The 144,179-nt window shown below is 34.4% G+C and overlaps 9 protein-coding genes across 10 annotated transcripts; 5 read left to right on the forward strand and 4 right to left on the reverse strand.

Annotated features, from left to right (window-relative positions):
* The first annotated feature begins 2,526 nt into the window (after positions 1 to 2,526).
* Positions 2,527 to 4,938, forward strand: LOC126969290 (Krueppel homolog 1-like). The gene is made up of 2 exons (XM_050814675.1): positions 2,527 to 2,740; positions 3,609 to 4,938. The coding sequence occupies exons 1-2, from the start codon at positions 2,734 to 2,736 to the stop codon at positions 4,655 to 4,657; spliced, it is 1,056 nt and encodes a 351-aa protein (XP_050670632.1). The 5' UTR covers positions 2,527 to 2,733; the 3' UTR covers positions 4,658 to 4,938.
* Positions 4,939 to 10,266: 5,328 nt separating this feature from the next.
* On the forward strand, positions 10,267 to 11,214 carry LOC126969190 (small nuclear ribonucleoprotein-associated protein B). Its single transcript, XM_050814507.1, has 2 exons — positions 10,267 to 10,434; positions 10,528 to 11,214. Exons 1-2 carry the CDS (start codon positions 10,432 to 10,434, stop codon positions 11,083 to 11,085), a joined length of 561 nt encoding a protein of 186 aa, XP_050670464.1. The 5' UTR covers positions 10,267 to 10,431; the 3' UTR covers positions 11,086 to 11,214.
* Positions 11,215 to 15,475: 4,261 nt separating this feature from the next.
* LOC126969288 (TBC1 domain family member 25) lies at positions 15,476 to 23,330 on the reverse strand. Of its 2 annotated transcripts, XM_050814672.1 has the most exons (8): positions 23,010 to 23,330; positions 22,698 to 22,903; positions 22,406 to 22,625; positions 21,766 to 21,947; positions 21,526 to 21,664; positions 19,819 to 19,949; positions 17,300 to 18,909; positions 15,476 to 16,849 (listed from the first exon to the last, which is right to left on the reverse strand). In XM_050814672.1, exons 1-8 carry the CDS (start codon positions 23,049 to 23,051, stop codon positions 16,671 to 16,673), a joined length of 2,709 nt encoding a protein of 902 aa, XP_050670629.1. In that variant the 5' UTR covers positions 23,052 to 23,330; the 3' UTR covers positions 15,476 to 16,670. The 2 variants fall into 2 exon arrangements, with proteins under 2 accessions (XP_050670629.1, XP_050670627.1); XM_050814670.1 differs by having other exon boundaries at positions 15,476 to 18,909.
* Positions 23,331 to 26,795: 3,465 nt separating this feature from the next.
* Positions 26,796 to 33,009, forward strand: LOC126969195 (general transcription factor IIF subunit 2). The gene is made up of 4 exons (XM_050814512.1): positions 26,796 to 27,473; positions 27,549 to 27,760; positions 30,172 to 30,297; positions 32,723 to 33,009. The coding sequence occupies exons 1-4, from the start codon at positions 27,167 to 27,169 to the stop codon at positions 32,891 to 32,893; spliced, it is 816 nt and encodes a 271-aa protein (XP_050670469.1). The 5' UTR covers positions 26,796 to 27,166; the 3' UTR covers positions 32,894 to 33,009.
* Positions 33,010 to 33,618: 609 nt separating this feature from the next.
* Positions 33,619 to 40,932, reverse strand: LOC126969196 (tetraspanin-7-like). The gene is made up of 5 exons (XM_050814513.1): positions 40,750 to 40,932; positions 39,969 to 40,157; positions 38,443 to 38,604; positions 36,844 to 36,972; positions 33,619 to 34,922 (listed from the first exon to the last, which is right to left on the reverse strand). The coding sequence occupies exons 1-5, from the start codon at positions 40,822 to 40,824 to the stop codon at positions 34,755 to 34,757; spliced, it is 723 nt and encodes a 240-aa protein (XP_050670470.1). The 5' UTR covers positions 40,825 to 40,932; the 3' UTR covers positions 33,619 to 34,754.
* Positions 40,933 to 44,654: 3,722 nt separating this feature from the next.
* Positions 44,655 to 91,263, forward strand: LOC126968962 (uncharacterized). Its single transcript, XM_050814214.1, has 6 exons — positions 44,655 to 44,901; positions 67,806 to 67,957; positions 84,031 to 84,259; positions 85,219 to 85,483; positions 86,374 to 86,564; positions 88,509 to 91,263. The coding sequence occupies exons 1-6, from the start codon at positions 44,817 to 44,819 to the stop codon at positions 88,772 to 88,774; spliced, it is 1,188 nt and encodes a 395-aa protein (XP_050670171.1). The 5' UTR covers positions 44,655 to 44,816; the 3' UTR covers positions 88,775 to 91,263.
* Positions 91,264 to 91,267: 4 nt separating this feature from the next.
* On the reverse strand, positions 91,268 to 97,371 carry LOC126968899 (transport and Golgi organization protein 6). Its single transcript, XM_050814056.1, has 5 exons — positions 97,083 to 97,371; positions 94,961 to 96,954; positions 93,827 to 94,046; positions 92,992 to 93,143; positions 91,268 to 91,590 (listed from the first exon to the last, which is right to left on the reverse strand). The coding sequence occupies exons 1-5, from the start codon at positions 97,132 to 97,134 to the stop codon at positions 91,273 to 91,275; spliced, it is 2,736 nt and encodes a 911-aa protein (XP_050670013.1). The 5' UTR covers positions 97,135 to 97,371; the 3' UTR covers positions 91,268 to 91,272.
* Positions 97,372 to 102,870: 5,499 nt separating this feature from the next.
* LOC126969023 (NEDD8) lies at positions 102,871 to 103,950 on the forward strand. The gene is made up of 3 exons (XM_050814296.1): positions 102,871 to 103,073; positions 103,137 to 103,267; positions 103,765 to 103,950. Exons 1-3 carry the CDS (start codon positions 103,056 to 103,058, stop codon positions 103,847 to 103,849), a joined length of 234 nt encoding a protein of 77 aa, XP_050670253.1. The 5' UTR covers positions 102,871 to 103,055; the 3' UTR covers positions 103,850 to 103,950.
* Positions 103,951 to 107,730: 3,780 nt separating this feature from the next.
* Positions 107,731 to 143,245, reverse strand: LOC126968997 (ubiquitin-conjugating enzyme E2Q-like protein 1). The gene is made up of 6 exons (XM_050814262.1): positions 143,159 to 143,245; positions 125,745 to 126,287; positions 115,806 to 115,989; positions 113,627 to 113,828; positions 111,907 to 112,147; positions 107,731 to 108,708 (listed from the first exon to the last, which is right to left on the reverse strand). Exons 2-5 carry the CDS (start codon positions 125,873 to 125,875, stop codon positions 111,912 to 111,914), a joined length of 753 nt encoding a protein of 250 aa, XP_050670219.1. The 5' UTR covers positions 125,876 to 126,287; positions 143,159 to 143,245; the 3' UTR covers positions 107,731 to 108,708; positions 111,907 to 111,911.
* Positions 143,246 to 144,179: the final 934 nt, after the last annotated feature.

Here is a 144,179-nt window from a genome sequence, read left to right on the forward strand (position 1 = left end):
AATACCAGCCTAAATAATCTTTTTGCAGATGAAAGGGATATATCAATTAAGCTGCTAAAGACTGCATTGGTTATGGTCATTGCTCAGATACCTACAAAGGTGCGTATACACACTTCAATTTTAGACTAAATATTATGTCAAACATAATGTCAAATCAATTTGGAAGGGAGACCTCACAGAGTACATTAAATAATGGAGACCTTGTGTGAAAATCAAACGTTCTCTAATGTTCATTTCGAACATTGCACGGATAATAAGCATAAAAACAAATGAAGGCGAAAAACGTAATACATTTATAAATTTTAAAAGTTTCTAATGCGCAAGTAATTATATTACTAATAAAATTATCTAATTAAACTTTTTTATTTAATACCTCACATCCTCCAGAGTTGATTTTAAGTTCTAATTACACTGTATTTAAGTTAAGTTTGAAATAGACTGACACCTAGGCTGAGTTACAGATAAAAAAGACTTTATGTACCTACTCACTTAAGTTCCTGTATCCTCTAGCTGGGGCAAAGGGCATCCACAGTGCATATCCATCGCGACCGGTCTTGAGCATCTCTCTTGATTTCACTCCACTGCGATGTCTTTCGCTTCGTCAATGACAGTTCGCCGCAGGTTTGCTTTGGATGTTCGCGTTAGGGTTTTGCTTGAGAGTTCCAGTCTAGGGCTTATGCCTCGGTACATTGTTTGTTTCCCTTCGGAATGTGTCGCCATTAGCACCATTTGCGGCGTTTAATCTGCATGTACTGCATTAAGGCGACACTAAATGCCAGCGACCTTGAGCGATATGAGTTCACGGCTGCCGGCCCACCATCTATGTAATAAAGCCAAAATTTTCAAAATTATTGGGTGGAAAACAGTTTATATGCTTACAATCCTCGTTATTCACTACTAATCTGAATAAATGAACCTACACAAAAAAGTACAAGCTATAAGAATAACTATTCTGAGAGAAGTACCAAAAAAATGCGTCACGCCTTACCAAAAAACCTTATTTAACTTCAAAGAAAAGTGGTTGTTCAAAAAGGCTCGGCAGTGTTAACTATAACCAACAGCAAGCATTAGCAACCTACAAATAAGACTTAAGGATATGTGTAACAGGATTAAATAGTGTTCATAGCTCGAAATGCTATACTTTCACCACAAAACTTGTCTAAAAACACCATGTTTGCGTGTTTTCTGCTTACTCTTCGCCTTAACTCAGTTGTTTGTTGTCGCGGGAACTCCCAACAATTTGCAGCACAAATTTTCAGGTTTTTTACCTGAAGGGTAGAGAACTGTAGACTTAAAACTGCGCCGTCGTAAGGCTTGTCCGTCCTTCCTTTTATTCAAACTTCCGTCGTCATTCTGTGAGTAGACTGTCTCATAAGCCGAGATTGTTTTATATCTAAAAGTTTGACAGAGTTTGTATCACTGCTGGCATTAAAGTTTGCCTGTTTCAAAGCTGGGTGCTAATAAAATGTTTTCAAATAAAAGCGTTTATTGAAAAGCTGAATACCAAAAAAATTTTCATTACTACTTTCTGAGATTAATGAGAATAAGTTTATACAAATGATTTAAGTTTTCTTTAGTGTTAATTCCGCCAATATTTGTTTTTAAAACAATTCGACACGTGTTTCGCCTCTCATCTTTCAAATTGGCGGAATTAATACTAAAGAAAACTTAAATCATTTGTATAATTATGGATTTCCGCAAAGTAACGCCTAATTCAATAAATTTTCGAGAATAAGTTTATTAAATATCCCAAATTTTGAGATCGATAGAGAGAGTGATAAAGAAATATTCTCGCATGTTACAAATTTATGCTTTAAAAGTTTGAAAATATTAAATTCAAGTTTCATTTTAAAACAAAACATTCATGTATGTTTGTTTTTGGTGTAATATAAATGTAGCAAGATAATTGTGGGTGGATACTTAAAGCAATTCTTATAGACTCCCGCAAACAGTATCGACATCAAGTTGAATGCATGATTGCTTCGTGCGTTTAGTAAATGCAATCTGAACCTTGGCAAATAATTTACATATTAATGAAATTGAAGTGTAGATAGGCCGCTTAAGAACCTATTTCATTTACTTAAGTAAGTAATCGATCTGCAGATGATATAATAAGTAATTAAGTATGACTTAAAAATAAATATGTATAAGGAATCTATATTTGTTAATACAAGTATACTACCTACCTCGATATTACCTAGTACTACTACTAACTAGTAGATAATTTATATAATGTATTGTTATAGGTTCTACTCTGAAGTGCTGCATACTAAATTGTTCTTATCGGGTTAAAAGTAGGTATTATGAAACAAGACCAACTACGAACAAAATGATGACTTGATTAACTATTCAAAAACAGAAAAAACATTTGGCAGAATTATTACTCCTGGTATTATTTTATGGCTATATTATGAATGTGTCAGGTAGACTGTTATAGACTTGTAGAGGTCGAGAATCGGGCCGACGACATAATATTATTTTACGCTCGCTACCGCCGGCTCAGGGTTCACACTTCACAACAGTGAACAGGCACAGCTTATTAACTGACGTGATCGAGGGCGCTCGCGAATTCCGCATTCGGCCGTGGTCTGTCAGTGAAACGGGCGCGTACTCTGCTCGTCTCTGGTCGGCACTCGGCAGTTGGCGGTCGCACCACAATACAGAACCTACGCCAACACTGACACAATTGGACCGTACGCATTTCGCACACAAGGAAACAAAATCATTAGAACAATGATAGGTAAGAATTTTGTTAATTTACATATGTATAGATATTATTATTACGACGTCTATAATATTTATAGAGAATTTAATATGGTGTCTTGATATTATGTTAGCATAGTTCTGGCTTATTTATAAACAATAAATATTTATCCAAGTGCTGTGATTTTTCTTGAGTATAAATTCCGCTTAAATTTAGCGATAAGGTTATTTAATCTGAGCGGAATTTACACTGAAGAAAACTCACAACATTTCGATAATTATGGATTTCCGAAACTAACCCGTAATTCAGTAAATAATATATATAAGTAGATGTGATAAAGAGTAATGTAGTACAATAAATAACACAAAAATGATTATTAATCTTATATGTACATACTTTAGTTTGAATAGCTTTGATTGACCTGGCCTCTCAGTCATCGTTTTTTCATTTGAGCTATTTTAAAACATGTACTTAATACAATATACCTACTCTATTTTGTAATTTTGCGAAGTTCATATTATTATATATTTTTAATTATGGTCGTAATGCACAAGGAAAAAGGCTAATGGGAAGTTAGGGGCTGAGGGGTGAGGTAAAGTGCGGATACGGGGTCGCTGGCCGAAACACGTGGAGGCGGACTGCGGTTTCTACGACAGAAACCGCGGTGCGCCGCCACGTGCCGTCAGAGGACATTCACTCCGCTCCGCCCGCCGCTACACTTCTCTCCGGCCCTCTGCCTCTGGCCCGCACTTGTGCATCCTGATATCCCTGAACGCTTAATGTTCACAACAAACATAGTGCAGTGAACGGTCGGCGTGATTTAACCGAATTAGTTAGTACTTAATAATTATAATGAACAACATCTGTGATTCACCTATAATATATGAATTTCGTTGTTCTTCAGGTGATGAAGAACGTGTTCACCAGTGCAGGGAGTGCGGGTTGACGCTGTCAACTCGGAGCGCGTTGACGGCGCACACGAGGTCTCACAGGGCCTCCGCTGACGCCCACCGATGTGACGTGTGCCACAAGACATTCGCGGTGCCGGCGCGCCTGGTGCGACACTACCGCACGCACACGGGCGAGAGGCCCTTCGAGTGCGAGTACTGCCACAAGATGTTCAGCGTCAAGGAGAACCTACAAGTGCATCGCAGAATACACACCAAGGAAAGGCCGTACAGATGCGGGGTTTGTGGCGCTGCGTTCGAGCACTCCGGGAAATTGCATCGACACGCTCGCATCCACACCGGGGAGAGGCCGCACGCCTGCCCGCACTGCCACAAGACTTTCATCCAGTCGGGACAACTAGTCATCCACCTCCGCACCCACACGGGCGAGAAGCCGTACCGTTGCCCGGCGCCCGGCTGTGGCAAGGGCTTCACTTGTTCCAAACAACTGAAAGTGCATTCTCGCACGCATACAGGCGAGAGGCCGTACACTTGCGAGATATGCTTCCGTGATTTTGGCTACAACCATGTATTGAAGCTGCACCGCTTCCAACATTTCGGTGAACGCTGTTACCGCTGCACGGTGTGCGACGGTACGTTCAACACCAAGAAGCAGATGGAAGCGCATATCTACAAGGAGCATGGGGCCGACGCGCCACAGACGGCGCCGCTGCCAGTCACGGCTCCGGCGCTGAGCGGCAACATGATGTGTGACATCGTTGAAGCGGCGCTGCAGCAACTGCCTCCAACTCCACCCAGCTCACCGCCATCACCCCCATCAGCATCATCATCACCGACGGTCTCTACAATATCCTACGTCGCTCCGATACCTGCACCCGTCGCTCCCACGCCATCGCCATCACCACCTGTGTGCCAACAATTCATCTTAGTGCCTTCTTCACTACCGCCGCGGAAACGCAAATTTATACCTCAAATAGAAATACCCGAACCTGTAGTTCGGCATACATCTGTAATACAGTTTGCACCAGCAGCCGAGTCTTCGTAGCAAATTAATATGAAACTATTAGCAATATTTAACGCTTAAATTAAAAGGCTGTTTTTCGACTGCATAAATGTTATTATTGTGTTAGTAAAGTATAACGTGATCTTGAATAGTTAATAATATTAGTTAAAAATTGTTTGCATAATAATAACAACTGTCATAATTGGAAAGACTAATTAAATATTAAGAATACATTTGTTTAATAATTATAATATGTATTAATTTAAATGATTAGGTAATTTTAATTAAGTTAAGAGCTGTTTATCTATGCAGTTTAGATGGTCTAGTTGATTTACTATGTCGTGTTTTTGTAGAGGAATGTAGCTATGGTAGTTATGTATAATAAATATGTATTTATAATTATGTACTCTTAGTATATTTTTAGTCCCAATAAAAAGTATTGCTTACAAGAATGTTTATTTTTATACCTAATATTTCGCTAAATAACCTGTAGTGACGTAGGTCAAAATATAATCTATATTTATACAATTTTCTAGATTCTACTGTTGATTAGATCACCTATTTGAGTAGATAGTACAGAATTCTACGGAGCGATGTGCCTAAATACTGGACTAGGTCAGGTTTTATTACTACTAATTTAAATAAATTTGTTCAACGATAATCTCAAGTGTTATTCCTACCAACAGACAGTTTTGGAATCATAAAAGTAAAACTTCTTGAAAAAAAAGAATAACTTGTTCCTTATTTGCATACTATACCGTATTTTATTTATTTTCTTTGACACTTCTTTTTTTTTCAAGTACCTATTACAAGATGGTGTTTTATATATCTTGGACCAAGTGATTGTTTTAATCGTCGTAATAATCGTGTGATATCGAAGACTATGACTTTATCTTTAGCGCCCCTTGTACCTACGTACGTAAAATTTAAAAGTGGTATTAATGAACTTTTAACGTTTTGTACTCATGTACAATTCCGGAGCGAAATTTAAAGTTTCATATAATCGGCCTGTATCATATTAGCCAACATAGGTAAAATTTTTAAAAGCGAATGACTTAACTATATTAAATCTAAACCTAAATGTATCTTTATTATTATCATATTATTTATTATATTAATCTGTACGTAATGTATGTACATAATATACAATATACATAATGGTATCAAAATGAGTGTTTTGTGTCACGACGTTAGTAGTCTCCTAAGTAGTATCATTCTCAAATATTTCGTTGAAGCATGAGACAACCTTTTTCCTTCGATATTCTACACGGATCTCAGCAAAATGTTTAATCATTTCAATAATTATTAATGTTTTAAATAATGAAAAATGTAAGATCAGTATCATCAGGATACACATCAAATTTTTACAAAGTCATATCACGAATCCTACAGGGGTACCATCTAGGACCTAAATTATTTAATATTTTTACTAACGGCATAGCACACTGTTTCAAAATATTTTCTATGCTTATGGTCTCCAAATATTAAAGCCAGTAACATCAATCAAGGATTCCAAAATTACTTCAACAAGATCAAGACAGACTGATGCTGCAAGTTTAACGATATTTCATTAAATACATACAAATGCCTCACAATGCAATTTATAGGTTATAAAGATAACAGCGTTTCATCCCATTACGTAGAAATAGAACATCCCCAAGAGGAAGAATTTGAAATCTCCGGACGAGGAAAATATATTGTCAACGTAGTGAAAAGTTGATAATGACGAAACTGATGGAATGTATCACAGACTACATAGAAGTTACTACGGAATGTATAAAGAAAGGACACGAATATTATTTATCTGCGTAGTTTTAATCTGTGGCACGATCCCTCTCTCTATAGAATATTGTTAGTCTATTATATATACACACAATTATTACCTACTAACAACTAACTGACTTTAATTTAATATTATAACTATCATAATTTAAAATATATTGCAAACTTATAACCATAAATATATAACTCTGCAATCGAATCGTCGACTCAGTCCGATACATTTTAACTATAATATATAATATACGTCAATGCCGGATTCTATTAAAATACTTCAATATGCCGATTGCCGTCGATTATCTATACAATATGACGGTTACAAAATGTGAAAAGAGGCTGAATTTAATGAGATGCCTCTAGTGGTTACTGAAAGATGTCCCAATATTATAGGTACTGAATGAACGAAGAAGATACTGATGGTTGGTTGATTTCGGGAACACTCAAATACTTCGAAATATTTTATTCCAAATTTCGATGTTCCGATTTTAAAAATCAAAATTTCATAATACCTATGACTTATGAATTTAATAATGCTATTTGTTTTTTTTTCGATTTTCATAAGCTCGAAGAAGAATTTAGTAAGAAAGTTTAAGAGAAAGTAAGAACTTTCAGCAGTGCTGTAAGTTCTTCGAAAATAGGGAGAATAAATTTCTCCCTATTTTCGAAGAAGAAGGACGTGGTGATTATTTACACTTCAAGTCTTACGTCTACACAAATAACGAATCTCGGATAGGATATCCATATTGTTGAAATCATTATTTTCCGCGGCGTCCATCTTGGATTTCAAAATTGATCGAAATTCAAATCAAATCTGCTATCACCAAATTATAACTGAGCGCGATATTTAAATCAGCTCTATTTAATAACACAAAGTTGATAACCATATCCTACTATATTCTTAAAATCAATTTAATTAAAATTTGAACAATGAAATTTGATTAAATACTCTTTACGTACCAACCTCATTATCTATAGTTAGGGAATCTTGAGTTTATAAACAAGCAACTTCATCCAATACGTGATAAACTTCAGCTCCTTTTAGAATTTATAGATACTTGTTCATACTGGTCCCATAAATCTCCCCCGTGCCTTGTCAAAAGCTATCAAAAATTTTACTCCATACAAGCGCCGATGTTTAGCACATATTGTTACCCTACTTTTGATACTAAATATAGGGCACTAATAATCTCACCGGATGTTAGGATCAATTTTTCCATTTTCAGTATAATATTGTCGAGAAAACAAAACTTCCACCTGAATCATCTGTATTTACTGGAGAATGTCTTGATCTGTTTAAATCTATTGAATGTATACTTCTTGCTAAACTTAAGAAATCCATTATATTTATAGACTGTATGAGTGCCTTACAAGCTCTATCTAGGTTTCCATTCAAGTCTGCCCCAATTAACCATGTTATTTTAAAAATTCGAAACCTGCTAGTGACATGTAATGAAAAAGGCTATAAAGTGGTGTTTTCCTGGGTACCAGCTCACTCTGGCATTTTTGGAAACGAACGATCTGACCAGCTTGCCAACGAAGCTATTTCATGCGGAGATATGGCAGATTATTATAACAATGCCCATGATATGTGTACATTGCCAAAATATTCCCTTCAGGAGTCTTGGAGAGTGGCATGGTTGATCTCTAGCAAGTTAAAGGGTAAAACATTTGCTAGAATTCAAAACTGTATTCCGTCAAAGCCATGGTTCTCAGGATTGGTGTTGAGCAGGAGAGTGACGTGTATCTTGACGCGTATGCGTTTGGGCCACGTTTGCTCTCCTGTTCAACTGATGAAATTTGGGATTGTGAATAGTGATCTGTGTGAATGTGGTGAGTTGGGTGACCTGAACCATATATTTTTATCATGCCCAAAATATAACTGGGAATCGTTATACGCGGGTCTTATTCAGTGTCATATTCCACTTCCTACTTCTGTTGACATCCTCTTATCCTCTAATAAACCTTGTGTATATAAACTTCTTTCCTCATTTATCCTATTAAATGATATTAAACTGTAAATAAGTAGTATAAATAATAAGTATTCCATTATATATTATTTTCTATCCTTTCCTGATCCTATCAAAAATTTCGTTAGTTATTTTCTATTTTTTTCTAAGTAAATAAGTTTCCTCCGTTTTAAAAAGAAATAAAGGAAAACTTGACAATGGCTCAATCGCTTAACGCGCAGAGCCAATAAACCACGAGGAAGAAGAAGAAACAAGCAACTCCATCCTTACACAAAATAGTATGAAATAAAAGAAAAAAATATTCAAAACCACAATTAAAATTTATGCTTCAACGGGTTATTTTTATGTTATAACTATTACTTAACGATGTTATGTGACTGTTTGCTTTGTTGTTTAAACGGCCTGTCTAGTTTCTGCACACTTTGGTTGCACAACTCGTCATTTTCAACATAATCTATTTAGTAGCGATCGATGACATATACATTAATGATGATAATATACCATCAAAGTATTAACTATGTAGGTATGTTATATTATTTTTTGTTTCACGTAAATACAATACATATTACTGAAATTATCACTACGAGAAGTATCGCACGATGATTTCTAATGAGAGGTTCAATGCTCTCCCCAGATGCCAATACAGATCTCGGAATCTGAAGTTTGTTTCATCCGATTTCGATCTGATGTGTTGTTATAATTTGATATAATACACATGTGGCAATGCTTCATTACCCAATTTCATACCTACAGGGGGGCAGTTGCCTTGACGGAGGGTGAAAGTAATTTTTTTTGAGGGTCTGGCCTTGATTCTCCACAACCATTAAAATAATTATCACAAAATAAAATATTTAAACTATTAACAATAAGCTTATACCTATTCAAAGGTTAAATCTAGCACTAGCACTAGCAAATATATGTAGATACTTATAAATGTTGCGTAGTAAATAGTAACCCCCTTATTAATAATAGTCTGTTAACTTAAAGCATTGCTAATTCTCACTCTGTCTTCTTCTATTGACCTAAGTCAGAATGAGAAAAAACACTCCTTAGCGGCTGTTTAAAGTTAGCGGACCATTATGAATAAGGGGGTAAGTGTATAAAATTACATTACGCGAGGATAAGTTAGATAGGTAACTGCATCGAAATGATCTTCACAATAGTATGCAAAAGTTTTAGGTCATATTAATAAAGAAGTCATAGTGTTATATGAGATAGAGAAGAGTATCAACAGTAGACTATGAGTAAATCAGTGCATTCACCATTATTAAATATAAGAAATCAATTTTTTAAATTAATTGCAACTTTTTATTCTCATGACAACGTAATAACTCTGATAACTACTTTGTAATCATAGTAACCAAAAGTCACTATTCTTAATCTATGAGTAGGACCTCTATGATACATAGCTGACATCTTTCTCAATTTCGGAACCGCTAGCAGAATAAAAATGACGTCGTCACGCTTTACGACTTACGAGTAAGTTTATTCTCATTGTAAAAAATTTGACAGCCATTTTTAAGGCTAGAAAAAAAAAGCTGCTATTCTCGTAATTTTTCTAGTTCGCTTTAGCATTTTTTAGAAAAAAACGTTATCATCTCCATTGAGAGGGTCTGTGGAAATTAGATTCCATCCAGTCAAATGCTATGAGTATACTTCGTTCACTTCTAGTTGAACATACAACGCTCCTTACTAAAATTAAGTCAACCTGAACTCAAGCAAACTTGAGGCAAAACTCCTTGATAGAAATTCTATATATCTGCTGTTATGGAACTCCTAATATGGAAGAATTTTCATTTTCTTGTTAGAATATTACCTTTTCAAAATAAGTATTATTATATTATGTACTCTAAGGTCATCTCAATTTTAAAAATATTCGACGCGTGTATAATCTGCTGATTTTGACAGTTTGTCAAATTTTATAGCCATTTTGAGCTAAGCGAGAATAGACGCTTTGAATTGACGGCTGACGCTTACTCATTGGTTTTCGCGGGGTTTACCGGCAGAATAAAATCTAATTAAGGGATTGTTATATTAAATCAAAAGAAATCCTTTTAACCCTATTCCAAAATGGTGAATATATTATTCCTACAACATTTGTATACCTCAATAATTTTAATGTTTTTGTTATTTTTCTACTTAATGTTATTGTTATTTTGTTTACAGACGATCGGAAAGAATAATAAAATGCAACAGCATATCAATTATAGAGTTAGAGTAATATTACAAGATTCTCGAACATTTATTGGAACTTTTAAAGCTTTCGATAAACATATGAATTTGATATTAGGAGATTGTGAAGAATTCAGAAAAATTAAGTCCAAAAACTCAAAAGCGCCGGACCGCGAAGAAAAGCGAACTCTAGGATTTGTACTTCTACGTGGAGAGAATATAGTATCTATAACCATTGAAGGACCACCTCCTCCAGAAGAAGGTTTGCCCCGTGTACCATTGCCGGGTGCTATTGGTGGCCCAGGAGCTGGTAGAGCGGCTGGACGCGGAGCAGGATTTGGAGGACCACCGCCTGGACTTCAAGGTCCAGCTAGAGGTGTTGGAGGACCATCACAACAGCATATGGCTCCAGGAGGCCGTGGGCAAATGTCAGCTCCTCCTCAGATGCGAGGAGGCCCTATGATGGGAGGTCCCCCGCCTGGCATGATGGGTGCACCACCAGGAATGGGACGAGGTGGACCAGGGCGTGGGCCACCTATGCGTCGTTATTGAAGTGGTTATATTTAAATAAATTAGGTTTACTTTAAATTTGACTTTTAAATGATTGAACATTTTTTTAAATCTGTGAGTTATGTGACTGTCTGTAATGAGTGTTCTGTATAATAATGTTGTACAAGGCAACCTTTATTGTGTATTTTTGATGAATGTGGAACAACTGCCTATCTTGAAGGTAAAATTATTAATGAAACCTTAACCCTCATTTTACATCAAAAATCAAGTCAAAACTTGTAGAATACTGGGCACAACATAATTATTTGTTTTAGATATGTACTGCAATTGTCTGAAACATACTTTCTTTCACACTCTATTGCCAACAAGTCTTTATACTATTATAAAATACATCTGCGATTACATATAGGTCTATCACTTTTTTGACTATAGCTGTAATTGGTGCAAACCATTTTAATTCAAGTAAAATAAATAAAAATAATTTAATGGTTGATCCAGTCTGATATTTGACAGTGTTCACACCAACAAAAAACACATGTTTTCAACAAGTATTGTTAATTTTATTAAAGTTTATGTATAATACATATAATTTAAAACAATTTACTCTATCCATGCTTGTTGGATAAAGTTTTAAACATTTACCAGACAAAATGCATTTTTTTTAAGTAGAAAAGAAGAGATAAATGGAGTGGTCAAAGAAACAAACTTAATTAGCAATGTTTATCTCTCTTATACTCTTTCAATAATTTTATTATCGCTTTGGAAGCATCAGTATTGTATTGACTACTTTTTGCTTTTGAAATCGCTGCAAATACAGTAAAGTTGAATCACCAGTAGTTAGAAATCCCAAATAAACAAAAAAAGTGTGTATATCTTCCTTATAGGCCGGCAACACTCCTGTGATTCCTCTGGTGTTAACTTACAAGACAATATGTGGTCTCTTATCACCAAGTAACCTATAGGCTTGTTTGTCCTCCTTTTCCATAAAAAATAATAATTGTTCTGCTGTGTGTTATGTTCTGAGTGAAGGCTTTTAAACAAAATGGGACCTTACATTTAAGGAAAATACAATTTTAATGGACAATTTCTTAATATAATAACTGAGCAACAGGAGATAAATAAGCTATCTAATATAATATCTTATACTTAACACACATTCAGCAAGTAAATTTCCCAAGATCTTGGTTTCTTCGTCTTATTATCTGAACTTGTTCTTGAGAGGTTTAAAAATTTATTCCTTTAGAATTCGTTTTGATGTCATTTCTAATATACTAGATGCTACTACCACTTCGGAAACAAATGGCGATCTGAGAGAGGAAGTGGCGCAAGAAACTCTCCCAGCATTCTTTTTTTTTTTGCTCTTTTTAATGAAATATACAATATTGTACTGTCATTGCTATTGCTATAAAATAATCATAATCTAGTCCCAGGCTATCAGATTACTTAGACATTCAGCTGTGGAGTAGTAGGATTTACTACAGAGCCATTTGTAAATAAAACATTTAAATTTATTTATAGATAATGTCTGAACAGTGGCTGGGATTTCATTATAAGTGTACACATTTCCCCTAATGCTATTTTTTTTTTATGAAAATAAAGGATGAGACGAGCAGGACATTCAGCTGATAGTAACTGATACACCTTGCCCATTACAATGCAGTGCCGCTCAGGATTCTTGAAAAACCCAAAAATTCTGAGCGGCACTACAACTGCGCTTGTCATCTTGAGACATAAGTTGGCAAGTCTCATTTGCCCAGTAATTTGACTAGCTACGGCGCTCTCCAGACCGAAACAGTAATGTTTATACATTACTGCTTCACAGCAGAAATAGGCACCATTGTGGTACCTAAAATCTAGCCAGCATCCTGTGCAAAGGTGCTCCCACTGGTAGAATTATTTGTATCTTATGAAGCCTACTAGAATTAATCCCTTATTTATAGTGTTATAACAATGAAAATTACTATGAAGAGCAAAAAGGTGATGATTTTTGTGAAGATATATTAAATTTTCATAAATGTACTGACAATGAACAGTCATAATATTTATTTCTTTAAGAGGCTGTCTATAACCAAGCTGATGTATAGCACGAACAGCTCTCTTTTGCAGAGCAAACACTATATCAATGTCAGCAGCTATCCATATCTTTGGGGCACCTGTTAAATTTATAAGGAACCTAAAAGTGAAGGTTTGTGTTTTTTTTTATAAGGGGGAGGGGGGGGGGGGGGGCAAGCGAGCAAGAGGCTCCACGAGATGGGGATAGTTGAGGCAACCGCCCATGGACATCACCGCAACATCAGATATAAGTCTAGTCGTAGTGTCAAGAGATGTGTTGCCTTTAAGGTGGGAGTATGCTCTTTTCTTGTAGGTCCCTAAGTTGTGTCGGTTCGGGAAAACCGTAGCCGGTATTTGATTCCACAAAGTTGCTGTGCGAGGCAAGAAGTTTCTTGCCAAACGCACGGTTGCACGTTATGTTCGTTGGTGGAATTCGGCCGTTGGAATCAACCCGCCTATATATAAGTTGCAGGCGATGGCTTATAGTGAAGTACTGTCTCGCCTTACTGAGTACACCAAGCTTTTTCTCTTCCAAGTGAGCACGGACGCTCGATATATTGGCGCCAAGTATGCCAATACAGAAGATCTAATAATTGCCTGTTGAACGCAGCTCATGATATGATTCGTTTCTGCGTTACCACTATGAGACCTGTAGACACACGAATAGATGCGGACGCTGTCCTCAAAATCTACACGGCGCCAGAGAGTAGGATTTGGCCTCCGGGCCCTCGACACTAACCTATGCGGGGTATCATTATATAATGTATCTTGGAATGTTATAAACTGGGAATCTGGGAGAGTGCAAGACTGCAACATTGAATATAACTTATTAATAAACAATACACTATTTGGAATTTGCTTCTGCTTTTGAGAACTTTTTTCTGACATTCCAGTTTCTATCACAAACACTCGTAACTCCACCAATGTTGAGGAGTCGATGAAGAAGGTAAACATGTCATCTTTGTTAGCGAACACCGAAATAGTTAAAACTATTAAATCTCTAGACATAAAAAATCTGCTCATATTTGGTACATTTCTGTAAAAGTAAATCCTGAAAACGTATTGTCCTGTTTCGATATTACTAACGCTTAGTAAAATTCTTGAAAAATAATTTACGGCGAATGCTTACTTTAACTCTCATAAGTTACTTCATTCATATGATATAGTTTTGGGACAAACAACTACTGATGCAGGTGTTTACCTAGTCAAGAATATTATTGAGGCTTGCGAGAAATCACAAAATGCACGTGCGATTTATCCTATGGCTTAATTGAGGTCAACATTCAATACTTGTCAGGAAGCTATGTCACTGTGGCATAAAAGCAACTCTCTTTATCTTCTGATTTCATGTTTAAACAATAGAGTTCAGAAAATCGATGTGAATGGCTGAGATCACCTACGACTGCACTTAGTATGGGGGTACTGCAAGGGTGTATTCTTAGACCGATCCTCTTCCTTATTTACATTGGCTTTTTTATGGGAGAGGAGGGCAAACGAGCTTACGGGTCATCTAATGCTAAGTGATCACCACCGCCCTCATCATCTTACAAAACAGAGGAAACACAGGACCGATGCGGGCCTTCAAGAAAGGTGTACGCGCTTTTTTGATGGAACCCATGTCGTATCCTCCCGGAAACACCACACAAAGAAGCTCATTCCAGGTTGTACAGGAAGAAAGTTCCTTGAAAACCGCACGGTGGAAGAACGTCACACATCCTGATGGTGGTGTTGATATTCTAATTTGTGGGGTTTCGTGCGAACGTGGAATTCGGCGGCAGGAATGAGGCGAAACAGTTCTTCGGAACACTCCCCGTGATACTCGTAAATGCGGGAAGGGACACACAATGAAACAACGTCTTTACGCAACGCCAGATGACCGAGCGGTGACACGACAAATGGTATTTTTTGTGGAAAAATTCTAGGACTTAAGATGGACAAGCTCCATTTTACCCCGCGACCCTCAAGAAAAGTCTACCTAACCTTGTTGAAAATACACAGGGTAGCATTATTTCAGGATGACACTTTAAAAGAGACCAAGTTATGTATGATGATGTACATAATGTTCTATCTGTTGGTTTAGCACAAATAACATATTGTTAATATAGTAATAAAACTAAATATATAACATTTACCATGCCAAATATGAAGATGAGAATATTTGTTACACAGAGAACTGTTAAAACTGGTGGAATCTGCTATATATCTTGGCATTACTCTTGATACTACTACAAAATAACCTTGTCAAGTCTGGAGATTAATTGTGCAACTGTAGCATAAAAAGTGCCAATACCAAGATCATTATTTTGGGGAAATTTGTGTAGGAGTGTGTCAGTATTACTATTATTATTTAAAGTATTAAGTAAAATAAAAACACCAAAAGCATTATTTACAGATTTTAATCAGTAAATTCAAAAGGTTCATACACTATTTAAATAAAACAAGTTACATTATTTTAGAAAATTATAAGCAGCTTTATATTGCTTTGCTTATCTACATAAAAACAGATTTTTTGAATGAACTCTTTAATTTTTCTTATGGGTCTAGGTATGTTTTGAAATAAGCATTGCTGTTCATAAATGCACATATCACCTGCAGTAATTAATGTTTGGTTTATCCACTGATTATAATAATATCACAAATAGGTACCTACTTCATGTAATATATAATTATAGGTAATTATATTATATAACCTTTTAAATAGAATAGGCAACAAAGTTCAATTAAAGCTATTAACAAAGTAAAATGTATTAGCTGTACTGCATTTATTTTACTTTCACATCACTCCCGAACTAGACTTTGCTTGCATAATAAAAAAATCCACACTTTTCAAATCCAATTTTTGACATAATGTGGACAACTGAAAGATTTATCTACTAGCCACTTGGAACAGTATTTGAAAATGGAACTCTCAAAGAGTGGTGAATGTGTTCCAATAGGTCATATTTCAAGTCCCTCGGATAGACTGTAACAACTGCTTTATATTATAATGGTTTCAAAAAATACTAGTGTGTAAATAGTGAAGGAATACACTTTGTTAAATAATAAATAGGTATATCATAAACATAATATGTAGCATTATAAATGAGAATCAAGAAAACTACAGTATGACCTAAGTACTATCCATTCTGTTTACCCAATAAGTGATTTGTGTGAATATATTTTGACATACTAATATAATAATGTGTATGTTTAGGTGCAAAAACGGAGAATAATAATAGCTCATTATAATATTCAGTAGACAAGCTTAATTATGAAATAATGACAATACAAAGAAATACTATAAAACAATTAATTCTAATTAGAAATAATAAGTATTAAACATAATATCAAGAGTATCACTTCTTGATTATCATCTCTTTGGCAGTCGGATAGTATAAAACTTAAAAATAAATAAATTATAATAATATCACAATAAGAACTTGGAATATAAGAAAATCATATTAGTCTACTTAAATTATTTTGGAATTATTAATTTATTACATTATATTCGTTCATGTTACATTAAATACCTAAAAATATAAGTATGTTGAAATACAGTTAGATTGAGAATTAACTTAAAATATACATGAAGACACTCAAGTTATAATATTGCCATCCCTTTGAGCATGATGTTTTAAATAAACGGCGAACATTTGCCTCGCTTGATTTAATACCCTGTTAACATTATGTTTTCTCACCATTTTATCAAAATGCATCGCTAGTTCATTATAGTCCATTCGGTTTCGCATTATATAATCTCTGTGTTGCAATAATACTGTAAGACATAAATACATTAGAAATGGGTTACCACCACCAAAAACATGTGGTGGTGGTAAATTACTAATACTTTTAGTAGTATTATCCCCTGGAAGTACAGGAGCCGTTTTTGGCATAGGTTGTTTGAATACCTCATACTTTCTCTGAAAATTGTTTATTGTAGATGCTACACTATTTAAATTTGACTGCCTTACATTTAAAATTGATTCACAATTTTTTTTCGCGTTTTCTAATTCTTGTGACATATTGGAGAAAAACTTATGGGATTTACTACTGCCTTCCTGATTGATATTTGAATTTGTTAATGTAGCGTTGTCAATAGGATCTTCGTCAGAACAATCTAATTCAGCTGATTGTACCTTAGAGTTTTCGTGTTGCTGTTGTGTGTCTTGTGGCTCCAATGAATTATTTTTTCTTAATAATCTAATAGGAGTTATAGATTTCTTACCAGAGTGTTCTTCAAAAATTTCTCCCGTATCTCCATCAAAATCTAGTTCAGCTTGTTCATCAGGAGTTTGCGGACAGCTTGTTGTTGTTCTAGTTGTTGGGGTATTACGATGAAGAGGATTTTCCCAGAGATAAATGTCTTCTGCACTTCTAGCATTCAATTTTACAGTATCCAAATGTGGAGACTTTTTTAATGTAGCAATAGATTCTGTTGTTTCTACTTGCATTTCTAAATTATCAGTATTGTTTTCTGGTATTTCTAGGGAACACTTGGCTGGCTTTTCTTCTGTGCTCGTAGATTCTGATGGCGAATCACATATCATACTGCACCTATTCATGTATGATGGACCAAACACTTGTCTATCTAAGTGTTCCAGCTCAAGTCTTAGCTCTCTAGTCATAGATGTTGTCATCGGATAATATTCTTGTGAATCATCTGGACTACTATTATCATTCTTATCAGAATTTATTTTAGACAGTTTTGAGTTTTTTATTCGAACTTTGGAATCAATGTCAGCATGAGATGTTTTTGTTAAAATGATTTCAGGACAAACTTGGGAATATTTACTTTGTGAAGAGTTTGTTTCTGTTGAAGGCTCTCCTTTATTTTCAGTTTTACCAACTAAATTCAAAAACTCGTTTAAATTTTTAATCATTTTTACCTTAGGCTTACAATTTGTTTCTCCATTACAAGTATCAAGTTTGTCTAAAGATGAAAAGAATCTAGTATTATGTACAGATATTTTGTCTCTTAATAATCTAATTTGACTTCCTAATGGTGTATCTTTTACATCACCCTGACCGTTGAGTAAATTACTAGTACTAGACCAACCACCTGGGGTTTCCTGATTCCTTGGTAATTTTGTGTCTTCAGGAACACTTTTCATACAATTTTTGTTAATTTTTTTTTCGTTATCAGTAAACTCACTTACAATTTTAACATCTTTACTATCGCGTTGTTGAAGTGCAGCATCATCAAAACTCTGAAATTTATTTGCATGTCTTAGGGACTTACTTCTGTCAGTCTTTAGGCAAAGGCTTTCATCTAAGCTCTGATTGGAGTGTTTTATTTTGACTAGTTTTGATGTCTTCGTATTTGCTAAACTGAAACTAGAACTTTGTCTACGCATGGCACACACTTTTGTATAAGCATTTTCTCTTGGCGTTTTAATCAAAGGACTCAAAGGTGCAGGATCAATGGTAGATTGAAATGAAGGATCAAACTCTATTTCTTTTAAAGATAGCTCAGAATCTGGAAACTTTTGTGGAAGAGATGCCCACAGGACTTCTAACATTCGTAAGGCATCTTCGAATGCAAACTCCCTTTTCATTTCTAACAGCAACCATCTATAGCAGAAAAGAAGATCATCAGCTTGCTGTAACTTGAGGTAATTGTAAAAATCTGGATCATAAACTTGAAGAGACTCCGTCAAGTGTGAAAATTTTTGTGTCATTGCCACTCCGTCAAGTAAGAAATTGGGAAATAAACGAGTCATTAGTGCACAAAGGCAAATATATGCATGGGCCTCATCACCCATAGTAACAAGAAGTGGAGATGCTAAGTCTGACATTCCTTGGCAGTAACTGACAGTTGGATGATACAGAGCATATCTGAAAACATAAAAACTTTATTCGTAACATCAATTAATAATTAATGACAATGCACATTTATAAATAACAATTTAAAAAAAAATATTCTTTATTATTTACAGTATGTTAAAAAATCCTGTACTTTTTAATTTGTTATGTTTTTAAAGTGATAACCCTCACTTCTGGGATTAATTACACAAATAACATTTGAAAACAACATTTTATGAACGATGCGGGACTCGAACTCTTCCAACTGAGCCAACCGTTCGAGCTACGTATCGTTGATAAAATCTTGTATGCTTTGTTGAACTCTCAGGTTGTGGCTTCATCTACAAGATTTTTTTAAATGAAAATCTGGATCTACTTTTTGCAGTTGATAACCTGCTCAACCCCAATATTTGCATATTAGGAAATTCACTTGAGATGTCGCTCTTGCAAATCAAAACAATTTGTTATGTTAATGTAACCCTCACTTCTGGGATTAATTACACAAACAAATTTTATGAACAATGCAGGACGGGATGAAGATTTTATCAACGATACGTCACTCGAACGGTTGGCTCAGTTAGAAGAGCACTCGCACGGAACGCGAGATGTCGCTGGTTTGAGTCCCGCATCGTTCATAAAGTTTTGTTCCTGTACTTTATCTTAAGGCACATATTGGTGTCAAGTTGTGAGAACATATATTGATTCCCAGGATATAAGCACATGAAGAAAAAAGTGAAAACAAGAGTAATAATGTAAACAATTATAAAAGTTTGGACACCTCTGCCTGCGGCCATTTCCTTTACTTTGTGCCCCGCCCACACACCTATTTCATTCATGTACCTGAGGAGGGCTTGCGGGCGGCGAAAGTCATTAGTTGCTTTATTCTGACACATATTATTCTGTTGAGGTTTTTATTTAAATGATTTGTTATTAAGTACTTACGTTGTTAAAATGTTGAACAGAGAAGCAATATTTTGGTTATCATCACTACCTGCATAGAAATTATGATGTCTATCAGTTCTCAGAACATCTTTTCTAACCATACTAGTAACATAGGCTAGATCTGCATTCACCTAGAGCAAAAAACATGATTTATTAATCTAAATATATATGTAGTGTAATCAATAGCTGATGTCCATGTGGACACTATAAACAGCAAAAATACTGTCTGCATCAAATGTGAAAATATGTACCCAAGTGGCTAACCCATTGCCACTCCTGCCACTGCCCTTCAGCCAAATGTGTTTATGGATACACTCAACTCACCAACAACCTGCACAACACCCGATGAATAAATGTCTCAGGCTGTTGACAGTCAAAAGAAGGGATTCCTGAACTATCAGCCAAACTGACATGTTGACTTATCTGCCTAAACAGACATGACATTCAAATCATGATGGGCATCCTACCAGGTCACATATCACTAAACAAGCACCTTTTCACAACCGGAATAGCAGACTGTCCTAAGTGCCTGACCCAGGACGAAACAGCCACTCATGTGAATGTGCAGAGGTGGCCAACCAATAGGCAATAACATTAGTGAATACAAGGTCACTGCAAGAAGTCTGCGAACACCAGGAGAGTTCTTACCTTCTGGAAGGAGCTGGGCTGATTGGAATTACTGGCCAATACTGCATGTAAAATGGTCCCATGGTTTAATTGCAAAAACAGGAGACCCTCTATCAATACCAATAGACTATATTTTATCCCAACCTCTTTTTAATATTCATGCAAAATTTGAATTATTTCTATTTAGTAGTTTTTGCGTTTTCCTAGACATACAAACAGACACAAACTCTATAGTCCTTTTTTGGATTTGGTATTGTTTGTAGATCACACAGCATGTATTCTTTAAATAATATTCAATGTACAATTTTTAAGTTGATACAATTTTATTATAATATCTACCTCTAAATTTGCTATACTTGTGCTATTTAATTAAATTTAAAGTAATTGAGAACAGACCACTCCTCCACAAAATATATTTCAATCACTTGACATTTCAAAATGTGTATCATTTGGAACTCGGAATCTCATTCAACTTGCTGAACTATTTTGAGCATAAATGAAGAATCTTGAACAAAATTTATGGGGAGGTAAAAGTTAGAGGCAGGAATTAGATTAAACTGCTCTTTCAAAACACTACATGTGGAAAATGCTGTAACAGGCACAGAATGAAGCAACAACATCAAGTAATCTGAGCATTCACAGATCACTGACTCCTCAACAATTTAAGCAACTCTGTTTTGCACACATTCCAATAATTCAAGTTAATACAGGGGTGCATCAGACCAGAGCTGTGAGCAATATTCCATACGTGGCCGGACTTACACTTGGTAGAATTTGGGCCATTTTGAAGTTTCTTTGAGGCCAATTAGCTTTGCCTTTCAGGTGACTATTGAATTGGCAACCCAGTACCAATAGATTTTTTAGTGATTAATGAGAAAAATTGAGTCTTATGGGGGTTATACAAGGTTTATTTTACCCCATTCTGCAACCTTCAAAAGAACTTCATAGAAGACATGAGTTTTTCTGGCAATGGTTGATGATTTCCAAAGAGACCATGGCCCATATATAAGACATCTAAAATACTATCATGTGCATAGAAATGTGTGTTACCATTTTATATATTAGGGTTTAGAGACTTACTTTTCCATTCTTAACACATTCTTTCCATTTCTCTCTCAAAGAATAATACTCATTTGCTTTTTTCTTTATATAATCCATTCTTTCTTTGCCTGTCATACCCTCAGGGTAAACATTTAGGATGTGCTTCCAAACTACTTTCCTGAAATAAGATTAATTTTCAAGCTATAAGAAAAGAAAATCATAGTGTAGTTTGAATTGTGAAGACATTACATTTTAATTAAATGTAAAAATTAGGATTACCGTAAGCTAGGTTCAATACCCCCACAGTATATAACTTCTCTTAATTGTGTTGCATTATGGATTTGTCCTACAGCATCCAAAAATGATCGAAATTCAATATCATTTAGTGGGGGTCTGGGAGCTGCATTAGGATCATCATAGAGATTCAAAGCTCGAGACACCATGTTAAAAGTCTTTTCCACCTGTAAATAATTTTATATATTTATTGTACAATTTATGTTCAGCATGGAAAAGCACAAATAAAATTTGAAAACAGATTTTATGAACAATGCGAGTCTTAAGCCCACAACCTCTCGCGTTCCGTGTGAGTGCTGTTCCAACTGACCTTACCGTTCAAGTGACATATCATAATAAAATCTAGTATGCTTTGTTCAACTCTCAGGTTGTGGCTTCGCCTACAGGTTCTAGTTTATAGTTGATAACCTGCTCAATCCCAATATTTGCATATTAGGAAATTGACTTGAGATGTCTCTCTTGCAAATCTAAACAATTTGTTATGCTTTTAGTGATAGCATTCAATTCTGATGATGATGATCAATGATGCAGGAATCATGTAAAAATGATCGTGTATGGAAAAGCAGCTTAAATTGTGAAAAGCTTAACAATCACTATCTTTTTATCATTATTTGTAATATTTCACCTGGTTCATTATCATTCCCTGTAATCCAGTCTGGGTGTCTTGTCTTTCAGATTGTAAAACATGCTGTGTTGATGATTGTTCTTTGCTGCTATCAGTATCCACTTGTATTGCCGGAATAGCAGGGGGCTCCCAATCCTCGGAGGCCTCTGCAAATGGCTTCATATCTACCTTCAACTGAACACATGGCTCTGTTTTTAGTGTCAGAGCTGTATTGTGTGATCTATAAAATGTAAAAATATTGAATATGAAAGTATTACTTAAATAAAAGTGAATACCAAAAAAACGGATTTACTTTAGAAAGGCTGCATCTAACTCCCAATCAGACAGTAATGGAAGATATGTTTCCTGGCCATAATCATCAACTGCTCTGTAGGACAGGGTGAAATCAGATTTAATATCAAACGCTTTCACAAGAATACTTTGCAACACCTCTAATGATGTTATTTGAGGATCAACTGAAAATTTTCGCCATTCTGGTTGAAGTTTACCCTCACATTTCTGAAAAAAATGTTAAATGTATATTTAAAAATAATAGTACTGATGGTTTGATGGCCATGGGGATTTCCAAATCAATACAAATATGAAAGAAAAGACCAAAACCCACCTTGACTTTTACTCTAACAGCTTCTTTGCTATAGCCATACATTTTGTCTAACCATTAGAATTTACAATCACTTATTCTTTTTTTTCATTATCTTTACTTTTTCACATTTTAATAATTGCCAAATTAACGACGGTTTAATTCATTTCATAAACTGGTGTAGAAAAGATGCAATTCAGATTAAAACCTTAGATAGGAAAAAGAAGCAAGAATCTTGAGAAATGAGTGAGATTCAATATTATTTAGTCATCAATAGCTACCTAACTATTTACAGTTTACATTATTAGGTACATTTTTATTTTTTATAGATTTATGTACATTCAAACTTGAAAGAACCAATACATTTCTCTTTGCATTTCACAATTTCTTTTTTTTTTACAAATTTCTATGGATCAGTCAACCGAGAAGATCTTCTACTTTAGTTGCCACTTAGGAAAATTTATTATTTATCGAAAAGGCTATTATCACTGACAGACTGAGGCTCACAGTTTGTTAAATGTATAACAACTGCTGAAGATTCTTTAGTAAAATGAGGAATATATTTATTTATATTTGAATCAATACATATCAATCAAACATAAACAAAATCATACAATTTAACAAACACACATATTTCTACAAAATCTTTATATTCAATCAGCCAACTACAATTGTAACTATAAAATTATTTATAAATCAAGAAATTACACATCATAAAATTATATTTTGAATCAATAGTTGAACTAATTTACCTAATTAAAATTACAATGTGCGGTGTCCTGCTCTTACAACATAGCTGTCTCACTACATTACGACGCGCACAGATGTGCTGATCGCCCGATCAATGGCGTCATTCAATCATTAAAATTTAAAACTGATTTACAGAAGAATGCGGGGCGAAGACTCTAAACAGTCACAATTATTATAATTTTTTTGTATGTTGCGAGCAATTGAATTTCTAGCGCGCTTTCATTGTGTAAGGTCATGTTAAGCGAAGCATACTACAGATTCACGTAAGTATGCTTTGGTTTTCGAGAGAACGAGATAATGTTTGTAAGTACTCCGCTGAGATGACTGTAGGTGATCTACAGGATTGCATGACTCGATGTAAAGCATTCTAAAAGAAATCTAAGAATTAATAGTATGGTATTGTAAATTATAATATATATATGTATATATATGTAGCTGTACCTACAACCAATAATATCAATTAATACAAATGTCTAATATCTAACTTGTAACGTACCATTATTTTAGTTATCGTAGCATTATAGATCGTAGAAATATTAATCGTGCATAATAACTGTAATAAGCGTATGCCGAAAGATCCGTTCTGGAAAGAACATTTTATTTTATGTAACGTAATATTAGCTCAGAACCATTTCATAATGCTGTACATAAACTCATAGAATCATACAGATCACCAGTAGTCTGCTCATCGTAGTACAAGCATCGTACGTTCTCTCGACGACCGCAGATATACTCACGTGATCAGTCATATGCTCCGCGTTACACAACCGCACAGCAAGGCCGAGCGTACTCGACTGACGCGTCGGGACTCGGGGGTTGATCGCTATTCATACAATTTTAATCAATGAGCGACAGATTAGGTGTTGAATGCTCATTGACATCGTATGATCGAGATTACACAAACCGCGTTCGCCGGCCGGCTTACTGCGATGGCATTAGTTTTAGAGCGAGATAGAACACATAATATTATTCTCAATTCTTAGTGAATGAAACGTTTTACTATTGGTTAAAATGTAAGCTTTAGTATTGGTGTGTATTTTCTGAACTTGTAAATATTTTTTAAGTAACAATTGTAATTGGGTAACTAGTTGGATTTTGTATATATATCATGTAACTTTCAAATAAATCATATCTTCCACATATTCCTCACAGTCAAGCAGTTGTTTTATTTAATCGCCAAACGCTCAGTCTCTAAATATAGGTCACACTACAAGTTTTGCGTAACTTAAAAAAACATGTTATAACCAACATATTATGTTTATCACACATGATTTTAAAAATAGATTTTTTACCTTTACATTTTAAACACATTTTCATGTGATCGAACCATTTTTTAAAACAAGAGGACCACAGATCTGTAGGCATATTTTCTACGTGCTGAAAGAACGCTATCACTGCCTCATCAGAATTGGTAAAAGTGAAACCTCTCATCATATTTTGGTTTTGGGGAAAATACAAAAATCACAGAGTGCTCGGTGGGGGCTATGTGCAGGATGGGTGACGAGTTATACTTTTTCGGAAGCTAAAAATGACTTAGCTTTGTTTGCCGTGAGTGAAGAAGCGTTGTCATAATGTTGGAGAACGCGGCTTTTTGGTCGTCTTTCTCGAACTTTTTTTAACACCCTGGGTAACAAATGGCAGAATACCATTTGCATTTACACTCTTTTGATCTTCAAGTGGAATTGTGCAGATGGGACCCGTAGCTGAGAAAAAAACGCGATCATTTTTTTACCAACGTTTCTCGCCTGCCTCACTTTTGTGGGCCTGTTTTCATTTTCAAACACCCATTCACAAGATTGCTGTTTTTTTTGGCTTCAAAACAATAAATCCACGTCTCGTCTCCTGTATAAGTAATCCACAATAAAGGTTTTCTTCAATTAGCTGTTTAACAGTAGACACATCATTTTCGTTGACGGCATTTGAAGGCTATTCTTCTCGAAATTCGTCAAAGAAACCCGAACTCTCTCAAATTCAACAAACCATCGCATCACGGTGCTCAAGCAAGGTGCTTCTCTCCCAACACCATTTTGAAGACGAGCATTTCTTCTCTTTCTCTGCAAGGCGGCACAGTCTTGCAGAACTTTTAAAATCATAAAAAGTCATCGCTATAAAATATTTTTCGACTTAATTCAATTCAAAAGTGCCACTCAGGAGGTGCCTTGAAGTATATTTGGATGGTGTGAAATTCTTGTATTAAAGGCTTTCATTGTGTCCGTTATTTCTTGCTTAACTGTTTTCATGTTAAGGTTTAATTATATATGATGTGTGAAATTTGATACTAAAATAATTTTAACAAAGTTTGAGAGCATTTCGTGATTTTTTTTTATTTAAACCTCAGTAAAAAACCTAAGCCAATTACTTCAAAAAAATGCGAAGTTCATAAAGTTTACAAAGTGATATAACACATAATTTTATTTCACATAAATATGAAGTGATTGCTAATAAGATGGAAAAATATTAAATTCGACTGAAGAAATGTAATAATAACAGGTGCTCAAATTGTCTGCCACCGACTCGAATATAAGCTCGACATCTTCTAACAAATGCTCTATTAAGAAGTCATACGTAGTTCCGTTCAGTTATTTTTGAAGCAGCTTCCTGAACACATCGTGACAACCATTATTATTATAAATAATTGCGATCATATAATATGTATTACAATGAATACGATTCGATCATAGATTGGATATGTGTGAAGGGAGTCATCCCCTTAATATAAATGTATGCCCATAATTCTTAGTAATAATAAAGATTTTAGGTAAAAATAAAATAATACAGACATTCTTGACCAAAGTATCAAAACAAAATGGTCATACTAATCAATCACGATATTGTTTGCCAATATAATATTTATCCTTGCCTTGACAAGTTGACGTACCACGTCTCTTTGGTACCAGCATCATTCTAGCGAAACTCTCGAAAAAAAAGCGATTGACGCGTATATATGAAACGTGCAGTCATTGACAGATGACGATTGACGGCTATAATCTCGTAAAAAAAGGAGATAGTCGAAATCCACTAAGTTCTAAGCAACTGTTCGCTTTCAAACTTAGCCGGATTATACTTCGTCGCCTCTTGCCATACTGTAATTACTATTAGAAGTCCAAGTCAAGTTATTACCTATTATTTAAAACGTATAGCAACTAGCAATAATTGTACCGTTTCATCAAAAACTAAATTTCAATCTTTACGGTCGTCCCAATTACGAAGAATTTACAATTTACATCCTCTTTGACTAGCATTAGAGAATAGAGATGCCATGTCAAAAGTCTGTAAATAGTTCATAGCCAGATTTATCATACCTACTAAGTTAAACTGACTTTATATCTGACTCTGAGTTCTAACTAATAATCATCTTGAATAAGATTCTTGTTCATATGAACGCGTTGTAAATAAATTTTAAGAATAGGAAGTATATTGTAAAAATTAAGATGAGTACCACAAATAACATGCCACATGTTGATCGTGAATTGGACTTGTCAAATACAGGAAGAGGTGTTTGGCTTGTGAAGGTGCCAAAGTATATAGCAACTAAATGGGATAAGGCTCCTGGTGACATTGAAGTAGGAAAATTGAAAATTTCCCGAATGCCTGGTCAAAAAGCTCAAGTTCAGTTGTCTTTATCAGAAGCTCTTCTGTGTCTAAATGAACCTGGTGAACAAAGTATACCCAAAGAACATAGATTGGACGTATCTAATGTAACAAGACAATCTTTGGGTGTCTTTTCACATGTAGTGCGTAAGTATTACTTGTTTTTCAACAGTTGTTAATAAATATAATATATAAACTGAATTTTATAAATATTATTTACAGCTGCAGTAACAGATTCTGTTATTCCTGAGTCAGAGAAACTTTATATGGAAGGAAGGATTGTTCAAAAACTAGAATGTAGGCCTTATGAAGATCCTTTATACTATAAACTTAAGTCTGAATCTATTAGAAAAGCATCTATGCCACAACGACAAGTGCAGCAGTTGGAGAGAATTGTTCAAAACTTCAAGCCAGTCTCAGATCATAAACACAATGTGAGTGTCTTATTTATACTTATACAGTAGAGACTATTATCTGGACCTCAGTTTTACGGATTAGTGATTATCTGGTTGGCTAACCACAAGTTTAAACCATGTGGATAGGTATAGCAGCAGTGGAAATAACAAAATGTTTTATTTAAGTGACAACCTAATATTTATGTAACCTGTATGTACCTTCTATTTCAACAACTTAATTTTTTTAATGTGTAATACCATATTTAGATCACTTATTTTGGTTGATAATTTAATTCAATTTAAAATAATAAGTACAAAAATCACTTATCTTCAATTATTCGACTGAATCATAACAACTTCTTCTTCTTCTTCACATGCATCTCCGACTAGCAAAGGTTGGCAGTCAGCTTTGTAATATTAACTTTTTGTGCTTCGCAAGGCGAAATAGTTCTGCCGCACTTGTGATTCCTGTCCACTCTCAGATGTTGCACAGCCAAGACTTTTTTCTATGTTCCAGCCTTTCCCATCATGATGAGTTGCAGGAGTTTGTACTTCTTATGCCCAAACATGTGCCCTAAATATGGGACTTTCCTCATCTTCATGGATTGCATGAGTTTTTGATTGACAGGGTGCAGAACTTCCACGTTAGTGTTTTTGGATTCCAACTATGGGCCAACATATATCTATATGCCCACATTTCAAAAGCTTCTATACATTTCCTGAGTTCTTCTTTAATAGTCCACGCCTCACATCCGTATAGAAGTATTTATTTATTTATTTTATTTTGTTGGAAAAACACAAACAGAAATACAAATACATGTGTAGACAATAACTTATAAGAATTATAATACATGTATTCTAAACCGTGTGTTCCGCTGATTTTTAACAATATTGCGTTATTTACGCTTAATACTACTAATGCTTAAAAATTAAGATTAAAAATAATATTTATAAGTAATAGTAATAGTGACATATATACATATAAAATATTTAAAAAATAAAATAAAAATAATATAATCAAAGATATATAATAATATAAACCTATACATATTATAGTAATACACAAAAATATATATTATACCTACTATCTTATATATTATACACATTTACCTATATATATATATACACATTTTAGGAGCCTGTATTCTATGTATAGTTCATATTTAAATTTTGTATTTGTCTTCTTGCTTCTTTCTTAATATACTTATAACCTGGGATTTACATGTGGAGTGATTGTCATGAAAAATATCTAAATTAGTGAAGTATTCATTATATCTATAACACATTCTACGGAGGGGTGATTGTATTCCAGCATTTGTACACGATGGTGGTATATATAAGAGTCTTTTAGTCGTGTCACATGCGCGCTTTGTTGCAAAGATGGTTGCAAAATAATTTTTCATTTTACTAAAGTTGCTTCGAGCCACTTCAATTCTGGTCTTGATTTCTTGGTCACTATTCACAATCTCATTTAACCAAGTACCTAAATATTTGCATTTGCGCACTCTTTCTAGTTTTTATCAGATGATTTGTAATTCATATTAATTTTTCGTAATTAATTCGTCGGTCATGCTAAACTCTATCAAAAGCTTTTTCGTAATTGAAGAAGCAAAGAAAAACATCCTGCTGCATATCTAAACATTTTTGCATCAAAACCTGTAATGCTAATAGAGCATCCGTTGTGCCGACTCCTGATTTAAAGCTGAACTGGTTGTCTGCCAGTTGTTTGTCACATTTAGTTCTTATGTGTTCGTGAATGATATTTAGAAATAATTGTAACTCATACGGCTAATTCTTCGAAACTCCTAACAACAAATAGTCCTTATAATCGAGTCTCTATGGTACTAATGTCAAACATTCCCTACCCTTGTCTTTGGATGGGGGATAAAATGTAATTATATGTGGTGTGTGATCACAATTTAGGCCTTAGGGATGTTACAACAGTACAGTAACAGTAGTTATAAACTGGAAACACCATACAGCTTTCTTGTGCGGTGTTTCCATGTTACCTTCAAAAGAAGTGTGTACACTTTTTTTAAGTGCTGGCAATGCTCCTGTGCTCCTGTCTTCTGGTATTGCAAGAGAATGTGATAAAAATCAAATCAAATCATAATAACTTTATTCGTGTAGGTCACGGAAATGACACCTATGAATGTCAAAAAAATATTTTCTTATTGAATCTACCGCTACTACGTAAAGGGTTGAGCTAATGAGAAGAAGTAGCAAGAAACTCATTGCCACTCTTTTATATCAAGATTTACATTTCCATCGACTTACAAATCATTTAAATTACAATATAATATGTAAAATGATGCGACAAGTGACCCTTTTGGCACACACATTAGCCCTCTCTTCCATAAAAAAATATAAGTGAAACATTATAGCTCTTTGATAGATATTCGATTGTAAATGATTAAAATAAACTCTTTGTAAAAATTTATTTTTTTCAGATTGAATATCAAGAGAAGAAAAAGGCTGAAGGCAAGAAAGCTCGTGATGATAAAGAAGCAGTGCTTAATGTACTTTTCGCTGCATTTGAAAAGCATCAGTATTATAATATTAAGGACTTGCAAAAGGTAAAAAAATATTATTGTATAATATGTGGTAACTATAACAACATTTATACATAGCATGATTTGGTGCCATTGATGTACTATTACAACAAGGCTCACATTCGCCTATTAAAATGTTGTCATGGAGTGGTATTGAGTATACAGAACCCTCTTGACACGATTTCTCGCATAGTACGCCATTTTATGGCAGTCCCACAGTCATGACATGTTTTCACGCTTAATACGATTCGTCATCCCGTTTAATTCGCCTAATACGCCAACAGAAGAATTTTATTTTATTTAGGACAACAAACAATCATACATGCAATGTTACTTATAACTAGAGACCGGATTATATGCAAATGCATATTGCATATTTAGTACCTTTTCAGCAGTAGTTGCATATTTTACAAAAAAATAATTACTATGCATATTCACGCTCGATCGTTCGATGCTTTTCATAGTACGCCCAAACATTGCACTCAAAAATTCTGCCCAGTAACCAGACGTAGAACGCTCCTTTTCCGCTTACAAAAATTTATTAAGTGATCATAGACACAATTTGTCTACAGAACATATTTTAGAACAGTACTTAGTAGTACATATTTTTAAAGGTAAATCTTAAATTTCATTGTTACCTAAGTAGGTATATCTTGTAATAGTTTCTTTCACAAATACGATTGTCAGTACAAGCCTTTATAAAATAAAATAAAACAATATTTTGTCCCTTTTTATGGATTTTCGTGCATATTTTAGTTATTTTATTTGCATATTTGCATGTATATTTTGGGCATTTTTTGTAGCATATAATCCAGTCTCTACTTATAACTAATTGTTCAAATAATTAAGTATTTGTACAATCAACACCGTTATCCACAACTTACTAATGATAGTAGGGTCATGAACAGTCTTATATAATATTTATAAACTAAGTACTTAACTACTACTTATAAACTAAGCTTCTAACTTCCTTATTCCTTATTGAGAATGTGTCATGTAAGACGCCTGGCAGCTTCTCTGGATCATCAATTGCTGATGCATCAAAATCTTTCTGTCAAACCGTAATAAGTGATTATTTTAAATAATGTAATTAAAATAACGCTATGTATGCAATTTAATTTATGAAGGTATAATATAATACCTACATATATTAGAACATAATATTATATAGTACATTTTATTTTCCAATCCCACAAAATACGCTTTCTCGCTTAAGACGCGTTGTTGGTTGTGACCCTGTGAAATCGTCTTCAGCTGGTTTTAAATTAATACCTTATTTCGTGGCCGTAATGTTAAGGCCGTAAGTCTATTTATTGTATACACTCATAAGAAGCTCATTGATATGATATCTCTTCTTTTTCTTCTACGGCTGTATTTTGTTTTGGCAATTGATATGTAATTATTTATGAAAATGATTGAAATAGTAAAGTTATTAACATAGTTTTCTTAATTTAAAAGGGGCACTTACATGAAATACGACACCCCATACTTTCAAGTTTGGATATGCTGTTATTTGGACAGTTTTTCACTGAACACTTTGTCATTGCGTGGCGTTGTGTATTCAAAGCGCGGTGGAAACACAACTGAACGAAAACTCTGCCAAATAGACGCGTAGTTAGAGTTTTGCTTCAGACAATATGTGAGCGCGATTATAAGTCTAGATGTTTATTGTACGTCAATGTAGGTAGAGCTAAAACTTGCATCAGAAACTTAAGATCCCCACTTAAAATTTTTAAAGTAACCATGACTGCTACAGATAAGTTCTGGGTGATATTGTGTTACTACTTTTGTGGAACTTTAAAGTGCTGACTATTATTATTATTGTAAATCAGTGAAGTATGGCAGTAATGGCCGATATTATAATTCATGTTGAACTCAAAGTTGTTCCCTCACAGCAAAATTTGAGTGTGATTTTAGTTGTTCATTGTACGTCAATGTTCAGTGTTGAAAAAGACAGGGTAATTTATCACTTGGCTATATAAGGGGTGTTTTTTTGCAAGTTTATTTTTAACGTTTATATTATGAAGAAAACTAGTAATCACCATATCAGCCGGAAGATGCCCAGTGCTGGACAAAGGCCTCCCCAAAAGATCTCTACAACTCGTGCACTGCCCTCATCGAACCTATTCCGGTGATCTTGACCAGATCAACGACGGTCCATCTTGTGGGGGGCCTACCAACACGGCGTCTTCCGGTACGTGGTCGCCATTCGAGGGCTTTTCTGCTCCAACGGCCATCTGTCTATCGAACTATGTGCCCTGCCCATTGCCACTTCAGTTTCGCAAGCAATTGGGCTATGTCGGTGATTTGATTCTCCTATGGATCTCCTCATTTCTGATTCGATCTTGCAGGGAGACTCCAAGCATAGCCCTCTCCATTGGTCTCTGAGCGACCCTGAGCATCCTTATAAGGCATAATTAGTAATTAATAACACTTATTTATTTTTCAGATAACAAAACAACCAATAGTATACTTAAAGGAAATTTTGAAGGAAGTATGTAATTATAACTTAAAGAATCCACATAAGAACATGTGGGAATTGAAACCAGAGTACAGACATTACAAACAAGACATTCCTGTTGAGACCAAAGAAGACAAGCAGAGTTCTGACAGTGATTAGTTTGACTAAAAATATTTAGTACCATATACATGTTACTATATGAAAAGATGTCACATTATGTAATGTGAACCTTACTTAGTCTGTGATACTCTTTGTTTATTAAAATGATGAAATTTTTTGATGTTTTAATAATTCATTTCATGTTGGGGAGAATAGTATCCACCAGCATAGCTAAACTCTCTAAGAAAAAGTGATTCACTCAATTGTATGAAATGGTATCATTGATAGTTTGACAGATGACAGCTATAATATTGTAAAAACGGAGATAGCCATAATATACTACGTTTTAAGCAACTGTTGGCTTTCAAACTTAGCCGGATTATACTTCGTCAGCATAATTATTTTTTGATACTTTTAACTGTCACATCTTACTGCACATTTTATACTAAACTAGACTTAATTTTTTACTTAGGCAGACCCCCCCCCCTTATTATGTCTTCATCCTCTTTGGTATCCAGTATACAGCCAAATGTTTCTACCATGGAGCAGAGTGCGTATTATAAAGCAATTTTAACTTTATCTTTTTTTATTCTTTTATTTTATCTTTTACGAATAAGATTTCACTAATGATTATATACTTACATGATTTAATTAAAAAATAAGTAGATTTGTGCCTACCTTAAATACAAAAATAAAAATCAATTTACAGTTATTTTGGAAGTTTATTTCTTTGCTTTATTAAAAATATCTGTAAATAAACAACATTAATTAAAAAAATCACAATAAGAAGATAGGTAGGAATAAAAAATACAATAAATACCTGAGTATAGAGTAGGTAGATACAAAATTCAGTCGAAAAAGCATAATAGTTAATAATTGAGGTTTGTTTTGAGCGATATCGTTGACAATCTTTCAAAATGGCTTTACTAAATAAAAATTAATAATAGCTAAGGCCGGCCATACACATATGTCACCTTCAAAAAACCGTTTAAAACTAAACTCTTCCTTCAAGAAGGCATAAGGCGGTGATAAGCAATTAACAGCCTAGTTTGGCTTCCTGTTCAAAAATCTATCAACATAGACATATCCGATGACGTTCTATACACATATTATCATTCACAGTCTGATATCGGAACGGTAAAAGTGTGCTTAAAGACAATGTAAGCACAATTTTGTCCTTAGTCGTGAGCCAAATGTCACTGTCCGAATCAAACCTGAACTGAAAAATTGTTCTACATTGCTGCTTATTAAACCAAGAATATTTTAAACATAATAATAATAATAATTTCATTAATAGAGAACGGCAATACTTCAAGCCGGTCCAAATTCTAGCGTTGTACAAAGCGCAGGTCCGGCCACACATGGAGTATTGCTGTCATATCTGGTCTGGCGTACCCCAGTACCAGCTCGATCCATTTGACCGCGTGCAACGCAGAGCAGCTCGAATTGTCGGGAACCTAGTGCTCTGTGAACGGCTGGATCACTTGGCGTTGCGTAGAGACGTCGCTTCATTGTGTGTCTTCTACCGCATGTGTTCCGTGTGTTCCGAAGAGCTGTTTAACCTGATTCCTGCCGCCGAATTCCACCTTCGCACGACACGCCACAAGTTAGGATATCATCCCCACCATCTGGATGTGTGGCGGTCCTCCACCGATCGGTTTACAAGGAGCTTTCTTCCACGTACTACTAAGCTGTGGAATGAACTTCCTTGTGCGGTGTTTCCGGGACGATACGACATGGGTACACCACCTTCCTTAAAGGCCCGCAACGCTCTTGTGATTCCTCTGGTGTTGCAAGAGAATGTGGGCGGCGGTGATCACTTAACAACAGGTGACCCGTACGCTCGTTTGTCCTCCTATTCCATAAAAAAAAATACAACGAGTAAATGCGGCAATGTAGAACGTCATTGTCGTTGACTTATTTATTCAACCAAGTCGTCGAAAACATCGTAGTTCATGCACTTCAAGTTCCCGGCAAGACCGCAGGATAGCCCAGCTCCAATAACTGGGAGCAGCGTGATTGCAATCGCAATTTTCCCGACCGTCATAATATTTTTTTCAATGTACTCGCTGATTATTTCGTAGCAGCCCTGAAATGTTACGAAAACAAAACTAAGCAGGGATAAGTAACAAGGACATTGCGATGTAATCGAAACAGTTTGTATTTTGCTTTCAAAGATTTTAAAGCAACAGTGAAAGAAGAGTAAGTAAATGCGGGTAGTTTGACAAAACTCCTTGGTAAACTCACAAAATGTGCGACTATTTAATATTTATTTGTGTTAATAACTCAAAAGAATGGACCCAAAAATGCAGCGGGTCCTGTTTTTTATATGGAACAGGAGAACAAACCAAAGTACGGGTCACCTGGTGTTAAGTAATCACCGCCGCCCACATTATTTTGCAACACCAGAGGAATCACAGGAGCGTTGCCGGCCTTTAAGGAAGGTGTACGCACTTTTTTTGAGGGTACCCATGTAATATCGTCCTGTAAACTCCGCACAAGGAAGCGCATTCCACAGCTTTGTAGTACGTGGAAGAAAGCTTAAAATATAAAATATTCTTAAATATAAATTGATTGATCATATACTTAATATTTATGAATACTTAGATACGACAATGATAATCCCGTATTTAATTCATGAATTGCCCATGCCTCCATCGCGGTATCTTTAAAATTACATTTAGGTATGTTATAGTACACACATATTTGTTTTTACAAATCTTTTGAATCACGAAACAGATGGTACGAATGGAGCCACAACCCGAGAGTTGAACTAAAATACCAATATTTACGGATCATGCGGACGGTTGGCGCAGTTAGTAAGAGCGCTGGGAAGTATACTGAGAGGCGCGGGTTCGAATCCCGCAGTCCATAAATGGTACAAGAGATTAATAAATGTGTGGCCCTTTGTATTTGTATATTAATATGTAAAAATTTATTGAAGTAGGCGTTACTTTGCGGAAATCCATAATAATACAAATTTTCGCCTCTACACGAGGCATCCTCAGGACGTGTTGTCTCGCCAAATTCTGGCACGAGACATAGAGTCTCTAGGAGTCTCGAAAGGCGAAACACGTGTCGAATTGTTAAAAAACAAATATTGGCGGAATTAACACTAAAGAGCGCAAAAAAAGAATGCTGGGAGAGTTTCTTGCGCCGCTTCTTCTCTCTCAGAGCGCCATTTGTTTCCGAAGCGGTAGTAGTATCTAGTAGTTATTAGAAATGACATCAAAAATAATTCTAAAGGAATCAATTTTGAGAAAATAAATGCCTTTTAAAGAAAACTTAAATCATTTGTATATTAATATGTGTGTCCCTTTTATTTCACGGGCTCAGCGAGAAAGTAGATGATACTTGATATTTAGTAGAGAAAGCGTCTCGCCTTCATTGGGACAAATGCCTGAACATATTTAATATATCGATACATCCGTTCCAAATAGTAACAGTTCAGAATAAGATTTTAAAAGAAAACAACTCGAGTTTACTGTTTGAAACGTAAATATTCTAGATTTTGGAAGAAAAAAGTAATGGTGGGTATTTTTTATGACAATAAGGGACGAGATGAGCAGGACGTTCTGGTGGTAAGTGATACGCCCTGCCCATTTCAATGTAGTACCGCTCAAGATTCTTGAATATCGCAAATATTATGATCCGCAGCGCAATTGCGCTCGTCTCCTTGAGACATAAGATATTAGGTCTCGTTTGCCCAGTAATTTCACTAGCTCCGGCACCCTTCAGACCGAAACACAGTAATGTTTACACATTACTGCTTCACGGCAGAAATAGGCGCTGTTGTTTTACCCATAATCTAGCCGCCATCCTGTGCAAAGGAGCCTCCCACTGGTTATCGTTTATAGAATAATTTCTGATACTTATCTGAAATTTACTGAATTTAAGATCCACTTGAAACAGAGGTATCGATATAAACTTCAGAAATGCCTAAAGATGACAATATAAATACCTTCTTACCGTCCGGAAGAATAAAAAGAGAAATTCAAATAAGAAATTACCACTTGGTACACGTCGTTGTAGTTAGCCGTGACACAGTGACTCTGCTCCACGCAGCAGGACGTAGGGATCACTCGATGGGGGGACAGCCGTGACCAGTCCGTGTAGTTCGAAACGCCGCAGCAATGCAACTGTTACACAAGTATCATAACATCTTCACACCATGTGACTCTTGCGAATATTTTGCTCTAAATCAGCGACCACACCGAAAGAATCTAATAAAAATTCAGCATGCCCGTAATCCTAATGTAACAATTTAAAAAATTGTTTTATTATGGCAACAAACTACTGTGTACATATAGATAGTATAAATTTTCGTAGTCTGTAATTTTTAAATATTCATCTATTTTGAACCCTTAAAATTGTGGTTGATTCATTCAATTTGATGAAAGATTCCATACATAAAGAATAATGTTGGGCATAAAATGTAGCCTTGAAGAACACCTGTGCCAGTGACAAGGCTGGCGTGTTTTTTCTTGTCAGTCATCAGCGGATGGCCAGTTATATTTAATAAAGGTTACCGGCAACAACGCATTCTCACTTTTCAATGTACGTCTTAGCTGTAAGAAACTCATTGGTATTGGTACCTATATCAAACTTCACTCTCGAAATCAAAAAGAATTGTAGTTTATATGGACGCAAATCTCCACCTACCAGCAATAGTTCGCAATTATTGATATTTATGTTTAAGTTTATCATTAAAGTGAATCTATTATTATAGAAATGTCTGAAATTTATGGATTAAATACAAATAGCTATTTGTAAGCATAAAACCGTTTATTCTATTCTATTCTTCCTACTGTGACTTATGTGGAAGGTATACCAAAAGCCAATGTCACGTTAATGTAGACCAAGTTTTGGGTATTTGTATTCTAATTTTAATATCATTATTCTTTATTAAACTTTATTATTTTATGCAATAAATTTAGAATATTGATAGCAGCGCCATCTTACTTACCTATTAATGTTTATTCAAATTAAATTAACAAACCTTGTATAATATTAATCATTTGAAGTTATTTAAATTCACTTAAACAATTATTATAAATATTCAGCTGTATTTAGGAATTATCTTACAGTACCAGTACCTTTTTTAATTACTGGGCAAATGAGACTTAACACTTATGTCTCAAGGTGACGAGCGTAATTGTAGTGCCGCTCAGAATTGTTGGGTTTTTCAAAAATTCTGAGCGGCACTGCATTGTAATGGGCATGGCGTATCAATTACCATCAGTTGAACGTCCTGTTCGTCTCGTCCCTTATTTTCATAAATAATACCTAATTTTATTTGTTTGTCTTAAAAGAAGTTGTATCTACTAATCTGTTTTATCTATTGGAAGCTATAAAAGCGGTTGTTTTATGATAAGACTGTAATCCCAGCGGATACTCCATAGGGAGTGCCGCTTGCGCCTTTGTCTCCAAGGGAAGATCGCCTTCGATGAAAGCTTAGAGGAAACTTGCCCACAGCCAACCTCAGGTGGCGTTTAGTGGATAGGCACGTAGGTTTTACGTGAGCCCCACATAACTTAAGTGGTTGAAATACACCAAAAAGAGTTTATACCATATTAGTGTACCTAATTGGAATAGAAGTTAATACTTACTGTGGATTGTACGAATCCAATGTTTGTTCTGTTTCTATCATAATACATAACGGACTGCGTAAGGCCGTCGTGAAGACCTTTCGTGAAGGATTGATTGAAGCAGACCACAGAAGCGAAGATGCCACAGTTGACCAGAAACATGCAAACCAAAAACCCACCGTACTGAAACATATTAAGAGTTAATGTAACTTGACAACCGCTTGTTAATTTATTGTAATTACCGCGATTTAAGAATGGAACAGACCGCCATGTTAGTGACGTCAGACACATCGAAATTCACCAATGAAAAGTACAGCTAGCATACTAATGACTGCTCACGTCATACAGCCGTTTATACCTAGAACAAGCTTCATCCAAGTTACAACGTTAATTTTCAATTTTAGCCACCGACATAGAAATCTGTTTATGTTTTTTTAAACTTGAAATCAACTACGTCATGAGGTATCTTTATTCATTATTTAACTAATGCAATTTTTAACATTAAAATGATGACAAAACCCTGCAAAACTGTTCTGAATGTCTGACTGCAGGAACTCCTTAAATATTGACATTTACATATTTATTTAAACTTAAATTTAAGTGCAGATTATGCGTTTACTGTTTAAGTGCAGATTATTCGTCTTTTAAAAGGTTTAGGTTTTATTTTATTTTAATTAATTAATATGTTAATACAAGATTAACAATATTTAAGTACTATGGCTAAGGAAGGGTGTTTAAATTTTTTTTTAACATACTTTTAAACCTAGATTTATTTGGCTCGGTGCGGATGTCCATAGGCATACTATTGAGTAAATGCGGAAAGCTCTTTTTTAAGATTCTATCCCCATAATAATTTGTAACTCTAGTTTTGACGTCTAGCTAAAACGTTTTGACGACTAGGCTATTGGGAGTCTAGTTGTAAACTGTACACCAATGTTTTTGACGACCTTTTAATAGACTTTGGTTTTTTAATGTATGTTAATGTGTAACTATAGATTCAATAAACTCATTTAAGAATCGCGTTAACTGTGTCGAGGTTCACTATTAACTGCAATAATAACTGAACAGACTATTACTTAGGTGTTTGGTTAAGAAAGAAAGAAAAACATTTATTTCACAAACCACTCACAGGATACACTTAATATAAAAATATAAAAGTACAAAACAAACCAAAAAAGAACTTATTTAAATAGTAATAGATTTAATATTGGAGAGTTCCTGTGCAGTGCAGGAAATGGGTCACCGACTCAGGATTATCTGTGACACCGCCGTGGCTATGACACAGCACCGATTTTCAGCGATTTTAATGAAAACGACTCACATCAAGGAACTAAACTTATATTGACACGGTATTATCCTAGTTACATTACATAGCTGCACCAAGCTAAAATACCGTCTTGCCAACCCGACGGGCATAATACTAGAACTTAAATCTAGTGTTGCCAGGCGAAAATATAGTGGCCGCCACAACTGTATCTTATTAATATAACCGTCAGACACTCTCACCAAAATAAGATAATAAAATAATTATGTAGGGTAGATCTTACGATAAATAAAAGCACTGGCTGCCCTTTGATGATGCAAGAGAAAGCCACTGAGCTGATGATGACGATGAAAGCAGCCATTCCAATGATGACGTATGGACCGGTGCCGGAAAAATCTGGAGATAGCTCCATGTACTTGTACAATTCCAACTCAGCCCATAGTCCCAATCCAAGGAATATTAATCCAATGAGCTACAAATTAAATTAAATGTAATATTGGTTATGTCAAATAATTCCACTTTCTAAAACCAAACCTCTAAGAGCTATTTATTTAGGAGTATTGAAAATTGAAACTTTTTTCCCATTCGAAATTTTTGTTCGGTCTCGAGTTTATTCAGTCTGATGTTAAAGAGGAATGGTAAGAATTTTCGTAAGAAGAAATTTTTACTTAATAAATTCCGACATAGAAACGAAACACCTTTTCCAAATGTGAAAAATATGGAGAGCGGATTTACATACAGTTTACAAATCTTGCAAAAGTTTCCAGAGGAAATCAATCGGCGGCAAAAAAAGCTATTGGCGATTCAAATTGGGAATAATTTAATTTTAAAAACAAATAATGACAAAGTAAACAAGATAATTGTAGAAGGTGCAAAATACCGTGAACTTTAACGAGGATTTAATAAAGTTAACTAAAATACTATTAATAGTATGTTTAGTTTAATTTTCAGTTCGATTAGATTTTAGAAAACATTTTATAATTCAAATAAGGGTACGACTTTTTCAATGCTACAGCAAGTATACGCAGCTATGTTTATAAATAGTTTATTAATGTTAAACTTACCCAAAATACAATATTAAACACAAATAACAAAGATTTTAAGCAAACTTCGACAGTGTTTATTTGATTATTATCCATTTTGTAATGTTATTTTAATTTCTTCAATTTCTTTGTGTTAGGCATAATGTTATTTTGAACACAAAATATTTATTGTCAACAACACAACGAATATATGAACGGGATGTTTTCAATTTGCCCGGATTGCAGGTTTTGCTCATGCGCGAAATAATTGATATTTCATGCCTGATGGCTGTATTTTTTTATCAACGACTAGCTGACCCGACAGACGTTGTTCTGTATATAATAAATAAAATAATGTTTTTATACGAATTTGTCAATAATATATCATAACATCAAAAATTACTTCGTAAAATATGCACCCTGCTGTCGTAATGAAATTGTTTCACAGCAGAACTGTCAAACCGTGAGTCAATAAATAAAATTCTCTCATAAAAATTATGTATGGACACATCTAAGGAAAAACAAATTTGTTGTTTTTATTTAATTTAGCAGCATTTTCATATTTAATCAACTTTTGAACCTTATCTGGACTTCTGGACCACAAATAATTCAAGACCAAAATTAGCCAAATTGGTCCAGCCGTTCTCGAGTTTTAGCGAGACTAACTAACAGCAATTCATTTTTATATATATAGATCCATCACCAAAATCCCAATATCTGTCTTTAACAACAATTATTGAAAACTCCGAGGTTGAAAAAAATATTACCTTTAATAATATATATCTAATAATAATTAAAACTATTTATATGTAGGTACTGAAATCTTCGAGTGCATGTCCGATTCGCGCTTCACTGTGTTTTGGTTGGTAAAAATATTAAATAATAAGTTTAATTTATTATATTTATTATTCAAACAAAACAAATCTTATAACTATATTTATAATACTACGACTACATAAAATTAAAACTATCATTACGTGGAAGCGTACCAAGAATACTGGCAGCATTACCGCGTTGGAGAGCAAGGCTGATCCGTTGACCGAAATAGCTGCCAGCGCTTGGGTTTCCAGTAGCCTTATTGAGGCGCGAAGATAGTATTTTGAACATTCTCCGCGCCTCTGGGCCCCACGGGCCAAGTGTCTCGACACCAAACGGCACAAAGATGTATGACTCACTGAGGCCAACATATTTACGACGCTTGCTGTCTTCGGCAGTCGAAGCAGCAGCCCCAGTACCAACTGACGTAACTTGGACATGAGAAGGAGCCAGAGTGTCGACGCAAGTAGCGTCCCACACCAGCGCCCTTCCCCGTGCCCAAACCACCAGCGTCATTAAAAAGCTTAATTGTACAATATTACTTTGTATTTTTTCGATGAAAAGAATAGCCCGCTGAGTTTGTTGCGCCCATCTTCTCAGGTCTGAGGCATTCGTTCTGGAATGGGTGGTAGTTTTTGACTTTCAATAAGTGATGTCACATCCTATTTTGAATAAAAATATTTGAATATTTTTAATATATATTTTACACACAAAAAAAGTATTTTACAATTTACTTAAATTTAAGTACAAATATAAACCCATTCGGATTTTACCGTGTACTACACTCGTCGCATGTTATAAATAACTAAGAGAAAACTAAGAATATACTATATGACATAATATCAGTACTTCAATCTAATGACCATATGACTTCAAAGAATTTATTACAATTAATAACATTAAACACTAATTCAAATTTTTACAAACTTATTATATAAAATTACAAACAAACAAACCTAGTTCTTACCGCATACTTATTTACAAGTACCCTTCAATTCATTTACGTTTGTGTATTATTGTTCTCTGTTGAGGGTAAGGTAGTTTTATTACGACATATACTTAACTTACTGGTTAAAAATTGTTTCAATTTATATTTTTTCTGACCGAAGTTATGTCGCAGATGTCAGGTGGTCGGTTCACCCTCCCTTAAGAAGTATCCCTTCAAACATCCACACACATAAATGCGATGAAAGAAGAAATAGAGTTTTTCATAATTATATTAGATGTTGTTTTATTACTAACTAGCTGACCCGGCAAATGTTGTTATGGCATATAAATTATTTTTAGAGTTATTATTACATTACATAGCTGCACCAAGCTAAAATACCGTCTTGCCAACCCGACGGGCATAATACTAAAACTTAAATCTAGTGTGGCCAGGCGAAAATATAGTGGCCGCCATCTTAATAGTATAACCGTCAGACACTCTCACCAAAATAAGATAGAAAGAAGAAATAGAGTTTTTCATAATTATATTAGATGTTGTTTTATTACTAACTAGCTGACCCGGCAAATGTTATGGCATATAAATTATTTTTAGAGTTAAACCGTTTCTTGGACATTGCAACATTACTTTTTTTCTAAAATATAAGTTTTTTTCTAAAATTCTCCTTATTACACCAGCTACCTGCCAGTAAAAGTGCCATCAAAATCGGTCCAGCCATTTCAGAGATTAGCCGGAACAAATAGACAGACTGACAAAAATGGCAAAAATGTTATTTTTCTGTATGTACCGTATATACATACATCTAGTAAACAACGGTTATTTCAATATTACAAACAGACACTCCAATTTTATTTTATATGTATAGATAAGACAAAAATAAACACACATATATAACACATACATAGTAAACAAAAATTCTATTACACTGTTTAAAAATAATACTTTCTCAAAGCGTTTATTATTCCTACTTTTTTTTTTAAATTGAGTACCTAGGCAAGTATAATTCATTATAAAAATTATTTAAGTATTAGTATTTACACTTTAAAAAGTTTAACTGTGTTACGAGTCTGGCTTAGATATTTATATTCAACTTTTTCATTTAAGAGATTGTTAACATTGTTTTAAAAGTAAGTTTCACAAATTATGAATGCAGTGGTAGCTTTGACCAGCACTCTGAGTGATGATGATGATGACATAGAGAGAGAGAGAGAGAGAGAGAGGGGGGGGGGAGAGGGAGAGGAAGAGAGAGAGAGAGAGAATAAATTTATCAGTTAGAGCGAACATGATAATAAGAAGATTTCAGAAGTGCAGTAGGAATGTTAAAAAGCAACTGTTCATCACCTACTGCCAGTCCTTTTATACAAGTAACTTGTGGGTGAAGCATACACGTAAAACTATGAACATTTTTAGAGTACAATATAATAATGCATTTAGGATGTGCATGGGATTACCACTTTTTTATAGTGCAGCTCATATACTTGCCTTATACAGAGTAGATGATTTTGATGCTATTCTGAGGAAAAATTTATTTCATTTAGGGATAGAATTAATAAAAATGAAAATAGTATATTAAGAGTCTTAAATAATCCTCAATAAACTCAAATTCAAAAATGAGATATTAAGAATATTACTTGAAGCATAATTTTATGATTTTATTAACATAGTTCATTTCATGTTAGTAAGGTATCTTTTCATACTTTAAATCCTGTGTTTTTATCACATTATAACGAATGCACACACACACACACAATCACACACACACACGCGCACATATATCATGTATAATTGTATTCAGTATAAAATCCGAATACATTCATGGTGTTTTTCTGTGTTGATTGCTTAAATTTAAGGCCTTTAGAATGTTAATCCCCTTTTGGCTATTTATATATTTAATATTTTTAAGAGCTGTGGATTATGTACAAATAAATATTACTAATCCTAGAATAAGTTAATATTAATAATATATGGGCATTGCTGCCTGAAATAAATAATAATTTATTATTATTATTTGAATGAAATTAAGTCAAATAACTTGTTGTTTGTAAGGTTTTGAAGCACTGAAAATATCATCAGTTTTTGAAAGCCTTCGATCATGCGAAAGCAGTCCGTTAATAGCTTGCCGTTTGTAATTCAATCTAAGTCGACACTTCGGTGCTTGCGCACGGTTAGATACACAAGTGCTTTGATCGAGTTAACAATTCACATTTTTTATTTCGAATAACTATTTACTTAAATATTCTAAATATAAATTATAATACAGTGATCCGTTTTAGTTTAATAAAGAAAATTGAATTATATTAAAATAAAAAGAATTGCTTTGATTTGATAGTGTTTTTGAGAACCTACGATGTTTTGGCGATTTCTGATAGTCTTTGGAGTAATTTTGCAAACAATGTTTGTTTCGCCAATTTCTGAGGGTGATTCTGATGATGGTAAGTTTTTTTTTTCAAGTATGTCTTAATATACAACGGTTCAACTGAAGGTGTGGACACCGCTTTCCTATCTATATGTAAATACTTGTAGGAAATATAAACAAATCTTAGTTAAGTACTATATATGTTTATATTAGTTGTGGATTTTTTTTAACTATTTCATAAAATATCCAAATGCCGACAGTACAACACTACTTATATACTTTCTTTGTTTCCACAAATATAAAAATGTGTAGTTACTGAAAATGGTATATTTTTTTTAAATTTTGGCGCGTTTTGTTGCCAGTAATTAGAGTTGATGAGTTGGGAGTAAGGTTAACAGCTGATTAACCTATGACTTCACTCATCAATATCATTGTAATTTACATATAGATTACAAATATTAAAAAATTAATAAGGATTCCGCTGTTTTAATGTATAATATATTCAAAGCGCTCAATTGATAACATAAAGGGTACCTATCGCGCCATCAAATAAAATCAAAATCACTTTATTCATTTAGGTCAAGGTAATGACGCTTATTAATGTCAAAAAATTTATTTTATTTTTATACTCATACTCATACCCGGCAGACTTCATACTACCTCAATCGATAAATAAAAGACCTAAACTTTTGTATAAAATAAACTTAAAACAAACAAAAGGAATCCTTTTTTTGAGTGTTACCCGTGTTTTAAGGAAGTTTATTTTTTACCTCCTTAGAAAGTTAGAAAAATATAAAAATTCTAATTAGTTATTCATTTTAAACTATTATTTTTATTTGATTTCTGAACGACGGGGGACACGTCAAAGGAAAATCAAAATTGTTGTTTTTATTTACATCCGAGGATTTTCATGTTTATTCAAACCTTTTTAACCTTTCCTGGACTTCCACAAATAATTCAAGACCAAAATTAGCCAAATCGGTCCTGCCGTTCTCGAGTTTTAGCGAGACTAACGAACAGCAATTCATTTTTATATATAGATAACTACCACCATTTCGTAAAAGGTTGAGCTTTAATGAGAAGAAGTGGCAGGAAACTCATTGAGACTCTTTTAAATCAACATTACAGCTTCATCTTTTTACCAATCATTTCAATTACAATATTATGTAAAGTGATGCAACAAAAATACATAAACGTCAAATACTCAATGCGTTACATAAATAAGTCAAAAAAAGGAAATATTAATAATACGTTAATTTACATCGCATTTAAATAACTTTATTTTTTAATAATATAATTTTGACACATTTATTACACAAATTATCTTGCCCCAAACTAGGGTAAAACTAGCCTGTGCTATATATACTTAACGATAATGAGACTTAACATCTTATGTCTCAAGGTAACGAGCGCAATTGTAGTGCCGTTCAGAATTTTTGAGTTTTTCAAGAATCCTGAGCGGCACTGCATTTTAATGGGCATGGCGTATCAATTACCATCAGCTGAACGTCCTGCTCGTCTCGTCCCTTATTATTATAAAAAAATATATATATACTTAAAACATTCATGACTCGGAAATAATCATCATATAAATGTTTGCACCTACCGGGATTCGAACCCGGGACCTCTACCTTAGTAGCGTCACTAACCACTCGGCTATATGGGTTGCCAATTTCTTTTGTATCTTCTTTCTTAAATTTTTTCTCTATCTGGAATAAAAACATAATTTTATGTCAAAGCATTGATGAATATCCGACACGTAAAAGTATTTTTTTCGTTTTTCTATTTAATAAATATATATTTATTAAACTTCTCGATGCTATTAAATTGTTGAATATCGGTCCATTTAAAACTCAATTATGTGAATGACTAATCTTTATATATATATTTCTTGTGTGCGTGTGTATGTCACTGAACTCCTCCCAGACGGCTGGACCGATTCTAATGAAACTTTCTGTGTGTATTCAAAAGGATTCGAGAATGGTTTAGATTCACAATTGAACTACCTCCTAAACGGCTGGACCGATTTTGATGATTTTTTTTGTGTGTTCCAGTGAATTTGTGATTGGTGTGTGTCTTTAGGTGGATTCGAGAATGGTTTAGATTCACAATTGAACTACCTCCTAAACGGCTGAACCGATTTTGATGATTTTTTTTGTGTGTTCCAGTGAATGTGAGATTGGTCTAGATTCTCAATTCCGTGCATATAATATAATTCTCCTGCTCATGTGTATGTTAGTGAAGTCCTCCTAACGGCTGGACCGATATTTCAAATTTAAGACGTGTGTACAGGACAACGTCTGTCGGGTCCACTAGTTAATTATAATTTCTATGCTGTATCTGACTTTTTATATTTGTGATTTCCTTTTGTATAATCTTGTGTTTAACTTTGAATATATATATATGTATATGACATGTATATTTTGTGTTGATGCTAATATAATGTAACAATGAAATATTATGTGCTGTAACGGTAGAATTTTATTATTATATAATGATGTGGAGCTGATGTGATATGCATGCCCTTTTTGGCTAATGTGTTGATTCGTACTTATAGGATTTTTTGGTAACTTTTATACACACATTTTGCAAATAAAGAATTATTATTATTATTAACACTGCCAATACAATGATAATTTGAAGTTTTCCGAATGTTAAGCAGCCTTTCAAATGAACGCGGGAAACGTTATACGTCCGAATAAACCAATCATAAGTAAAATGTAATAATCATAATTCAACTCGCCTGAGCAGCGTTCTGGAAGCTCCGTAATATCTTCTCGTCCCAAATACCACAGTGTCTGAAGACGATGGCTTTCAATTAGTGTGTTTTGCCAGTGATGACTAACGGAACGCAATGTATGAGAAAGCTCATGGTCGCTCAGATGGCAATGGAGAGGGCTATGCTCGGAGTTCCTATGTGAGATCAAATCGGAAATGAGGAGATCCGTAGAAGACCCAAACTCACTGACATGGCCCAAATGATTGCTAAACTGAAGTGGCAGTAGGCAAGGCACATACACAGATGGCCGTTGGGGCAGTAAAGTCCTCGAATGGCGCCCACGTACCGGAAGACGCAGTGTCAGTAGGCCCCAAGAAAGATCGACGATCTGGTCAAGTTGGAAGAGGGCAGCGCAGGACCGATCGTCGTGGAAATCTTTGGGGGAGGCCTTTGTCCAGCAGTGGACGTCTTCCGGCCTTATGATTATGATGAAGCAAAATGTCTATGTGTAATTGCAAATTATTGGTTTATTTTCAGGTATAATTTTATACCAAGTTTATTTGTAGGGTCGTAAGTCAATGCAATTGACTATTCAAAAGTAAGTAAACTTTCCAAAGAAAATAAACAACACTTGACACTGAGTGGACTGTAACACGGTTGTTTATCTCTCGTGCATCGTATTCCGTAACAAAGCTTGTAAAGACAATTAGAAGTGTCACGGTGACTTACTGTGTGCCAGATTACTATCAGACATGCTTTTGTAACGTTCAAATAATTATCGGAATAAGGCTGAGATCTATAAAGCGTACATAGACTTTACTCACGTAAAACTTCGCTGAGTGTGATAAAACTTCTTCTTAGCTCAGCATGATTTCGGCTGTCAAATAAGTATAAAAAAAGTGTTTATGGACTTATGTGTGCAAACATGCAAGAAGTTATATTTCTTTGGCCCAACGAAGCAAAAATCATAAAAATGATTTATTCCTCGTGCTATTCTACGTTTTTAGAAAGACTAATTACTTAAAAATCTTGCAAAGATGGCTTTAACAATTAATTATTGAATAATGAATACGGCTGTATGGGCTTGAACCCTTTGCCTGTCTTAATAATGGACAAAGAAACCAAAAAAAAACGAATGTTGCAAACATCAGAAAATATTCGGAACAAACTTCAACTTGTTATTACAGTGATGCGCGCGCATCTTAAAATTTCACTCTCATAATTTTTTTATAATGCGCCTAAAGTATAACTTCAAAAACGTTTTTGTAAGTTTAACGTAAGTAAGGTTTCGGCAAAGTCTAAGTAAGCTTTATAAATCTCAGCCGAAAGGTTGTGAATGCAATTAACTGGGTATACTAAGATAACATGATCGATGAACGTGGTATTTTCTTTGATCTAAGCAAGTGTTACGCATTTAAATAAATTACTTTTTAAAAGATTGAAACGCGTGCAATTGTAGTTTGCAGGGGCGGTCCCCCTGAAAATGAGAGCCTGCAAACGACGAGTGAAATGAAAATTGATCAAAATTTAGCTTTAAAACCTATAAAATACCTACATTTTCACGCGTATCGTTTAAAAAGTATTTCATTAAAATAATGATTGAACAGAAATTGACTGATTCCACGTTATTTTAAAAAAACAACTGTTATTTGTATTATTTCCGTTGTTTACCTTGTTTTTCGTAACTGCGGAACAGTTTGTATGTCTGTCAGCAAGGTGAATCCCAGAAACATTACTATTGGCGTTGCAAGCAAAAAACAATAAAACTACAATGGCGAACATCAAATTGGCGGCCATGACCACGGACTAGTAAAAAAAGGAGGACCTTTATGTTAGAGTGTGTGCGGTTACGGAGTATACAAGTTACACAATTTTTACTCCTTAAAATAATCATATATCCACAAATATTTTTATTTTATTGTTTTTACACTTTTTCACAACGCACGTCGGTATTTTTAAAATATTTTATTGCGACGTAAACTGATCTGTCACAGACGATGCCAAATCTCATAATCGCGGCCGATCGGCTTGTATTAATGTAAGTGTATACGCATATGGGCTATGTATTTACACGTTTACCGTCTTCTTTTGGCGCCTCACTGTTATGTAAGGTGACACGAGTCCTTATTTTTTTACTCCTCCGTGGCCATGACAATAAAAAATATCTTTGACAAAAATATTTGATTGATGTGATGGTAGGGATGCTCTATGTATGCTAATAATTCATTTAAAAGCTAATATATAACCGAATTGTTTTTTTTATTTAGGAAAATTACTGAGAGTAGGTATATATACCTACTGAAATGTCAGAATCAGACGTATTCATTTCTGACATTCTTAGCATTAAAAAGCTCATGTCCTTGCTAAACTAAGGCTAAATGCCAAAAAACATATCAAATCGAATTTAAGATAGAAAGATTTTTTAATCTTTTACCGCACATATAAATCTACAACTGCTTATATTTATAAATATGAAATTTTTAAATTTTGCCAAACAAAAAATATTTACAATATGAAACAAATACCTACCGTTTAGGATATAAAAGTCTAAAACCCTGCCGAAAATATACATTGTGTAAGGAAATATTTCCGCGGAACGTAGAGTAAGTAGGGCAATCGATATAAAATTGGATAACAAGCCGAGCGGAACCGAATCGTTCCCGCTCCGACGCAGATCTCAGAATGATGGATTATATTACCTGACCCCAGTTCCACTTACTAACCTCCATCAAGTTTCAGATTGACCCAGACCTCGCTATCACGTATCAAGGGGTCATGCGGATAGAATTGTCGCTTTTCCAAAATGAAGCAATGAGACTATTGCGAGACATCGATACTCCACACTGAGATTATCGATAATACAGTCTTTTATGAGAAGTAGTCTGATTAATTTTAATACAATTAATAATTTTACGAATCGTCAGGTAAATAAATAAAAAAATGTGTGTGTATTTATGTACTCAAGCAAGAAGTTATACTTATTTTCAAACTTTATTCAATCAGGCTTAAACTAAGCGCTTTTGAACCGTCACTACAAATATTTCTTTTAAATTCCAGAGTTTATCGCATTTTCGTAAAGTTGAGCTCGTGAGAAGAAAGTATAAGGAACTCAACGACTTTTTTTTAATCAAATAGAGTATTTTATAATGGCTGTAATATACTTTACAAATTAGTTAATCCAATACATCAGTCGTGTTTAAATAACAAACTATTTCATAAAAAGTTATAAAGAATTAACTGTATAAATATAAATTATCGTGTATTGGATGCATCAACCTTTAGAGCTTGAATACATTGTTTGTGTAAAAATGCGTGATTACTGTCACAATTAGTAATTGCATCCAACAAATACAATGATTTATTAACTATAACAAGTCGACCTGGCACCACAAGCAGCCGTTCCGTTGACCGTTCACAAGTTGACGTCTGAACCAGCCATCGTACCCCTCGCACATATTTGAGGGATAGGCATATGGATATTTGACGTAACAATACAAAATCCCTAAAAATTTTGATTCCTCGTGCTATTTTACCTTTGTAGAAATAACAATATTGTAATAAAGAAGGTATTAAATAGAACTAATAAAAATATTCTTTCACCGCATAATTTAGTTAATTTAGTCTGAAGTATGATACAAATGCTTTAGTTGACTTTACTCTGTTATTTTTTCCCTATCGCGCCAAAAAAACTTCAGTTAAAATGTGACTTTTACCGAAAAACCTAATATAAAAAACAGCTATAATAACGCGCGCTGTGTAATCCTTTAAAAATATTTTATATAAATGTGTGACACTCGCGTTAATCAATGAAACTACTATATTTATAAAAATCTATACATAAAAGGTATTAAGACAACGCGTTAACTTTCATCGTATTAATCATTTAAGATATTGCCAGTGAATATGTAGAAAACTGTAAATTATACAGTGCAGACGTGAAATATTTGCTAAGAGCCTTAACCCCAGAACGCTCCGAAGTATTTTTATAAGTAGCAAAGGTTTGTGTGTTAACAGGCCGGGCTAGTGTGCTTGTTAAGTTTTGCTATAAAATGTCTGTATCGCACGGTTCGGGTCGACCCGAGTCCACGGTTGGCATGTCGTTACGTCTGTGGAACAGTTCGCGGTTAGCATAATGCATGCGCTAACGGTCGCAGCTCTCGGAAACCGGAGCCCGGTGTCCCACCCGTGTCCATCCTATTTTAAAAACTAGACTTTGCCTTTCTAATATGACATCTACGTAGCTAGAGATGGATCTTATTATTTCGAAGAATTTTATATTACTCAGCTGACGATCCCCTGGATTCTATCTGAAATCCTTTTTTTTTATAAATTTACTTCATGACCATGGAGCAGCTTACCTTCAGTCGAAATCCTGTTAGGATTTTATTGTTGCAATCTACGCTTTTTTAAATATATTTTTAAAATGCATACACGTTTTTTCCATTCCTCTACTTTCATCATACAAGCACGATCACTAATATAAGTTAAAAATTTATTAATTCTTTGAAAAAGTATATACTCTATGGCCTAAAAAAATATTGTTTTTTGTACGTTACTAATGTACTACCTTAATGTAAACACAGTTTATTTGGTGCCATAGACAACTAAGTCTAGGATAGTTAGGTAATACGTAGTACATACTTAAGTAATATTTTCATGTAAAAATCATACATAATATATGAATATGTCTTACTAATAAATGGAGAGCCGGTTTATTCCTTCGGATATACAGCGAAAACTACTGAACAGATCGGAATAATACTTATACCATAAGATGCCACGTGTTTCGGAGAAGGTTTTATATAAAATGTTGGTGATTACTTATCCGGAACATATATTTTTTTGACTTAGAATTACCTTTAAATTCTCAATACAAATAATTCAGTCAATGACATTTCATTACATATTATGACAATTCATACGATGAGCGGGTGCCAAGTTGTTCTTGCATATAGGTTAATTAGGTACTTAATTAACCTATATGGAAAAACAACTTGTCTTATAATGAGAAAGACGAGGCGCAATGTCTATGATAATAAATGATATAACATTAATGATTGAACGAATCACCTGAAAGTGAACGAATTACCCCGCGTTATCAACAGCTAATACGCTGACGCTAACGATAATGAGAGAAATGTAAATGTCGCGTTGATTTTACTCTCGTTGTCTGTAAGTAATAAAATATAGGCCATACGTGAAACGGAACTTTCACTTGACGTGTTTGAGTAGACATTGCTTTAATTAGCTGATAACAGACTAATAATAATTACATTTCGTTCATCGTTTGTTTTTCTTTGTCATTCTGCGATCCTTCAATCTTGATCCTCACTACAGTCTGTTAGCTGCTGTCAAAAAGTTTCAATGACGTACTTAGCTGTTTTCACTATTAGTAGTTTGGTGCGTGTTTTAGAAGAAATAAAAAAAGAAAGTACCTAAGTATTTATTTAGCGGGGCAAATGTTTGTAAACTTATTCACGACCCATTTTCACCTGAGTTTTATTTCTTAAAAAGATAAAACGAGTGCACCCTAAAACATAAAAAAAAAGCCCTAAACAAAATAAAACTTAATATTATAAAGAGCTTACTTACTATAATTATTTAGGTTGTCTGGCCACGCGTGTCTGTTCGCTTGGGTTGTTTTGTTCTAGATGAAGCTATCCCTCTCAAAGTCACGCGTGGCAAGTGTAGGTACCTACCTTTATTACATTTGGCTTGGCACCGACTTCAAAGCTATCAATATGTAGCATATTCAAATAATAGCATTTTATTAAGATTAAAGGTAAAGGTTTGCATAAGAGGTGTATTAAATTAAATTTTAAGTTATTTGATACTTTTCAGTTTTTGAAATCGGTTTCATTTAAAACGTAGTTTTTTTTTTTTACGTTTTAGTGTCAGTTAATAATAATATATAATCAACTTGGATGAAAACTCCAAAAAAAGCCGTACATACACAAAAAACAATTATGTCATCCAGGTAGACGAAAATTTTTATATAAATATCCATAAAATGAAACTACTGGGCCAAACTATGTAAAATTTTTATGAGAACATCTATTTTGCATGTAACAAAAGAAGAACTACGTAAATCGGATCATAAATGTCAGAGTAATCGGTGTACATACATAAAAAAAATACCGATCGAATTGATAACCTCCTCCTTTTTGAAGTCGGTTAAAAATGAAGAAATGGGCTTCCTATATTGCGAATGGCGACGCAAAAATAGACTATAGGTCCATTCCAAAATTTAGAAAGGAAAGAGTTCGACCAAATTTTATTCATCGTGATGTTTTATGTATGCATAATTTAGTTAAATAAAGTGTACTTAAATATAATTATATTATTTTTGTACAATTGTAGAGAAATAATTTTTTATTATTTTAAAACTTCTATATAAATTGGAATTACATATTGAAATTTATTTAATTGTCGTCCATTGGTTGAGGTTACAAGAGGCTTTGTAGCTGAACTATGATACGAACGGTCTAGTTGACCAGCCAACGTCAGGGTGTCTAATTTGCGTGACAGTGCGCGCGCATCGTAATAATTCACTCTAATTATAATTAATAATTAATTATAATATTTCCCTGACGCACCAAAATAAGTTTAACTACAAAAATTTAATAAAACCAATAATAGTAAAATATGTTTGTAATGTTTAGTGGCGAACGGTTGGCATGGAAACGCAACAAATAAAACAAAGTTCACATTTTATTTATCACTTGTTACTGGTATTAGAAGCAAGTAGGTCAACGGGGAGTAGACACAGTGAGTCCTGAGCTTCTGAGGGTCACCGAGGTCACCGACCGATCCGCAACACAACCGAAGAACTGCAATCTGTGACAATCAATTGAATATTTTCTTAAAACTAACAGTGAACAGTGTAGGAAGTAGCTAGGGTTGCCACCCCTACTATATTATATATACTATCCTCAATTATTATTATAAGAATATAGTAGAGTAGGCGAAACTACAATAATTTATCAGCATACCTACAGACACACTAAAATCATTTTTGTTTATAATCAGAAAGTAAGATGTGTTGATTAGTTAGTTAAATATTATTATTTATTTATTTATTTGTATGAATCTCCAACAGTTGTACATATTAACTTACATCTAACACATGCCTTATATCTTAATATTTGTATGTACTACCAATTATAGGAGAACACATCATTCCATTCCAGCATTTAAGGTGACCAAAAACTATTTAACACACACACACGTTCCCGTCGGGGTAGGCAGAGACAATAGAATTTCATTTGCTTCTATCCTTACAAACCTCACGCGCTTCCTCTACATTCATTACTCTTTTCATACAATATGCTCGCCGGTTGCGGGTGCTTCGGACCTCTCCTTTTCTCAAAACGTCCTCAATTTGGTCGACGAATGTTCTACGAGGTCTCCCGCGACCGTCTTGCCCACACACACTTGCCTTATATATTTGATGCGTCATTCCACTTAAACACTCTATTCAAAAACTACTTAAGTAGTAAAAATAAGTTCTTAAGTAATAGTTGGAAAAATATTGTTTTCTGAACAAGAACAAATGTTGAACATAATAAAAAGTTAATCACTAATTAATTGGCCAGAGCGTCGCTACATTTTTTCAGAAAAAGTGAGAGCCTGTCACAACCAATGTCCAGTGTTGCTATGTTTTTTACACAATCGTTGTATACGCGTGACATACAGACTGTAGGAGCGTCCTGTCCAAGTTTCGTTCGAGAGTTATTAGTTTTAAAAAAAGGTCATTAGTTGCGAGGGGTTCTCCGAGGTACTTTTATATTAAATCTACTCAACATTTTATTGTCATCTATTTTTCCATTGAAAACTTTATATAAAAGTTTTATATCTTAAAGAGATCTAAGTTACCTAGTTAAGTAAACATTGTATTACTTTCATAGTTGTAATTTTGTAAAAAGGTTTCGTCCGTGTATGATAGATAAATAAATAATTACCTAAAGCGCACATAGTTTCTGTGTAGAACAATAGTTTTTTATGCAATTGTTGTGTAATAAGGGGTATTAAAACACGAATGTGGATTTGATGTGATAATAGTATCACATGAGTGTTTTAATACCTAATTCTCAACAGTTGCATACAAGACTTTATATACACCCAGAATATGAATCCTCTAAAGGATTCTGGAACAGTTAGCTTACTGCTAACATTAAAACACCAGTCCTAGTAGTAACCTAATATCATTCATTACTGATTATATACAAATAAACTAAGTATTAATGAAACAATTATGTATTTTAGCAGTTATTTACATTTTGTATAGTGCAATAATTAAAATTCGAACAAATGTTCTTTTGCAGCGTTTAAAATGAATCGCTCATTTTTTTGTAAACAAAACAATAAAAATATCGAAGAAAAATGGCGGGGATTCGAATAACCTACTTTTTTTTTACGGCGCGCGACGTTCCTGCAGTGTGGAACGCGCGTAAACGAAAATGTTTTTTTTTTGAAATTCATACAGATACCACGCATCGAACAATAAGAATGTGGCTGTCTGTTGAAACTCTTTGCGCATGAATGGATCGAAAAAAAAACATAGGAGTGTTGTTATGAAATTCAGTACAACATTACAACACCCGTTTGTATGATGTTATGGTTATTAGAACATTGGGTGTTTTAATGTTGGCAATAAATTAACTGTTTCAGAATCTTTAATAGAGGATGCTACTATAAATCACTGGTTTGCTCTGCACAGGGTTTCTCAGTGAGCCATCCAGAGGAATTAATACATTAAGGCCATTGTACGTGCCAACAAGAGGTTTACTCCGTGTAACTGTTTTTTATTGAGTGAATATTCTATCAGACTTACTTGCTTTTCGAACGCCTAAATTCGGAAATTAGAGGCATTTTCACTAAGTTATCGTTTTTTTTTAATGACAGTGAGGAATGAGACGAGCAGGACGATCAGCTCATGGTTATTAATACGCCCTGCCCATTACAGTGCAGTACCGCTTAGGATTCTTGAAAACCCAATAATTCTGTGCGGCACTACAACTGCGCTCGTCACCTTGGGACATAAGATGTTAAGTCTCATTTGCCCAGTAGTTTCACTAGCTACGGCGCCCTTCTGACTGAAACACAATAATGCTTACACATTATTGTTTCACGGCAGAAACAGGCGCAGCTGTGGTACCCATAATCTAGCCGGCATCCTGTGCATAGGAGTCACACATTACCGGACTGTCAGGTCATCTAAACGCTAGTATATTTATCCTTGGGCTGGTTTGCATCATATTAGCTGTTATAGTTAACGTTTAAGTCAAAATCAAAGTTAACAGTAACGCTGACTGCGGAATGTGTTGCACCATCGTATTCCTTGGCATAGTTAAAGTTAAAAAGTGAAATATAAAGTTAATATCTTATCGAAACTTTTAATAGGTCACTATTTAGCTATTTAACATTAACAAAAGCTTTAACCGGCGAAGAGCTCCTTCGGTCCTTCCCTCAAATATGTGCGAAGGGAACGTGGGAACAGTTAAAGTTATGGCGTCATCTAAAAATTGTCAAATGGTGCAACACATTTTTTGCTTAACCGGTACTTTAATATGTTTGTTATTGCTAAAGTTAGTTGGTGTAACCCAACCTAATTCTATGTTATTCTTTATGTTAATTCTGCATCTGTTTTAAGCCGTTGTAATGTCCACTATCTACTACGGTTGTCATTATCTGACATCAATTCACGATTCGTAACGGCTCGCTAGCCTTATTTCAATCGGCAATTTTATTTTATGGTCTATAACCACGCATATGTTTCGATTTTAAGATTGTTTCTATGCTAATTCAGATCATCGACTCGCTTTTAATCCTAAATGGACTGTTGATTCTAACAGTATTAAATTATTTAAAAACATGATAATGTTTGCGATGAGAAGGGGTTTTGTAACGCTAACAACATGTTCATATATGTCGCGGCTTGCGTGGGATTTGTTAGATCAAAGCATCGATAACAACTCTCTTTTAATTAACTGCCTTGTTCAACTTTCACTATTTGTATTATCCTTATACTTAACTAGCGTCAACCCGTGACTTTGTTGGTTTTAAATTCGTACCGTGTTACCTCAGGTTCGGGTTCTTTTTTCCTTTTTAACACTTATCATTGGTACGCTAAAACAACCAACCTGGGCTAAAGTTGATTCTATAGGATATTAAACTAATTATCTAATATATAAAATTCTCAAGTCGCGGTGTTTGTAGTTAAACTCCTTCGACGGCTTGACCGATTCTCATGAAATTTTGAGTGCAGATTGGGTAGGTCTGAGAATCGGACAACATCTATTTTTCATTATGAGATATTTTGATTATGAGTCAGCATTAAAAAATACATACAACTTCAAATTTTCACCCATCTACGATCAACAGTTACTTTTGTATCGCGATTTTAATATCGGCAATACAACGTTTGCTGAGTCAGCTAGTATTTTATAAAACTGAAAACAGAAATGTAGTTCTATGAAGTGTACTTACTTCTTATAACATGAGAACAAATTTTTTTTTCTTACAAAACTAGGTAATGTGTACTAATCATTCACGGCCTTATAGATAAGCTTGATATACAGTTATACCTACCTGAGAACAAACCAAGGCAAGAATATGCAAAATTTTAACTATATCGCTGACAACACTGTCAATATAATGATAATTCTGAAGTTTTACAATTAATGTCAATCAGCCTTGTAAATAAACGCGGGAAACGTGATACGTCCAAATAAATCAACCATAGACAAAATGTCTATTTGAAAACATTTTACATACTCTTGGTTTATGCTCAGGTATAATTTTATGCCAATTTTATTTGTAAGGCCGTCAGTGTTTTACAGGATTTAAATTTACCTTATTTTATCGTGGTGAAATTATTAATTTCTGATGTCCAGCTAGCTCTAAGGTAAGCCTTATAATTGTTTTGGAATAAAATTTAGATCATTGTAAAGGGGATTTAATTTTTTAGAAATTACAGCAGCATTATTTGTTAAAACAACATTTTTTAAATAAATAATGAACTCCAAATTTCACCGTATAACTGTGCTCGATTTCTATTGCTATTTGAATCGAAATTGCATTTATGTTTTGCTATATGGACGTATTTCCAGAAAAACGTTCAAACCACAATCATGTCAAAAATGAGTTACGAATACAAAACTGGTCACGTGATTCATATTAACGGACTGACAAAAAATGACAGCCTTACTGTCACTCTTTAAATGACATCATGACTTAGCCCAACCCACATGTATGGAATACACTAATATTTATTAAACTTTTAACACGAAATCCTTAAAAAAATATGTTTGTGGCTTCGAACGTTTTTCAGGAACTACCTCCATGTAATATCCTCTTAGTAACAAAAAATACCTACCTGTATTCTGTACTACTACTACTAGTGGTTATTATAAGAAAAAAATTCTAACATTATTTATAGATTATTAACTATTTACGGAAGTAACATATTCTTTATACACACCAATATTTATCTAGATCCGTGAAGCTGATCTTAGGTATAAAGGATATTCAAACTGAGCTTACAGCAATGGGTACCTACCTACTACAAAATATTGTGGTAGGTACCACAGGGCAGGGATGGATACTTACGTAGCTGTACCTAAATATAAAGTGTCATGTGTGTCAAATACTGTCACTTAATATATATCGCGTGACCGCCGAACGACCGAACAACGAAAAATACACGCAATAACTCTGCTCTACATTTAATTTTTAATAATAAGTAAATTACCATAACATATAGTGTGATATTGGAGCTCCCGTTTCCGCTGTCAGATCCCTTGGTTGCTTCCTTTTTGCGGGTAGTGTTGGTCTGTTTTTCCATCCAGCTCAGTTCCTTTCAGAAGTTTAGAACAATGTTGCAAAAGCTTAGATTATTTATACGTCTAGATAGACTATGACAGCTGTGAAAACGTCGAAAAAATTTGACTTTGCAACTAACCTCTATTTTGAGCAATTCACACACAATAACAAAAGCGTCATACAAATCCCTGCCTGTTTTTATCGATTCTCTAACAATAAGAGACTCTATCTAGACGTATATATTATCTTGGGTTCGCAGCAACCTCGAAGTTTCGAGGTATTTTGCCCCTGTATATTCCTGGATTACATCAGCAACCGTTTCGTCCTCTGTATTTCGGGCTATCCGTTACGCCGATTTTAGAAAGGTGTTTGTTTAGTGATGTGTGACCCGTCAAGCTACCCACAAAATAAAACATAAAAACGCAATTTATAATAAATTGTAACTTGACCACATTTAGGTTGTAGTTTTTTAGGTGGTAAGGTACCCAAGAGTATGAGAAAGCTCATGGTCGCTCAGAGGGCAATGGAGAGGTCTATGCTCGGAGTTTCCCTGCGAGATCGAATCAGAAATGAGGAGATTCGTAGGAGAACCAAAGTTACCGACATAGTCAAAACTGAGGTGGCAGTGGGCAGGGCACATAGTTCGACGGACAGATGGCTGTTGGGGCCGTAAAGTCCTCGAATGGCGACCACGTACCGGAGGACGCAGTGTTGGTAGGCCCCCCACAATATGGACAGGACCGATCGTCGTGGAAATCTTTGGGGGAGGCCTTTGTCCAGCAGTGGACGTCTTCCCACCAAGTGCCCAAAAAGCTGACAACGTTGAATGAATGAAAATACTATATTGCGCTAAAAATACAGAAAGTTACAATTTGCATATAACAGGTAGCATAATTAGGCGACCTTATTGCTTTTCAGCAATCTCTTCCAGGTAACCTAAAAGTGTAGGAGATAATAAAAAATATAATACGTGTAGGCAACGTTATATAATAGATAACAAAACATTTAAAAAACTACGATAATATATCGCAGTTTTTAAAATCTGTTAATATATTTGAATATCAGAGTTCAGGTAGTCGACGTGAACAGTAGAAGGTATTTGTGTAAACCTGTAGGCGAAGGTGTTCCGCAGGGTTCTGTTTTCGGTCCTTTCTTTGTCCATATGAATCTTATTTCGAGGAAGATTGCTATGGCAAACTAAACCTACTATTGGTATAGTTCTAGTTTTTCTATTTGTAATAGCTCATAGACGCCAATTTCAGTTTTTCATAAATCCCGCGGGAATCATAGATTTTTCCGGCATAACATGTAGCCTATGTCCTTTTCCAAGCTCTAGTCCATCGCTGCACCAAATTTCATCAAAATCGGTTAAGTAGCTCCGGCGTGAAAGCGTAACAAACAAAGTTACATTCACGTGTATAAAATTAGTAGGAATTAAGTTTTAAGCACTTTTTGAAGAACCCTAGCACTTACAATAACAAAAAATGCACAAAAAACGCAGATAATGATAGTATTGGTCTTACTTGATAATAGTTTTGACCGTGAGGTTAAAAGCCAAAGAGGAGAGAACGTTTGTATGGAAAAAGACCACTAATTCTTCCACTTGATAGAAAATTGTAAGACGGGACAGCATTTGTTATTTACTAATGACACCGATTCTTTATCGTTCATTCTCAATTCAATGAACGCGAGCAATTTTGTGGCACACATACTGCCTATAGAAGCCGTTTAATCCAATTAAATTAAGTAATTGACGTTTCGGCATCATTTATGTGACCTTGGCTCCATTTTAGCGTCTCAAATTTGACACAGTGCAGTCTCAAAGAGATTTGGGTCTATAATAGGATAGAACTGAACACAATAATAGAACCGGTACTGGGTCAATTTTTAATTGAACGCGGCAAAAAAGAAGATTATACACGCACGGACAATGTATTCAGAATTTACATAGTTTCTCAACGTTTTAAATAAGTGCTTAAACTGTTTCTTTAAAGTCTTTATTCTCCATTTATTCAATCACAATAGCCAGTAATAGCCAAACTTTCCTTTATTAATTTTTTTAAATATTCTCCGTACATTCAAATGAATTGAATGAAGAATGTACGATTAGCTGGATAAAAATAATAAAAAGAGTGTGTGCATATAGTCTATACGCGCGATTGAATTAAAACTTAATAATAATTAACTTTAGGAAGAATTAACAGATATTAATTAATAGGTGCAATCATTTATATGATATGGATCTTTGTTTCCGGGTCATGGATGTCTATATGTATTTATGTACATATTTTTAAGTAAGTATATTGTACAAATATATCGTTATCTTGTACCCATAGGCTATGCCTAGTTTGGGGCAAGATAATTTGTGTAAAAGTGTGGTGTGTGTTAGCAATTTTTTTCTCGCAAATACTGACGATATAACCTTATCTTTGGAGCAGCTTTCGAATTTTATAGAATAAAAAAATCGTTTTTAATTATAATGAACGTAAGTGCTTTGCAATTTGATTACAGACAGAAATTCTGCCACAGATCGCACCCTTACTGTAAGTCGTTAAGGAGTCCCTAATTGTTAATTGATCATCATATTCGACTACGACAATTACTTGACCATAACTATGTTGTGGTAGATGACTTAAATATCCGGATAGCATAAAAAAGATTCGGCCGAGTATCATTAATTTGCTCTAAAGAATTGAAGAGTTCCGTTACTTTGTCATGGATTCTGTAATCAGAACCTAACCAAACTCTCACCAAACTATCTGTGAAGTATATCCTTTCCAATAAAAAAAGAATGATCGAAATCAGTTCGCGATATACCGATATTGAATTATTCGTAAATTTATCATCCAATTTGCTATATTATGTATGTATAGCAAATTTAAGACTTTTATGGTTTTCTCATGGATGCCATTGGACCAAATTACAAAGGCACCACACGGGAAGCACCAGCTTTCAAATAAAAAAAGAATTATCAAAATCGGTTCACCCAGTCGAAAGTTGTGAAATGTTGATGAATTTTAAAAAATATCGAAAAAAAATCTGAATACTTTATAAATAATTTATTTATAAACAAACAAACACACTTGGAGATTTAAAAAAAATATAACTGAGCAAATTGAAACAATTTTTTAAAACCATTAAATTTTAACGGTGATAATTTTTTTTCTATTTGTAAACGCTCAGTTACTTCCGTCAGAAAAAATATCTGAGTAAGTCTCTAGTCAAGAGCTAAGATCTCAGTCTATCACAGACGACAGACTATCCGTGACGCACTTTTTAGTCTATAATAATAAAACCTACACGACGCGCCAAAAGTCTGACACACAAAATATCCTCGCAGATCTGACAGACCGAGCCGCAGCGCGCCGTACATAAAGTGCGCCAAAAAAAATAACGTTCGCGACTCGCGACAACACGCGACGCGACGCCTAGGAATGGCGATTCTTTCCGAAGGTTGACTTTTAAATTGAATTGAATACATAATAATAACAATACATTTTAGGAAAAACATGGAACATACTGCAATAAATGATGTTTTTTTTTTAGTTCAAGGAATTCGATAGTATGTACGTATCTTCAAAATGTATTTATTTCACGAAAAATATTAAATTTCCCAATGCTTTATATCTAAACTTTTTAAAGCAGAGTTTATTATAATAAACAGCCCGTTAAATTTAGTAACAGACATTTTATAAAATTTTAAAAACTTATTTGGATATAGTTTTAGAATTGAATCTATCTGAAAGAATAGAATGAACCCAAAATTCTTCTTTTTTTTTGAATCTCAAGTACGAAATAATACACTGCATTCTTTGTACTTCCATTGCGTGTACCTCCCTAAAGTTCTGCCGACAAAATGACCGAAAATGTTCGTCGTATACCTACGTTGGCCGATGAGTCTCTAAAATATCTGCCAAAGACATTCTGTGCGCAATGCAGACTTTATGTGTGCTGCAGACTCGATTGCACAAAAAGTGTGTCGTCTGGGATAGGCCTTAGTGTACTTGGTACAGGTATTCACAACAGTTTAGACCTTATAAAAATATCTGCAGATTGATTTACTCATATCACAGAGTAGGCATAGAATATGGATACTATGTATAAATACAATAATAAATAGGTACGGAAACCATTAATTAGCATACAGCATTATGACAAAGGGTCATGTACAGTCATACACTGTAACAATATAGTATCAGATGGCCTCATACACATCGACAGGAAGCGCAGTGTTCGTATAACGTTATTGTTTGGCGTTACCGTTTCGCATCAGTCATTCAATACAATTAATTCGCCAACACAGACAATTTTAAATTTATTTTATTTTTATGAAAATGCGGGACGAGACGATCAGGACGTTCAGCTGATGGTAATTGATATGCCCTGCCCATTACAACACATTGCCGCTCAGGATTCTTGAAAAACCCCAATAATTCTGAGCGGCACAACAACTATGCTCGTCACCTTGAGACATAAGATGTTAAGTGTCATTTGCCTAGTAATTTTACTAGCTACGGAGCCCTTCAGACCGAAACACAGTAATGCTTACACATTACTGTTTCACAGCAGAAATAGGCGCCGTTGTGGTACCCATAATCTAGCCGGCATCCTGTGCAAAGAAGCCTCCCACTGGCAGTAGTAGTAGTTGATACTAACATAAAATATAGAAGGTAAAAGTGTACTTTAATAAGGCTTACATTGTCTTATGCATACTCTTAAAGTCCCGCTCTTAGACCAAACAGTTAAAATTGAAAAAAACAGCAAACTAAGTAAAAATTGAAATTAAGTTTAGTACGAAACGTGCAGTGATTTGACAGAGTAAGTTTGAAATAGTAGTATTTACAGTATGGCGATTGGCGACGAAGTATAATCCGGCTAAGTTTGAAAGCGAAAAGTTGCTTAAAACGTAGTGAATTTCGGCTATCACCATTTTTGACAAGGTTATAGCCGTCATCTGTCAATCTATAAATGACGTTGACGCAAGTTGCATACAATCGAGTAAATCGCTTTTTTTTTCGCTAGTCTTTATCAGACTGCGAATGATATGTCCTCATATGTGTATAGAACGTCTGGAAAAGCCTCTCAAACACAATAGATATTATATTCAGTCAACCAAGAATCATAATACTAAAAGCAGTTTTCTTCATAAAATGACAATGGTATCATTGGTATTTAGATAAAACTATATCTTTCCATAAACTGTTCTATATTTAAAAAAAAATCGTGAGTCTAAGTGACAGCTGCAATTGTTACTTGAAGATCTAATCGTCGACCTTATCTAAACAGCAAGTCAGGCATAGACCCTTATTGTTTTGTAAATAGGAACGTAACGGCGAATCATAAATATTAGAAGAATTTTTCTGGGCCATGATCTGCGTGACAACAATTAAAAAGCTTGAATGACTTAGACTTTACTAAATAATAATATTTTGTTTATTTGCCAATGCTGATCCTAAATTAACGGACCGATATTAGTACATTTTTTCCACTTATACCCTAAACACATGGTCGGATTTGGTACGCACTGACCGTCGGACGGTCCGGTGGGCGTGCCTATTTGAATCGCTACACACGAGTGTCCAAAGAAATAATTTTGACGTATAATACAAATGGCTGCGATAGAAACGTATAATACTCTGAAGTAGTATTGCAGTTTGAATTAATTTCGTTCATTTTCCGTGTTAATAAAGTACACTTTTTTTTTGTAAATAGTTTCCCACCATCTATCGACGTTTGCTGCAGCTGTCATTACTAGTTTTAGTACCGCAGACTCTCGCTTCGTGGCCAACAGCGCCAAAATGGCGAATATCAAACAGCCACAAAAGAACTTTGACAGCCGCCAGTCGAGTGGTATATAGTAGAGGTCGCTGCATGTATACCTTGTGTGCACTCGAAGGGATAACTTAGATTTTAACTGAGTATGATAAAACGCCAACTTGAATTTTGAATTGCACTGTCTTACCTTAAGCTCAGCATAATTTCAGATGACTATAAAATCGTAATCAAAGATAACGCTAAGCTTAAACTCAGCTAAGTTTTACATAAGTAAAGTCTGAGTACGCTCTATAGATCTCAGCCTAATAGTTGATCAGCAGTATATTTATTTTATCGTCGGTCCGAAGCTAAAAGGTATAAAAGGCATTTATTTTCTCAAAATTGATTTCTTTAGAATTCTTATTGATGTCATTTCTAATACCTACTAGATATTACTACCGCTTCGGAAACAAATGGCGCTCTGAGAGAGAAGTAGCGGCGCGAGAAACTCTGCCAGCATTCTTTTTTTGCGCTCTTTTCAATAAAAATAAACAATATTGTACAATCATTTCTATCGCTATAAAATAATCATAATCTAGTCGCAGGCGGTCCGATCATTTAGATATTCAGCAGTGGAGTAATAGGATTTACGGCAGAGCCATTTTTTTTATAAAACATTTAAATTTATTTATAGATAATGCCTGAACAGTGGCTGGGACTTTATTGTAGAAGTGTATACATTTACCTATAAAGTTATTATGTATCTTATGAGCTGACATACAACATTCTTTGGAAAACTTGAAAACCGTTACTCTTGGTCCAAGCTTTGGGAAACCTTTTGAAAGTGTGGTACTTTATGACGTGCACTTAACCTTAGGCACCGCATCGTGCTACAAAACGATATTAACGCCTTGGGAGTCACGACTGAACATTTGTCTAAGCCACAATTATGGTGAATTGATATCGAGGTTGAACGGGTACACAGAGAAAACCCAAATATTCACTTGATAGACAGTTACAGCCGTTCCCAATATTCAGTCTATCTCTTACTAGAGAAAAAAATCGTAACTATCGTTGACCTATGTCCCAATAAACTTATCGACGGTAACTCACCTTATCCATACACGCTCTCTGTCAATGGAACGACGTATAAAGTAGCTTACCAGCGATAGAAGTTTGTATGGAAAGTGCAATTCACGCGTCCTAATATAAGGCGATAAGAATGACTTATCAGATATATTGGGACAGTTTCCGATTATTGACAGCTAATTACTGACAGTAGTAATTATTGGGAACGGCCGTTAGTGTATTTTAAAATCTTTCAAAATACCTTTTTTTATTTACGGTACTCAATAACTCTTATTTTTACATGCTTTTTATTAGCTTCATCTGTATGTATGTTTGTTTCTAACTGACTCATTTGAGCACGATTTTGACCCACTTTAGGGTCAGATTTCGTTCAAACTTCATTTATTTATCGAAGACCTGCGACAATACATTAGTTTGGTAAAATATTTCCGTTTTTTAATTTGCAAAATAAGGATTTGCAGGCAGGAATTGATGTTTATTTTAAATTACAAAATAAATTTTCTATATATATTTTTCTATCGTTTTTCTATAAAAAGCGTGTTTTTTTAGTTTTTATTAACGACTACTGAGTACGTATAAATTTACATTTACCTGTTTTGACTTACCCGTGTAAGACGTTGAGTATTTGACGTTTTGCAGATAACATTAATAATTGTTGGTTGTACGTCAAATCTGAAGCTGTATAACTAATAGTTAATATATTAATGAAATATATTACACACTAACAATCTGATGTCAAACATATAAAAAGTGATAAAGTGTCGAAAACCACGTAGAAAAAGCGAAACTACTATTAAAATATTGTTATAGGATAATTTGTTTTTATCTCAGGACACTATGAGATTAGACCAGTAGGAGACTCTTTTGCACATGATGCTGGCTAGATTATGGGTACCACAACGGCAACTATTACTGCTGTGAAGCAGTAATGTGTGAACATTACTGTGTTTCGGTCTGAAGGGCGTCGTAGCTAGTGAAATTACTTAATATAATAACATCTTATGTCTCAAGGTGGCGAGCGCAATAGAGCCGCTTGGAATTTTTGGGTTTTTCAAGAATCCTGAGCGGCACCGCATTTGTAATGGGCATGGCGTATCAATTATCATCAGCTGAACATCCTGCTCGTCTCATCCCTTATTTTCATAAAAAAAAAATATTTTCCCAATTAAAGCAGAAGATGATATTGAAAATTAAATATGCGTGAAAGTGTTATCTATCTATATATATAAAAATGAATTGCTGTTCATTAGTCTCGCTAAAACTCGAGAACGGCTGGACCGATTTGGCTAATTTTGGTCTTGAATTATTTGTGGAAGTCCAGTAAAGGTTTAAAAGGTTAATAAATATGAAAATTTTCGGAATTAAATAAAAACAACAATTTTGTTTTTCCTTTGATGTGTACCCCGTCGCGTCGCTCAGAAATCAAATTGAAAGAATAGTTTAAAATGAATAACTAATTAGAATCTTTGTATCTTTCTCACTTTGTCAGGAGGTGAAAAATCAAACTTAATTTTAGCTACATATAGTTGGTAGATTAATTATCAACGTTTGCTGGGTCAGCTAGTTATTAATAAGATTTTTTTTTTCTATTACAGAAGTATTGCATTTGATCGGCGATCCAGACTTTAGAGATGTTCGTCTTAGATGGGAGTACGGATTGGCTGAAGAAGATCCTAAAAAAGTAATCGCTTTCCAAATACACTACTGCGAGCTACAAGCATGGGGACAATATCGCTGTAGAAGTAAGGTAAGACGAACATTCTTTTAAGTTCATCGGCACAATTGGACGAAGTTCCTAAAAAACGTTCGAAGCCAGAAACATCACATTTCAAAGAATTCCCCCCTTATTCATAATAGTCTGCTAACTTAAAGCATTGCAAATTCTCACTCTGTCTTCTTCTATTGACCTAAGTCAGAATGAGAAAAAACACTCTTAAGCGGCTGTTTTAAGCTAGCGGACTTTTATGAATAAGGGGGTTCGTGTTTAATGTGGGTTGGGCTACTAAGTCATGATGCTATTTAAAGAGTGACAGTAGGGTTACCATTTTTTATCAGTCTGTTAATAAGAATCACGTGACCAGATTATTGTTCTTAACTCAATTTCGACATGATTTTGTTTTATAACGTTTTTCTGGAATTAGCTACGTCCAATTCTTGTTGTTTATCTATCAAAATTTCTATCACATATTGCACACACACACACACACATTTTTTTATGACAATAATGTCATAAAAAATGTGTGTGTGTGTCATCCCTTATGGGGCGAGACGAACAGGACGTTCAGCTGATGGTGATCGATGCGCCCTGCCTATTACAATGCAGTGCCGTTCAGGATTCTTGGAAATCCCTAAAATTCTGATCGGCACTACAATTGCGCTCGTCACCTTGAGACATAGGATGTTAAGTCCCGTTGGTAATTTCAATAGGTACGGCGCCTTTCACACCGAAACACATTGCGTTACCTCTCAATATATTCTTGATAATGTTAAGTATATACCTTAGATAATTAATACGTCTAGATAGAGTCTCTTGCTGTTAGAGAACCGATAAAAACAGGCCAGGAATATTAGTTAAGTGTTCGTGACAAGCTACGTTTACACTCGCGATTTGTATGACACTTTGGGTTAGTGTGCGTGAATTTCTCAAAATAGAGGTTAGTTCTAAACGATCGAGACCAGGGGTGCTCAAGCTTGAACTGCTGGCGATCTAACTCAAAATTGTTAGACTACGATCGATCGGCTCTGAGAGGCTTCAAGTATGTGTGATGAAGGATTCTCGTCTAGGTAGAGTCGCACGATGACATAGATATTAGCTCAGAATTTTAGGAAATTCCTAAAATTCTGAGCGGCACTATAATTGCGCTCGTCACCTAGAGACATAGGATGTTAAGTCTCGGTGGTAATTTCAATAGGTACGGCGCCTTTCACACCGAAACACATTAATGGTAAAACACATTTTATTACCAATCTGGATATGACATTAGCGCCTTTTCTGCCCTCAAGCAGTAGAAGTATGCAAGAATTATTGTTTGTTAGTTTGAAGGGCAAAGTTTCTAGTGAAATTTTCTGAGCAAATGACACTTAACATCGTGTCTCAAATTTTTATTCAAAATAGGATATGAAATCATTACTGAAGGTCAAAAACCATACCCATTCGGAATTGAATGCCTCAGACCTGAGAAGAACGGGCGCAAGAAACTCAGCGTCTCCTTTTTTTTTTCATAAAAATATCGTTTCAATTATAATATCGTTCAGTAAAATTTATTATTTAAAGCCTGATTGCGGTCGCTCCATTCCAAATCTGTGGTATCATTGAGAAAGTCATTTATATTAGGTATAGTTAGTAATGTAAGTGGAAGTGTTAGAAATTGTATGTTAGTTACAATTTTTCTTAAAAATTATGTTAGTAACGTTAGTTATTTTCACAATAAGTTGCACCTAGCTAGAGGCGCATGCAAACCTATCCAATGCCTCAGCAGTGGGGAGTCCCACCTGCATGCCAACGCGCTTAGGGCAGTGTTTTTGCGCCAACGCGCCTAGGACCTTTGCTGCACAAATGTTTTTAACAATTCTTTTGAATTTCGTAATACATTTGTTTTGAACATTATCTGGTATTTGGTAAAAGCATATTATACATCACCAAAAAAAGACTTACCCCCTTATTCATAATAGTCTGCTATCTTAAAGCATTGCTAATTCTCACTCTGTCTTCTTCTATTGATCTAAGTCAGAATGAGAAAAAACATTCCTAAGCGGCTGTTTAAAGTTAGCGGACCATTATGAATAGGGGGGTTATTAACTCGACTTAGCCGAGTAGGCATTTCAAGTTTTATATGTTTGTTCCTGTTGTTAACATTATGGCTATGACAGTTTCTAGCAAATTCACTTATGTGCCCCATTTATACGTCTAGATAGACTATGACAGCTGTGAAAACGTCGTAAATAATAGAGTTTAGAACTAACATCTATTTTGAGAAATTCACGCACACTAACCCAAAGTGTCATACAAATCGCGAGTGTAAACGTAGCTTGTCACGAACACTAAACTAATATTCCTGGCCTGTTTTTACCGGTTCTCTAACAGCAAGAGATTCTATCTAGACGTATTTAACTAAGGTACATACTTAACATTATCAAGAATATATTGAGAGGCAACAGTTTAAACGGTTTTATTTTTAAATTTTGCTCCGAATGATTCATCTAAGAACGCGTAGTAAACGTTGTACGTCAGATTAGATGAATGTTTTCCTCGTATCGTCACTTATTATTATCATAAACGAAAATAATTACAATAATAATTAACCTGTCAGTATTTCTCATCACCGCTCAGGTTTTTATCTCTTTAACTCTATTAAGGCGACACTAAATGCTAGCGACCTTGATATGAGTTCACGGCTGCCGGCCCGCGACCTAAGTAACAAAGCATACATTTTCAAAATTCTTGCGAGGAAATCAGAATATTTTATCAGGCGCAAACAGTTTATATGCTTACAATTCAAATTATTGATTACTAATCTGAATAAATGTACCTCCACAAAAAAAGTACAAGCTATATAAATACAAAAGGTATGAATAGTACTAAACAAATGCATCATGCCGTGAAAAAACTTGTTTAACTGTAATGAAAAGTGGTAGTTCGAAATAGCTCTGGAGTGTTAACTATAACCAACAGCAAACATTAGAAACCTACAAATAGGACTTAAGGGTATGTGTTATATGTTAAAATAGTGTTCATAGCTCCAAATGGTGTATTTTCACTAATAAACTTGTCTAAAAAAGGCCTTCTTTGCGTGTTTTCTGCTTACCTTTCAGACAGCTTTGCTTAATATGATACGAGTATAGGTTTAAAAAGTTTATCACAAAATCACAATATTATATCCCATTGACCTTAATAATTTATAATTTCCCAGAGATATAAAGCTATCTAAACAAAATCTCGTGAGTGCACAGTATGTGGATCATTATAATGTTATATCTGGTGGGGTAATAGCGTAGGTAGGTACGTGCAACATGGTGTGACAGTTGGCACTTCAAACGGTGGATAATAGTGCCCGTGAGCGCGGCAAAGCGTGACTGTATCATGATGACCTATAGTTTCGTCCATGAAAGCCACATTCATAAAATAATACTTTTATATAAGCAACATCAGTGATGATTTACTTCCTTTCTGTGCATTACGTCATTTTGCTCGCAATTATTATATTTAATGCCGGAAGTCAAAAAAATTGATAATAAAACACTCCACGGTCGACCTATCTTTGAACAACAAAAGAGAGCTGTTCATGCTATACAGTGTGTTTTTTTTAAGTGGGACAGTATGGGGAAATCCTAAAGTATAAGAGATACAGGGAAACTGTCTTAGGAAACATTAGGTACTTTTTTGTGATAAAAAAATTGGTATAGTCAAAATTTTGGTCAAGTGTGAGTTGTCCCTAAAAATGATTAATTTTGATGAAATTTTTTTTTGACGCACATCTACTCAGTTTCATGAGGGGATCATTTTATTGTATGGGAAGAAAAAAATCGGGACAGCAGAAGTAAGGTAAATTTAATAAAATAATTTTACATTAAAGTAAATGTTCGCAGTGGCCTCCCTCTTGAATGCAGGCACGAGCGCGTTTCAGAACACCTCTGGTAGCTTTAGACAAGGCGTTGTGATGTATGTTGTTCAAATGATAATGCACTGCGTCGTTTAACTCTTGTACCGAGTTGTATCTGCATAAATTCGCCCTTTAAGGTACCCCCAAATGAAAAAATCCAACGGTGTTAAATCGGGTGAACGTGGTGGCCATTTAATAGGGCCATTTGTGCCCATCCAGCGATCAAGAAAATGTTCATTTAAAAATTGTTTAGTAGCGATACTATTGTGGGCAGGGGCGTTGTCTTGTTGGTAGATGATATTATTCAAATTATTTAATGGAATTGCCATATCTGCTAAATCCACAGCCATGTTTAATATTTCCTGATATTTTTGACTATTCAATGTTCCATGGTAAATTTTAATGGCAAAGATTTTATTATCTAATATTGCACACCAACAATTAAAGGAAAAGCGGACCTGGTTATGGGTTGCCGTAGTTCGGAAGGGGTTTGTACGTGCCCAAAAATGATTATTTTTTCTATTGTACATGCCATTGTTTGAAAAATTGCATTCATCTGTCCAAATAATCCGGCTTGGAAAAGACGGGTTTCTAATCGAGCATGCTACAAACCACTGGCAAAATGCTAATCTCCGGTCAGTGTCTCCTGGAAGCAATGCTTGTACAAGATAACCTTCTATGTAACACTTGTACTTGTAAGCCTTCAATACCTTTCGTACTGTAGATCTATGCACACCGATATTGTTAGCAGCTTCCCTCAATGAGGCTTTTGGGTAGGCTTCAAAATATCCTAAGATTGCGATAGTTGTAAATTCATTTATTACTGAGGCTCATCTCTTCCGTTTTAGTGTAAAACAGCCTCCCTTTCTTAAATTTTTCACCAGTTTGTCAAAAATTTTGCGGTTCGGTTGATCGCGGTCCGGATAACGTTCCCGATACCACTGTAACGCATTCACAGAGCTACGATAATTTACAAAATACGATTCAATTAAATTTACTTTATGCGAGTTTGATAATTCCATGACGAAAACTTAACACAATGTTAAATTTAAACAATGAAATATCAAGTAAAATTGTTGGTTTCAAGAAGTTCCAAATTTAATTTTTTTTTTTTTTTTATTAGATCTGTAAGGTGCTCGGGTAAGAATACCTTAAAGTATTTTAATCCTTTTTAAACCAAATAAAATGTTCCAAATTCAAATGTAAAACTGGACTAGGCAATATTTTTTTAATAAAAACCTTGCAGTGGGAAGTGGTAGGCAATTTACACGGGTTGTAATAATGAAAACGATTTTCTTAAATTTGACTAACTTCTGCTGTCCCGATTTTTTTCTTCCCATACAATAAAATGATCCCCTCATGAAACTGAGTAGATGTGCGTCAAAAAAAAATTTCATCAAAATTAATCATTTTTAGGGACAACTCACACTTGACCAAAATTTTGACTATACCAATTTTTTTATCACAAAAAAGTACCTAATGTTTCCTAAGACAGTTTCCCTGTATCTCTTATACTTAAGGATTTCCCCATACTGTCCCACTTAAAAAAAACACACTGTATATCAGCTTGGTTGTAGACAGTCTCTCAAAGAAAAATTTAATGAAATAAATATTATGACTGTTCATTCTCAGTACATTTATGAAAATTTAATATACGTTCACAAAAATCGTCACCTTTTTACTCTTAATAGTGATTTTCATTATTATAACACTAGAAGTAAGGGATTTCTTGTAACTAATTCTAGTAGGCTTCATAAGATACATAATAGCTTTAAGGGTAAATGTATACACTGCTATAATAAAGTCCCAGCCACTGTTCAGGCATTATCTATAAATAAATTTAAATGTTTTATAAAAAAATGGCTCTGTTGTAAATCCTATTACTCCACTGCTGAATATCTAAATGATCGGACAGCCTGGGACTAGATTGTGATTATTTTATAGCGATAGAAATGATTGTACAATATTGTATATTTTTATTGAAAAGAGCGCAAAAAAAGAATGCTGGGAGAGTTTCTTGCGCCGCTTTTTCTCTCTCAGAGCGCCATTTGTTTCCGAAGCGGTAGTAGTATCTAGTAGTTATTAGAAATGACATCAAAAAGAATTCCAAAGAAATCAATTTTGAGAAAATAAATGCCTTTTATGCCTTTTAACAAATCGCAATTAGTATTAGCACAGAGTAGGGATGGGTATGTGCGTGGTAACAATTATGCATTTTAAAAGATAGATATTGAGCTGTAAGAATTTATGGTATTTTTTGTTATTTTTTTTTGTTTTCTCCTTTAAGTATCCGTCTTCAATCAAGAAGGTTGGATATCAGCTTTTGATTCCATCACTGTTACAAGTAGCACACACAAAAGTCTTGCGTTATCAAAAATGTTTCGAGGTTGATGTAACATAGTTATAATTTCGAAAATCTAAAGAATTTTTGGAGTGGCGGGTATCATTGTTATTATTAATTAGAATTAAAAACACATACACACCAGAGGACTTTCTTATTATAGACTTATCGAGATGATAGCTTATCGTCTTACGGCCGTTTTCAATAACCTATCTATGCTAGTTTAACTTACTAGAGGTAGACAAATCTTTCCTTTTACGCTTACTTACATTTCAATAACCTATCGACATAAAGCATTGGACTAAAACTAATACCTAATATAACTAATAATATTGGACATAACTATGGATAGATATGATAGTGTCATTAAACGGTGATTGCAATGTATTACGGATACAGACTGATTTTTGCTCTGTATTGATTGGTAGAAATGGTACATTAATTCCTCTTAAAGCTGTGGTACTTTTCAGTGTTAAAAAATTCATTTACAGGAACAAACATTTTATATTTTTAGTTAAAAAAAATAGGTGATTTAACTAAATTTTTATTAGCATAAACTGAAGTATTTGAAGAATGGAAAAAATATGGAATTTGAAGAATAAAACATGAAATAATCATTCACTTAAAATTATATGAAATAACTATCTTAACAAACTCGATCTTATTTTTTTTCTTTAATCAGATAAATCTATGGCGCAAGGCATTTGGTATACCAAGAAGCTTAAAGCTAATAAAACCATTATTTATTCATTATTGAGTGTAATTTTTAAGAAAATCCATACTTGTAATAATGATTTTTTTATGTAGAACAAGATACTTCTTGCTATAAATGCATTCATTCAATAAAAAAAAGTAACACACCTGCTTAACCTCGCCTTTAAAATGATATAATATGACAGTTATATGTAAAAATAATACTCATAACTTACTTATAATGACGCCAATTTTCTATTTAACTGACAATTTATATTTTGCCGTTTTGGTATTCGTATTTATTTTCCAAAATTAAGACGCATGGACAATGAGCATTTTATAATAGATTTAAACGTTGAAAACCTTTGGAAGCCAGCTGTTAGTATGGAAATCGCATATATCTTTTTATACAGACTAGCGTACGGGTCACGTAATTTTAAGTGATTTTACATAGTTAGGTATGACTATCGTAAATAATGAATATTATGTTAAATGAAGTAGATATAGATATATTTTCACCACCTAGCACCAAATTAAAAAAGAACGTTATCTAATAAGTTCTACCAGATTGAGCAATTGTTGTTAAGTTAGTTTTACATCCTAACAATAGTTTGATATGCAATATGTGGAACCTTTAAGTAACCATCAATAATTGTAATTTATCATTGCAAGCCCAAATCCGTTTTAACACCAGAAAAGTCATAGGAGTGTTGGCGGTGTACCATATAGTATTAGTCTACTCTTTTGCCTGTAGGTACCTACTTTCACTTTCATAATTTTTTCGCTATTCGCTAAGAGTTAGTGCTGCACCGAAACTAAACTGAATATAGTTATCTAAAATGTTTTAACCATTAATGCTTAGGGATACTTATTGAAGAGGATATAGGTAACAAACTTATATAGACGACATAATTTGGAACTCCCAAGTAATGGCAGTTACTTTGGCTAACGTAGGTATTTTAGCCTAGCTACTCAACGTGGAGGTGCTGCCAAAGTATTTCGAGATTTCCTTTAATCCTATTGAACATCTATACATAAATGCATGTTAATAAATTTTTGTAATTTTGACTTCCATGTGTTGAAAGTTATTAGTAAAAATTTTCGTTAATACCTATAACTACCATTATATTGCATATATACATTTGTGGCTTGTAACTGTAATGTTTAAATATATATAAATATTATAACTTATATCTTCAAATTAACAATTTATAGTTCCACTATTTATAGAACAATAAACAAAAACAACTTCGGTCTTAATATCGTCGGCAAAATTAAAGTAGGATAAAATCAATTGTATAACAAGTTACGTTATTTGCTGTTGCCGCTAGATGCCGCTGCTTCAAGTGCTGCAAGACATAAGTACGCGCTTTATATATTTATCGATACTTGGTCTAGCAACTTTTTTCATTAGTTTCACATTTGTGTTGCAAGAGAGTATGGTGATCACTTACCATCAAGTATTTTTTGTTGGGTGAACTTCTGTTCTTTAACAGAAGTACTCTTATAAATTTTTATAATAATAATTATTAATATGACCATCATTCATTAATCATTTTGGTTTTGACTATACATAATACAGATATATTATTACACGTGTATTCACTTTTTATTTCGTCAATATAATAATATCATGTCAATGTTTTCGTTCGCAAATTCTTCAACTGTTTTGAATTAAGCTGTTTTAGCAAGGCATTAAATTTCTTCATTTATTGCGAGTTACGGGCGAAGACGTTGATTGAATTTATTAGCTTATTATGTTCAACAGGTTTTTTCGTTGAAGAAAAACAGTTAATTCGTTAACGATTATAAAACTGTTAATAAAAACAGTTTATTGATTTAACGACCACCTCTAGTACTCAGTGAGTCAGTACAGTTTACTGTTTAGTCATTTGAGCTTTAGCTTCAGGGCTTGTGCCTTGTGAGGCCTGTAGAGTGTGGCATTACCTTTACCACTATTAGGTATATGTTCGCAATATACATTGAATAAGTATTACGCAGTAAACAATGAGTGCACGGCGCACGTTAGACCACATTGTGAAGAATGACCAAGACCGGAGAAGCATTTCTTGCTTCTCCGGTCTTGGTCATTCATTCAGCGAGCCATTTTAGGGTTCCGTAGCCAAGTGGCAAAAAACTGAACCCTTTTCGATTCGTCATATCTGTCTGTCCGTCCATCCACTATTTTCCGAAACTATAAGAACTATAACTGTTGACACTTAGTAAGAAGATGTATTCTGTGTACCGCATTAAGATTTTTCCACAAAAATAGAAAAAAAAACCAATAAGTTTTGGGGGTTATTATAGATAGGTCTTCAAAAATGATAATATTGATGTAAATATCAATTTTCTAAACTGAATAGTTTTCACTAATATCCACATACATTTAATTAGGTACCTATAAAGGAAATATTGAGAGGCAACGGCTAAGTATAAATATGTTATTTTTTTATAATTTTCTCTTAATGATTCTTTAGGACCTAGATTAAAAATAGCCGTCTCCTATTGCACAAAGATAGGCATTAAAGGCATTTATTTTCTCAAAATTTATTCCTTTAAAATTATTTTTGTTGTCAATTCTAATATACTAGAAACTAGTACCGCTTCGGAAACAACTGGCGCTCTGAGAGAGAAGAAGCGGCGCAAGAAACTCTCCCAGTATTATTTTATTGCGCTCTTTTCAATAAAAATATATAATATTGTGCAGTCATTTCTATCGCAATAAAACAATCATAATCTAGACCCAGGCTGTCTGATCACTTAGATATCTGTGGAATAGGCGGATTTACGACAGAGCCATTTTTTAATAAAACATTTAAATTAATTTAAAGCTAATGCCTGAACAGTGGCTGGGACTTTATTATGAAAGTGTATACATTTACCCTTAAAGCTATTATGTATCTTATGAAGCCTACTAGAATTAATTACAAGCAATCTCTTATTTCTGATAGTATTTGCTAGCACGTATTGCATATTTTCCCCGCGCGTTTTCTCCCGCTACATTCTGTGACATATAGACGCTTGAAAGGAGAAATAAACTAAGCGCCATTTTTCAGCATATTGAGCAAAGAATATACTATTCTCTTAGTTATATATTTATATATATATTTTCATATATATATTTCTTTTGTGCGTCTGTTGTAGCTGAACTCGTCCTAAACGGCTGGACCGATTCTAATGAAACTTTCTGTGTGTCTTCAGGTGGATTCGAGAATGGTTTAAATTCACAATTGAACTACCTCCTTAACGGCTGGACCGATTTTAATGAAACTTTCTGTGTGTCAGGTGGATTCGAGAATGGTTTAGATTCACAATAGAAACTACCTCCTAAAAGGCTGGACCGATTTTGATGACTTTTTTGTGTGTTCCAGTGAATTTGATATTGGTTTAGATTCTCAATTCCGTCCATATATCTTAATCTTTATATATACATATATTTCTTGTGTGCGTGTGTAAGTCACTGGACTCCTGCTAGACGGCTGGACTGATTTTGATGAAATTTTTTGTGTGAGTTCAAGGGGATTCGAGAAAGGTTTAGATTCACAATTGAACTACCTCCTAAACGGCTGGACCGATTTTGATGATTTTTTTTGTGTGTTCCAGTGAATTTGATATTGGTTTAGATTCTCAATTCCGTCCATATAATATAATTCTCCTGCTCATGTGTATGTTACTGAACTCCTCCTAACGGCTGAACCGTTTTTTCAAATTTAAGACGTGTTACAGGACAACGTCTGTCGGGTTCACTAGTTTCGTATATATATACTAAGTATGTGTATTGATACAGTAACTACAACCGTCAATCCTTTGAGGCTGAGGCTGGCTTTTGTCGTATTGAGTATTTTGTTGGATTTCGATATTTATACACTTAAATATTTGTATGGAAATTTATTAGTAATTGTGCTGTACAACTACGATTTAAGTACAAACAAAGTAACCACAATATATGCAAATAAATAAATTTCGTTTCATTTACACTATATTATATTTAAAAGATAATTTAAAATTGTTAAGCTGTAAATATGAAAAGTTTCATCATTCATCATGACGATGATGATGAAGTATAATTAAAAAGTAACCAGTCATCATCAAAATCGGTCAAGCCGTAATTGAGTTTAAAATTCACAGACAAAAATTAATAATGATTAAAAAGAACTGTAGATTTGCTTCGGTGTGTAGTAAAACTAATAGTAATTATAAAAGAAAACTGATGTACAGACAGAGCCTATAGACATATGATATATGTGAATATATTAGGTAGGTTTCTACATATTTAGAACGAATGAAACATAATATCTACTATCTATTAATATGCAAAATTTGATTATATTTTTATTTTTGGTGTTTGACACAAGTCCTGCATGAGTCGTATGGGCGGAAAAGTTTAACTATTTAGGCCTCATATTAATAGCTGTGTAAGATCCAAGAAAAGTTCCTTGATATGGAAATTTGAAGAGTTTTCATCAAAGTATACAAACTGCTAGGTACTGCTTACTTCAACATAAAATTTACAGCTATTATTATCCAGTAGGCACGGTTGATTATTTATTCGACCATTTCATTATGGTTTCTAACCGCAAATAGCGATAACGCTTTCCGTTGTGGTATTTTTCTAGAATTGGGAGAAACTTTAGACGCTATTATCAGTTTTAAGGCACTGTGAAAAAATACCAATAAGAATCATTTAGTTAAACATTTTCAAATAATTATGCCCGCATTATTGTGCATATTATGTGTGTGTTCGCCATTTGAAAATCTATTAAACATCATTGGCTTTTGAATGAGTATTGGAGAAGCCAATCCATAAGGCAAGCGGCAATGTATTGCACAATTACAACTGACAACACAATCAGGAAGAACTGCACCAACCACCAGATGCCGCACATTCATGTAGATGATCTTTCTTCAAACATACGACCGCGCGCGCAGACACACGTGTCGCGACTTACTCGTAAAATCCACGCAAAAACTGTGTTGTGTAGACTCCTGCAGGAGATCATAGGTGTACCGCAGAGATCAGTGCTGGTTGTCCACAAAGAATCCAGATCTTCAAGCATTGCTGTACCTAAGTACTCTCTTGTACCATTTAAATAGCCAATTTTATTCCGCATACCTATAGATTTTCAGAATGGCGAGATTTATATCTCGACCCAATGTGGTGACATCCTTGAACCCACAGTGTAGATTGCAAAACTCCACGTTAATAACAGAAAAATGGTTTTCTCTAAAGTCGGTTTACGGGCGATAATTTTACGTGATAACATTATAAGATATTATAATATATTCACTCCCACTCAACACCTTAAGGAGGACGGGATAAAAACATGAATCCATAATCCCATGTCAGGTGAAACTGAGCCTTCATCTTTTGCCTATAGTTTCATCGCCTAGTTATGAATTTTATTTTTGTAATTTTCTATATGACAGTAAAGAATTTATTTATTTTATTTAAAAATACAAATACAAAAAAAAAGTTAATAGTAATATACTTCGGGTTTTATTCATCATCAGCCGAAAGACGTCCACTGTTGGACAAAGGCCTCCCCTAAAGATCGTCACGACGATCGGTCCTGCGCTGCCCTCATCCAACGTATTCCGGCGATCTTGACCAGATCGTCGGTCCATCTTGTGTGGGGCCTACCGACACTGCGTCTTCCGGTACGTGGTCGCTATTCGGACTTTTCTGCCCCACTGGCCATATGTCTGTCAGTTTGCCCACTGCCACTTCCTGCCACACGAGATTTCCTTTAATCCTATTGAACATCTAAAGATAAATGCATGTTAATAAATTTTGTAATTTTGACTTCCATGTGTTGAAAGTTATTAGTAAAAATTTTCGTTAATACCTATAACTACCATTATATTGCATATATACGTTTGTGGCTTGTAATTGTAATGTATAAATAATTTATATTATAACTTATATCTTCAAATTCACAATTTATAGTTCCACTTTTTATAGAACAATAAACAAAAACAACTTCGGTCTTAGTATCGTCGGCAAAATTAAAGTAGGATAAAATCAATTGTATAACAAGTTACGTTATTTGCTGTTGCCGCTAGATGCCGCTGCTTCAAGTGCTGTAAGAAATAAGTACGCGCTGTATATATTTATCGATACTTGCTCTAGTAACTTTTTTCATTAGTTTCACATTCGTGTTGCAAGAGAGTATGGTGATCACTTACCATCAAGTATTTTTTTGTTGGGTGAACTTCTGTTCTTTAACGGAAGCACTCTTATAAATTATTAAAATTATAATTATTAATATGATCATCATTCTTTAATCATTAAGGTTATGACTATACAGAATACAAATAAATAATTCCACGTGTATTCACTTATTATTTCGTCAATATAATAATATCATGTCAATGTTTTCGTTCGCAAATTCGTCAACTGTTTTGAATTAAGCTGTTTTAGCAAGGCATTCAATTTCTTCATTTATTGCGAGTTACGGGCGAAGACGTTGATTGAATTTATTAGCTTATTATGTTTAACAGGTTTTTTCGTTGAAGAAAAACAGTTAATTCGTTAACGATTATAAAACTGTTAATAAAAACAGTTTATTGATTTAACGACCACCTCTAGTACTCAGTGAGTCAGTACAGTTTACTGTTTAGTCATTTGAGCTTTAGCTTCAGGGCTTGTGCCTTGTGAGGCCTGTAGAGTGTGGCATTACCTTTACCACTATTAGGTATATGTTCGCAATATACATTGAATAAGTATTACGCAGTAAAAAATGAGTGCACGGCGCACGTTAGACCACATTGTGAAGAATGACCAAGACCGGAGAAGCAAGAAATTCAGCGAGCCTTTTTAGGGTTCCGTAGCCAAGTGGCAAAAAACGGAACCCTTTTCAATTCGTCATGTCTGTCTGTCCGTCCATCCACTATTTTCCGAAACTATAAGAACTATAACTGTTGAAACTTAGTAAGAAGATGTATTCTGTGAACCGCATTAAGATTTTTCCACAAAAATAGAAAAAAAAACCAATAAGTTTTGGGGGTTATTATAGATAGGTCTTCAAAAATGATAATATTGATGTTAATATCAATTTTCTAAACTGAATAGTTTTCACTAATATCCACATACATTTCATTAGGTACCTATCAAGGAAATATTGAGAGGCAACAGCTAAGTATAAATATGTTATTTCTTTATAATTTTCTCTTAATGATTCTTTAGGACCTAGATTATAAATAGCCGTCTCCTATTGCACAAAGATAGTATTTGTGGTTTCTCCCGCAACATTCGTGTGATATATCGACGCTTGAAAGGAGAATTTGACTAAGCGCCATTTTTCAGAATATCGAGCAAAGAATATACTATTCTCTAAGTTATATATACACATCTTCTAATATATAAAATTCTCGTGTCATGGTGTTAAACATTGAACTCCTATAAAACGGCTTGACCGATTCTTATGAAATTTTGAGTGCATATTGGGTAGGTCTTAGAATCGGGCAACATCTATTTTTCATCCCCCTAAATGTTAAGGGTGGTCCACACGAAATTTTTTTTCTTATTTTATTTGACATTTTTTTTAATTTGTTTGATTATGAAGCAGCATTAAAAATACATACAACTTCATGAGTCCTATGGGCGGAAAAAGTTTAACTATTTAGGCCTCATATTAATAGCTGTGTAAGATCCAAGAAAAGTTCCTTGATATCGAAATTTGAAGAGTTTTCATCAAAGTATACAAACTGCTAGGTACTGCTTACTTCAACATAAAATTTACAGCTATTATTATCCAGTAGGCACGGTTGATTATTTATTCGACCATTTCATTATGGTTTCTAACCGCAAATAGCGATAACGCTTTCCGTTGTGGTATTTTTCTAGAATTGGGAGAAACTGTAGACGTTATTATCAGTTTTAAGGCACTCTGAAAAAATACCAATAAGAATCATTTAGTTAAACATTTTCAAATAATTATGCCCGCATTATTGTGCATATTATGTGTGTGTTCGCCATTTGAAAATCTATTAAACATCATTGGCTTTTGAATGAGTATTGGAGAAGCCATTCCATAAGGCAAGCGGCAATGTATTGCACAATTACAACTGACAACACCATCAGGAAGAACTGCACCAACCACCGGATGGCGCACATTCATGTAGATGATCTTTCTTCAAACATACGAACGCGCGCGCAGACACACGTGTCGCGACTTACTCGTAAAATCCACGCAAAAACTGTGTTGTGTAGACTCCTGCAGGAGATCATAGGTGTACCGCAGAGATCAGTGCTGGTTGTCCACAAAGAATCCAGATCTTCAAGCATTGCTGTACCTAAGTACTCTCTTGTACCATTTAAATAGCCAATTTTATTCCGCCAACCTATAGATTTTCAGAATGGCGAGATTTATATCTCGACCCAATGTGGTGACATCCTTGAACCCACAGTGTAGAACTCCACGTTAATAACAGAAAAATGGTTTTCTCTAAAGTCGGTTTACGGGCGATAATTTTACGTGATAACATTATAAGATATTATAATATATTCACTCCCACTCAACACCTTAAGGAGGACGGGATAAAAACATGAATCCATAATCCCATGTCAGGTGAAGCTGAGCCTTCATCTTTTGCCTATAGTTTCATCGCCTAGTTATAGTCGCCTATATGACAGTAAAGAATTTATTTATTTTATTTAAGAATACAAATACTAAAAAAAAGTTAATAGTAATATACTTCGGGTTTTATTCATCATCAGCCGAAAGACGTCCACTGTTGGACAAAGGCCTCCCCTAAAGATCTTCACGACGATCGGTCCTGCGCTGCCTTCATCCAACGTATTCCGGTGATCTTGACCAGATCGTCGGTCCATCTTGTGTGGGGCCTACCGACACTGCGTCTTCCGGTACGTGGTCGCTATTCGGACTTTTCTGCCCCACTGGCCATATGTCTGCCAGTTTGCCCACTGCCACTTCAGACACTGTGGTATTTGGGACGAGAAGATTTTACCGATCTGACCAAACTCTGTCTATCCGAGTTGGATTCGACGAATGACCTCTTTCTCGAAATTGGACCTGCCTAACTGGTTTGTTTTTCGGAGGTAGACGAGATGAGACTCGTCAAGAATTTCGAGGGTACAGTTCCCAATTGTTAAGGGAGTATGTAGGTGCGACATGTACATTTGACATGATCTAGGTTTTATTATTGGTTAATAATACATTTCAGGTCGTAGACAATTTCGAAGAGGAGAGATCAGGCAGAGCGCTGGAATCGACTACAACAGCGAAGACCCCAGTGGTCGGCCGCCGTGGTCGTCTTTACACGGCTTACATCACCGGTCTGCGGATGGCTACCACCTACTCCTTCGAAGTGCGACCTGTGCGACGCGACGCGCGAGATCTAGCTGATCATCAATCCATTGGTTCTAAAATAATCATCGTACCCACTAAAGGATGTAAGTTTTGTATATTCACTACTTTTGAGGTACAATTTCTTTAGACGCGATTTAATACCATATATATACTTATTTAAATAATATATATAATTAGATACTATCCATGACACGGAAACAGACATCCATTATATCCATAAAGTGCTTAGAAAGTAATAGCTTTTTGGTTCAAAACGTAATATTTGAAAGATATTGTGGAGTTTATGATTTGAATAGGACGATGGAGAATTCCACAAGAAGTACGAGAAATACAGAGTGTATCCAGATTTTTTTTTAGTATACCAGAATGAGTATCGAAACCTTCGATGATTGGATTCTGTCTCGCACGCGTTGTTCGTCTTTAAGCTAGTATATTGTAAGTCTGTGCCACACACACTGTTTCTCTTTCGTTTACGAGCATTATTTAACATAGCAAGAAGAAAAGTGTCCCATAATATGGCATCACTTTGTTGTCCTGCTGGACAGTAAGACGTGTTTTAACAGGAACATATTATATCATCATCATCATCAGCCGGTAGACGTCCACAAAGGCAAAGGCCTCCCCCATAGATCGCCTCAACGATCGGTCCTGTGCTGCCCTCATCCAAAGTATTCCGGCGATCTTGACATCATATCCGGAACATATATGTGTGGATGTGACTGTGTATATTATGTTTAATCTTCTTTTCCTTTCGTCTTTAAATTTTATTAAACGAATTTTTTGGTTAATTCATTTATACGTCTAGATAGACTGTGACAGCTATGAAAACGTCGAAAAAATAGCATTTTGAGCAATGCACACTGACACAAAGTGACATACAAATCGCGAGTGCTCGTCACGCACACTAAACTAATAAACCTGGCCTGTTTTTATCGGTTGTCCTGCAGTATCTAGATGTATAAATTATGTAAGAATTTTATTTTTCATGCGTGTAGAGTACTCTTTGGTGTAAATATCAAAAAATTAATAATGATTCACTTAGTTTCAGCACGTGCGACACAGTGTTTGCCTCATGCAAGCGAAGTTGAGGTATCAACTGGTCCATATTTCGGAGGTCGTATTGCTGTGGAAGCGGCAGATGGAGGCCCTGAAAGATGCTCCATACAGGGCAACCCCAATAGCGCTCAGGATGCCTATATCTTGCGGATCCATCACGACGAATGTGGCTCTGATGTCAACGAGACGACCGTAGCAACCTATGTCATTGTGCAGGAGAATCTCCCGATATTAACGCATAGTACACGAAGGTATGGCCGCAAATTGGATTAATGATAATTATTTTATGGCTCCTCCCTCCTCGCGTCGCTTTCCTCATTTCAGTCGTGACTCCACCGCTGCATCAGTTTCTCCCGTACAACTTCCCTCCATCTGCTGTGATCCTTAGCTTCATGAAGGCCATTGTGGAAGTTGATGTTCAGAGAAGATCGTATTTGGTCCAACCATCTCGTGGCACTGTGTCCTCTGGGACGTTTGCCATCTACCTTGGCTGTCACCATCAACTGTTAAAGATTCTGACCCTCTTTACCAGCAACATGTCCGAAGAAATACAGCAATCGTGCAGCAGCAGCAAGCACCATTTTTTGGATATCCTTAAAAGTCGGACATAACCTCTGGTGTTGCGGATGTCTAAAGGAGGTTGCCTTACCACTTCTCCATCACGTGAGCTTCTTGTCGTCTGACTCCTTCTTATATATGCTAGCGGACCCAGCAAACGTTGTATTGCCATATAAAGTAATAAAAAAAAACAATTATTAAAAAATCTGGGGTGAGTACAAAAAATACCTACCAAATATAACGTACTACAATAGTCATTATATTCGATTGTCATCTTGCAACTCTATTGCGTATCTGTGGATGGAATAGAATTATATTAAAACGTGATACAAAAATAGGTGTTGATCGTAGACGGGTGAAAATTTGAAGTTGTATTGTTAATGCTGAATCATAATAATATAAAAATAAAGATAAAATGACAATAAAAATATTTTCAGGCGTGGGTGACCCTTATCATTTAGGGATATGAAAAATAGATGCTGGCCGTTTCGGAGGAGTTTGGTAACAAACACCGCGATTCGAGAATTTTATATATAAGATATTAAAGAAGCAGTTTCAACATCTATAATTTTGTTATTTTCAGATTTCTCGTTCTATGCAGTTACAAGCCTGATACTCTGACCGTTCGTGCAGGCATTAACCTGCCGAAGTCAAGTCCTGGTGATATCCTGATGGAGACGAGACCGCACGCCTCCGTAGAACTCTACAACGATATTGAAGACAATGATCTTCAACCCGCACGACTTGAGGCCCGCCAAGAGAAATCAACCCAGAGTAAGTTACCAAGTGACGACCCATATAGCCCGGTGGTTAGTGAGCCTGTTTACTGAGCTGATTAATTTGTTATGTTTTAAAGTGATAACCCTCACTTATGGGATTAATTACACAAATAAAATCTACAGGATCTACTTTACAGTTGATAACCTGAAGCCACATGAGAGTTTAACAAAGCATACAAGATTTATGAACCTTACGTCACTCCAACGGTTGGACAATTGGAAGAACCCTCGCATGGAACGCGAGAGGTCGCGGGTTCGAGTCCCGCAGCTCATTGTAAAACATGCACTATATGTATTGAATTTTAGGGACTGGCCGCATAAACTTGGGCTGAATTGCATCATATTAGCTTTTATATTTAAGGTTTAAGTCAAATTTAACGGTAACAGTAACACTGACTTTAACATAGACTGCGGAATGTATTGCACCATCGTATTCCTTTGCATAGTTAAAGTTAAAAAGTGTAATATCCAGTCAATATCGAATCAGGTCAGGTCACTATTTAATTAACATTAACAATAGCTTTATCCGTCGAAGAATGGACGGTTACGGTAAAGAGATATGACGTCATCTAAAAATTTTCAAATGGTACAACACATTATTTGCCTAACCGGTACTTTAACATGGTTGTTATTGCTAAAGTTAGTTGATGTAACCCTGCTTTAATTATAGAATGTTAATGTTAATCTATAGAAACAAATGAGTGTCGGGTGCTTTAAAAAAATACCGATTTTTCTATACGCAGACATAAACACACGTCCACACTCACACACACATACTTACATACACTTGCAAGTGTATGTAAGAATAAGAGCAAGCAATAAGAACACTTTCTTTTAATTATTACATTTTATAAAAAAAATATAGCTTATAGCTCTGTTCAAACTAAGGCGACAAACGCGCGGGAGGGAAGTCGCTCGCGCCGATTGTGTCAGCTAACTTGTATGCACGTGTTCAAATTGACGCGAGTAGGGGCTCAAGTTGAAGCGAATACTTTCTCTACTGAAATAATAGTTTAAAAAAAAACTAAAGAACACGCTATATATAAAATTTATATAAATCGTGTTCTTTAGTTTTTTTTAAATTATTATTTATTTTTCATTTTTTAGTTAATTTTTTTAGATTGAATGAAGGGATTTTAATATTTGCGAATAAAAATATTTTAGTTATATTTAATGATCACTTAATTCAGCTAGCCCGAGATCCCCGAACTCTTATAATAATTAGCTCAGATAAATCACGCATTAATAATTCATAATGGAAATATAAATTCACCGCCATCTATTCACTTCTAAACGAATTAGATACTTTAATTTTGTGAAGACAAAGACAGTTCGTCTTGACATGACGCGCGTTTCCTTTGTAGTTTACAATAAATTACTAGATGGTGCTGATTAGTGATTTATTTATTTAAAAATTATATAAATTAACAAAAATCATATTTTGCAATTGAAAAATTGAATAATTTTATCAAATTAGTGTAATATCATCGGTCCTCGATAAATCTACAAAGTTTGAACGAAATCTAGCCGTTTAAAGTGGGTCAAAATCGCGCCCAAAGAAGTCGGTTACAAACATACAAGTGAAGCTAATATAAAGCGTGTAAAAACCAAAAATGACACGCGGGAAGTCGCGTCAGTTTGAGAGGCTAAGCGAGCGAGCGAATTACTCTAAAACGCGTCCAGCGTCCCGAGCGTTATTCGCCTCAGTTTGAACAGAGCTTGAGTAGGTAATCGGGGAGCCATATTACATCCACTCCCACTCAACACCGCTGCATGGAAACATAGATCCATGATTCCATCACAGGTGAAGCTGGGCCTTTTCCTTTTGCCTTTCTTTCATAGCGTAGCCTAATTATTCATTTTATTTTTATAATGTTTTGTATAGCAATAAAGATTTTATTTTATTTATTTATGATTTAATTTTAATTTCATATTTCAGGTATGTTCGGCGAGATAACACTAGTAATGTTTTTAGTAGTCACTGCCTTCGTCGGCATTGCACTGCTGATATGGAAAATGGTGCCTCAAGTTGACAAAGACAACATTTCTGTGTCCACTCAATCTTCTTTATCACGCAGCAGCATCTTCAGTCGACGAAACATTGATAGATTCTCCGATAAAAGCTCTGTATATTCTATTACTCTGTCTGAAAGAGACGAAGACGTCAAGAAACGCAGCGATGCGGATAATACTTCTGAAGCGTAATTTATATTTTTTTAATTTCAATAGGTTTAAGTTATCTTAATATATGTAGTTTTAAAAAAATGCAATCTCAATATCTTTAACACTAACTTGATACTAGATTTGTGAATATAAGTTTTTAAGAAAACCGGTGCGAAGACGATGAGAAAACTTAGATAATTTATATATCTAGATAGAGCCTTTTGTTGTTAGGCAAGTCATTACAACAGGCCAGGTTTATTACTTTAGTGAGTGACAGCTACGTCTTACACTCGCGATGCATCTGTCACACAGTTTTAGTGTGCGTGACTTGCTGAGAAGAGGCTTAAAGTTCACCGCTATTTTTTTCAACGTGCGCACAGCTGTCACAGTCTATCTAGACGTATAAATTAACTTATAGAAAAAATATATTTGTACTTTCAAAATACCCATGTAAAAGTTTTTTTTTTTAAATTGCATTTGTTGTCACAGCGATAATAGAAATCGCTGCTAAATTAGGCAGCTGCCTAACTATTGCTGTATAATAAAATAGGTACCTACAGCCCATTGACAGACAGACAGAGTAAACTAAAATTAACAAAGTAACTAGTAAACTTCGGTTAGTATCATTGTTTTATCCTCTATCGGCGGTTTTCAATAACCTATTTATCCTTAGTTTAACTTACTAGAGGTAGACAAATCTATCCTTTTACGCTTACTTAAGTTTCAATAACCTATCGACAGGTAGCATTGGAATATAACTAATAATATAACTATATTGGACGTAACTATGGATAGATAAGATCTTGTCATTAAACGGTGATAGCAATATATCCGTAACTAGAGATACGTTATAGTATACGGCCCTATAACTCATGTAGTAAAAGATTGCGGACAGCGCACACAATACAATTAAACACAAAGAGTGACGACACGTTTCAACACCCGCGAGTGGCAGCTCACAACTGACAACTGACACTTGACAGCACTGTCCTCAGGGGCCTTATTTAGAAGGGCGTCTGTACAGACTACAGAGTTATATTTCACAGGATCGCGTCATTAGTTCCTATGTCGGCCACTATAAGTATACACCGTTACTTTAAAATTACTAAATATTTTTTTTATCAATAACCATTATTGACGAAAAAGAAAATAATAAACAATCTAGAAAAATGTTACATGACAAAAGATATTGATAAATTTCAATGTGTTTTTAGATGTACACATTCAAAAGAACAAACTACGAAGTATTCAAAATTCACAATGTTATTAATAAATCGTTTACGCAAACATGAACGGCCCCTTTCTTGGCCCCGCCCTCCTCTCGCCCTGTCAACACTGTCATTGATAAATGATACGTAGTATTTTTATGTCCTTAGTGACAACTTAAAAATGTATTTATTATTTTAAACAAATTACATAATATAAATAAATTATTTTAAACAAATTACATAATATAAATAAATTATTTTAAACAAATTACATAATATAAATAAAATAACAATAAAAGAAAAAAACCTTAAAAACTACATACTAATATTAATAAGACGTGTATAAAAAAAAAGCAAAACAAAAGAATAACCCCCTTATTCATAATAGTCTGCTAACTTAACTAATTCTCACCCTGTCTTCTTCTATTGACCTAAGTCAGAATGAGAAAAAACACTCCATAGCGGCTGTTTTAAGTTAGCGGACCATTATGAATAAGCATTTAGGTGCTAGACATACAAACTAAAGAATTTACGAATACCCTCAATGTTAACAATAAAACTATAATACTACATGTATGTTATCATTTGCTGTTATATATTTTTGCGTCCTTATTGATGATTTAATTGATTTTTGTTGCTTTTTATACAGAGTGATTACTTTGTTAACTAAATTGAAAGTTTATTATGTAATAATCTTGTAGATGTCCACTACAGAAGAAAAAATGAATCAATACAAAATCTTTAAAAATCATATTTACGATCTCATTGCCATTCAATTTTTTTGGTAACTAAAAAGTAATGGTCTTATATATAATGTGTGTATTGGAATTTATATATTTTTCATTTGCGCTATTGTTGTACTTTGAAGTTTAAAATAGCAGGTGTAATATTCATGTTACAACTGCAATATATTGGTACAACAAAATCTGATGCAATGTTTTATAATTAAGCTTTTAAATGTGATTTTAATTTGTAAGTACTAATCACCCATTATTGTATGTATTAGTTTAATTTGTAAATATTAGTTATATAACAATAGTGTTGCATTTATTTATTCACATAATATTATAAGGCTAGCCAGTACATCGCCACAGATAATATTAAGAAAAATTAAATTTGTAACCAAAATTTATGAACGATGCGGCACTAGAATTCACAGCCTCTCGGGTTCAGTCCGAGTGCCCTTCCACTCAGCCAACCTACCTAAATTTTGGTTACAAACTTACTTTAATTAATCCCAGAAGTGAGGGCAAAATATTAAATTGTTTATTTAAAAAATTGTCATCTTGCACATTTGTGTGTTAATAAATATAATTAAAAAACTGTATTCTTTCATTTGAATATAATATCCCCTTTAATATCATTCAGTACAAAATGTTTTTCCATCGATAGTGCAGGTCGTAAAAATACTTCAACAATATCATTCAGTTCTTCGAGTGCTAACTGTACATGAAGCTTTACTATGGAGTCTTCATTTTGATCATTGTAGAGTCTATTAAGGGTCCTATAAATCGGTAGCAAGTTATCTTTAAGTTCTGCTAATGTTTCTTTCCCCAATCCCTTGAATAAACTTGTAATAACCATAACAGCCGCCCTTCTACATTCCACAGACTCGTCTGTGTCAATTATATTCCAAATGCAAAGTAGTATCTGAAACATAAACAAACTTATAACTACTAAAAGAAACTTGCTGCGGAGAATCTGAACCACGCCCACAGACAAATACACAATTGATTCGCACACATACACTCACACACACACTTATATACTCATTTTTTTATGGGAGCAGTTCCAATTTGAGTACGACTTTGTTGTACAACTAGTTGATGAATCATTCTTCTTATTTCTTATGGAAGCAGTTCCAATTTGAGTACGACTTTGTTGTACAACTAGTTGATGAATCATTGTTCTTATTTCTTATGGAAGCAGTTCCAATTTGAGTACGACTTTGTTGTACAACTAGTTGATGAATCATTGTTCTTATTTCTTATGGGAGCAGTTCCAATTTGAGTACGACTTTGTTGTACAACTAGTTGATGAATCATTCTTCTTATTTCTTATGGAAGCAGTTCCAATTTGGTACAAATTTGTTGTGCAACTAGTTGATGAATCATTCTTCTTATTTCTTATGGGAGCAGTTCCAATTTGAGTACGACTTTCATGTACAACTAGCTGATGAATCATTGTTTTTATATTTTTATGAATGCAGTTCCAATTCGGTACAACTTTGTTGTGCAACTAGTTGATGAGTCATTGTTCTTATTTTTTTTTATGAATGCAGTTCCAATTTGGTACTACTTTTTTGTGCAACTAGTTCATGAGTCATTGTTCTTATTTTTTTTATGGAAGCAGTTCCAATTTGGTAAAACTTTTTTGTGCAACTAGTTCATGAGTCATTGTTCTTATTTTTTTATGGAAGCAGTTCCAATTTGGAACAACTTTGTTGTGCAACTAGTTGATGAATCATTATTCTTATTTTTTTTATGAATGCAGTTCCAATTTGGTACAACTTTGTTGTGCAATTAGTTCATGAGTCATTGTTCTTATTTTTTTATGGAAGCAGATCCAATTTGGTACAACTTTGTTGTGCAATTAGTTCATGAGTCATTGATCTTATTTTTTGATGGAAGCAGATCCAATTTGGTACAACTTTGTTGTGCAATTAGTTCATGAGTCATTGTTCTTATCTTTTTTGATGGAAGCAGTTCCAATTTGGTACAACTTAGTTGTGCAAATAGTTGATGAATCATTGTTCTTATTATTTTTATGGAAGCAGTTCCAATTTGGAACAAATTTGTTGTGCAACTAGTTGATGAATCATTGTTCTTAACTTTTTATAGAAGCAGTTCCAATTTGAGTACAACTTTGTTGTGCAACTAGTTCATGAGTCATTGTTCTTATCTTTTTTGATGGAACAAGGACAAACGAGTGTACGGGTCACATGTTTCCATAAAAAAATCCGAGCGAGCAATACGCATATAAAATTTCAAGTGATATGACAAACTAAGTGATTATCTCCATATCATATACCATTAAAATCAGCAATCTTACCTCGTAAATAATAGTTCCAACTCTGTAATGTAAAACTAAAGCAATCTCAGCTAGGTTTGATATTGCTGATGCTCTGATCAGAGGATCTTTATCTCTACAGCCACACAGGAATGTGTTTAACAACAAAGTTTTATGTATTATCGCTCTTTCACCTATAAAAGAAAATATACAATGTTAATAAGAGTTATGCATATATTAGGTTTTTTTTAATAGGATCTGAACACTAAGTGACATTCAGCCAACCAAAAAAAAATCATAAATATTTTATCTATACTAATATTATAAAGAGGAGAAATTTCATTGTTTTTTGTTTGTATTGAAAGTACTGAACCGATTTGAAAAATTCTTTCCCTCCCCTCGTTTCTCCACTATCAAAAAATTTGAGATACTTACTAAAAGTCCAATAATTTAATATATAGCGAGTTGATATTTGAAAAATCTCTCACGATTATGCATTAAGTATTTAATCAGAGAAAAATTTAGTTTGTTTGTCAATTTCTTCCCCGTCATAATTGCTGTTGGATTAGCAGGTATAATAATAATATTTATTGGTTTCAATAAAGTTAAATACAAAAACAACTTAATATACAAATACATTTAGACAAAGAGGAGACATATGCTGCTTGAAATAATATTTCTTATTTCTAAATTTTTATTTGATCTAGTTGAAAATATAGATTTAACAAACCCAAATTCAAGAATTTTTATTCAAAATAGGATATAAAATAATGAAATGACTTAATGAAAGTCAAAAACTAACACCTATTCAAAAACATGTGCCTTAGACCGGAGATGAAAGGGCGCAAGAAACTCAGCGGACTTATCAAATACTTACCCAAGTTTTTTGTAACTTTCACAATGATGTCACCAATTTTCATTTTCATCTCAATAATATTGTTTTGGTCCTCCATTGATTCCATACTAATTTTAGTAGACATATGAAGAAATTCTTTGCATAAGACACTCAACACATCATCAGTACAATGACTAGCTAATGATGCGATACCATTAATTGCAGACAGATAAAGATAGGAATCTGAATCTTGTAAGCATTCCTAAAAATAAATATGTACAAAATTATGTTTCATGTAGGTATGTCTTATAAAGAACTCACAATGCTTCATTTCATTTGAAATTTAAAAAGTGGAGAAGATTACTGCATTAGTGTACTTTCTAACAGAACTTACGCCCAGACTATGTTTGTTGTTAATAAGTATGTTCGCTATGGACTCCCAAAATGGCTAGACCAATTTGATTATAAGCAAAATTCTTTTAGCCTGCTGAGCGCTAAATGTTACTAAGATGTAACAGTCATTTGTGTAGTATGCTAGACTTGATTATTTAAACTGTGACAATGAGATACAGCAAAATTTACCGACGTAAGTAATAATTATATACCAAATTATATTTATTTACTTATATATTACAAATTTTATTATGTTAGTACTTTATGTATTTTAGTACGTTATTTAGCACTTTATGAATATAAAACAATGAACCCAGCGGGAGGCTCCTTCACCAGTGGAAGGCTCGTTTGCTTAGGATGCCGGCTAGACTATGGGTACCACAACGGCGCCTATTTCTGTGGTGACGCTACTGTTCACATTAACACCTTATGTCTCAAGGTGACAAGCGCAATTATTGTAGTGCCACACTGGGTTTTTGGATTTTTTCAAGAATCACGAGGGGCACTGCATTGTAATGGGCAGGGCATATCAATTGCCATCAGCTGAGCGTCCTGCTCGTTTCGTCCCTTATTGTCATAAAAAAATCACATGAGCCTCTAGCCCATTTGCCCCTTGTTACATAAAAAAAACCAATGTCATGTGAACATACAATACAACATACTTTTTTTTAAAGCAAGTGTTATGTACCCAATAATTTAGATTTTTACCATATTTACAGAATTATGCTCTTCACTTAACAAAGAACAATAAACAAGAAAATATGTTATACATAAAATGGTTACCTGTAAAAGACAAAATATGTAGTGTCTCTTTGATAATGTTTCCGGATCTTTCCCATCAATGAGTTTTGTTATTTCCATCACTCCATGAGCTTTCACTGGCAACAGATTGTCAAAAACATTCACCAAGGCTTTACCTAATGCTGTCTCATGCTTCTGAAGACATTCATTGTTTATCAACGCTATTATCTCCTTACAAAGAAGTTGGTTGTAATCATTGGCTTGTTTCATTATTTTAATAAGAGTAGGCATCAGCTTCTTAAGAGAATCTTGAAGAGTTTTACCTTTGTTTGTGTTTGATAGAATTGAGTTTAGCAAAACTAAGGCAACAGTAACACATTCGTCTTCGTATTGAGAATTGTTAAAATCGGACAATAACTCTTCAACAAAAGACAGGGCGATTGAAGGTGTTTTCTTAAACATATTAACAGTTTTTGGTATACCTGATATTTCAGATAACATTAGAAGAATACAAGCATATTTCTTATCATCATCGTTTACCACATCATTTTCTGTCAGTGCCCCATTATCATAAATATTTTTTCGTTTTACTTTAAATTCTAAAAGCAACTGAAGTAGGGATTTATATATGTTTTCAATAAGGTTGGTATTTTTTGCCTCATTATACAAATGTAATATATACGACACAGCTTCATCAGGTGCATGCTTTATTGGATTTCTTGAAGATTTTAATAAAATACCAGAATTGTATTGTTCAATACTAATCCCGATTGAGGTTTGTACTTTTCCACAAAACAACTCCTTTATAACACTATATATTGAATGATCATCACACATTTCCAGTATTTTGAATACTATATCCCGAACTTTACTATTCATATTGTCATTTGAACATTTCATATGCAGCTGATTGAGAATAAACATGTTTTTCAACAGTATTCCAACTGGCATGTCTAATTTTGTTACACAGAGACATGCATGTAATATCAAAATATAGTGTTCCACTTCTTGGACAGTGAATATAACAGTTCCTGGCATACATTGAGCAGCCAATTTATCATAATCAAATGGTGTTATCATGTTGGTTAGTGTAGACCTCACTAATTCATTTCCTGGGTATGTTTCTGATAGACTCATCATACAGGAACCTGCTGTGGCTATATACTGAGTATTATTAAGTGTTAGTATATTTCTTAATTGACTACAGATATTGCTAATATAATTCTCTAATGTTATATCACCGTGCTTCACAGATACAATTTTACAAATCATGTTGATCTTTTTCCATTCAATGCCAACATCTATATCATGGCTATCTAAAAAGCATCTTATTAAGCTCAGTAAGCCACCTGGTGTGATTAATTGTCTACTCAATTCTTTGGAAACAATCCTCTTAACAAAGGCGGGGGGTTCCACATCAGATGGATTTTGCAAAACTAAAAGTTCTTTCATTAGCATTGGTTGGAAACAATTGGTTACCAAATTTTCATATATTTGAATATATTTTTGTCTTTCCAATGTTAACTGTGCATATTTTTCTGTAGTCATAACAAAGTCTTTGTATTCACCTGGTTTCTTTAACGGTGCAAATGCTATTTGAATTAATGCTGCTAAATAATCTGACAAATGAAAAGTAACAATGATATTTTTTAAAACTGGTATCAAATAGCTCCTTTGGAAGAAATCTATGCATAAAATTATCAGTTTATACTTCTCTTCATCATTAAGGGGAAGTTTTGGTAAGGATTGCACCAAGACACTGTTTTTATATTTTGATATCCCAATGCCCAGTCCAGGAATCAAGCAATTCAAGATCCCCACTGAGGTTATTGCTTGAAAACAATTCCTTAATGTTTTTTGATTTTTGACACTTATTAAGATATTCTCATTTGTTTTAATTTCACAGGATAACTCGTCTATTTTACTGATAACTTCATCTAAAAAGTTCTTTGTTAAACAGAAATTTTTGTCTGTTTGCTCCTTATTATCACTCAAGCTTTTTCTCAAAATCAAGTCAATATAATGAAATTCATCACCTAGAATGATCAGTATATTTTGGTAATATTTTCATTAAACAAATAATGATTACGTTTCTTATAACATTGACGATTTCAAGAAATTATTAACTCTAATTGTTTAATAACAAATATATGACTAGACTTACCACTGTCTAAAAAGCTTTCCAATTTATCGAATATTTTTTTTATATCAGCCATAGTTAAATTTAATAATTACACGCTATTTATTTAATTAGTTATTACTGATTACATTATACATAATTAGAGAAAAGAGACATCTGTAAGTAGTCCGTGATAAGGGTGATTACACTTTTTTTTTTAATTTATGAGATTTGACCTGTCGGCTGTCACATATATATTTTTTTAATTATATTTTGTGAACAGGCTAGCCTAGGGGCCTTACTGCCTTGTTGTATTTAGTTAACAGGATATACCTAAAAGTCTCAGTAGCTGAGCCAATGCAAAAGCCAACCAAAAAAAGAAATCGGAACCGAAGCGTGACAACGATGACGTCGAAAAAAAAAGCGCTTGAAACGTTGAATCGATTGGTGGTTTTTTCTTTCACTGAATTTTCATTTTTGATTTTATCAGTATTCATATAGTTAATAGTGTAAATTATATTTATATTTAGTGTTAACATAATAGGTTTAGTGCTTAGCTAGAGTCCAGGTAAGTTTTTATGTATAATATCATAATATGAACAAGCCGCCTGACTTGACCGCCCCGGGGGCCGAGATAGTTCCCCCGGCGGCTAATTTTATTACTGTATCGACAACTAATGAGTCGGAAATGGACACGGATAGTTCTGTTTCCAAGCGTACAAGTCGCAAAAGATCTCATTTACATAAAATTTGCCAAACCTGTAATATGAAAAAGGGGAAGCACGCTCAGGCGGTGGGTGGTAAGACTGGATGTCGTTGTGGAGGCAGTGAAATTAGTGATACTTCAATAGAAGCTACTAATAAACCTTTAGAAACATCTAATATCACTAGTGAAAATAATCCAATAATTCCAATAATACCCTCTATTGGTTCAGATCCCAAAGCTTACACTTCTATTGGAAGGATATACGAAAATGACATAGCTCCATTTATTGTGCACGTACAAAGAGAAATAAATTCACCATATGACAGTATCACTCTACACCCTGTTTCATTTGGCAGGTTCCTTTAAAAAAATTATATTCGAAATATTATTAATGGTTCATTAAATAAAATAGGTAGGAACAGAATGTCTTTATCTTTCTCAAGTTTTACTGATGCTAACACCTTCATTGATAATTCCAACGTAGAAAAGATGAACTTGAAAGCATTTATTCCGTCATTTCAAATAATGCGCATGGGCTTTGTACGAGGAGTGCCCTCGGACTGGTCAATTGAGGTTATTGAAAATGTGTCAGTGTCTAGTGGTTGTGGTAAGGTTCTCAAGGTTAGACGAATAAATTATAAGACTATAGTGGAGGGTTCTCTTGTCTGGAAACCTACTCAAATGTTGTTCTGACATTCGATGGCAAGGTCCTGCCGGAACGTATATTCGTTTGTTTTAATTCCTTACCAGTAGAGCTATACACATACCCAACTATACAATGTTTTAATTGTTGTCCATTTGGACATACGAAATTGCAATACCGATCAAAATGTAAATGTTACAAATGCGGTTCTGAACACACTGGTGACTCTTGTAATGTAAATGAGGAGAATGTTACTTGTTGCTATTGCTTAGGTAATCATTTTGCTATTAGTAAATCTTCTCCAGAGTATGACCGTCAAAAACAAATTAAAATTTCTATGGAACAAAAATGCATCTCATATGGGGAAGCAGCAAAATTGATTCCTCCTATTAATAAATCCTATGCTTATATAGCAGGAAGAACATCAGTTTCTTATAATATTCCAGTCCATCTATCTACTCGCCCTCGTTCATCTCATCAGTCACAGCCAAATAGTTCATATAGGAAAACAATCTTTAGAAATTGTCGTACACCCCCTACATCAAATAATGGTTATGATCAAGAGGCTTATCAAAATATAATCAAAGAATTTCACACTCCTGCAGCCCAAGATGGCTGTGCATTGGAAAATACTTCCAAATTGATTACATCAGATATCATTCAAATTCTCATTCAGACATTAACCCAGTCTAATATTAAAATACCGTACAACGTTGCATCTATAATCAATATGGTCAACAATCCAGAAACCCTTAAAAACGGCAGTACTTCAAAAAATTCTACAATGGAACTGTAGAAGTGCAGTTTCTAAAAATCTGAAATAATATACTTAGTAAACAAGTATAAGGCTTGTTTATTTGCACTCTCTGAGACTTGGCTTAAGCCAGGCTCCCCTTTTAAAATCCACGGATTTTCTTGCTTAAGAGATGATAGGTCTGATGGGTATGGTATGGTGGTGCCGCTTTACTTATCAGAAACACTATCTCTTTCTATCCTCTCTCACTTCCTACCTATAGTAATTTTTCCGTGGTAGCAGCACAGATTAATAATATTTGTGTAGTTTCTGTATATATTCCTTCCGCTTCTTCTTCAGCTCTTCACTACTTTAATAGTCTTATCACACGTCTTCCACGTCCTTTTATAATTTTAGGAGATTTCAACTCCCATCATATTTCTTGGGGATGTTCTGTCTCTACATATTGTGGTGAAATGTTGTTAGACATACTTGATTCTCATAATATTTGTATACTTAATTCTGGTGCTCGTACCAGACGCACAGGACCAAACGAAAATATTAGTGCAATAGATCTTTCTCTTTCTTCGCCAAGTTTAGCTTCATGTATGACATGGCATACGTTATCAAGCTCATATGGAAGTGATCATTTCCCAATTGTTGTTTCATTTCCGAATAATGATTCACGTTACTTACAAAATTCTTACAGAAAGCCACGTTTGAAATATAAACCCAAAAATGAAAAATTATGGGATAAATTGAAAAGTACCGTAGACCTTAATATTTTGAATTTACCCAATTTATCGCATGGAGTTAATAATTTTAGCAATGCATTTACAAGTGCACTACTACAAGCTGCAGATGAAACATTCCCTTTGAAAAAGTCACCTAGTCGCCATATCCCTTCTCCACCTTGGTGGGATAAAGAATGTACTGAAATAGTTAAATTAAGAAAAGAGGCTTAGAAACGGTACAATAGAGACATGTCAGACGAGAACTTTAGTGCCGTGTCTGATGCTATATCAAGTGCACGCAAACTACTAAAAGAAAAAAAATACAATGGAAAACATTTTGCCTATCCATTTCTCCTCATGTTAATCCACCAAATATAAGACGATTTAGAAATGGTATCAGTGATAATCGTATTATATCATTAGCTCCAAATTTAAGCGAAACATTTCTGGATCGTCTAGCTCCCCCTTCAGTTCCGGAACACAACCTTTTTTGTAGTAATATTGCTTCGTACATCTTCCAAAGCCAATGTATCATTAATTCTACCTTCACTATACAAGAACTACAAAGTGCTTTAACTTAGATCAAAGACTCTGCCCCAGGTGAAGATGGTATTCCATATTCTTTTTTAGCAAACCTTAGTCAAGCTTCTCTTCAGTATTACTTGGATTTAATTTATAAAATAATTCTATCGGGCAATGTTCCGCCTTCTTGGAAATCGCAAATTATTATTCTCATTCTTAAATCAGACAAGTCACCGAGTCTAGCATCATCATATCGCCCAGTAGCATTATCACCTGTAATCGCAATACTGTCAGGTAGAACAATAAAACTTGACCAACAACGGGATCAAAGTAGACTTGTGTGGAAAGGACTTCCACAAGGATCTGTACCCAGTCCGATACTTTTTAACCTATATACTCATGACTTGGAATCTTCACTTCCGACTTCTATTAACATGCTTCAATATGCTGATGATTTAGTTATATATGCCATGGGTAACACATTTAGTTCATTATGTAGCCGAATATCAAATTCCTTAGATTTTTTAAAACTTTGGATGGATGAAAATAGTCTCAGCATTTCACCTCTTAAAAGTTCAGTAGCTATCTTCACGCGTCAACGTTTACATCCTCCAATTTCCATATTTTACGATAATCGTCGAATACCAACTAATAACCATGTCAAGTTTTTGGGAGTCGTTTAAGATTCAAAACTGACAGGAATGGCTCATTGTGAATACGTAGTTACTAATTAATGTGAAAAGCTTCTTAATTTAATGAGATGCCTCTCTGGTGTTTGGTGGGGTGCACATCCGTTTTCCCTGAAGCTACTTTACAATGCTACAGTACGGAGTATCCTTGTTTACGGAATCTTCTTGTGAGCCTTCTTCAGAGCCCTGTAATTTAGCAGGTCTAAGAAAACTAGATTCTATCCAATCAAATGCTATGAGAATAATAACTGGGGCCATGAAATATAGTCCTTTGAATGCATTACAAGTAGAGTGTAACGAACCCCCGCTTTATTTAAGGCGCCAGTTTTTGTCTTATCGTCTATTTTTTAGTGTTTTACAATTTTCAAAAAGCCCCTTGATAACCAAATTAAATTCACGGATCTCATTGAATCATCAAGTTATTGGAATAACAAGCCACTCCCTTGTTTGGTAAAAAGTTATTTGAGGTATAAATCGATTCACTACCCGATACATCGATCTCCAAAGCTTGATTTATTTAAATGTAAATATGAAGCCTTATATTCCATTCCGACTGTTCATTATCTTGCAAATATTGAAAAATATAATGCCAATAATTATTTTAATTCTGTTGTTAAAGAAAACTGGCCAGGATAGCATCATATTTATACCGATGCGTCAAAACGCAAGTCAGAAGATTTTGTAGGAGTAGGAGTTTATCATGCTCAATATAATATTGTCCAAAAAAGAAAATGCCCATTTAACACGTCAGTTTTTACTGCTGAATGTCTTGGCATCACGAAAGCATTAGAATATTTTTTACTTTGTAAACTAAATAATAGTTTAATTTTATGTGATTCCAAGAGTCCTTTACAGGCTCTTTTGCGATTTCCCTTCAAATCAAAATCATTTTTTCCTATTATAGCAGACATTAGAATTTAGAAGTAATCTTTACGAGTGTTCAACAAAAAGTCTTTCAGCCACTTTTGTCTGGATACCTAGCCACTGTGGCATAATAGCCAACGAAACAGCCGACACACTTGCAAATGAAGCTGTGGTGTGTGGTGACAAATCCCCCTTTAAAATATATACTCAGGATTGAGCTGTTATTTCTGGTCTTTATCTCAGGGCCTCCTGGGGTAAAGTCTGGACAGAAAGTGGCCAATTTAAAGGCAAAAATTATTGCGAAATTCAACAAATAATTCCTAACAAACTTGATAAAATCATTACCACCATATTGATAAGAATGCGCCTTGGACACACCACTTGTGCGGCCCACCTTGCAAGGTTTCATATTATAGATAGTCCACAATGTGAATGCGGACATGACTTTGAGGATCTGGATCACTTATTATTTTCCTGTCCTAAATATGACCGAACTTCCTTTTTAGATTGTTTGATAGGTATCCATCCGTGTCCCTTTCCCCACTTCTATAAAAACCCTCCTGAGTTCTGTTGATCCTATAATATTGTATAGTATACTTTCTGGATATATTTATAGCAATAATATTAAGTTGTAAATAATGTATTCATCTATTTTTTTTGTATAAATATTTATTTACCTTAACATTTTTCTTAACCATATCAAATATAAAAATTCTCGTGTTGTACATTTTTGTAACGTGATTCGTTTCCCTACCTTAAAATAAATAAAAACACTTTGAAGTAGAACATACAAGAAAACTTCCAATGTGAATCGATGAAAGAAAACTTGAAGCTGGCGGATGCATGGAATGTTCGAGCCAAAGTCTCCAAAAAGGAGTAAAATTAAAAAAAACAAACGATGACGTCTGACACTTGCTAGCACCTTGGACTTGTCGCAGATGACAGTGGTGACTTTAGGAGAGCTGAAAAGAAGACTTTAACAAGTAAAAACTTCTGATTTCTGAAAGTAATTCGGCATTCGCGTCAAAAACTCAGTGGAAAGCCGACAAGAAATCAAAATCTAAAACAGTACTTGATAATATAATTACCAACTTACATCTGCTAACTCTTGACAATATATTTCCAAAATGTTGATTAAAGTCAAGGTAACAAAATAAACTGTATGTTATTGTATTTTTACACATTTAAAAACATAACCCTTTTTTCAGACTTTAACTGGTAAAGAAATTGAAATTGACATAGAACCAACGGACAAAGTGGAACGAATTAAAGAAAGAGTCGAGGAGAAAGAAGGCATACCTCCGCAACAACAACGCTTAATTTTTTCGGGAAAACAGATGTGAGTCATATTATCCTATAGTAATACCAATTCATGGATACATCTCTTCAAATCTTAAAACACCGGAGGTTTTATTGCTTGTGCTTGTAAATATTTTATGAAGTAGGTAGGCAATTAATATAGAACCTGTTAATGTGTTGGTATTTGATTGTGTTGCCACAGCCACATTTGTAATCTGAGATAAAAAAATGGAAAATTAAAGCCATATCCAGCTAGAGTTATTTCATTAAACCTGAGTGATTTGTTGATTTCTGTAGAGTCTATATTTAGTGTGGCTGTAGATTTGATTAGTATTAAAAAATTATATTCTTAACTTTCTACATGAAAAAAGTACATGTTAGTAATAAAACTAGTTGCACATTGGCCATTTTAGTTGATAATTACTGATTCTTAGATATACAATAATTGTAAGCCTTTTAGTAGTAGGTTTTGTGAAGTGTTGATTTCGTCACTCATTGTTTATTGAAGATCTTCCTAAACACATTATTTTATTTTAGGAATGATGAGAAAACGGCACAAGATTACAAAGTCCAAGGCGGTTCTGTGCTTCACTTGGTGCTAGCATTACGAGGAGGGGAGTGATCTCTAGTGATTGTAATCTGTTATTTTATAATTAATTTAATTTTCATGTCATATTGTATAAGGTAAAACATGATTGGAATATTAAACTAAGCACTTTTTTAGTTTTTCTTTTGTTATAACCTGTCCCTGCTGCCAATCAGATGGACCATGCTGTCTAATATTTTTGGATGAAATTTTATTGTTTTGAATAAAGCAGTAGTGCACTAGATAGAACAATTGACTCTTACCACATAACTGCCTTTTCTATCTTTGCTTGCCACATACTAATGTATTTTTGGTTTTGTGAATTTCAATTTTTCTCTAAAAAGGTGAAGATGCACTTTATAAAGTAGGTATGTTTACATCCCATTTTATAAAGTGCATCAAGCTAAGGATCACAGCAGATTCAGTGCAATCGTGTGTGAGAAACTGAAGCAGGGGGAGTCACGACACTGTAATAAGAAAAACGACATGAGGAGTAGGATATAGTTGGCATCACTCTTGTGATTCCTGTTGTATGACAAGGGACTATGGGCCCCCATGATCATATATCTGATAACCCATATGTATGCATATTTGTCCTCTTTCATATAAATGTATTTTATTAAACTCTAATATTTTACCTTATACTTCATAGTAACCAAACACATTTGCTAAATCACAAATGTGATTGTATATCCAAACCATGTATGTAAAATCAAGCTTTATTGATGCCACCTAGTATTTGGCCTCACCATCTAATTGAAACCTTCATGTGGCATAGTTATTTAAAATTTTTTGGGTTAATGTGAAGTAAATGAATTGTATACATATTGTATTATGCCTATTTAATACCCAATTCCTATTTTCTTCTGCTTCATTAGTGTGGTGACACATACCCTAAATAAAATTAATAATTCCAAAATTATCCCCACAGGTTGGATTTGTACAGTCAACATCTAATAATTTAAAATAATCAGTTGTAATATTTCATTTTGTCAATAGTTCTTTTGTTTAAATTAAATCTATTAATGTTAATATTTGTACATATTTATATCATGACCATCAATTTAATGCGTATATTACGTATTTTAAATGTATTTATTAGGTAAGTATCTAACAAGAAAATTAAATGTTTTGATAATTTACTTTGTTTTTTGTTACTTATATTATTTTTTAATATTTATACATCTTTCAGCAAGGCTGTTCCTACCAATTATTGTTTGGCACTGTTCACAAAAACCAATTTCAAAGTTCACAGTAACCAATACAAAAATAAAGAAACAAAGTTTTATTTTAAGCCTCTAGTTTTCTAGTCCAGCTGACTAATTCGCTGCCAACTTCATCACCTTTGAATTTCATTGCAGATGTAAGTAGTTTTCCTCACCGTAAAAGCGTTGAAATAAACTTATGTAGGTATGCATTCGAGAATCGAAGACATTGTTTGACAGCCAACAGTCCTCCACCCTTACCTAAAGGTTATAGAGCGCTCAATTCTTTCTTCCTTTTTTTGGCATTTACTGTCTTATCAGAATTAGTAACATAAAATATTTGATTATTATTCATTAGTAAGATACTTTTTTTGTTAAAAAAAATATTTTAAATACAATACAACTGTGCTGTTAAACACGCATTGCGTGTCTATAAGCGTCTAAACTCTAAACCCTTAAAGCGTGGTTGACGCCGGCCGCACAGCTAGCAGGTGAATGTTTTTGTTTTCTTACACTAATTGTATAATCTGTTGATATGAGAACTTATTATTTGTAGGTACTTAAAGTTTTTAAAGTATTTCTTTTATACTTTTTTCAAGCCTTTGTTAATACCGGTTACTTAATACTTATACCTTTTCTCAACCTTCCAAACACAGCACGCAACGCTCTCACTTCTATAAAATCCAGCATTAGCTATCATAATATACATATAATAATCAATAAAATCAATGAATAGACAGCAAAAAAATAAACTCGGTATCAGCAATTACTTTAATACATCAATTACATAATAATATATCTTAATAAGTTCAAATTTACATAAAATAAATCTTTGGTTCACATGATAAACAACATCAATTTAATAAAATATGCGTATGTTACACACGACATTAAAATATTGCATTAAGCCAATGGAGCTTAATTTGAGCACTAGATAATGCATTTATATTTATTTGTAAAACTACGATTATTACAGATAGACATACATAGGATTAAAATTGTCATTGATTGCTATGTATACTTTAAAGTGGTTTAAATCGAGACACTATCTGCTAATAGATACATATAATATCAAAATGTAAATGACGTAGGGACGGAAAATATTATATACTTCAGATAATTTTAAATAATTAAAAAAAGGAGAGATTATTTGTGATGTTATTAGCTTATTGCAAGTAGTCTATGGTTGATTTGACACCTTTGCCTGTCCAGATGGACGAACAGAACCAAAAAAAAAAAGTTTATGGTTGATCTTAACCCATTTAATTCAGAAAATGACTTGTATAAGTTACTCTGAGCGACAATGATATTTGAAGTGTAGGCAGTATCCGATAACTTAATGTTAAAGTTATTGGCTAAAGAGAAAGAGAGCATTACAATAATTAATTTTACATTTATGTGTAAAGTACATAACAATGGTAACAATTATTAAAACATTGAGCACATAACATTTTATGTTTGGCACAAACACTACATTATCAAATTATTGTTTACTGACCTAACATAAACATTTAGATTTGGAATGAAAAATTATTAACATTATAAAGTACCTAACAATAGCACAGCATTACAGTCGAAGTGGTGCTTAAACGTTAAACGTAGGTAGTAAAATAGTAATAATAATTTAGTATCATTAGGATCAGATTTGTAGTTGTGCCTGGTACATAACTAATTTAATTTGTAATATAACCAGTGCCGGATCAAGCAAGCGTGGGGCCCGTAGCAAATTCTTTTAAAGAGCCCTTGATCAATTCTGATAATAGTCGGTTACCGGGTGTCTGACGTGGATTGCCTTAGTAGGAAAAGTTGAAACGTTTCACGTGTATGTGATATCAAATAAATTCAATATACCACATGAGTTTAATAAGTTTCACTCAAAAAATTACGCTTAGGCAGAGATGAGTGGGTTTAAGTAATATACGGCGCCCCCTTTCGCGCGCTAATTGTTAGGTAGTCTTTCTATGTGGTGCACCGGCACTGAAAATAACCTGAGTCAATAAAGAACTAAAATCTAAAATGGCGTCGTTGCTTATAATCCTTTCTTACTCACCCTATTGCTACATCTATGAACACATACAAATAGCACAGCGTGCAAAAAAATTGGTATAAAATTAATGTCATAAAATCCTAATCGAAAAGCAGAATTTAGGCGTAAGATAGAATTACTCTTTTGCTAACTGTACTGTATTTCAGATTCTTGTGTCTATTGACTAGATTTATATCCATAGTACGACAAAGGTCTAACTGATATGTGTGGCTAAATAAGAAGCCACTAGTTTTAGTCGTTTTTGGAAGTTTTATTTATACCCACTAGTTAAAGGGTAAAAAAGGTCATACTATTTAGAATAGTAAACAGATCGTGAATATTCAATCATTTTATGATTTATGAAACTTAACAAATTCCATCTAAGATTATGGAGACACAATCTAAGTACTTAATGAAAGTATCAATTTAGGAATCCTGACAGTTGCAAGACTAGTCTAGTGACTAGCGATTTTAAAATAAAATTATGAATTGAATGAACTTTGTTGTTGAAATTGGTGCTATTATGGTGGGATACTATTATTATTATGACAGTAAGGGTCGAGACGAGCAGGACGTTCAGCTGATGGTAATTGATATGCCCTGCCCATAACAATGCAGTGCCGCTCAGGATTCTTGAAAAACCCAAAAGCTCTGAGCGGCACAGTAGTGCCGCAATAGTAATTGCGCTCGTCACTTTGAGACGTAAGATGTTAAGTCTCATTTTCCCAGTCATTTCACTAGCTACGGCGCCCTTCAGACCCAAAGACAATTATGCTTACACATACTGCTTTACGGCCTCATTGTGGTACCCATAATCTAGCCGTCATCCTGTGCAATGGCGCCTCCTACTGTTTTATTTAAGTTTTTGAGATAAATTTCTATTTTCTAATAAATATTTTCAGTATTGGTTACTGATGGTATATTTATTACTTTTATATGGGTGTATAAGTATTTGATATTATATCGAATCATCGAAAACATAATATCGCAACATGCCTTGCTAATTGCTATGACGTAGGTTAAGCTACGGTTGTCGGACTGTAAGCATTTAATATGCAAATTGAATTGTCAAGTTTTCAAGATGGCGCGGCGTCTTATGGTCTAAACACATGATCAGATTATAAGATATACAAAATAAATAGATATAAAAAAAATAAACAGATAAGATAGTTTTGGACCGGATCATCGAACGATCCGGTGGGCGCCTCGCACCAATTGTTCCGGCGTCGTATTCGGTACGGTCTGGACTTTAGTAATAATAATTTTGTGCGATGAACAATGCGAAATACCATCGAATATGGTCCGGTACCGGATCGCGTCCGATGGTTGGGCTGTACCAAATCCCATCATGTGTTTAGGTTATTAGTTCCCATTGCAGCCATAATCGTATACCTATCATTTAGACCACTGTCGCACTACGAAATACTATTACATTTACATCTATTTTAATGCTATTGTAGCAAATAGGTAAGCAAATTTATCCGAACATCAACTGGGACGTAACAGGCAAAATACATTCACTTTGATGAATCGTCCGTATAAAGCGGTTGGTTATAATATATTGCACTTCGTACATTCATTATTGACTTTGCTAAAATAGTTAATTATTAGGTATATTACTAAAATCCTTTGTGCTGTGTTGCACGTCGCTTTCTCGATGCTAACTGAAACAATATTTCGTATAAATACATGACATGAAAATTAAGTACGTTGTTAGATTTTTTGTGACAATACGAGACGAGCAGGACGTTCAGCTGATGATAATTGATACGCCCATTACAATGCAGTGCCGCTCAGGATTAATGAACAACCAAAAAGTTCTGAGCGGCACTACAATTGCTCTCGTCACCTTGAGACATAAGATGTTAAGTCTCATTTGCCCAGTAATTTCACTAACTACGGCGCCCTTCAGACCGAAACACAATAATGCGTACACACACGTAACATATTACTGTTTCACGGCAGAAATAGGCGCCCTTATAGTACCCATAATCTAGCCGGCATCCTCTGCAAGGGAGCCTCCCACTGGTAAAACTAGACACTACGCACTACATTTATTTTTGAAGTAAAACTTCTTTACGCACGCTTGACTTGGGGAAGTAAGTTGGTGAATGGGCGACAAAAGTGTCACGAAAATTGTGACCGAGCGAGGCGAACGGAAGTTGAGAGGGAGATATACGTTGGTGAAGATAGCAAGAGAGAGAGAGTTGCGTTTCGTATTAAAATGAATAAAATCAATATAACGTTATATCATTTTATCATTCTTTGTAAGATATAAGTATAAATAATAATAAATATATTTAAATTATGCTATTTATTTTTTAGTTAAATCAAATTTAGTTAAGTAAACGTCAAAGTTTCACATCAAGGTGCGTAAAAATTAAACGCACATACCTTTTTTTATATAACCGGTTTTGCCTGTAAATAAAAACTAAACAGCAATAAAAGTATTTAAATAAACAGGATATCTCTTATTTCTTAGAAATTTCGAGAAAACTAAGAGAAATATAAAGTAACTTTATGATTTAAGAAAATATTATATGTACAAGATAGTTGCAGTTAAGAACTTTCACTTGTCAGACGCTAAATATAGACGAACCTATTTCTAGCAGCTTTGGTTATACTTGGTAGTAACGAAATGTTCACAATTTACTTAGCCTAGATTAAGAGTTTTGTTATATTTAGTTGTAACTAGAATACTTATTATTTGTTTCCCTTACTATCCTTAAAACAATTCTCAATTGGTTATTGCAGACACGGACGAGTAAAAAATTAAGGACTCTGGGCCGTGATATTAGCAAGTGAAGCATTGTTATGCTAGTGTGTGTGTGGTTACGGGGGATACTAGTTACACAATTTTTTCTCCCTTAAATAATCATATACAACAACTTACATATTACCTAGACTGCTTAATAAACTGCCACGTGACTTGACCGACTCGTTGACTGAGACAAATTTAAAACAGAATTAAAAAAAAACACTTTTTAAGACTTGACTGACCACCGATCAACTTATCGTGCTTAACTATTAATTGTATCAAGTACTTTTACTTTTATTTGTACAATTATAATGTATAGCTAAGTTTCTAACGATTGTGAACTATTTTTTCTTTTATTAATTTAACTCTGTTGGTGTAGACTTAATTTAGCAATTGTACAAACCTCAGTGGTTTTTTTGCTTTGTAACCGCCATGTAAAATTTGTTTTTTATTAATAAATATATATATAAATATATATATATATATATATATATATAGTATAAGTATTTGTGTACTTATATAGTATCTCATCTGTACGCAATGCTAAAGAATCAAGCCGATCAGACATGACTTCGATGATTCGAGCCGCTCTTCGTTGTATGCGGTCAAATGGAAGAAGCTGGTACTGGGGAGCACCCATCCAGAGGTGAGAACAGTACTCCATGTGAGGCTGAATTTGCGCCTTATAAAGTTGCAGGCTTTTAGTGAAGTACTGTCTCGCCTTACTGAGTACACCAAGCTTTTCAGAGGCCAGTTTGGCCTTCTCTTCCAAGTGACCACGGAACTGAACGTTGCTCGATATATCGACGCCAAGTATGCCAATACAGGCTGTGGCAGTTACAGGAGTGATCTCGAATCGAGGAGATACGACAAAGGGAGACTTTTTAGTGGTGAACGCACAAACTTGTGTCTTCTTGGGGTAGAATTGGACTAAAATTTGTCGGCCCCATTCCGAGACTTTGAAAAGCATAGTCTCGATTTGTTCCGGTTTTCGTCGACGCTATCCCGGGACATGTTGGCTGGCCGGTCTAGGAAGCATACCCTGTGCTGTCGTCTGCATAGCAATGAATACTGCTGATTTGCAGCATATCATTGATATGCAGAAGAAACAGTGTAGGGGATAGCACGCAGCCTTGCGGGACACCAACGTTTATGGGTTTTAAGTGGGAGCATGCACCGTTGATAACAATCTTGATGCCCCGATCGGCCAAAAAGCTAGCGACCCATTTGCACAACTTCTCGGGAAGCCCATACGATGGCAGTTTCGCTATAAGCGCTTTATGCCACACCCGATCGAAGGCCTTCGCTATGTCCAAACTCACCGCCAACACCTCTCCCTTCGACTCAACCGCTTGCGCCCATTTATGGGTGAGGTATGCAAGAAGATCACCAGCTGAGCGACCCTGACGGAAACCGTACTGGCAGTCGCTGATCAGCTGGTGTCCCTCTAGGTATCCCAAGAGCTGGCGGTTGATGATCGACTCCATTACCTAGGAGAAAATGGAGGTAATGGCAAATGGGCGGTAGTTGGACGGATCTGAGCGTACACATTTCTCAGGGAGCAGCATGGCTCCAACTGTAAAAGTTATGAGTGTTTGGTGACACTTTATTCATCTAGACCAAGGAAATGACACTTATGAATGTCAAAAGTTTTATTTTCTCTTTAAAATTACCACCATTTCGGAAATGTCACTTATTCAAACCTCAACTTTAATGAGAACGAATGGCAAGACATTGCACTGTACACAAAGATATTGAACCTCTTAAATAACGGATCTATAATTTACCAGTGCTAGGCTCCTTTGCACAGGATGTCAGCTAGATTATGGGTACCACAACGGTGCCTATTTCCACCGTGAAGTAGTAATGTGCAAACATTATTTTGTTTCGATCTGAAGGGCGCCGTAGCTAGTGAAATTACTGGGCAAATGAGGCTTAGCATCTTATGTCTCAAGGTCACGAACGTAAACCCGTTTGGTTATTCAAGAATCCTGAGTGACACTGCATTATAATGGGCAGGGCGTATCAATTACCATCAACTGAACGTCCGGCTCGTCTCGTCCCTTATTTTCGTAAATAAAAATAATATTATAATGAACACTACCTCCTTCAACCATCAGAGAGTGATGGTGTGACCCAACCATACTTGTCGTGCGTTTTGACAAGTGATCTAAAGGATTCTTCGGCTCTCTTCTTCGAGAACTCTCGGGTGGATCTCGTAGGTGACCTGACCACGCGGCCCTGCCCCTTCACTACTGACGCGGCGAACTGCATCACGATCGCTTCCACGGTGTACGCCGAAGCCCAGCCTCGTGGTGTCAGTAATTCCATGCAAATTGCACCACCTGCGACACATAACATATTATACAGGGTGTAAACAAAGAAGGGGAACCTGTTGTATCTAATGGCACTATGTGTACCTAGGCCTTATGGGTGGTAATTCCCGCTATTTTAAATTTAGGCCAAGGTACAAGGTTAGATGTTGTACTTTGGCCCACAGAATATTTTTTTAAATTAATTCACATTCACGTAATATAATATTTTTTATAAATTTAGAAAAAAGAAACTATCAATATCATTTTGGTTTGTTCAGAATTTATGAGTTATATTTTGTTAAGTTATTTAAACGAATAAAACGGTTTTAGTTAAGAATAGTTATATTTTCCATAAATTACCCCCAATTCCTCATACCACATAGGGTATGGTGTACCTTGGCCATAAATCCCTTGTGTCGTTTTATTTATTAAAACTCTTGTAAGTATGAAATATACATTTTTGATATTTTGGTGGTGAATACTCAAATAATTGACCTTTCAAAATATGCAAAAATGGTTTGAGTACAGTTTGTCAAATAAAAAATAGATATCTAAAAAACTGTCCTAGGTATAACAGGTTCTCCTACCTTCTAAAACCGAAGGGTTCCAATAAAACCATATCGCTAAAGCTGAGCTGCATCATATTAGCTGTTATGGTAAATTTTTTTTAAATGGAAATAGTGGGCAAACGAGCGTACGGGTCCTGATGTTAAGTGATGGACATGCGCGGTTCTGTGCCCTCCCCAGAATACGACGGGCGGCAAGAGCGGGAATGCTCGGGGAGGGATATTCCGACTCTGTTAGAGCCGGTACCCTCCAGGGGTACAATATCTTTGAGGACCACTGTCATAATCTGGTGGAGAGGGGGGATAGCCTCCGGCCCTCGACACGAAGCTATGTGAAACATAGCGTGACTACGCACTATTTACTTAGGTTTAAGTCAAATTGAATGTTAACTGTATCGATGACTTTAACATAGACGGGGATGTGTAGCACCATCGTATTCCTTGGCATAGTTAAAGTAAAAAAGTGTAATATCAAGTCAATATGTAATATTTATTTGAAACTCATTGACGGGTCGCTATTAAGCTATTTAACATTAACAATAGCTTTATCCGGCGAAGATTGGTCGGTAATGGTTAACAGTTAAAGTTATGAAGTTATTTAAAAATTATCAAATGGTGCAAAAAAATACATTTTAGTAAAAAAAAATTTGTGTTTTCAGAAGTAATCGTGTTTATTCCGCCATGATCTACAATCCACACCATTCACCACTTAATCCAATTATTTATTTAAAGTTGTTTCATTTATGGACTAATTAGGTGCATTTGGAATCATTTTTGATTTTAACTCCATACTTATAACTCTTCGTTTAATGCAATGAATTTATGGTTGTATACTTAAATAGTAATAGTTATTATTTTTCTCTCAGATAGACCAAAAAAATTCTAGTACACTTTATACTTGCTTACAAATTATTTATTATGAAAAACCAATGAAAGCCTTTACCGTCCATGACGAATCCTTTTTCTATCCGCGGCTCAATGACTCTCATAAAAGGAGGCGCAAAAGGGAAATTCTCCGGAAAGACGAGATGAAGCACTATGTTGGGAATGTTGAGCTCCCGGAGGTCTGCTGCCAGGTCGCTCTCAGGATCGATCTGACGCAGGCGAACGTGCCATTCGAATAGGTTGTCATTCACTAATTCTACCTGAAATTATACAGACATGATATTCAATAATAGTTAAAAGCGCCCTAAAAGTGCAAAGATATCGTCTATTTTTCCTTACTTGTCTAACGGCCGGCTTAATAACCTATCTAACCCTAGTTTAACTTACTAGAGTTATATGGAACCCTCAATATTCTATCTACACACTTCACTTCACACACACTCATTCTTAGAGGTTATTTTATTTTATTCTTAATCTCACTTTTGTATTTAGACAATTATTATTTTATTTTATCTGATTTTGATAATTTGATTTGACTATGTAGGTAATTATGTCTGGTACCGAGAAGTCACTGACAGCTGAAACGCAGTTCATACCTTCCATCCTTGTCTTTGCTCCCTGTATTGTATGTTAATAGTCTAATATATAAAATTCTCGTGTCATGGTGTTAAACATTGAACTCCTCCGAAACGGCTTGACCGATTCCCATGAAATTTTGAGTGCATATTGGGTAGGTCTGAGAATCGGACAACATCTATTTTACATCCCCCTAAATGTTAAGGGTGGTCCACACATTTTTTTTTTGATTTCTTTGACATTTTTTTTAAATTTGTTTGATTATTAGTCAGCATTAAAAAATACATGCAACTTCAAATTTTCACCCATCTACGATCAACAGTTTCTTTTGTATCGCGATTTTAATATCGGCAATACAACGTTTGCTGGGTCAGCTAGTTAATAATATAATTTAGAAACATTTTAGCTTGTTTGGAAATAAAGTTGAAAGTTATTATTATTATTATTATATTAACAAATTAGAAAGCATTCAGAGAAAATATTATGTTAAGCACCTTGTCTATAGGACTCGCAGTTATAATTTATTTTATAACCTTTAGGTTATGAAGAATACTGTAAGCACCATCAACTCATTAGTCTTGAAAACAGACGTACCCTTCTTGACTTATCTCTTTTTTTTTTTGAACTCCAACAAGACGCTCTAGGCACACATGCTTATTTCCTATTCCTCTGGTGTCCTCAAATTACGCACAACATTCTAATAAATAAATAAATAAACATACATATATATATATATGTATGTTTATTATATTATTGTTTATTATAATATATATATATATAATAATAATATAAAACGGGAACGATGGCTGGTCCATGCGCCAACTCGTTATAGTTAATGAATCATTGTATTTGTTGGATGTTTTTGCTTATTATGACAGTAATCACGACCATCATGTTCACGAAGCATCCAGTATATTGTAACTAACTATATTACTTAACTATATGATTATACAAATTAAATTAAGCCCCAACCTGAAAGTTGAACAAGACATGCGTCACTCGGACGGTTGGCTCAGTTGGTAAGAGCACTCGTACGGAACCCAAGAGGTCGCGGGTTCGATTCCCGCAACGTTCATAAAATTTGGTTACAAATTTAATTTGTATAAAATTTAGAGTGTAAATAGCGCACTTTGAGTTTCTGTAGGAAATGCTATAAAATCAATTTCCTAGAATGTAGTATTACCAGTTCCAAATAAACAATAAAAAGCTTAAACAATTAATTGATATCCAACAGAGAATATGGGCGGCGGTGATCACTTAACACCAGGTACGCAGGTTTGTCCTCGTTTTCTTTAAAAAAGTGTGTGTAAAAACAAAACAAAAATCCTTAAAATTATTTATTCCTCGTGCTATTCTACGTTTGTAGAAATAACAGTATTGTAAAAATCTTGCAACGATGGCTTTGACAATTAATTATTAAATAACGAATATGGCTGTACGGACTTGAACACTTTGCCTAATAATGGGCGAAGAAAACAAAAAAAAATAACGAATGTCGCAAACGTCAGAAAATTTTAGGAACCAACTTCACCCTGTTACTTATGTGTTAAGGTGATGCGCGCGCATCTTAAAATTTCACTGTCATTTTATCATAACGCGCCTAAAGAAGTATAACTTCAAAAAAGCCATCAGTGGGTTAAATCGTGGTTTATCTTCATTACCGTAAATATCGGGTCTGCTCGGTTCTCTTGTGATCTCTTGATCTCCTTCAACTCCTTCATCAGCCGTCGTGTCCTCACCGCGGCGGCTCTTTCCCTGACGTTTCCGTTTTTCTTCTTAGAAAACGCGTTATGTGTTGGACTGGCCGGCAAACTAGCAGTTGCCTCAACGGGGGCCACGCCATCTCTGTAAAAAATAACGCGAATAATTCAAAATAGCTACAAAAAAGAGCTAGATTTTACACACACTTTAGGTTGTTAAGGACATACGGTTCATGTTACAGCGAATCAGCGCTCTCTGATCCGCACGCCGCGCGCGGTACGGTATAGATCGGCGCGATTTTGACAATGCTAATCTATATATATAAAAATGAATTGCTGTTCGTTAGTCTCGCTAAAATTCGAAAACGGCTGGACCGATTTGGTAAATTTAAGTCTTGAATTATTTGCGGAAGTCCAGAGAAGGTTTAAAAGGTGAATAAATAGGAAAATGCTGCTAAATTAAATAAAAACAACAAATTTGTTTTTCCTTTGATGTGTCCATACATAATTTCTATGAGAGAATTTATTGACGCACGGTTTGACAGTTCTGCTGTGAAACAATTTCATTACGACAACAGGGTGCATATTTTACGAAGTAATTTTTGATGTTATGATATATTATTGACAAATTCATATAAAAACATTATTTTATTTATTATATACAGAACAACCTCTGTCGGGTCAGCTAGTTAATAATAATAATAATAATATTGACACACTTTTACACAAATTATCTGGCCCCAAACTAGGCGTAGCCTGTGCTATGGATACAAGACAATTTAATACAATATACTTGAACTAAACATCCATGACTCGGAAACAAACATCTATTATTTTACGTATATTAATAGTTTGCTTATGTATGTATTAGAAAGCTATTAAACCAAGCATAAGACCATGCAAAATAAACCGTTTAAATGTTGTATGTAATAGAAACACTAAAAGCCAATCGTACAACATTTTATTGTACAGCCACGAAGTCATACAACTAAGCAAGAAAAAAAGAATGACGGAGAGACCTCAATATATAACATAGATATAACCAGATAGATATAACTATCGCTTATAAAATGCTCACAGAATACCTTTATTTATTTATGGTGTACGTGGATGATGCAGCTACTGTACTCAATAACTTTTGTATTAATTTACATTTACTTTTTTGACTTACTCGTGTAAGACATTGACTATTTGACGTTTGAGTGTGTTTGTTGCATCATTTTACATATTATATTGTAACTGAAATGATTTGTAAATCGATGCAAATGTAAATCTTGATATTAAAGAGTGGCTATTAGCTCAACCCTTTACGAAGTAGCGGTAGATTCAAAAAGAAAAATATTTTATTGTTTCTTGACATTCATAAGTGTCATTTCCGTGACCTACGTGAATAAACTGATTTTGATTTGATTTGATTTGATTAAACCAGACAGTACTAATAACAGTAACAACTCGTTACACCATCTTATAAACAAACTTAGGGTCAGAGCTTGGTGAAGGAGTAGGGTGCCGTACGGCACTCTCGGTTTTGGTGTATCTGAAAAATCTAGTGCCCTGGGGCACTGCCACTGTGTGTCAATAAAAAAAGTGTGTGTGTCAGCTCCGACGCACGACTGGAGTTTACTCCTCAAGAACGATTGTCTTTGAACAGGTACTAAACAAAATCAAGTCCAATGGAGTCGGTTACAAACAGACATACAGCAGAAGCTAATAAAAGCGTATTAATTAAAAAAGATCGACATCATATGTAAGATTCTTAAAGAATATATATATTTTTATTTTATTTACATTTTGAACACCTATTCGGCGAAATATTATATATCAAATATTTTACATTCAAGTAGATCTTACATGATTACATCATTATCGAATCATTAATTATACTGAAACTACAAAAATAGTTAATAGAAAATAAATCGTAATAACTTTAAAAAAATATAGATATTAAAAAAAAAAATAATAGGTTAGGTTAAAAATTGTCTATTTGGCGTGAAATGCGCTCTATATATACTCTCCATATTAAATTAAACATTTAATTATGTGCATAGCTCATATAAATTTGTATGAACTATATTGATAATTCAATATTTAATAAATACAAAGCACACATGTTTATATATACAATACATGTCATATTAATGTATGAATTGTAACTTACTTAGTACCCACGTGCTTATCAGATTTTCCGGCACTATTATTTACACCACTTTCATCAATAATTTATAGAATTTTCACTCAACTTTATGAAAGTATAATAATAAATCAATTTCAATAATAGAATAAAGCTTCAGAATACTAGAAACTGAAAAGTGCGCGAGAAATGATGCGCACCAAAAAGGTTACTATGCCATTTGATGAGTAGGTTTTACTCTCCATATTTTACTCATACCGGGCGCCTTATATGAAAATCGATTCTTAAAGAGTAAACTCCAAAAAAAAGTTTAGTTAACTTGATAAACCACTTTGTTATGCAAACTTCATAAAAATCAGACCAATTGTTTATTACTACGTTGAAAATTGGTCCAGTCTCCTTGAAAACGTGGAAAGGTCACGAAACGTCCGCTAATGTAAAACACAGTTTAATCCTTAATATAACGCGTTTAAATCCTATAAAATATGTTATTATTTAAACAAACGTTCGATCTTTGATGTCAATGCGGAAATCTGTGTGCGAGAGATCGATTCATGTTCAGTTCTACTTTCCTTAGTGGGATTATCATTTGTGACGCAAAAATTCCACCTGTTATCGTAATAAGATACTTCCTGTTCGGTGTGTACCAAACATAATGACACAGATGGAATGTTGTTACTGTACACACAGGTACAACATACGAATTAATGATTCGGTTAAATATTGTTGGTAGGGTTGTCAACCATTTCTGGATCAAAAGCAGTATGTCAAATGTTTTGAGTTTTCTTTAGTGTTAATTCCGCTTAAATATTTGTTCATCAAACAATTCAACACGTGTTTCGCCTCTACACGACGCATCCTCAGGAGATGTTGACTCACCAAACTCTGGCACGAGACTCAGTAGTCTCAACAAAACCCTAAACATTTGGATACTAATAGATTTCTGGAATGGAGAATGTCAAATTCAGAGGGGTTATTATTCGCTGATTGACGGCCGTTCCCAATATACAATCTACAGATAGAGATAAATTAATACCTTCTACTGTCAGTAATTAGCTTACAATAATCTGAAACTGTCCCAATATACCCGATAAGTCATTCTTATCGCCTTATATTGGGACGCGTGAATTTAAATTACCATACAAACTTCTATCGCTGGTAAGCTATACGTCGTCGTCCCATTGACAGACAGCGTGTACGGATAAAGTGAGTTACCGTCGATAAGTTTATTGGAACAGAAAAGTCAACGATAGTTACGATTTTTATCTCAAGCAAGAGATAGACTGAATATTGAGAACGGCCGTGAGACTACGTTCACAATTTCCCGAGTTTTATGGCTTTGCATAGTAATAAAATTATAATATATTTAAACCTATGTTATGTTAATGCGCAGGGCATATAGTACATAAAACGTCAATTTATGTAAAACTACATGAAACAGAAACAATAATCTGTTTAAGAGTACGGCTGGCAACCCTAATTGTAGGTACAAGTTCACCTTCAATACTTACGCTTTGTTTTAACTCAGGCCCTTGTTAGTTTTCTGCATTACGTTAATAAACAACTAGTTATAACTGTATTAGTTATTGTTTTACAAAGTATTAACAATGGACAATAATTTATCTTTAGATTTCCGTTACCGAACTGATTTATTACTATAGCTCCACTGTCGGTTCGTCTGTCTGTAACTTTAATCGAGGTGTATGTCAAAGAGGATGTAAATACAACGAAATAAAGTAAAGATTGAAATTTAGTTTAGTATGAAACGTGCAGTCATTTGACATAAGTTTGAAATAGTAGATAATTACAGTATGGCGATTGGCGACGAAGTATGAAACGTAGTGGTTTTCGGCTATATCCGTTTTTTACAAGATTATAGCCAACATCTGTCAATCTATCAATGACTGCACGTTTCATACAATCGAGTGAATTGCTTTTTCTTACGGCCGTACCCAAAATTAAAATAGAGATAGTTTATCTCTTACTTGAGGTAAAAATCGTAACTATCGTTGAATTTTCTGTCCCAATAAACTTAAAAAAAAAAAAATTCAAATTCAACATTTCTGTATTTGGTATTAACTTTTGGACGGCAACTCACCTTATCCACACGCTGTCTCTCAATACGACGTATAGCTTACCAGCGATAGAATTTGGTATGGAAATCCGAAATTGCTATTTACGCGTCCCAATACAAGGAGATCATAATGACTTATCGGGTATATTGGGACAGCTTCAGATTATTCACAGCTAATTACTGACAGTAGAAGGTACTAATTTATCTCTATCTGTAGATAGTATATTGGGAACGGCCGTTAGAGAGTTTCGCTAGGCTGGCATATCTCATAAACAGCAATAACTTCGCAAAACAAGCATCACTAAATAAGATCTATCCTAATAGATATTAATATTATTAATTAAAAAATACGATTTATATTTCTGTATTAGTTGATTGATGTAAAGGTGTTGTGTTGTGATGCAGATCATTTTTATATAATTATAAAAAATCAATGAAAGCAACTAGGTTAAGTACAAAGAGTACTTATTTCTCTGACAGAACTTTTATAGCGACACAAAACAACAGACACAACAGAACTATTAACAACAAAAGTCAGAAAGTAACAATGAAAACTTTAAAAATAAAGTAGTAGCAGATAGCACGTAAATATCACGACATGTACCTAACGGTAATGAAACTGTAAACAGTACTAACGCAACAGGACGAGTGCAAGGGGGTGAAAGGGCAGCGGGAGCATTACATTCCAGCGAGGTCCAGACATAATGTCGCCTCGTGTCATTCATTCACTTGAAGCACTACAGTCATTGTATGACAAATTCCAACCTCTCTCAATCTGCGAAGCTGGTTCGATCGTGATCGTGACTTTTTTTTTATGGAATAGGAGGACAACCGAGCATACGGGTCACCTGTTGTTAAGTGATCACCGCCGCCCACAATCTCCCGCAACACCAGAGGAATCACAGGAGCGTTGCCGGCCTTTAAGGAAGGTGTACGCGCTTTTTTTGAAGGTACCCATGTCGTATCGTCCCGGAAACACCGCACAAGGAAGCTCATTCCACAGTTTTGTTGTACGTGGAAGAAAGCTCCTTGAAAACCGCACTGTGGAGGACCGCCACACATCCAGATGGTGAGGATGATATCCTATCTTGTGGCGTGTCGTGCGAAGGTGGAATTCGGCGGCAGGAATCAGGTTAAACAGCTCTTCGGAACACTCCCCGTGATAAATGCGGTAGAAGACACACAATGAAGCGACTTCTCTACGCAACGCCAAGTGATCCAGCCGTTCACAGAGCACTGGGTCCCCCACAATTCGATCTGCTCTACGTTGCATGCGGTCAAATGGATCGAAATCTTCTTGGGTTTAGAATCCAGCGGTCAATTAGTTCAAGTTTCACGGTCAACGGTTCTTTGCATTTATACACGACAGCTTCTGGCCAGTTGTAACGATTTCTGTCTGACCTAAATGTCAACAATTCGCCCGGAATGAGGTCACGCCACCTCTATCATAATCTGAAATGCCCTCCGACTCCACACAAATTGAAATTGTCGAGAGCACCGACGATGGACCCAAACATATTAGTTATATCTAGCCTTAGATAATTTATACGTCTAGATAGAGATACTAAGCAACCGATGAAAACAGGCCAGGCTTATTACTGTAGTGGTAAAGGTTACTATAACATAAATAACTTTCTAAATAATAAGTTTAATTGTACAATATTACTTTGTAAGGATATTTTTTCTATGAAAAGAAAAGCCTCAAAAAAAGTCATTTATTTACACATAAAACGAAAGTATATTAGTGTGTTTACATAATTAGTGGTTATAAAAATACAACTAATTTTATATTATTTCATTTTCCCTAGCATTAAACTAAGCCGGGCCTATATTTTAAATACTAGTGCCTTCCGGAGACATTTGTAAAATTGTAATAGTATGTGCAAATTCAGTACATAACACTAAAAAAAACAATTATGTATACTTATTAAAAAAAAAAAATCGACGATTATAAAAGTGTTAATAAATATGAGACGGGGATAGATTAAGTCATGCTACACGAATTGTACGTTTTAGCCTCCATTTCTGTATTTATACAATGCTTGAACTTTATCTACAGACCACCAATTTTAGGGTACCTGAAAGGTAATCGAAAGAAACCTTAATAATGACTCTTCGGTTCGTCTTTTATTAAGCTTTTGGAATCTCATACGCAACAGTTGTTTTAAGGCGAAGAGTAAGCAGAAAACATGCAAACAATGTGTTTTTAGACAAATTTTTTGGCGAAAATATAGCATTTCGAGCTATGAACACTACTTAATCCTGTTACACATATACTTAAGTCTTATTTGTAGGTTTCTTATGCTTGCTGTTGGTTATAGTTAACACTCCAGAGCCTTTTTGAACTACCACTTTTCCTTGCAGTTAAACAAGTTTTTAGGCATGGCATGACGCATTTTTTTAGTACAACTCTCAGAAAAGTTATTCTTGTAGCTTTACTTTTTTGTGTAGATATATTTATTCAGATTAGTAATGAATAACGAGGATTGTAAGCATATAAACTGTTTTCCACGCAAGAATTTTGAAAATATTGGCTTTGTTACATAGATGGCGGGCCGGCAGCCGTGAACTCATATCGCTCAAGGTCGCTGGCATTTAGTGTCGCCTTAAGGTGTTTAATCTTGACAGAACGAACGAAGATGGCCGACCTCAAAATTTCTTTTAAACTTAGGTAAATGCCGGATTGCGTAGTATACCTTTGTAAAAATAATACTACAAGAAATAAGAAGGACACTGGGATCACATATCATCAGTAAGTATTTTGTATTTTATTAATTTCAATGTAAAATAACACGAAGCGTATGTTACAAAATTAGAAAGATGTCATTGAGTGTCAAAATGCAACGCACACAAGAAGCCACTGTTAGTTGCCGTAATAAAAAGCTATTGTTCTTAGGCAGTGCGGTATCTAGTTGGAGCGCAGCGGAGACCAACCCTTAATCAAAGTTTGCGATCTAACGTTATAAATTGTTATGTTATACAGTATAATGTAATTACGTCATAACTAAGATGCGAGCGACCGAGATCGTATAGATTTCCGCGTATATTTATAAGAAAATGTCCCAACAACGATTATCAACGTAAAGAAATACGCACCAGGAATTAAAACACGTATCAACTTGTGCGTAAGTAGGTAATAGATTATTGTACTCAATAATATCATGTAGGCGTTCTTATAATATTAATAAAGTTTGCTAAATTAATATTTTTAACACAATTCTTTTAAAAACCCATGAAACATTGTTAAGTGCTGCAATAACTACAAAAACTCCTACTAATATCATCCCTTTCTTGGCGTGCGTCCGTGCAGAATGGGATGTCGCCATGCCAACTTAATGGCTGACAGGCTTGCCCTGCATGTTTCAGTATGACAACTCTCTCTGTTATTAGTAAGTAGGGAACTTAAACATTTTATTGGGTTTAAACCTTTAGTTACGAATGTAATGAGCACCTACTTGTAACTTTCTTAAAAATATAAAATTTATGATACTCTTTTTTGGAAGTCTGTTCTCTATTTTTACCTCCTTTGAAATCAGATATAATGTTTTTCTTCTATTAAAAGTTGGCAACTCTATGCGTAACGTAAGTAAGGTTGGATAATACATCCCTAATATTTAGCAATAGGTAGATATTTAGCTTAGCAAATTGTTTTATACAGAAACGTGAGGAGTTGAGGCATCCGTTTACCTGATACTATATAAAATTTCATAAAAATCGATCAATCCGTTTTGGAGGAGTATGGCAACTAACATTGTAACACGTGATTTTTAATTTCATAGTATTTTCATAGATTAACGCGAGTGTTATACATTTAAATAAAACACTTTAAATGATTAAAACGCGTGTATTGTAACTGTTTTTAAATTAGTTTTTTCTTTATTTTTGTTATTATTTTAGCTAAGACGACGAGCACGTTTTAGGGGGGACTGGGTTTAAAAAATAACCGTTACAGTGCCAATTACACGCTTTTCAATCCTTTAAAAAGTGTATTAAATATTTTAATTTCATTTTCGTTTTATTCACCACTTTGCATATATTAATGCGGAAAATGCTTCTGCAATGTGGCACATTTTGTCTCTGTTTCGCAAATTTGGCATCACATCAACTTGTTAGAACTTGAAGGTTGTATTTAGTCATTCAACTCGGACATGGCTTGGCAACCAAAACAAACACATGACAACGGGCATTGTCTGTTCTCAAAACATCTCTCCGTTGCATGTCGAGAATTGTAAATTTTTGTTTTATGTTTAAAAAGTCTGCATGCAAATAATAACCTTATATTCTGCTACTCGTATACAATATAAATTATAGTCTACTTATATGTAAATATATTTTGTAACCAAGTCTCTTAAATGTTTTAGTGTTTCTAATATCTATTTAGTTTCCAGCAAATGGTAACTACCTATAGGTACCTACGATAGTGGATTCTTATCTATACTAATACTAGCTGCCCCGACAGACGTTGTTCTGTAGATAGTAAAAAAACAACTGTTTTATATTTCAAAACATCAAAAATTATTTCGTAAATATGCTCCCTGTTGTTAGAATGAAATTGTTTCACAGCGGAACTGTCAAACCGTGCGTCTTTAAATTCTCTCATAGAAAATATGTCCATACAAAACAAATATTGAAAATAAAAATATTTATGGGTCCCAAATCGAAATAAAAACTACCCTATCTCTCAAGTTGGACCAAACTGCACTCCATGAAGTAATCACCATTAAAATCCGTTCATTAGTTTAAGAGTCCATTGAGGACAAACATTGTGACACGAGATTTATATATATTAAGAAGATTATAAAGAGGAAAGATTTGATTGTTTGTTTGTTTGCATTGAATAGGCTCCGTAACTACTGAACCGATTTGAAAAATTCTTTCACTGTTGGAAAGCTACACTAACCCCGGGTGACATAGGCTATTTTATATTTTTTTTTAAATTAAGGATCCTTGCTAAAATTCCAATAATGTAACCCGAGGTGTAAAAAAAATACCTAAAATATTTTTTACATCGCATGGCTCTGCAGAACACATAATTATTTACAAAAAGTGTTGCGACAGCGTATTATGTTATGAGTGTTCTTTTATTTATATCATTTTTATTGGTATCAGTTATTCAATATAAAATATACGTAGGTATATCTGTTTAGTACTTGCATAATGAGCCTTATATGTGCGAAGTGATTGCAAAAAATAAGATTTGAAATACCTTATAATGTTTGAATAAAAACAAATTTTACAAACGCGCAACTCTGTTGTGATGAAAGTCTTTTTTGTTATATTTATAAAATGTTTATGATATTACGATATAAGTTTGTTTTTGATAAGGATATTATATCTATCTTTGATATGTATAAGAATAACATCTATACTAATAAATGGAGAGAAGTTTTTTCATTTACACTGTAAAAACTACTAAACCGATCGGAATAATACTTAAACCATAAGATGCAGCGTGTTTCTGAGAAGGTTTAAGTAAGTAAATAATATATGGTGATAACTTTATCCGTAACCTATATTTTTTTACTTATAAATACGTACTTATATATTCGCTATACAAACAATTCAGTCAATAACATTTCATTACATATTGCAATTCATACAATAAGCGGGGGAACTTAATATATGGCAAAACAACGTTTGCTGGGTCAGCACTTGAAGTATTAAATTTTTGTATGTATAATAGTGAGGACAGTACCTGTGTCTCCGAAGGATTCCCCGACGCGCTGGTGATCCACTGGGCCCTGCCGCATCATTCTCTCTCTTCTCTGAACTCTTGAAAAGCTTCTTAAACGCAGCAGCAACCTTTTCCCTAGACCTCGACGTCATGATTTTACTAAACTTTCACATATAATTTGAGCACATTTACAATGATTTGTTTGACCAATTGAATGCCTGTCAAACGAACTTCAATAATGAAAATCGTTTTCACTGCACCAAGGAGTATTAAGTCGCTAACAGCTGGCTACGGACTGCGTTGCATCACTGTGCATCATTCCGTGCACAAAGAGATTGGCGTGCTACATGCCGCGGTGCACGTGTGAATATGTCTTAAGTTGTAAGTACGAGGGCAAGTGATCGTAAGTAAGTAAGTCACTCAGCTTAGCCACGGGTGGTGGTAGATTTCACATGCTGGATGCAGTATTGTCACAGTCATAAAGCGAGAGGCGAGGCCACCGTCGTGTTAATGACCTATCCCTAGGTCGAGAACTTCACTCATAACAACGTGAGTCTTCTAGCCCTGTAACAAAGGAAACAGTATTTAGGTCAGCGAGATAATTATTCAGTAGTTTGACCGCCAAATCTCGGCTTATTTTTAACTACTTCTCTGTTGTGACTCAATATCCTACCAATTATTTAGCGCAGATAGTAATAATTTATTTGTTTTATAAGTTCTAGCTCATGCCCGCGACTTTGTGTATCTGGATTCGACTAAATCGTGCTCAGTTGGGAAGTATTTTAAATTTCTGTTAAATAATATGGCGTTTCCAGACGTGTGTTCGAAATTTATTATAGATCGGTTGAGTTTTTAAAACGTGAAAATGTAACAAAGAACGATCTAAGTTTCGCATTATTCTATAAGATAATAAATAATTGTTAGAAAAAATAACTAAAATACATGCTTTTAAATAAACCTAAATAAAAAAGTAGAAACTAATTTTAAATAAGTTAGCACAAAATAATGTATTTTATTTTATGTCAGGCGCACTAAACTAATAAAGCTGGACTATTTTCATCAGTTGTCTAGAAGCAAGAGGCTCTATCTAGACGTTAAAATTATCTAAGGTCAAAATGTCCAAACAAAACAACAAATGAAGAACAAGAAAAATGGATTTTCTATAACTTTTCTGTTCCCTACTTGAACGTTAGTAATGGATTTTCATGCGACTATAAACTATTTCACCCGTATATTTTTTTACATACGTAATTTTATCGACACACTTTCATAGATTTCCGTTCCGCATCTACGTGTACTACGAAATCATTTTTATTGAGTACTAGCTGACCCGACAGACGTTGTTCTGTATATAATAAATAAAATAATGTTTCTATATGAATTTGTCAATAATATATCATAACATCAAAAAATATGCACCCTGCTGTCGTAATGAAATTGTTTCACAGCAGAACTGTCAAACCGTGCGTCAATAAATTCGCTCATAGAAATTATGTATGGACACATCAAAGGAAAAACAAATTTGTTGTTTTAATTTAATTTAGCAGCATTTTCCTATTTATTCACCTTTTAAACCTTCTCTGGACTTCCACAAATAATTCAAGAACAAAATAAGCCAAGTCGGTCCAGCCGTTCTCGAAGTTTAGCGAGACTAACGAACAGCAATTAATTTTTATATATATAATAATAATAATATACATAGAATTACATGAAAGAGAATGTGTTAGTAAAGTGACATCATAAGATAAGATCATTTATTTGTAGTCATGGGTATACATAGATGTTACAAATGACAAGAAAAGTTCTCCATTCCTTGCCCGCATGCTGTGACGTACAAACAGTAATTACTAACAAATCAAACAAATATATATATACACAATGACAGTTAATTGATATATATATCAATAATTGAAATTGGTAAAAAGTAATTCAACTAAGTAAAATGATTTAAAAAAAATGTTAATTGAGTGTTGTATCTGAAAGGAAGTCTTTTATAATATTCTTAATTTCATTGTACAATATCTTATTGCTAAGCACATTAAAAACACTATACTGGATGTTAAAAAATTCCTTACTATATATTGGTATGAAATAGTGAGAACTTAGAAGCATTGATTAAAAAATACTATAATAATATTCAAGTATATTCGCATAATATCATGTAGGTATTCGCATATATGTCTATATTTTCAAGTCTGACTTAAACCGTTAAAATCGGTACAGCCTTTTTGAAAATATAGAGTTATAAATTCAAATATTTTTATTTAAAATCAATTATTGAACGTCAAAAACTACCATTCGAAATAAGCAGAATGCCTCAGACCTGAGAAAAACGGGCGCAAGAAACTCAGTGGGCTTTTTTTAAATTTCGTTACAATATATTATGTAATATCGTACCATAAATACAGATACATAAAATTATAACACTCACCAATACATACAATCACATACACATCCACATACATAATATACACACACGCACACACACACAGCACATTAAGTTTAGATTACATATAAATCAATTTTTATTATGTAGTAGTTTTCTTTTCCTTAGTATATTATAATATTTACTAGCTGCCCCGACAGACGTTGTTCTGTAGATAGTAAAAAAACAACTGTTTTATATTTCAAAACATCAAAAATTATTTCGTGAATATGCTCCCTGTTGTTAGAATGAAATTGTTTCACAGCGGAACTGTCAAACCGTGCGTCACTAAATTCTCTCATAGAAAATATGTCCATACAAAACAAATATTGAAAATAAAAATATTTATGGGTCCCAAATCGAAATAAAAACTACCCTATCTCTCAAGTTGGACCAAACTGCACTCCATGAAGTAATCACCATTAAAATCCGTTCATTAGTTTAGGAGTCCATTGAGGACAAACATTGTGACACGAGATTTATATATATTAAGATGTTAAGGTCAACTTTTTTATTATTGCTATGGAAGAGCGGGGCCTACTACTCTTGCTAAAAGTAGACCCCAACACTGATATTGTATATTTTGTATTTTGTTGTAATAAAAATATTATTATTATAACGTAAATAAAATTCGAGTGACTTTTTGTGTCCAATTTTTATAAACATTTCCATGGAAAATATAGGGTGAAAAAAAACCAATCATTTTAATCTTGTCCGTATGTCTGTTCTATGTTTCAAGCCATATCGTTAACTGATATTTTATACAAAGTATTTTGTTTTAAACATTTAGGGATCCTCAGAAAAAATTAATACCAATCTCGTGAACAAGACTTATAAAAAATCAATTTGTAAGTCGCTATCGGCTAGCTTAGCTATCGAATTTATTGTCCCTTCCTGCCAAATATAGTTTTTAACTTTATCATCATCAATTCAGCCGGAAGACGTCCACTGCTGGACAAAGGCCCCAAACCCCCCCCCTCCCAAAGATCACCATGACGATCGGTCCTGCGCTACCCTAATACAACCTGTTCCGGCGATTTTGACCAGAATGGTCCATCTTGTGGGGGCCTACCACCACTGCGCCTTCCGGTACGTGGTCGCCATTCGAGGACTTTACTGCCCCAACGGCCATCTGTCTGTTTTAACTTTAGGAACAAACAGTTCCATAAAGACATAAAGGTATTTATTTTTTCAACATTGATTCTGTTATAATTCACTTTGGTGTCCATCACCACCGCTTCGGCAACAAATGGCGCTCTGAGAGAGAAGATGCGGCGCAATAAACTCTTAAAGCATTCTTTTCATAGAATAGGTTTAATATGCGACTGGAGCATAAACTTAAAATATACAGGCGTAGAGACAAACAACGAGAGAGAAGAAAATCTACAATCGAATAGAGAAAACCGAATCTATTGTGACTTTTAATTGTCAAGACTTTGACTGATAAGCTCTTTAGTTTTTGAAAATAAACCCTAAGCTAACGAACTCATTTTTTTATGATGATAAGGACCGAGACGGGCAGGACGTTCAGCTGATGGTAATTGATACGCTCAACCCATTACAATACAGTGCTGCAGGATTCTTGAATAACTCAAACATTCTGAGTGGCACTACAATTGCGTTCGTCAGTTTGAAACATAAGATGTTAAGTCTCATTTGACCAGTAATTTCACTGGCTACAGAGCCCTTCAGACCGAAACACGATAATGCGTACACTGTACCTGCACATTACTGTTGTGTAACCCATAATCTACCCGGCAAAGGAGCCTTTCACTGGTAAATGGGCATCGACAAAATATAATATGGGTCTCGCATTATCGGGCGGTGGTCTATACGCTTAGTATTTTATAAGTATTGGGTTGGAGATTATTTATTTATTTATTTATTGCTCCAACAGGGTGAACACCATTACAATTCCTTAACAGCTAACACAGATATAACTATTTAAGTGACACCCCAATTATAGGTGCAAATCGAGAACAATTATCAAACGAACACAAACAGAGTTTTAGCAAAATTAATAAGCAATATATATTAAAAAAAAGTATTTCAAAATTTTAAATTAATTAAAACTATAAGAAATTAAATTAAAATTAAAATAAATTAAATTCTTCCTATGGAAAAAGAGCTCAATTATGATTTATTTCACGATCACGACCATCTTAACCAAACAATGAATTCAAGCTCTAAATTCAAATTCAAATATTTTTATTCAAAATAGGATTTAAAATCACTTATTGAACGTCAAAAACTACCACCCATTCAAAAGAGACTGCCTCAGACCTGAGAAGAATGGGCGCAAGAAACTCAGCGGGCTTTTTTTTTATATAAATATGGATTACAATGTAATATCGTACAATAAACATTTATAATTAAAGAGCCTGAGGGTGTTCGCTTTATTCCCAGTCCGTGGTGTCATTAAGAAAGTCGTTTATGCTATAATAACCTTTCCCACACAAACGTTTTTTAACAATCCTTTTAAATTTCGTAATACATTTGTTTTGTTCATTTTCTGGGATCATATTGTAGAAGCATATACATCGCCCAACAAAAGTCTTACTAACTCGACCCAACCGAGTAGTAGACATAACAAGTTTATGTTTGTTCCTTGTGTTAACATTATGAATGTTACAGTTTCTAGAAAATTCCTCAATGTGCTTATGAACATACAGAACATTATCAAAAATGTATTGAGAAGCAACAGTCAAAATGTTTATTTCTTTGAATTTTTCTCTTAATGATTCTTTAGGACCTAGGTTATAAATCGCGCGAAAAGCCCTCTTCTGCAGCACAAAGATAGTATTAATATCGGCCGCACTGCCCCATAACAATATACCATAGGACATAATACTATGAAAATAACTAAAGTATACTAATCTCCCCGTATCTATGTCAGTTAACCGTCTAATTTTCTTAACCGCATATGCTGCAGAACTAAGCCTATTCGCCAATCCTCCATCCAATATGGGGGCCCCACTGCAATTTGGAATCAAGAGTAATGCCAATAAATACAGCAGATTCTACTGGTTTTACCACCTCTCCATTTAATAAAATATTCGCATCTACATTTTTGAGATTTGGCGCGGTGAATTTAATATATTTGGTTTTATGACTATTTACAATAAGTTATTGGCGCTAAACCAGTACACGATGTCAGATAGAGCATTGTTTACTTCGTCATATAAAACTTGGTTTCGTTTCACTTTGAATATAAGTAAGTGAATCCGCAAACAATACCACCTTGTGTTTTGGTTGTTCATTTATATTTATACAGGAAATTCTTTATTACTTTTTATGAAATATTTGATATTAAACGCTATGCTATGTATATTACAGCCATTTTACTCATTAATTTAAAATTGTTTCCGTTGAGATTCTTGTATATTCTTCTCACAAGCTCTACTTTTACCGAACATATAGTAGATTCAGTAATTTAAAAAGTGACGATTCAAAAGAGATTAGTTTTAGCCTAATTGAGTAAAGGCTGTAGACCGTGTTGCTGTGTGTTACATAAAAAATAACTTTCATTCGTTTTAAAAAATTCAAATTTCAAACACTATTCGAATGGAATCTTACATTAATTTCTTCAGTAGTAGCACTTAGAGACCCCGCAAACTGCAGACTTTTGATCGGCCGATAGTTTGGTTGGTTTCTTAATCAGTATGAAGATGTATGAGAGTGCGCACATTATAAAGATTCGGTATTGGCTGACGAAAAAGTTTGATGGGCTACACGATTGCCTTCAAACTGAACCGTCAGCAAACTTTCGGCCGACTGTTAAATCAGTACAGCGCTCTTCTAGGCGCGCACACCACCGATTGTTTAGTCGGCCAGACTCATCAATAGCCGATTTAAAACTAATAGCGAATCGTCCCTAAAACTGTTGGCCGATAGTTGTCTAGTGTGCGCACGTATCACAGACCCAATTGTTTAGTCGGGTCAGTGTGCGCACTTAACAGCCGAACTCAACCAAACTATCGGCCGATCGAAAGTCTGCAGCTTGCGGGGTCTCTTAGATATTCCTTTTGTGCTAAGTATTCAAGTTGATCTACGTCTAATAATAGTTTTTATCAGATGTTGCCTGGATGTGGCGCTGCGGGGGATAATAACATACAGATGCGATTATTTATAAGTTGTCAAGTCTTGCGATAATATTTACGAGATATAATGTTTTTATCATCTGAAAATCGGAGTAGTTTTTGAGTTAATCTCGAACAGACAGTTTTATACTATGTAGTGATTATAAATATCATAATAATTCATAATCATCAATGTCGAGCGTAACAGAAATTTGTGACGATTTCATTTTTTTTAATGTTGCCATACGTCGATATAGAAGTGTCACTTCAAAAAATTAATTAGAATAGACAATGTATTTAATAAACTTTAAACAGAAAACAGAGCTGTCAGTCGCCAGTCAGTACTGTGCCACTTAAAATAAAAACAACATGGCGCGTAACTCAAAATCGTCACGATTTGCTATAATTATTTTTAATGTTATTATTTACCATGATAAACATATCAATCTTCCCAAGCAGAAAAACTATGTGCTACTTAAGTATAGAAATAAGAAGAAAGTTCTAGAAATGCTAATTCTTAACGGGACGCCTATCGCCTGTATGTATTAACATACATAACCTTAAAATACTCGTATAAGAATACAATAACATTTATTTTGTTAATTATTTATTTTCCCAAATTCGATTAAGAGTTGTTTTTCATATTAATTAAATAAATACCACCGCTTAGCAGTATTCCATATAATCACATATCTCCCAGTATTCTTTTTAAGGCGACACTAAATGCCAGCGACCTTGAGCGATATGAGTTCACGGCTGCCGGCCCGCCGTCTATGTAACAAAGTCAATATTTTCAAAAATCTTGCGTGGAATTCAGTTTATATGCTTACTATCCTCGCTATTTACTGTTAATCTGAATAAATGAACATATAAAAAAAAGTACAAGCTATAAGAATAACTTTTCTGATAGAAATACCAAAACAATGCGTCGCGGCACTACAATTGCGTTCGTCAGTTTGAAACATAAGATGTTAAGTCTCATTTGACCAGTAATTTCACTGGCTACAGAGCCCTTCAGACCGAAACACGATAATGCGTACACTGTACCTACACATTACTGTTGTGTTACCCATAATCTACCCGGCAAAGGAGCCTTTCACTGGTAAATGGGCATCGACAAAATATAATATGGGTCTCGCATTATCGGGCGGTGGTCTATACGCTTAGTATTTTATAAGTATTGGGTTGGAGATTATTTATTTATTTATTTATTGCTCCAACAGGGTGAACACCATTACAATTCCTTAACAGCTAACACAGATATAACTATTTAAGTGACACCCCAATTATAGGTGCAAATCGAGAACAATTATCAAACGAACACAAACAGAGTTTTAGCAAAATAAATAAGCAATATATAATTAAAAAAAAGTATTTCAAAATTTTAAATTAATTAAAACTATAAGAAATTAAATTTAAATTAAAATAAATTAAATTCTTCCTATGGAAAAAGAGCTCAATTATGATTTATTTCACGATCACGACCATCATGTACACGAAGCATCCTTAACCAAACAATGAATTCAAGCTCTAAATTCAAATTCAAATATTTTTATTCAAAATAGGATTTAAAATCACTTATTGAACGTCAAAAACTACCACCCATTCAAAAGAGACTGCCTCAGACCTGAGTAGAATGGGCGCAAGAAACTCAGCGGGCTTTTTTTTTATATAAATATGGATTACAATGTAATATCGTACAATAAACATTTATAATTAAAGAGCCTGAGGGTGTTCGCTTTATTCCCAGTCCGTGGGGTCATTAAGAAAGTCGTTTATGCTATAATAACCTTTCCCACACAAACGTTTTTTAACAATCCTTTTAAATTTCGTAATACATTTGTTTTGTTCATTTTCTGGGATCATATTGTAGAAGCATATACATCGCCCAACAAAAGTCTTACTAACTCGACCCAACCGAGTAGTAGACATAACAAGTTTATGTTTGTTCCTTGTGTTAACATTATGAATGTTACAGTTTCTAGAAAATTCCTCAATGTGCTTATGAACATACAGAACATTATCAAAAATGTATTGAGAAGCAACAGTCAAAATGTTTATTTCTTTGAATTTTTCTCTTAATGATTCTTTAGGACCTAGGTTATAAATCGCGCGAAAAGCCCTCTTCTGCAGCACAAAGATAGTATTAATATCGGCCGCACTGCCCCATAACAATATACCATAGGACATAATACTATGAAAATAACTAAAGTATACTAATCTCCCCGTATCTATGTCAGTTAACCGTCTAATTTTCTTAACCGCATATGCTGCAGAACTAAGCCTATTCGCCAATCCTCCATCCAATATGGGGGCCCCACTGCAATTTGGAATCAAGAGTAATGCCAATAAATACAGCAGATTCTACTGGTTTTACCACCTCTCCATTTAATAAAATATTCGCATCTACATTTTTGAGATTTGGCGCGGTGAATTTAATATATTTGGTTTTATGACTATTTACAATAAGTTATTGGCGCTAAACCAGTACACGATGTCAGATAGAGCATTGTTTACTTCGTCATATAAAACTTGGTTCCGTTTCACTTTGAATATAAGTAAGTGAATCCGCAAACAATACCACCTTGTGTTTTGGTTGATCATTTATATTTATACAGGAAATTCTTTATTACTTTTTATGAAATATTTGATATTAAACGCTATGCTATGTATATTACAGCCATTTTACTCATTAATTTAAAATTGTTTCCGTTGAGATTCTTGTATATTCTTCTCACAAGCTCTACTTTTACCGAACATATAGTAGATTCAGTAATTTAAAAAGTGACGATTCAAAAGAGATTAGTTTTAGCCTAATTGAGTAAAGGCTGTAGACCGTGTTGCTGTGTGTTACATAAAAAATAACTTTCATTCGTTTTAAAAAATTCAAATTTCAAACACTATTCGAATGGAATCTTACATTAATTTCTTCAGTAGTAGCACTTAGAGACCCGCAAACTGCAGACTTTTGATCGGCCGATAGTTTGGATGGTTTCTTAATCAGTATGAAGATGTATGAGAGTGCGCACATTATAAAGATTCGGTATTGGCCGACAAAAAAGTTTGATGGGCTACACGATTGCCTTCAAACTGAACCGTCAGCAAACTATCGGCCGACTGTTAAATCAGTACAGCGCTCTTCTAGGCGCGCACACCACCGATTGTATAGTCTGCCAGACTCATCAATAGCCGATTTAAAACTAATAGCGAATCGTCCCTAAAACTGTAGGCCGATAGTTGTCTAGTGTGCGCACTCATCACAGACCCAACTGTTTAGTCGGGCCAGTGTGCGCACTTAACAGCCGAACTCAACCAAACTATCGGCCGATCGAAAGTCTGCAGTTTGCGGGGTCTCTTAGATATTCCTTTTGTGCTTAGTATTCAAGTTGATCTGCGTCTAATAATAGTTTTTATCAGATGTTGCCTGGATGTGGCGCTGCGGGGGATAATAACATACAGATGCGATTATTTATAAGTTGTCAAGTCTTGCGATAATATTTACGAGATATAATGTTTTTATCATCTGAAAATCGGAGTAGTTTTTGAGTTAATCTCGAACAGACAGTTTAATACTATGTAGTGATTATAAATATCATATTCATAATCATCAACGTCGAGCGTAACAGAAATTTGTGACGATTTAATTTTTTTAATGTTGCCATATATCGATATAGAAGTGTCACTTCAAAAAATTAATAAGAATAGACAATGTATTTAATAAACTTTAAACAGAAAACAGAGCTGTCAGTCGCCAGTCAGTACTGTGCCACTTAAAATAAAAACAACATGGCGCGTAACTCAAAATCGTCACGATTTGCTATAATTATTTTTAATGTTATTATTTACCATGATAAACATATCAATCTTCCGAAGCAGAAAAACTATGTGCTACTTAAGCATAGAAATAAGAAGAAAGTTCTAGAAATGCTAATTCTTAACGGGACGCCTATCGCCTGTATGTATAAACATACATAACCTTAAAATACTCGTATAAGAATACAATAACATTTATTTTGTTAACTATTTATTTTCCCAAATTCGATTAAGAGTTGTTTTTCATATTAATTAAATAAATACCATCGCTTAGAGAGAAGAAAAGACAGTATTCCATATAATCACATATCACCCAGTATTCTTTTTAAGGCGACACTAAATGCCAGCGACCTTGAGCGATATGAGTTCACGGCTGCCGGCCCGCCGTCTATGTAACAAAGTCAATATTTTCAAAAATCTTGCGTGGAATTCAGTTTATATGCTTACTATCCTCGCTATTCACTGTTAATCTGAATAAATGAACCTATACAAAAAAGTACAAGCTATAAGAATAACTTTTCTGATAGAAATACCAAAACAATGCGTCACGCCATGCCAAAAAACTTGTTTAACTTCAAAGAAATGTGGTAGTTCAAAAAGGCTCGGCAGTGTTAACTATAACCAACAGCAAGCATTAGCAACCTACAAATAAGACTTAAGGATATGTGTAACAGGATTAAGTATTGTTCATAGCTCGAAATGCTACACTTTCACCACAAAACTTGTCTAAAAACACCATGTTTGCATGTTTTCTGCTTACTCTTCGCCTTAAAGAGATAATAAAAACGTAAAGTAGTGTGTGAACCCTTATATCATTTATACATCTGCATAAACTATGACAGCTGTGAAAACTTCTAACAAAATTGAGTTTAGAACTAACCTGTATTTTGAGCAATTCACGCACACTAACATAAAGTGTCTTACGAATCGGGAGTGTAAGACGTAGCTTGTCGCGCACACTAAAGTAGTATTCCTGGCTTGTTTTTTTCGGTTTTCTATTTTTTTTATTGAAAAGGAGGACAAACGAGCGTACGGGTCATCTGGTGTTAAGTGATCAGACTACAATCTCTTTTAACAGCAGAGGAATCACAGGAGAGTTGCCAGCCTTTAAGGAAGGTGTACGCGCTTTTTTTGAAGGTACCCATGTCGTATCGTCCCGGAAACACCGCGCAAGGAAGCTCATTCCACAGCTTTGTAGTACGTGGAAGTAAGCTTCTTGAATACCGCACTGTGGAGGACCGCCAACCATCCAGATGGTGGGCATGATATCCTAACTTGTGGCGTATCGTGCGAAGGTGGAATTCGGCGGCAGGAATCGGGTGAAACAGCTCTTCGGAACACTCCCCATGATAAAGCGGTAGAAGACACACAATGAAGCCATGTCTCAACGCAACGCCAAGTGATCCAGCCGTTCACTGAGCACTGGGTCCCCGACAATTAGAGCTGCTCTGCGCTGCAAGCGGTCAAATGAATCGAGCTGATTCTGGGGTGCGCCAGACCAGAGATGACAGCAATACTCCATGTGTAGCCGGTCCTGCGCTTTGTACAGCGCTAGATTGTGGGCTGGCTTGAAGTATTGCCGTGGTCTATTTATGATCCCCAGTTTCTTCGAAGCTAATTTGGCTTTACTCTCCAGATGGCCGCGGAATTGGCAATTGTTCGAGATTTCGAGACCCAGTATTCCGATACTAGGCGAGGCTATAAGGGAAGTGTTGTCGAAGAGCGGTGATACGACAAATGGGGTTTGATGGACTTGAGCCTTCTGGGGGTTAAATTGGACAAGGTTCAATGAGTTTCTCCCGATACTGGTCGACGATTTCCCGAGAGAGACCTGCATGGCCGGTGTATACGGCATCACCAGTGCTGTCGTTTGCATAGCAATGTAACCAACATATCATTGATATGCAGAAGAAACAGCGTGGGAGATAGCATACAGCCTTGGGGCACTCCAGCGTTCACGGACTTCGGGTTCTAGCAATAACCGTCGAAAACAAAACGTTCGTTCATTGCTATGCCTTATTACGAGGTGCATGTGATAATTATTTAGAACTACAAATTTGTTTAGTAACTAAGTCGCATGTAACGCAATTTAATTAAATAAATAAATAAACCTTAGAGCATTCTCCCAAATAAACGCCGGCAACGCATCTCTTGACGGTTCCCTAACCACTTTCCGTCACATGAGCCTTTTGCCTGATGTCTCCCTCTTATAAATCTATAAAAAAAATTGAAGTGAAACCAATTAATTAAATTTTTTTCATAAATACTGTACTATAGTCGTGGCAGAAGTTCTTTAAATGCTTTATCATAAAAAGAGGTCTTTGAGGAGAACCAAGTCCTTAGAAAATCTTAGTTGTGGTACTGTAAGCTATCAAATTTATCCACATTTATTAGTTAATTGTTCAATATCTACAAGTTATAACTATGAACAATATGCATATTATTGTTATCACATAGTTAGGAAGTATGTATCTCACAAGCCGGATGGCGATTTTATCACAGCATCCCATGCAACCATGTTTATAAGGGATTGATAAGTGAAGTCAGTAAATTATTTTATGTGGATAGTAGGTACTCGCTTTTATAACAGTATCGCCGAAGATATACTTGTCTTGCCAGATAAAATATTTACAAAAAGTTTGAAGATATATAGTCAATGAAAAAAAGTATGTTCGGGTTTCATTAAAAGATTTCAACATTAATTCGGTTTATAGATATGAGTTAATATAATAAAAGTGCATAGATTTACCCTTAATGCTATTATGCACCTACCTATATTTTGAAGCCTACTAGAATTTCTTACAATCAATCCATTATTTCTTATATTAAAAAAATTAAGGTGACAATTTTTGTGAACGTATGTTGAATTTTCATAAATATACTGACAATGAACAGTAATAACATTTATGAACCATCAATAAGTACCAGGAGATCATAACAACACTAATATATTAATAATTAAACTAGCTGGTACGCATGTACTGCACGCATGAATTAGGTAAGTAGTTTGTTCTGCACTCAACAGTCTCAACGATAAACGATAACAACACTATGGTATACATATTATCTACATAATATTATGCTGATTCTGTCCGGAGCCCGCACGTGTCCAAACTATCGTCCACGCATCAACAGAACTATTTATAGTTCAACAATTGCTCTATATCGCATTTGAATACACAGTTATTATATGTAGAATTAACTTGATGTATTTGTTGTTGGTTTCTTTATGTTCATCTACGGCCGTTCCCAATATTCAGACTATCTCTTACTTGAGATAAAAATCGTAACTATCGTTAACTTTTCTGTCCCAATAAACTTATCGACAGTAACTCAGCTTATCCGTGCACGCTGTCTGTTAATGGGACGACGTATAGCAGATAGCTTACCAGCGATATAAAGTTTGTATGGATATTGCAATTCACGCGTCCCAATGTAAGGCGATAAGAATGACTTATCGGTTATATTAGGACAGCTTCAGATTATTGACAACTAATTACTGACAGTAGAAGGTAGTAATTTATCCCTATCTGTAGATAGTATATTGGGAACGGCCGTAAATGAACATCATACATACATCATCGGTACATCTAAATGAAAAAAAGGAACTCTTAAAGAAGCTAATTTTGTGTATTACTTCTTAGTAAATCATCGAATTTCGATTTCGAATGAGTAGATCCGTAGGAGAACCAAAGTCACCGACGTAGCTCAAATGATTGCCAAAATGAAGTGGCAGTTGACAGGGCACATAGCTACATTGACAGATAATTTAATGTGGAAAATAAATATCTAATAGTGTCCTGAAATAAAAACAAATTATCCCAAAACAATATTTAAATAGTTTTTTGCTTTTTTCTACGTGGTCTGTAGTATTTATTTTCGAAACTTTTTCTTGAACTATTTAGTATAGTTATAGAATAGTTCATTTTAAATTAAAAATAAGTAAATTAATTAATTTATTTATTATAGACACACATATAAGTTATTCTAAGTTATACAATAATAAGAAACGAGAAAGCGACCATGTACCGGAAGACGCAGTGTTGGTAGGCTCCCCAACACAACGTCTGACAAGATGGCCGGAATACGTTGAATGAGGGCAGCGCAGGACCGATCGACATGGCGATCTCTGGGGAGGCCTTCGTCCAGCAGTGGACGTCTTCCGGCTGAAATTATGATGATCGAAGAAGCCTCTGGAAATTAGGTTCGTATTCTAGAAGTCTTAATAACATAAGCCATTATCAATTGTTTTTGTTTGCAGTCAGCCACGCTTTTAGCTCTTTAGTATTTTAAATAAACCACTAGCTAACGCACACATTGATAACTTATAATTGGTCACGCATTAACGGGCTGTGGTCGTCTATAAATCAAATCTCCTTTTATTTCTATTATGTTTAAGTTTCATTTTAATTTTAAGCTGTAATATATTTTGTTTAAATAAGTTTACTTTTGTTAATTACACATTTTTTAGCTGCAAATAAAATATTTTATTATTGTTATTATTATTATTAAATCAAAATCACTTTATTCACATAGGTCACGGAAATGATATGTACAATTGTATAGTGTATAGTTTCTGTACTATTCTAGGCATCTGTAGGTCTAACTAAAATAACCTTTTCACTTCTCATGCTCTGAAATTGCTTATTTGTGCACGATATAGGCTGCACAAAATCGATTTTTGTGCACAAGTGCATAAACGTATCTACTCATAAATGTAAAGGCAAAGAAAATGAGCCATACAGCCAAACACAATCAAAAGTTCAGAGATAGAATTTGTTATTTTATAATATATACTTTAATTTATTTGCCTCAAGACATAAAATATATTAAAATTAAAATACGGCAGGTTATTTAATTAATTCAATAGTAGGCTGTATAGGTCTGGAGCCCAAGCCTAATCAATGCGTAAGATTTAAAAAAAGCGGCGGGACAGGTCTTGTTTTTTCGTGCGTTTATTAATTTCTTCAAATTTGCTAAAATTGTTAAAAATGCCCATGTTATACTACTGTTTTATTTCCTCGCAATCGATATGAAAAACAGAGTTTATTACTCGTCCACAAAACCTTTTTATCCTCGACATTGCTATCAGCCCTCGCCTTCGGTTCGGGCTGCTAAAATTCTCGGGTAAAAATGGTTCGTTTTGTGCACTCGTTGTAAAATCTACTATTAAACACACATCGAAATTTCGTTGTCCATTTATATGCATCTATGTAGAAACATCGTCAGTCATGACTCTTGAGTTACCTATACTAAAACTAATGCCACTAGAAGCGTAGGTAAAAAAATCAAACTTTAAGTCACTTTACTCAATACAATAAAATGTTTTTTTTTTTCATATATCAGTAATTGTAATTCATCTAATTATTTTTTTTTGGACCTTGTTATTAGTATTAATTTTATTCTAAATTATTTTTTTTATTTCAATTGTATTTTCTATGGATTGGTTATGCCTGAAATGAATGATTATTATTATTAATATTACAATGAAATTCGATTAGAAGCAAGGAAAAAGTAAAACAAAAAACAGTGAGGGAAAAATCTGAAATTAGTTAGTTTATAGACAATCTTAATTGCGATTTTAATAATTGAAGCATTTATGAGAATTTAATTAAAGGTAAATCGTGTGCTAAGTTTGTATTTCGACTTCAATCCGACTATATTATTGTTAAGTTTGTATTTATCTACTCCATCAGAGCGCAAGATGCGTTTTGTTTTGGTCTGTCACCACAGCTGTAGCTATTTTGATATACACTAAGGCTGAGATCTAAATCAAATCAAAATCACTTTATTCATGACACTTATGAATGTCAAAAAAAAATATTATTGAATTTACCGCTACTTCGTAAAGGGTTGAGCAAATGAGAATTGAGAAGAAGTAGCAAGAAACTCATTGCAACTCTCTTAAATCAAGATATAATTTTTTATCGTTTTATAAATCATTTTAATTAACATATCATCAATTCATCAAACATCAAACGAAACATTGACTATGTCTTACACGAAGTAAGTCAAAAAAGTACAAAAGTTATTGAGTACAGTAGCTGCATCATCCACACACACCAATAATAAATAAGGCACTTTGAGAGCATTTTATAAGCTTTCTATATAGCATACTTAGACTTTCCTCAGACTTTACTTACGTAAAACTTAGCTGAGTGTAAGCTAAGCATAATATTTGATCTCATTTTTATAGTTATTTTACAGCTGACATTATGCTTAGCTCAAGCTAAGACAACCCAATGCAAAAGTCAAGTTTGCGTTTTATCACAGTGTAAGTGTGATAAAACGCTAAGCTTTACTTACGTAAAGCTTAGCTGAGTGTCCTAAGCAAAGTTCTAAGTATCCTCTATAGATCTCAGCTAAAGTATTTGTTATTCCTGATATCTATTAGCAACAGTAAGGTAGGTACAGGTCACCTTAGTCTAGGAATTTAATCTTTTGAAGGATGTATAATCTGTATGATTTTGATGCAAGACATTGTATAGTAACTCTTCGCAGGTTTTACTCTAGCATTTACAATCATCGTTATTTATTAAATAAATAACTATTATCATTTAGATAAATATTCCAGGTCCAAGAAATAAATGGGACAGAAAACCATGTTTTTACCAACAAAACTCGGAAGTGTTAACAGTGTAGAAAGTGTTTCTAACGTCTTCAAAAATATTACCTACGTATTATAGTAGAAAATTATAGTATTCATATTAGAAAATTTTTTGTAGTAAATTATGAATAGGGACTACATATTTTTTTTTCATTTTGGATTACATTCATATGTGAGGGCAAACTTTACATAAGTAAGTAGGTATTAGTACTAGGGTAGCAGACTAGCAGCAACAATAAAGCTACCTTATCCGCACACATTTGTGTCAATTTATGACAGCGATTAACTTTAATTTGGGCCCATAATGCATTGCAAGAAATTATGATATTGGTTCGTTTTAATGTTGTGATTAAGTTGACATTTTATAGCACTATTAAATAAATTAAACTTACTTTGTTATTTACTGTTGATCAGTATGTTTATATAGAACTAATATTTTAATTATAGGTATATAATGTCTTAAACATGTTAAAAAATTATACGTAAGAGTATTCAAAGATAAATAACTCACCCCCATTAGTAGTATCGTTATATGATAATAAATTCCCGTTTGTACATCCACACGATAACAAGAACCAACACACACTAGATAAAGATACTTAGTGCATTATGACAGTTCGACCCTAGATGGCGCTATGTCTTGACAAAGTCCAAACATTGATCCACGCGGACCTCGTACACATGTCGACCTATTTGTTCACGTGTTAGAGTTGAGAATTCACTAAATGCCTAGTTGACTCTTGATGACGTAATGCAGAGGGTGATTCGCCACTCGCCAGGGTAAATAGTAAATACAGCTAGTTATTCCGTCTCTACTATAATTACTACGCTACTACATGTTATTAATTATGATAAACAATGCTGACGTGCTTACCCTTTTTTACACCTACTGTTATAATTTGAATTGAAAGTGTATTTTTTTTTTCAATCACCAACAGACATGGGTTGGGCCTAATAATCCCTATTTATTTTCTAATGAAATTCTTATAACAATAGGCGTATTGAACCTGGGTTGCGGTGCTTGGTAGGTACAAAAGATCCAAATTGCAAACTTCTAAAGAGGTATAAAAATACTTACAACCGTGCCTTCAGATTCTTTAAGAGTCAAATCGTCCGTGCGAAATCGAAGCATGTAGTCAATTTTGGCGAGCAGCTTTCTAGTTACCCGACTGGAAGACGCAAGTTTTGGGCGTTGTTGAAAGCTGCTCTTAATAACTTTTACCAGTCGTCCCTGCCGCCGTTGTACATAGGGAATGACACCCTGGCCCATACGGCAAAAGAGAAAACCGATCTTCTGTCTCTTTTTGCCTCCAATTCAACTTTTGACGACGACGGAAAAACACCGCCGACCATCTCACGGTGACAAAGACTGAAGTACAGTTCAGAGAGAAAACTGTTCGGTGAGCTCTGTGTTCGTTGGAAGTAAAGAAGACGAGCGGGTCGAATGGCATTTCTCCCATCGTGCTTAGAACGTGTGTCCCTGAGTTGACGCCAGTGCTAAGGCATTTATTCTAGCACTCACATTCAAAAGG

Source organism: Leptidea sinapis, chromosome 17 (assembly GCF_905404315.1).
Source record: "Leptidea sinapis chromosome 17, ilLepSina1.1, whole genome shotgun sequence".
Lineage (NCBI taxonomy): Eukaryota > Metazoa > Arthropoda > Insecta > Lepidoptera > Pieridae > Leptidea > Leptidea sinapis.

What these genes read in the sequence shown, in the direction of transcription:
- LOC126969288 (XM_050814670.1), bottom strand. Translation starts at nt 23,051, where the DNA reads ATGTATGGCTATAGCAAAGAAGCTGTTAGAGTAAAAGTCAAG. An exon ending in TTAGATGCAGCCTTTCTAAA is followed by an intron (nt 22,626 to 22,697) that starts GTAAATCCGTTT and finishes TACATTTTATAG; the next exon opens with ATCACACAATACAGCTCTGA. An exon ending in CTGTTCAACATTTTAACAAC is followed by an intron (nt 18,910 to 19,818) that starts GTAAGTACTTAA and finishes TTATGTTTTCAG; the next exon opens with ATATGCTCTGTATCATCCAA.
- LOC126969195 (XM_050814512.1), top strand. Translation starts at nt 27,167, where the DNA reads ATGAGTACCACAAATAACATGCCACATGTTGATCGTGAATTGGACTTG. An exon ending in TGTCTTTTCACATGTAGTGC is followed by an intron (nt 27,474 to 27,548) that starts GTAAGTATTACT and finishes TATTATTTACAG; the next exon opens with CTGCAGTAACAGATTCTGTT. An exon ending in TCTCAGATCATAAACACAAT is followed by an intron (nt 27,761 to 30,171) that starts GTGAGTGTCTTA and finishes TATTTTTTTCAG; the next exon opens with ATTGAATATCAAGAGAAGAA.
- LOC126969196 (XM_050814513.1), bottom strand. Translation starts at nt 40,824, where the DNA reads ATGGATAATAATCAAATAAACACTGTCGAAGTTTGCTTAAAATCTTTG. An exon ending in TGTTTAATATTGTATTTTGG is followed by an intron (nt 40,158 to 40,749) that starts GTAAGTTTAACA and finishes TTTAATTTGTAG; the next exon opens with CTCATTGGATTAATATTCCT. An exon ending in TTGGATTCGTACAATCCACA is followed by an intron (nt 36,973 to 38,442) that starts GTAAGTATTAAC and finishes CTTGTGTAACAG; the next exon opens with TTGCATTGCTGCGGCGTTTC.
- LOC126968962 (XM_050814214.1), top strand. Translation starts at nt 44,817, where the DNA reads ATGTTTTGGCGATTTCTGATAGTCTTTGGAGTAATTTTGCAAACAATG. An exon ending in TTAACGCATAGTACACGAAG is followed by an intron (nt 85,484 to 86,373) that starts GTATGGCCGCAA and finishes TGTTATTTTCAG; the next exon opens with ATTTCTCGTTCTATGCAGTT. An exon ending in CCAAGAGAAATCAACCCAGA is followed by an intron (nt 86,565 to 88,508) that starts GTAAGTTACCAA and finishes TTCATATTTCAG; the next exon opens with GTATGTTCGGCGAGATAACA.
- LOC126968899 (XM_050814056.1), bottom strand. Translation starts at nt 97,134, where the DNA reads ATGGCTGATATAAAAAAAATATTCGATAAATTGGAAAGCTTTTTAGAC. An exon ending in GGAAAGCTTTTTAGACAGTG is followed by an intron (nt 96,955 to 97,082) that starts GTAAGTCTAGTC and finishes TGATCATTCTAG; the next exon opens with GTGATGAATTTCATTATATT. An exon ending in GAAAGTTACAAAAAACTTGG is followed by an intron (nt 93,144 to 93,826) that starts GTAAGTATTTGA and finishes TTTCTTTTATAG; the next exon opens with GTGAAAGAGCGATAATACAT.
- LOC126969023 (XM_050814296.1), top strand. An exon ending in ATTTTTTCGGGAAAACAGAT is followed by an intron (nt 103,268 to 103,764) that starts GTGAGTCATATT and finishes ATTTTATTTTAG; the next exon opens with GAATGATGAGAAAACGGCAC.
- LOC126968997 (XM_050814262.1), bottom strand. Translation starts at nt 125,875, where the DNA reads ATGACGTCGAGGTCTAGGGAAAAGGTTGCTGCTGCGTTTAAGAAGCTT. An exon ending in GGAATCCTTCGGAGACACAG is followed by an intron (nt 115,990 to 125,744) that starts GTACTGTCCTCA and finishes TATTTTTTACAG; the next exon opens with AGATGGCGTGGCCCCCGTTG. An exon ending in AAAAGGATTCGTCATGGACG is followed by an intron (nt 112,148 to 113,626) that starts GTAAAGGCTTTC and finishes TATGTGTCGCAG; the next exon opens with GTGGTGCAATTTGCATGGAA.